Source organism: Staurois parvus, unplaced genomic scaffold (genome assembly GCF_062004578.1).
Source record: "Staurois parvus isolate SC_StPar_1 unplaced genomic scaffold, SC_StPar_1.0 ptg000340l, whole genome shotgun sequence".
Taxonomy (NCBI): Eukaryota; Metazoa; Chordata; class Amphibia; order Anura; family Ranidae; genus Staurois; species Staurois parvus.
Window position 1 is genome coordinate 3,391,987 of NW_028318136.1, and position 138,016 is coordinate 3,530,002.

The following is a 138,016-nucleotide window of genomic DNA, read 5'->3' on the forward strand; positions in this document are numbered from 1 at the left end:
CGCGTTCCGCTGGCATGGCAGCAGGGGAGGGGTGGGGTGGTAGGAGCAGTGGCAGCTCCACCAGCAGCGGCTGCCTCAGTCTGCAGTCGATGATGAGTAGCTTTCTTCACCAGCGCAGTGAGGAAACTACTAACCAGCCGCAGCAGCAGCAGCAGCATCAGGTGGACCTGGAGCAGGAGCTCAAACAACAGGCTTGGGCCTACTTGGACAGCACCCTGCCAACCGAGGTAGACAATCCCCTTGACTACTGGGCAACGAAACTTGACCTTTGGCCCCAACTAGCTGAATTTGCCCTTGAAAGGCTGTCATGCCCGGCCAGTAGCGTGGCATCGGAGCGCGTGTTTAGTGCGGCAGGAGGTATTGTAACTCCGCGGAGGACACGACTGTCCACCCAAAGTGTGGAGAGACTCACGTTTGTGAAAATGAATCAGGCGTGGATTAGTCTGGATTTCAAACCACCAGTTCCTGACACAACTGACTAAATCCGCCATGAATCATGCCTCAAACATGTGCCACTTTCAGGTCTCCTCACACTGCTGGTGTGTTTAATTTTTTGACATAGGGTGCTGGCAGATTACGGGCCTCACATAGCTGCTGCCAGGCCCCTAATCTGCCATAGGCCCCTATATACCGCCTCCTCATGCTGCTGCTAGGTCCAGAGTCTCTCATGGGTCCCTGTACGGCCTCCCATTGCTGCTGTCTCCATCGCCACACTCTGCTGCCATGTGCCACTTTCAGGTCTCTTCACACTGCTGGTGTGTTAAATTTTTTGACATAGGGTGCAGGCAGATTACGGGCCTCACATAGCTGCTGCCAGGCCCCTAATCTGCCATGGGCCCCTATATACCGCCTCCTCATGCTGCTGCCAAGTCCAGAGTCTCTCATGGGTCCCTGTACGGCCTCCCATTGCTGCTGTCTCCATCGCCACACTCTGCTGCCATGTGCCACTTTCAGGTCTCTTCACACTGCTGGTGTGTTAAATTTTTTGACATAGGGTGCAGGCAGATTACGGGCCTCACATAGCTGCTGCCAGGCCCCTAATCTGCCATGGGCCCCTATATACCGCCTCCTCATGCTGCTGCCAAGTCTAGAGTCTCTCATGGGTCCCTGTACGGCCTCCCATTGCTGCTGTCTCCATCGCCACACTCTGCTGCCATGTGCCACTTTCAGGTCTCCTCACACTGCTGGTGTGTAGAATTTTTTGACATAGGGTGCTGGCAGATTATGTGCCTCCTATAGCTGCTGCCAGGCCCCTAATCTGCCATGGGCCCCTATATACCGCCTCCTCATGCTGCTGCCAAGTCTAGAGTCTCTCATGGGTCCCTGTACGGCCTCCTATTGCTGCTGTCTCCATCGCCACACTCTGCTGCCATGTGCCACTTTCAGGTCTCTTCACACTGCTGGTGTGTTTAATTTTTTGACATAGGGTGCTGCAAGATAACGGGCCTCACATAGCTGCTGCCAGGCCCCTAATCTGCCATGGGCCCCTATATACCGCCTCCTCATGCTGCTGCCAAGTCCAGAGTCTCTCATGGGTCCCTGTACGGCCTCCCATTGCTGCTGTCTCCATCGCCACACTCTGCTGCCATGTGCCACTTTCAGGTCTCCTCACACTGCTGGTGTGTAGAATTTTTTGACATAGGGTGCTGGCAGATTATGGGCCTCCTATAGCTGCTGCCAGGCCCCTAATCTGCCATAGGCCCCTATATACCGCCTCCTCATGCTGCTGCCAGGTCCAGAGTCTCTCATGGGTCCCTGTACGGCCTCCCATTGCTGCTGTCTCCATCGCCACACTCTGCCATGTGCCACTTTCAGGTCTCCTCACACACTGCTGGTGTGTAGAATTTTTTGACATAGGGTGCTGGCAGATTATGGGCCTCCTATAGCTGCTGCCAGGCCCCTAATCTGCCATAGGCCCCTATATACCGCTTCCTCATGCTGCTGCCAGGTCCAGAGTCTCTCATGGGTCCCTGTACGGCCTCCCATTGCTGCTGTCTCCATCGCCACACTCTGCCATGTGCCACTTTCAGGTCTCCTCACACACTGCTGGTGTGTTACATTTTTTGACATAGGGTGCAGGCAGATTACGGGCCTCACATAGCTGCTGCCAGGCCCCTAATCTGCCATGGGCCCCTATATACCGCCTCCTCATGCTGCTGCCAAGTCTAGAGTCTCTCATGGGTCCCTGTACGGCCTCCCATTGCTGCTGTCTCCATCGCCACACTCTGCTGCCATGTGCCACTTTCAGGTCTCTTCACACTGCTGGTGTGTTAAATTTTTTGACATAGGGTGCAGGCAGATTACGGGCCTCACATAGCTGCTGCCAGGCCCCTAATCTGCCATGGGCCCCTATATACCGCCTCCTCATGCTGCTGCCAAGTCCAGAGTCTGTCATGGGTCCCTGTATGGCCTCCCATTGCTGCTGTCTCCATCGCCACACTCTGCTGCCATGTGCCACTTTCAGGTCTCTTCACACTGCTGGTGTGTTAAATTTTTTGACATAGGGTGCAGGCAGATTACGGGCCTCACATAGCTGCTGCCAGGCCCCTAATCTGCCATGGGCCCCTATATACCGCCTCCTCATGCTGCTGCCAAGTCTAGAGTCTGTCATGGGTCCCTGTACGGCCTCCCATTGCTGCTGTCTCCATCGCCACACTCTGCTGCCATGTGCCACTTTCAGGTCTCCTCACACTGCTGGTGTGTAGAATTTTTTGACATAGGGTGCTGGCAGATTATGGGCCTCCTATAGCTGCTGCCAGGCCCCTAATCTGCCATAGGCCCCTATATACCGCCTCCTCATGCTGCTGCCAGGTCCAGAGTCTCTCATGGGTCCCTGTACGGCCTCCCATTGCTGCTGTCTCCATCGCCACACTCTGCCATGTGCCACTTTCAGGTCTCCTCACACACTGCTGGTGTGTAGAATTTTTTGACATAGGGTGCTGGCAGATTATGGGCCTCCTATAGCTGCTGCCAGGCCCCTAATCTGCCATAGGCCCCTATATACCGCTTCCTCATGCTGCTGCCAGGTCCAGAGTCTCTCATGGGTCCCTGTACGGCCTCCCATTGCTGCTGTCTCCATCGCCACACTCTGCCATGTGCCACTTTCAGGTCTCCTCACACACTGCTGGTGTGTTACATTTTTTGACATAGGGTGCAGGCAGATTACGGGCCTCACATAGCTGCTGCCAGGCCCCTAATCTGCCATGGGCCCCTATATACCGCCTCCTCATGCTGCTGCCAAGTCTAGAGTCTCTCATGGGTCCCTGTACGGCCTCCCATTGCTGCTGTCTCCATCGCCACACTCTGCTGCCATGTGCCACTTTCAGGTCTCTTCACACTGCTGGTGTGTTAAATTTTTTGACATAGGGTGCAGGCAGATTACGGGCCTCACATAGCTGCTGCCAGGCCCCTAATCTGCCATGGGCCCCTATATACCGCCTCCTCATGCTGCTGCCAAGTCCAGAGTCTCTCATGGGTCCCTGTACGGCCTCCCATTGCTGCTGTCTCCATCGCCACACTCTGCTGCCATGTGCCACTTTCAGGTCTCCTCACACTGCTGGTGTGTAGAATTTTTTGACATAGGGTGCTGGCAGATTATGGGCCTCCTATAGCTGCTGCCAGGCCCCTAATCTGCCATAGGCCCCTATATACCGCCTCCTCATGCTGCTGCCAGGTCCAGAGTCTCTCATGGGTCCCTGTACGGCCTCCCATTGCTGCTGTCTCCATCGCCACACTCTGCCATGTGCCACTTTCAGGTCTCCTCACACACTGCTGGTGTGTAGAATTTTTTGACATAGGGTGCTGGCAGATTATGGGCCTCCTATAGCTGCTGCCAGGCCCCTAATCTGCCATAGGCCCCTATATACCGCTTCCTCATGCTGCTGCCAGGTCCAGAGTCTCTCATGGGTCCCTGTACGGCCTCCCATTGCTGCTGTCTCCATCGCCACACTCTGCCATGTGCCACTTTCAGGTCTCCTCACACACTGCTGGTGTGTTACATTTTTTGACATAGGGTGCAGGCAGATTACGGGCCTCACATAGCTGCTGCCAGGCCCCTAATCTGCCATGGGCCCCTATATACCGCCTCCTCATGCTGCTGCCAAGTCTAGAGTCTCTCATGGGTCCCTGTACGGCCTCCCATTGCTGCTGTCTCCATCGCCACACTCTGCTGCCATGTGCCACTTTCAGGTCTCTTCACACTGCTGGTGTGTTAAATTTTTTGACATAGGGTGCAGGCAGATTACGGGCCTCACATAGCTGCTGCCAGGCCCCTAATCTGCCATGGGCCCCTATATACCGCCTCCTCATGCTGCTGCCAAGTCCAGAGTCTGTCATGGGTCCCTGTATGGCCTCCCATTGCTGCTGTCTCCATCGCCACACTCTGCTGCCATGTGCCACTTTCAGGTCTCTTCACACTGCTGGTGTGTTAAATTTTTTGACATAGGGTGCAGGCAGATTACGGGCCTCACATAGCTGCTGCCAGGCCCCTAATCTGCCATGGGCCCCTATATACCGCCTCCTCATGCTGCTGCCAAGTCTAGAGTCTGTCATGGGTCCCTGTACGGCCTCCCATTGCTGCTGTCTCCATCGCCACACTCTGCTGCCATGTGCCACTTTCAGGTCTCCTCACACTGCTGGTGTGTAGAATTTTTTGACATAGGGTGCTGGCAGATTATGGGCCTCCTATAGCTGCTGCCAGGCCCCTAATCTGCCATAGGCCCCTATATACCGCCTCCTCATGCTGCTGCCAGGTCCAGAGTCTCTCATGGGTCCCTGTACGGCCTCCCATTGCTGCTGTCTCCATCGCCACACTCTGCCATGTGCCACTTTCAGGTCTCCTCACACACTGCTGGTGTGTAGAATTTTTTGACATAGGGTGCTGGCAGATTATGGGCCTCCTATAGCTGCTGCCAGGCCCCTAATCTGCCATAGGCCCCTATATACCGCTTCCTCATGCTGCTGCCAGGTCCAGAGTCTCTCATGGGTCCCTGTACGGCCTCCCATTGCTGCTGTCTCCATCGCCACACTCTGCCATGTGCCACTTTCAGGTCTCCTCACACACTGCTGGTGTGTTACATTTTTTGACATAGGGTGCAGGCAGATTACGGGCCTCACATAGCTGCTGCCAGGCCCCTAATCTGCCATGGGCCCCTATATACCGCCTCCTCATGCTGCTGCCAAGTCTAGAGTCTCTCATGGGTCCCTGTACGGCCTCCCATTGCTGCTGTCTCCATCGCCACACTCTGCTGCCATGTGCCACTTTCAGGTCTCTTCACACTGCTGGTGTGTTAAATTTTTTGACATAGGGTGCAGGCAGATTACGGGCCTCACATAGCTGCTGCCAGGCCCCTAATCTGCCATGGGCCCCTATATACCGCCTCCTCATGCTGCTGCCAAGTCCAGAGTCTGTCATGGGTCCCTGTATGGCCTCCCATTGCTGCTGTCTCCATCGCCACACTCTGCTGCCATGTGCCACTTTCAGGTCTCTTCACACTGCTGGTGTGTTAAATTTTTTGACATAGGGTGCAGGCAGATTACGGGCCTCACATAGCTGCTGCCAGACATGTAATCTGCCATGGGCCCCTATATACCGCCTCCTCATGCTGCTGCCAAGTCCAGAGTCTGTCATGGGTCCCTGTATGGCCTCCCATTGCTGCTGTCTCCATCGCCACACTCTGCTGCCATGTGCCACTTTCAGGTCTCTTCACACTGCTGGTGTGTTAAATTTTTTGACATAGGGTGCAGGCAGATTACGGGCCTCACATAGCTGCTGCCAGGCCCCTAATCTGCCATGGGCCCCTATATACCGCCTCCTCATGCTGCTGCCAAGTCTAGAGTCTGTCATGGGTCCCTGTACGGCCTCCCATTGCTGCTGTCTCCATCGCCACACTCTGCTGCCATGTGCCACTTTCAGGTCTCCTCACACTGCTGGTGTGTAGAATTTTTTGACATAGGGTGCTGGCAGATTATGGGCCTCCTATAGCTGCTGCCAGGCCCCTAATCTGCCATAGGCCCCTATATACCGCCTCCTCATGCTGCTGCCAGGTCCAGAGTCTCTCATGGGTCCCTGTACGGCCTCCCATTGCTGCTGTCTCCATCGCCACACTCTGCCATGTGCCACTTTCAGGTCTCCTCACACACTGCTGGTGTGTAGAATTTTTTGACATAGGGTGCTGGCAGATTATGGGCCTCCTATAGCTGCTGCCAGGCCCCTAATCTGCCATAGGCCCCTATATACCGCTTCCTCATGCTGCTGCCAGGTCCAGAGTCTCTCATGGGTCCCTGTACGGCCTCCCATTGCTGCTGTCTCCATCGCCACACTCTGCCATGTGCCACTTTCAGGTCTCCTCACACACTGCTGGTGTGTTACATTTTTTGACATAGGGTGCAGGCAGATTACGGGCCTCACATAGCTGCTGCCAGGCCCCTAATCTGCCATGGGCCCCTATATACCGCCTCCTCATGCTGCTGCCAAGTCTAGAGTCTCTCATGGGTCCCTGTACGGCCTCCCATTGCTGCTGTCTCCATCGCCACACTCTGCTGCCATGTGCCACTTTCAGGTCTCTTCACACTGCTGGTGTGTTAAATTTTTTGACATAGGGTGCAGGCAGATTACGGGCCTCACATAGCTGCTGCCAGGCCCCTAATCTGCCATGGGCCCCTATATACCGCCTCCTCATGCTGCTGCCAAGTCCAGAGTCTGTCATGGGTCCCTGTATGGCCTCCCATTGCTGCTGTCTCCATCGCCACACTCTGCTGCCATGTGCCACTTTCAGGTCTCTTCACACTGCTGGTGTGTTAAATTTTTTGACATAGGGTGCAGGCAGATTACGGGCCTCACATAGCTGCTGCCAGGCCCCTAATCTGCCATGGGCCCCTATATACCGCCTCCTCATGCTGCTGCCAAGTCTAGAGTCTGTCATGGGTCCCTGTACGGCCTCCCATTGCTGCTGTCTCCATCGCCACACTCTGCTGCCATGTGCCACTTTCAGGTCTCCTCACACTGCTGGTGTGTAGAATTTTTTGACATAGGGTGCTGGCAGATTATGGGCCTCCTATAGCTGCTGCCAGGCCCCTAATCTGCCATAGGCCCCTATATACCGCCTCCTCATGCTGCTGCCAGGTCCAGAGTCTCTCATGGGTCCCTGTACGGCCTCCCATTGCTGCTGTCTCCATCGCCACACTCTGCCATGTGCCACTTTCAGGTCTCCTCACACACTGCTGGTGTGTAGAATTTTTTGACATAGGGTGCTGGCAGATTATGGGCCTCCTATAGCTGCTGCCAGGCCCCTAATCTGCCATAGGCCCCTATATACCGCTTCCTCATGCTGCTGCCAGGTCCAGAGTCTCTCATGGGTCCCTGTACGGCCTCCCATTGCTGCTGTCTCCATCGCCACACTCTGCCATGTGCCACTTTCAGGTCTCCTCACACACTGCTGGTGTGTTACATTTTTTGACATAGGGTGCAGGCAGATTACGGGCCTCACATAGCTGCTGCCAGGCCCCTAATCTGCCATGGGCCCCTATATACCGCCTCCTCATGCTGCTGCCAAGTCTAGAGTCTCTCATGGGTCCCTGTACGGCCTCCCATTGCTGCTGTCTCCATCGCCACACTCTGCTGCCATGTGCCACTTTCAGGTCTCTTCACACTGCTGGTGTGTTAAATTTTTTGACATAGGGTGCAGGCAGATTACGGGCCTCACATAGCTGCTGCCAGGCCCCTAATCTGCCATGGGCCCCTATATACCGCCTCCTCATGCTGCTGCCAAGTCCAGAGTCTGTCATGGGTCCCTGTATGGCCTCCCATTGCTGCTGTCTCCATCGCCACACTCTGCTGCCATGTGCCACTTTCAGGTCTCTTCACACTGCTGGTGTGTTAAATTTTTTGACATAGGGTGCAGGCAGATTACGGGCCTCACATAGCTGCTGCCAGACATGTAATCTGCCATGGGCCCCTATATACCGCCTCCTCATGCTGCTGCCAAGTCCAGAGTCTGTCATGGGTCCCTGTATGGCCTCCCATTGCTGCTGTCTCCATCGCCACACTCTGCTGCCATGTGCCACTTTCAGGTCTCTTCACACTGCTGGTGTGTTAAATTTTTTGACATAGGGTGCAGGCAGATTACGGGCCTCACATAGCTGCTGCCAGGCCCCTAATCTGCCATGGGCCCCTATATACCGCCTCCTCATGCTGCTGCCAAGTCTAGAGTCTGTCATGGGTCCCTGTACGGCCTCCCATTGCTGCTGTCTCCATCGCCACACTCTGCTGCCATGTGCCACTTTCAGGTCTCCTCACACTGCTGGTGTGTAGAATTTTTTGACATAGGGTGCTGGCAGATTATGGGCCTCCTATAGCTGCTGCCAGGCCCCTAATCTGCCATAGGCCCCTATATACCGCCTCCTCATGCTGCTGCCAGGTCCAGAGTCTCTCATGGGTCCCTGTACGGCCTCCCATTGCTGCTGTCTCCATCGCCACACTCTGCCATGTGCCACTTTCAGGTCTCCTCACACACTGCTGGTGTGTAGAATTTTTTGACATAGGGTGCTGGCAGATTATGGGCCTCCTATAGCTGCTGCCAGGCCCCTAATCTGCCATAGGCCCCTATATACCGCTTCCTCATGCTGCTGCCAGGTCCAGAGTCTGTCATGGGTCCCTGTATGGCCTCCCATTGCTGCTGTCTCCATCGCCACACTCTGCTGCCATGTGCCACTTTCAGGTCTCTTCACACTGCTGGTGTGTTAAATTTTTTGACATAGGGTGCAGGCAGATTACGGGCCTCACATAGCTGCTGCCAGGCCCCTAATCTGCCATGGGCCCCTATATACCGCCTCCTCATGCTGCTGCCAAGTCTAGAGTCTCTCATGGGTCCCTGTACGGCCTCCCATTGCTGCTGTCTCCATCGCCACACTCTGCTGCCATGTGCCACTTTCAGGTCTCTTCACACTGCTGGTGTGTTAAATTTTTTGACATAGGGTGCAGGCAGATTACGGGCCTCACATAGCTGCTGCCAGGCCCCTAATCTGCCATGGGCCCCTATATACCGCCTCCTCATGCTGCTGCCAAGTCCAGAGTCTGTCATGGGTCCCTGTATGGCCTCCCATTGCTGCTGTCTCCATCGCCACACTCTGCTGCCATGTGCCACTTTCAGGTCTCTTCACACTGCTGGTGTGTTAAATTTTTTGACATAGGGTGCAGGCAGATTACGGGCCTCACATAGCTGCTGCCAGGCCCCTAATCTGCCATGGGCCCCTATATACCGCCTCCTCATGCTGCTGCCAAGTCTAGAGTCTGTCATGGGTCCCTGTACGGCCTCCCATTGCTGCTGTCTCCATCGCCACACTCTGCTGCCATGTGCCACTTTCAGGTCTCCTCACACTGCTGGTGTGTAGAATTTTTTGACATAGGGTGCTGGCAGATTATGGGCCTCCTATAGCTGCTGCCAGGCCCCTAATCTGCCATAGGCCCCTATATACCGCCTCCTCATGCTGCTGCCAGGTCCAGAGTCTCTCATGGGTCCCTGTACGGCCTCCCATTGCTGCTGTCTCCATCGCCACACTCTGCCATGTGCCACTTTCAGGTCTCCTCACACACTGCTGGTGTGTAGAATTTTTTGACATAGGGTGCTGGCAGATTATGGGCCTCCTATAGCTGCTGCCAGGCCCCTAATCTGCCATAGGCCCCTATATACCGCTTCCTCATGCTGCTGCCAGGTCCAGAGTCTCTCATGGGTCCCTGTACGGCCTCCCATTGCTGCTGTCTCCATCGCCACACTCTGCCATGTGCCACTTTCAGGTCTCCTCACACACTGCTGGTGTGTTACATTTTTTGACATAGGGTGCAGGCAGATTACGGGCCTCACATAGCTGCTGCCAGGCCCCTAATCTGCCATGGGCCCCTATATACCGCCTCCTCATGCTGCTGCCAAGTCTAGAGTCTCTCATGGGTCCCTGTACGGCCTCCCATTGCTGCTGTCTCCATCGCCACACTCTGCTGCCATGTGCCACTTTCAGGTCTCTTCACACTGCTGGTGTGTTAAATTTTTTGACATAGGGTGCAGGCAGATTACGGGCCTCACATAGCTGCTGCCAGGCCCCTAATCTGCCATGGGCCCCTATATACCGCCTCCTCATGCTGCTGCCAAGTCCAGAGTCTGTCATGGGTCCCTGTATGGCCTCCCATTGCTGCTGTCTCCATCGCCACACTCTGCTGCCATGTGCCACTTTCAGGTCTCTTCACACTGCTGGTGTGTTAAATTTTTTGACATAGGGTGCAGGCAGATTACGGGCCTCACATAGCTGCTGCCAGGCCCCTAATCTGCCATGGGCCCCTATATACCGCCTCCTCATGCTGCTGCCAAGTCTAGAGTCTCTCATGGGTCCCTGTACGGCCTCCCATTGCTGCTGTCTCCATCGCCACACTCTGCTGCCATGTGCCACTTTCAGGTCTCTTCACACTGCTGGTGTGTTAAATTTTTTGACATAGGGTGCAGGCAGATTACGGGCCTCACATAGCTGCTGCCAGACATGTAATCTGCCATGGGCCCCCGTACCGACTCCTCATGCTGTGACGTTGCAACAAGGTGGAATTCAACCCTACATATGTTAGACCGCCTTTACGAACAGCTAAAGGCCATCACAGATTTCCTGATGTTAAAAGCGGATAAAGGTACTCCCTGTGTAACTTAGATGTCAGCCATTGGCAGCTCATGTGTGACACCTGCGCTTGCTCAGGCCCTTTGAGGAGGCCACGCTATTCGTGAGTCGGCAGGACTATGGGATGAATGAGGTCAAATCGGCCATGGGCCCCCGTACCGCCTGTTCACGCTGATGCTGGTCCCACAGTGTGACCTGGGTCCCTGTACGGCCTTCCATTGCTTCCACTCTGCCATGTGCCACTTTGAAATCTCCTCACACTCCTGCGGTTGTCCATTTTGTCATAGGTTGCTGGCAGATTACAGGCCTTCCATAGGTGCCACCAAGCCCCATATCGGACATGGGCCCCCGTACCGCCTGGTCACGCTGCTGCTGGGCCCATAGTGTGACCTGGGTCCCTGTACCGCCTCCCATTGCTCCCACTCTGCCATGTGCCACTTTCAGGTCTCCTCACGCTCCTGCTGGTTTCCATTTTGTCATAGGTTGCTGTATGGCCTCCCATTGCTGCTGCCTCCACCGCCACACTGTGGCTCCAAACACTGGTTTTGGCCCCGTGACTGGCCAAAGGAGTGAAGTGTGCAGTGATTCTAAGATCGACGGCACTCATCTGCATGTCATACTGACAGACAGTATTATTTCTCTTCCCCAGCAGACTCCAAGGGCATTTAAATTAAAGGTACAGTGTTCTGCACTAATATTAAGTCTCTCTGAAGCCTAGAAACACCCTTTTTTAAGTTAAATTCACAGCGAATTTATTCGACTCGAATCGAATATTGTCCACGAATTCGCCGAATCAGTCGAATCGAATTTTTCATTTCTTCGCTCATCTCTAATCACAGCTTGTAAATGCTTTTTGTAGCCAGCCAAGAGTCTTTCAATTCTTGTTTGAGGTATCTTTGCCCATTCTTCCTTACAAAAGTCTTCCAGTTCTTTGAGTTTTCTGGGCTGTCTGTCACGCACTGCTCTTTTAAGGTCTATCCATAGATTTTCAATGATGTTGAGGTCAGGAGATTGTGAAGGCCATGGAAAAACCTTCAGTTTACGCCTCTTGATGTAATCCCCCGTGGATTTCGAGGTGTGTTTGGGATCATTATCCATTTGTAGAAGCCATCCTCTCTTTAACTTCGCCTTTTTCACAGATGGCATCAAGTTACCATCCAAAATTTGCTGAAATTTTATTGAATCCATTTTTCCTTCTACTCTTGAGATGTTCCCTGTGCCACTGGCTGCAACACAACCCCAAAGCATGATTGATCCAACCCCATGCTTAACAGTTGGACAGAGGTTCTTTTCATTAAATTCTGTGCCCCTTCTTCTCCAAACGTACCTTTGCTCATTCCGGCTAAAAAGTTCAATTTTAACCTCATCGGTCCACAGAACTTGTTTCCAAAATGCATCAGGCTTGTCTATATGTTCATTTGCAAAGTTCAAACGATGATTTTTGTGGTGAGGATGTAGAAGAGGTTTTCTTTTGATGACTCTTCCATGAAGACCATATTTGTACAAGTATCTCTTTATAGTGGAATAGTGTACCGCAACTCCAGTGTCTGCCAGATCTTTCTGGAGGGATCGTGCAGTCAAACTTGGGTTTTGAATTGTTTTTCTCACAATCCTGCGAGCTGTTCTGTCTGATATTTTTCTTGGTCTTCCAGATCTTGCTTTAAATTCCACTGTTCCTGATGACTGCCATTTCTTAATTACATTCCGAACAGAGGATATTGACATCTGAAAACGCTTTGCTATCTTCTTATAGCCTTCTCTAGCTTTGTGAGCGTCAACTATTTTCAGTTTCAGTTTTCTAGACATCTGCTTAGAAGAACCCATGGTGCTGATTGTTGGGGCAAGGTCAGATGAGTCTGGGCATTTAAAACCTTTGACATTGACATAACCTGGTCTTCCCAGACGATGATTGAGAACAATCCATGACACCGGCAGGTCTCAGCTTTGCAAAGGGGTCAGTGCATGCTATAAATTCTGCAGGGTGCCCAAACGTTTGCAGACGCCATTTTTTTGTTTTCTGTTATTTTGAAAGTGTTAATGATGGAAATAAAATCTAACTTTTGTTGACATATTATAAGAATGTCTAATCTGTAATTTGATGCCTTTTGGAGATTTTTCCATCTTTCCTTGGCTTCTTTATGCACATTAATACAAATTTTTAGCTGGGGTGCCCAAACTTTAGATCCCTACTGTATATCTGGTCTGCCTTTGAACATCTGATGAATAAGACCACCAAACAAGCAAAACAACAGGCCTCCCTGGCTAGGAGCCCATCATGTACCGATTTAGAAGGACTAACTAATTTGCTGCTACAGAGGGCCATGTAGAAAGCCAGCATGAATGCTGTCCTGAACAAAAGTGCCTCATAATTAGAGGACCAAACTTACAGTCAGGTCCATAAATATTGGGACATCGACACAATTCTAACATTTTTGGCTCTATACATCACCACAATGGATTTGAAATTAAACGAACAAGATGTAATTTAACTGCAGACTGTCAGCTTTAATTTGAGGGTATTTACATCCAAATCAGGTGAACGGTGTAGGAATTACAACAGTTTGCATATGTGCCTCCCACTTTTTAAGGGACCAAAAGTAATGGGACAATTGGCTTCTTAGCTGTTCCATGGCCAGGTGTGTGTTATTCCCTCATTATCCCAATTACAATGAGCAGATAAAAGGTCCAGAGTTCATTTCAAGTGTGCTATTTGCATTTGGAATCTGTTGCTGTCAACTCTCAAGATGAGATCCAAAGTGCTGTCACCATCAGTGAAGCAAGCCATCATTAGGCTGAAAAAACAAAACAAACCCATCAGAGAGATAGCAAAAACATTAGGCGTGGCCAAAACAACTGTTTGGAACATTCTTAAAAAGAAGGAACGCACCAGTGAGCTCAGCAACACCAAAAGACCCGGAAGACCACGGAAAACAACTGTGGTGGATGACCGAAGAATTCTTTCCCTGATGAAGAAAACACCCTTCACAACAGTTGGCCAGATCAGGAACACTCTCCAGGAGGTAGGTGTATGTGTGTCAAAGTCAACAATCAAGAGAAGACTTCACCAGAGTGAATACAGAGGGTTCACCACAAGATGTAAACCATTGGTGAGCCTCAAAAACAGGAAGGCCAGATTAGAGTTTGCCAAACGACATCTAAAAAAGCCTTCACAGTTCTGGAACAACATCCTATGGACAGATGAGACCAAGATCAACTTGTACCAGAGTGATGGGAAGAGAAGAGTATGGAGAAGGAAAGGAACTGCTCATGATCCTAAGCATACCACCTCATCAGTGAAGCATGGTGGTGGTAGTGTCATGGCGTGGGCATGTATGGCTGCCAATGGAACTGGTTCTCTTGTATTTATTGATGATGTGACTGCTGACAAAAGCAGCAGGATGAATTCTGAAGTGTTCCGGGCAATATTATCTGCTCATTATCAGCCAAATGCTTTAGAACTCATTGGATGCCGCTTCACAGTGCAGATGGACAATGACCCAAAGCATACTGCAAAAGCAACCAAAGAGTTTTTTAAGGGAAAGAAGTGGAATGTTATGCAATGGCCAAGTCAATCACCTGACCTGAATCTGATTGAGCATGCATTTCACTTGCTGAAGACAAAACTGAAGGGAAAATGCCCCAAGAACAAGCAGGAACTGAAGACAGTTGCAGTAGAGGCCTGGCAGAGCATCACCAGGGATGAAACCCAGCGTCTGGTGATGTCTATGCGTTCCAGACTTCAGGCTGTAATTGACTGCAAAGGATTTGCAACCAAGTATTAAAAAGTGAAAGTTTGATTTATGATTATTATTCTGTCCCATTACTTTTGGTCCCTTAAGAAGTGGGAGGCACATATGCAAACTGTTGTAATTCCTACACCGTTCATCTGATGTGGATGTAAATACCCTCAAATTAAAGCTGACAGTCTGCAGTTAAAGCACATCTTGTTTGTTTCATTTCAAATCCATTGTGGTGGTGTATAGAGCCAAAAATGTTAGAATTGTGTCGATGTCCCAATATTTATGGACCTGACTGTAACTCACCTGAAATAAACATCTCTTGCAACATACCGAAAGTGACCAGACAGTGACCATCCAGTCTCTGAGAACACCTCCTATAACCCTTCAATGCTTTTTTAACCATAAAGTCTTTATTTAAATCCCAGATTCCCAATAATTTGAACAAAAAGGCCAAACCCGCCAACTTGCGATTGATGGCCAATATCGACACACCTTGTTCAAAATTTAGGCAGATACCATTGATATCCCCTTGATAAAGTCATGTGACTAGTGATGAAATGCGTCGGGGAGGAGTGTGCGGATGACGTCACAACATTGCCATTAATCAGGATAGTTGCTTGTAGTACTCTACAAACAGTCTTGAAACGACATTATAGCAGGCAATTGCATTCATTAAGTGGACCCGTGCTTTTTCTTGCATTACAATACATATGGTGTCTGTTTTGAGGATGTACAGGACTCTGCTGATGAGATGATACTGCCATCTAGTGTTTAATCAGTACATCACTGAATCTTCATCATACCTGGTGCAAAATACACCTCCGGAACGTGAGTGTATTTCATATGTTTTAATTGATGAATAAAAGTTTAAAAGGATAAAGTACTATGTTGAGTTATTTTTAATGAGGAATACGGCTGATACAAAGATGCTTATCAGGAGGGAGCTTACTTTGGAGTCTTCATTCAGCAAGCTGAGTCCATATGGGACCAAAAGTGCAGTTAGACCGTAACATTGTACAATGTGAGTTCACACTGCATGATGTGAGCAGATATATAGTGGTGGATGTTTTTGCACGGGAATTGATCACAGATGCTCATATTTTTCGATATCCAAAGGAGGGTTCACTAAATGAACACTTTATTGATTGAACTTGATTTTTTGAATGACTTTTATTTGATTCATACTTAAAATATTCTTTATTTTTTGTGTGGTTTTTGTTTATATATATATATATATATATATATATATATATAGATAGATAGATAGATATAGATATATATTATATATATATATATATATATATACTGTATATAGTGTGTGTGTGTGTATATATATATATATATATATATATATATATATAGTGGGGCAAAAAAGTATTTAGTCAGCCACCAATTGTGCAAGTTCTCCCACTTAAAAAGATGAGAGAGGCCTGTAATTGGCATCATAGGTAGACCTCAACTATGAGAGACAAACTGAGAAAAAAAATCCAGACAATCATATTGGCTGATTTGGAAAGAATTTATTTGCAAATTATGGTGGAAAATAAGTATTTGGTCACCTACAAACAAGCAAGATTTCTGGCTCTCACAGACCTGTACCTTCTTCTTTAAGAGGCTCCTCTGTCCTGCACTCATTACCTGTATCAATGGCACCTGTTTGAACTTGTTATCAGTATAAAAGACACCTGTCCACAACCTCAAACAGTCACACTCCAAACTCCACTATGGTGAAGACCACAGAGCTGTCGAAGGACACCAGAAACAAAATTGTAGACCTGCACCAGGCTGGGAAGACTGAATCTGCAATAGGCAAGCAGCTTGGTGTGAACAAATCAACTGTGGGAGCAATATTTAGAAAATGGAAGACATACAAGACCACTGATAATCTCACTCGATCTGGGGCTCCACGCAAGATCTCAACCCGTGGGGTCAAAATGATCACAAGAACGGTGAGCAAAAATCCCAGGACCACACGGGGGGACCTAGTGAATGACCTGCAGAGAGCTGGAACCAATGTAACAAAGGCTACCATCAGTAACACACTACACCACCAGGGACTCAGATCCTGCAGTGCCAGACGTGTCCCCCTGCTTAAGCCAGTACATGTCCGGGCCCGTTTGAAGTTTGCTAGAGAGCATTTGGATGATTCAGAAGAGGATTGGGAGAATGTCATATGGTCAGATGAAACCAAAATAGAACTGTTTGGCAGAAACACAACTCGTCGTGTTTGGAGGAGAGAGAATGCTGAGTTGCATCCAAAGAACACCATACCTCCTGTGAAGCATGGGGGTGGAAACATCATGCTTTGGGGCTGTTTCTCCGCAAAGGGACCAGGACGACTGATCCATGTACAGGACAGAATGAATGGGGCCATGTATCATGAGATTTTGAGTGCAAACCTCCTTCCATCAGCAAGGGCATTGAAGAGGAAACGTGGCTGGGTCTTCCAACATGACAATGATCCCAAACATACCACCCAGGCAACGAAGGAGGGGCTTCGTAAGAAGCATTTCAAGGTCCTGGAGTGGCCTAGCCAGTCTCCAGATCTAAACCCCATAGAAAACCTTTGGAGGGAGTTGAAAGTCCGTGTTGCCCAGCAATAGCCCCAAAACATCACTGCTCTAGAGGAGATCTGCATGGAGGAATGGGCCAACATACCAGCAACAGTGTGTGCCAACCTTGTGAAGACTTACAGGAAACGTTTGACCTCTGTCATTGCCAACAAAGGATATATAACAAAGTATTGAGATGAACTTTTGAAATTGACCAAATACTTATTTTCCACCATAATTTGCAAATAAATTATTTCCAAATCAGCCAATGTGATTGTCTGGATTTTTTTTCTCATTTTGTCTCTCATAGTTGAGGTCTACCTATGATGCCAATTACAGGCCTCTCTCATCTTTGTAAGTGGGAGAGCTTGCACAATTGGTGGCTGACTAAATACTTTTTTGCCCCACTGTGTATATATATATATATATATATATATATATTTTTTTTTTTTTTCAATATTAATATTTTTTCAATTTTTTCTTCTAGTATATATTTATTTCTTCACTTTGTTTTTTGCTTATATAATGGTTTGTACCATTGTTTCATGTAGCGCAGTATTTTTTCACTTCACATTATGATTGTATAAAAGGAATCCAACCACCTGCAATCCAATAGGTGAAACTCTCAGAATGCACCATCAGCAACCAGAAAGCCACCTCTGTCTGTCTTTGCCATGAGGGAACTTTGCCCATAATGCTGTACCCAAAATATGGTGGCATTGAACAATGCCCAAAGGCCACCTTTGGCCAGTTTTTCTGAAACCACCTTCAACTGTAATGCTGAACACAAGCTGTTTGCCATGGCGCAATGTGAAAAAGAGAACAAGGAATAACAAAACCAATAGAAAAAACAGATTCTAACAACACGGCAGTCACCCAATCCAGATACTTATTTAGGAAAGGCTGCATCCTTTCACACCCTCAGCAGTGTCATCCCTTTTATTCGAAGCATCTCTGGAACGTCCCTTGCCCTGTTGAAAGCATAAAGAGAGAGAGCAACCAGAGCATTCATGCTTTAAGCAACAAGCAGCGCCAAATCTACAAGCTCCCTCATTGAATTGACAGGATTATTCCTGTCAATTTGTGGCCGACTGCTCCGGGGTACTGGGTCTAAAAGTCCCACTTGGAAAAAATTATGAAGAAGCCCGCGCTGAAGTCATCAGCTTCATCCATATGTGGATGCCTTTATGGTCCAGCACAAAGACGGACGAATGGTTTTGTGCTGACGAAACTGTCATACCGCAACCATGCCACCCCGCCATACACCCTATGGGCTTCGTTGATGACATCCAAAAAAAGAGAGCTGACAGTTCTCTGGTTGTTTATCCCTCATCAAGCTAGCTAGGATGGAGAAGGCCTGTAACCAATTATTAAAAGGGAATCAGCTGGAAATGGCACTTCTCCACATCTTCCTTCTTGGACTCCTCTGGCTTAAGCCTATCCAAGCTGAATTTCTTCAAAGGCAGTAATGTAGAGATCTCTACGTACTCACCTCTGCAAATGTTTTCTCACACCTCCAGATTAAGATGCACCCCCAAGGGTCCCTCAGAGCACACATAGACTTCACATTTCGCTGAGTCCACCAAGTAGATGGTGTCAGCAGTCCTCTGCATTCCTTTGCATTATCCCCCGATTGTAGGTGAAGTCGACTCGGCCCCCGGCCATGCCACCTGTCCAGAACCAGAACACAGAGCCACACTAGGCCCAAACCTTGTGGCATCTCCTGAGGGTGATCTGACCAGCACCCAAGCAGACACTGGGGTCGAGCTAGCAAGGAAGCCCATGTCGAATCGCTGTACCAAAGATCACAATCTCACTATCAAGTCCTGTAAACTAGAGGTAGCACCCATTGCAGCGGACCCAAGTTCCACTGTGTGAGGAGTGAAAGTTGAAGGAGAACCCCCAAAACCCTTAGCATCACTCTGCCCTGCCCTCAAACCTAGCACAGCATTCAAAGTAGACTGCAAAGAATTACATTCAGAAACAAGACACTCAACAGGCTGACCAAGGCGACCTCAGTCCCTTCTCCCAAATCCACCATTGGTGAACCTCCGGACACCTCACCATCTTCAGAGCTCAACAGCTCCCCCTCTGAGCTGGCTGTCCCAGGAAACACTGGGTGTCAACGAGGGTCCATGTTGCCTGCCCACCATGCTGCAGATCCTGTGGGAAAACCTTGACCCACCACAGCAGCTCCTGGACCTATTTCTGCGGCTGCAGTTCTCCCAGATCTGGAGGTAGGACTGTAGACACTGGAAGCACGGGACATCACAGGACTGGGCAGGTGTGGAGCTGGGCCACTGGCCTCTCCTACCGCCTGGCTGGTGCCCACAGATGTCATTCTGGCGGTGGCAGCCGCGCTGCCTGGCTCCAATGCTGAGCAGGCAGGACCAGGGACACAAGCGCCAGAAGGTCCCGCCCAGAATAACTGTGGCGGGGATTACTCCCAGAGCGCGCCTGTCACATCCGGAGAGTTCTGTGTCGGCGAGCCTGGAGGATCACCAAAGGGGCTCCCATCGTATCTCTGAGCTCTGGGGGTTGCAGATGGGCTGCAGCACTACGGAGGTCGGATCCTCTGAGTGCACTGAAGAGAAGGCTCCCTCCTGAGGTAAGATCCTCTCCTTCAAACAGGGAGGAAACCTGCTGTTGCAGCCATGCTGTACCCCTAGTAGCAGCAGTCGACTGCAGTTGTCTCAATAAAAAGTCTAGGTGTCCCATAACAGAAGGCAGGCAGCCAGGCCGCCCGAGAAGAAGATGGACTCTGCAAGATTTATTTATGTCTATTGCTCCAAGAGATTTGCTGCCTTAGGATTTCCACCATGTATACCCTGCCCCACAGCCCCATCTACTCTCTACAAACTGGCCAATAAAGAGTAGGCGACCACCCTCCTTACTATAGTTACATGCAGCCCTTTGTCTATTTTTTTGCTACAGCCTCTTTCCCTGAGTTCTTAGCATTTGCTTGATAGAGTTTGAACGTTTCTTTGATTATTTGGTTGTAGGTTGATCTTTGGAATGCTGTTCAGAAACTTTTTGATATAGGTTTTTCTTGAGAACATCTGCATAGGATAAACCTGCTGCTGCCAATGAATGTTTCTGTTCTAGAATGTTACTTTCAGCTTTGCAAGGTGGCTGAGGTAAGCAGAAAAACTGATCTCCCTTTAGCTTTTTCTTTGTTGTTTCTGGTACTTTAGGGTCATGCAGCTGTACTAGTGGTAATTTTATGGATAGAACTGCATAACCTCTTTTATTCTCTTTGGCTTCGTGATCCACTGTGGAAATGGGTAGAGGCTTTTGGGTTATGTTTGCAATATGCCTCATAGCAGCAATTGCTTTTTTGTCAGCAGCACTGTTTACTGCTTGACTTGGTATAGGCATTTAGCGTAGGTTTTCATTGGGTGTATTAGCAACCACTTTTTCTTTTTTGGCATTATGTTTGGGGTTTTCTGGTAACCACTTGGAAACAATGGCGGTATTCCCTGTAGGGTTTACTGGTGGACTTGATGATAATTTATGTACATTTCGCATTTTGGACATTACAGGCTCTGTATACTTTTCCCGAGTTCTTAGATTTTGCTGCTGCTCAGAAGCTTTTTGATACAAGTTTTTCTAGAGAGCATCTGTATAGGATAAAGTTGCTGCTGCTAATGAATGTTTCTGTGTTTGAATTTTATGTTCAACTTTGCGAGATGGCAGAAAAATGATCTCCCTTTAGCATTTTCTTGGTTGTTTCTGGTTCTATTTTAGGGTTTTTCAGCTGTACTAGTGCTAATTTTTTGGCAGCAAGTGCAAAACCTCTTTTATTCTTTATGACTTTGTGGCCCACTGTAGAAATGGGTATAGGCTTTTGGGTTATGTATGCACTATGCCTCATAGCAGCAACCACTTTTTTGGCCTTATGTCTCTGAATTGCTGGTAGCCATCTTAAACTGACTGATGGCAGGATCAACTGTAGGGTTTACATTTTACCTTGGTAGGTTTTCAGCATGCATCCTAGCAACTATCTCTGTGACGTCTTGCTTTTGAATCGCTGGTAATCTTCATTGACTGCAGTGTTTTCTGCTTGACTTGGGGTAGGTCTTCATTAGGTGTATTGGTGACCTGTGACGAACTAGGAGCACATAGAGACAAAGCACACAGAGGCAAATCACCGAAAACCCAATGTACCGGTGTTTATTGGGGAACGTGAGGGCATAGTAGGGATAACAAGACACAACACAATGAAATAATCCACCCGGTAGCAATGTAATACCACAGGCCAAGTAGGATGGCCCAGTAAAATGGGGAACCAGTACACCAGGCCACAGGATGGTACCGCAAGAGGAATGTGCCCAGCCCACAAGGCAGGGATCCAGACAGAGGAGTATAGCCTAGCAGGGGGTAAGTCCAGCACACAGGGCAAGGATCCAGCTGGACCAGGGTAGGACGTAGCAAGGGTTTAGTCCAGCAGACAGGGCAGAGATCCGGACAGACAAGGGGTTGAGACTAGCACATGGCACACATCCGGTCAGACAAGGAGTTGAGTCTAGCACAGGGCAGTGAACTGCAAAGACAAAGGGTTAAGTCCAGCACAGGGCAGAGATCCGGACAGACAAGTGGGTTGAGTCAATCTCAGGGCAGGGATCCGGGCAGACAAGGGGGTTGAGTCTAGCACAGGGCAGAGATCCAAACAGACAAGAGGTTTAGTCCAGCAAAGGGCAAGGATCCAGGCAGAAAAGGGGTTAAATCCAGCACAGGGCAGAGATTGCGGCAGACAAGGGAATAAGTTCGCCACAGGACAGGGATCAGGGCAGACAAGGGGTTGAGTCCAGCACAGGGCAGAGGTCTGGGCAGGCAAGGAGTTAAATCCAGCACAGGGCAGAGGTCCAAGCAGACAAGGAGTTGAGTCCAGCAGAAGACAGGGATCCAGGGAAACTGGGTTGAGTCCAGCACAGGGCAGAGGTCCAGGCAGACAAGGAGTTGAGTCCAGCAGAAGGCAGGGATCCAGGGAAACGGGGTTGAGTCCAGCACAGGGCAGAGGTCTGGGCAGACAAGGAGTTAAGTCCAGCAAAGGGAAGGGATCTAGGGAAACAAGGGGTTAAGTCCAGCACAGGAGAGGGGTCCAAGCAGACAAGGAGTTAGGTACAGCACAGGACAGAGATCCGGGCAGACAAGTGGGTTGAGTCAAGCACAGGGCAGGGATCTGTGCAGACAAGAGGTTGAGTCTAGCACAGGGCAGAGATCCAAGCAGAAAATGGGGTTTAGTCCAGCACAGGGCAAGGATCCGAGCAGACAAGGGATTAAGTCCACCACTGAGCAGGGACCCAGGCAGACAAGGGGTTGAGTCCAGTATAGGACAGGGATCCGGGCAGACAATGGGTTAAGTCCACCACAGGACCGGGATCAGGGCAGACAAGGAGTTGAGTCCAGCAGAGGGCAGGGATCCAGGGAAACAAGGGATTGAGTCCAGAACAGGGCAGGGTCTGGGCAGACAAGGAGTTGAGTACAGCACAGGGCAGGGATTCAGGGAAACAATAGGTTGAGTCCAGCACAGGGCAGGGATCCAGGAAAACAATGGGCTGAGTCCAGCACAGGGCAGGGATCCAGGAAAACAAGGGGTTGAGTCCAGCACAGGGCAGGGATCCGGGCAGACAAGGAGCTGAGTCCAGCACAGGGCAGAGATCTGGGCAGACAAGTGGGTTGAGTTAAGCACAGGGCAGGGATCTGGGCAGCCTAGTATGGCACATCAAAGGTACAGGTCCACACACGGGGCAGCAATTGGATACAGCAGGCACATAGTCCAGGACCACATGTCAGGCACAATGAGGGATGAGTGGCAAGGGTTCAGAGACTCACCAATCAACAGTGTCCGCAGCTGAGGAACTCCAGGCAGAGTGGCAGGGAAAAGGAGGGCTGGCAGGCAGAGGTCCTTCATAGACACATCACAAGTTCTCAGAGGGCTCTGTATCCTGGCCGCAGCATTCAGACCACACAGACAGCAGTTGCAGGAACAGCAACAATATTGTGATATTGTTTGGATTTGAAATATATGCTCTCAGGGACAGCTTTTATCCTGAACTGATGTGTTATTAGGGTATAATGTATTGTATGCACTTGTGATTGTTTCCTTACGAGACAAAATAAGTGTGTTGTTGCTACTTCAAACATTTTATGTTGATGTAATTTTCATTGTTTTCTATTTAGATTTGTGTTTCTTTTCGTTGTTTTGTATGTTATTGATTTAAAAAAAAAAAGTAGATTATTTTTGTTTGTATGCATTTGTTTTGTTTTTGTTTTTCTATCCTTTCTTGCATCTTAGAAAAACAGACTTACTGCAGCTTCTTTGCAGCCACTTCCTCTATACATGCATGTTCTGCAATGGTTCACATCAGAATCTCACAGGAATGTGGTCCGCTCTCATGTGTGATTCCTGCACGCTCCTCTGCAGTGTGTTTTTGAATGGCCTGTAAATTGTACCAGAATGCGCAAAAAGCAGTGGATGAACTTATTTTGAAAGATGCACTGCACCACACCACATGGTACTGCGGTACCATGCAATCTGGTGCCTGCAAACACACTGCATCTGGGTGCCATTAACAATATATTGGCAATGCAAAAAATTATAAGAAAGTTTCAATGTGAAAAATACATAAATGTCTAAAAAAAGAAGTGGAAAGACGTGACCACATCCACAAATGTAAAGATTGAAGATGAAGGTATCCTGAAGACAATCGAAAAGGCCTCCAACAGATAACACCATGCAGGCTTACCAGATAGCCATAACCCTCTGATTAAAGAAAGGCCATGGAACGCATGTATAATAATCCTATGGGGGTCTCCTCTCATAGCCACACTTCTACCATGCTCCCAAAAAAACAAATGCAATAATCAAGGGTTTGGATGAAATGTTTATTGCAGTATAATACCTTTGGTAAATAGTATATTTTTAATAGAGGTCTATGCGTAGGGCCAAAAAGAGGAACAACTAAGGAGGACAGAGGGACTTGGTTCCAAAAGATGGACCGTCTCTACAAATGATGGACAATTAGGAGCCATAAGACCAGTACAGAGCTGGAATCCAACCTTAATGATTCCTGCATTTCATACACAGCTACTAAAATACTAAATGCAGACAGCCCATGGAAAGTAAAGGGGACTGAATGGGCTATGCAGACTCACCCATTTTTCTCAGTTTGACAGGTATACATGGATGGGTGCATGGATCTGGATGCACAGGCTCTGTGTCTAAGTCCATGTACTGCCCAAATGAATGAGCCCTCAGAGATTCAGACCCACATTTATGCAAACCCCTCATAGCTAGCAAATGATTGTCTTGGCACAGGAGGGATCATGATGATGAAGGCAATCCAATATGGGTTATCTAATAGGAGGAAAATAGAGAGGCATGAGAAAGGAAATGCCTTCTTCTTGAACAGAATTGACATAGTATATGGCATTGAATGTACAGTGCACATATGATCCTGAATATAGTCATCAACAGGGGGAATAGTCAGTTAATCATCACCCATCAAGGATATTTAAAGTGGTGGTAAACCTCTGACATGAAATATGAATAAAGCATATTCCTCTATACTACTGTATACTTGTCTCAATCCAGAGCACTGAGTTCCATTTCCGTCTGCTGTCTCATTCCTCTGTTATCTACATGAGTCACTCCTGACAATTTTTCCTGACACTAAGAGAAAAAAGGTGACAGGGAGGAGCTCCAACACACAGCCTCTGATTGACAGCCTCAGCTTTGTTCCTGTGTGAAAGGGAGGGTGCCCCTTCCCTCCAATCAGCTCTCACTGAGTTCTGCAGATTGTAAATTCAGCTCCCCGCCCCACATTTTCTGAAATCTCAGCCAAACTGCAGATAAACAGGTCCAGCTTATGTAGGAAGACTTGTTTAATCTCTGTTGTATCACCAGAGGGTAGTCATGACAATAGGTACAGTTGTGCTCAAAATTAAAGCAGTGTGTTGAAAAAAGTGAAAAAAGCTCAAAATCCTTCTAATAGCTTTTATTTCCATACACACAAATGCATTGGGAACACTACACATTCTATTCCAAATCAAAACATGATGAAAATATATCAAATTTGTGTTGTTCCTCTAAAAAAATTGAAGAAAACTGAATATTAGACTGTTCCAAAAAATAGCAGTGTTTGTATTCTTTACAAACTCAAACATTCACTATATAAATTGAAAAATGTTTGAAGATTTTGCTTTTCTTTGAATCACTTAATGAATATTTAGTTGTATAAGCACTGTTTCTGAGAACTGCTGTACATCTGTGTTGCATGGAGTCACCCAACTTCTGGTACCTGTGAACAGGTATTCCAGCCCAGGATGATTGAACTACATTCCACAGTTCTTCTCTATTTCTTGGTTTTGCCTAAGAAACTGCATTTTTGATGTCACCCCACAAGTTTTCTATTGGATTAAGATCCGGGGATTGGGCTTGCCACTCCATAACATCAATCTTGTTGGTCTGGAACCAAGATGTTGCACGTTTACTGGTGTGTTTGGGGTCGTTGTCTTGTTGGAACACCCATTTCAAGGGCATTTCCTCTTCAGCATAAGGCAGCATGACCTCTTCAAGTATTCTGATGTATTCAAACTGATCCATGATCCCTGGTATGCGATAAATAGGCCCAACACCGTAGTATGAGAAACATCCCCATATCATGATGCTTGTGCAACCATGCTTCACTGTCTTCACAGTGTACTGTGGCTTGAATTCAGTGTTTGGGGGTCGTCTGACAAACTGTCTCCGGCCACTAGACCCAAAAAGAACAATCTTACTTTCATCAGTCCACAAAATGTTGCGCCATTTCTCTTTAGGCCAGTCAATGTGCTCTTTGGCAAATTGTAACCTCTTCAGCACATGTCTTTTTTTCAACAGTGGGACTTTGTGGGGGCTTCTTGCAGATAGCTTGGCTTCACATAGGCGTCTTCTAATTGTAACAGTACTCACAGGTAACTTTAGACCTTCTTGATCCTCCTGGAGCTGATTGTTGGCTGAGTCCTTGCCATTTTGGCTATTCTTCTATCCATTCAAATGGTAGTTTTTCGCTTTCTTCCACGTCTTTCAGGATTTGGTTGCCATTTTAAAGCATTTGCGATCATTTTAGCTGAGCAGCCTATCATTTTCTGCACTTCTTTATATGTTTTCCCCTCTCCAATCAACTTATTAATCAAGGTAAGCTGTTCTTCTGAACAATGTCTGGAACGACCCATTTTCCTCAGAATTTCAGAGAGAAATGCACTGTAACCAGCATGTACAACATTTGCTGCCTCCCTTCCTTAAATAAGGGCAATAATTGCCACCTGTATTTCAAAGAATTAATGACCTCACTAATAGAACTCCACACTGCTATTATTTTGAACATGCCCCTTTCAATTAGTGATTCAATTACACAGAGTCAGCAGCATACATGTCATGACTGTTGGGTCTGTTGGATTTCTATTACTCTACTACATCTGCTAGTAAATTATTTGCAATGTAGAAATATCATTTCTACCAAAAACAGTGATTGATCAGGTTAGTGATGTCTGACTGCTATTATTTTGAACACAACTGTATATGTAAGGGTTTACAACCACTTTAAGTCCTGGGATATATATTTGGCTTAAAATACATATGCCAGTAGGTCACCATTATAGGTAGCTACCACCCTCCTCCAAATAAAAAGGCCCACATTTATCACCTTGGTAGACGCTAAAGTATACCATGCTGTGCAAGCAAAAGAGATAAATAGGTAAAATTAATTGGCTTTAATGTACAACTGATTAGGACCGGGTTCACATATGTATGGAACTGGTTTCAATGCGATTTGTAAAAGGAGTCCGGAGCTATTTAATTCAGCGGTTCAGGTGCAAATTTTTAAAATGTATGACACTGGAAATCACACCTGAACCGGACTGAAATGGAATGGAGTAATGGCACTACAGGACAGTTAAAGGGCAAAAATGTATAAACCTACTACAGGACAATTTTATGGTACAGTTCATAGAGGCCCCAACTTGGAATGATGCTCTGCTGGACCTGGTAATCTCAAACCATGCAGAGCTTATTACTGATGTTCATATAAAAGAACATCTGGGTAGCAGTGACCATAACATGATTTCATTTGCTGTTAGCTGTAAACATCAAGCACATACGGGAAAAATAAAAACACTCAACTTTAAGAGAGCTAATTTTCCAAGGCTGAGAGCTGCTCTCCAAGGCTTAGACTGGGAGGGAATATTGGCATCGATGAACCCAACATAGAAATGGGAGTTCTTCAAAAAGAATGTATGTGAACACACTGCAAAATATATTCCCATGGGCAACAAGTTTAAAAGGCTAAAAAGCAAACCTATGTGGCTTACGGCCAAAGTTACAAAAGCTATAAAAAATAAGAAAAGAGATTTTATTAAATATAAAAATGAAGGAACACTATCATCGTTTAAACACTACAAAAGAATTTAACAGAATATGTAAAAAGGAAATGAAGGCCGCAAAAATTGAAAACGAACAACAGATTGTAAAAGGTAGCAGGACAAACCCCCCAAAAATTCTTCAAGTATATTAATAGTAAAAAGGTTCGGTCCGAGCATGTAGGCCCTTTACAAAATAATCTAGAGTGGGTGACTGGGGACAAAGAGAAGGCAAATTTATTAAATACCTTCTTCAGCTCTGTGTATACAAAGGAGCATGGGGGAGCTCTTGTCCGTAATGGGCATGGTATTGTCACCACTCCAGATGATCCACATTGGCTCACAATTGATATTAGCCAAAAATAATTAGACAGAATAAAGGTGAATAAAGTACCTGGACTGGATGGCATACACCCACGAGTCCTTAAAGAATTGAGCACTGTCATTTCAAAGCCATTGTTTCCAATTTTTAGGGACTCTTTAATGACTGGCATAGTATCGCTCGATTGGCATAAGGCCAATGTGGTGCCAATATTTAAAAAGAAGTCTTTACCAAGTAATTATAGACTTGTTAGTTTAACTTCTATAGTTGGGAAGATACTGGAGAGTTTAATAAAAGACCACATAGATGAGTTCTTGCTGGAGAAAAATGTTTTAAACAACAGACAGTATGGATTCATGAAAGACAGAAGTTGTCAAACAGATCTGATTTCTTTTTATGAGGTGGTGAGCAAACCCTTGGACCGAGGCGTGGCGGTGGACGTGGTATACTTGGACAGAGGGGTGGCGGTGGACGTGGTATACTTGGATTTTGCAAAAGCGTTTGACACAGTCCCCACACACGGCTAATGTGTAAGGTAAAGTCTACAGGCCTGGAAAAATCTGTATGTAAATGATTAGAAAACTGACTAAAAGATCGTATTCAGAGAGTAGTGGTTAATGATTCATACTCTGAATAGTCTGGGGTCGTCAGTGGTGTACCCCAAGGTTCAGTGTTGGGACTCTTACTTTTTAATATATTTATAAATGATATAGAGCCTGAGATTAAAAATCCCATTTCAGTCTTTGCAGATGACACCAAGCTGTGCAGTGGAATAACGTCCTTACAGGACGTCTCCAATTTACAAGCCAACCTCAATGCTCTGTGTAATTGGGCAACTATGTGGCAAATGAGGTTTAATGTTGATAAATGTAAGGTTATGCACTTGGGGGCTAAGAATATGCATGCATTATACATACTAGGGGGGGGTACAACTGGGGGAATCAATGGTGGAGAAGGATCTGGATTTCTGATCACAACTTAATAATGGCATGCAATGCCAAGCTGCGGTTTCTAAAGCGAGCAAAATCCTCTCTTGTATTAAAAGAGGTATAGACTCCAGAGAGAGAGATATCATATTACCCCGGTACAAATCATTAGTAAAACCTCATCTGGAATATGCAGTTCAGTTTTGGGCACCAATTCACAAAAAGAACATTGGGGAACTGGAGAAAGTACAGAGAAGGGCAACCAAACTGATATGAGGCATGGAGGAGCTCAGCTATGAGGAGAGATTAGAGGAACTGAATGTATTCTCTCTTGAGAAAAGGAGATTAAGGGGGGATATGATCTCCATGTATAATACATAAGGGGGATATGATCAACATGTATAAATACATAAGGGGGGATATGATCTCCATGTATAATACATAAGGGGGGATATGATCTCCATGTATAATACATAAGGGGGGATATGATCAACATGTATAAATACATCAGTGGTTCATATAGTAAACTCGGTGTAGAGCTATTCACCCTGAGGTCATCACAGAGGACAAGGGGGCACTCTTTATGTGTGGAGGAAAATACATTTTAATCTCCAAATATGGAAAGGTTTCTTCACAGTAAAAGCTGTGAAATTGTGGAATAGACTCCCTCAAGAGTTGGTTCTGGCCAGCTCAGTGGATTACTTTAAAAAAGGCCTGGATGCTTTCTTCGATACACAGAATATAACTGGATACTAACATTTATAGGTAAAGTTGATCCAGGGAATATCAGATTGCCTCTCGGGGAATCTGGAGGGAATGTTTTCCCCTGCAGGAGCAAATTGGATTATGCTTTGAGTTCTTTTTGCGTTCCTCTGGATCAACTGTGGGTATAGGATTATAACTTTTTTTTTTATGGTTGAACTGGATGGACATTTGTCTTTTTTCAGCCAGACTATGAAAATCGCACAGGACTCTTTAAAATGGCACTGCGGCCGGCCTGAACATATGTGAACCAGCGCCATAAAAATCCGGTTTGGTTCACGTCATGCGAATCAGATGTGGTTCCAATTTGCATATATGTGAACCGGGGCTTATAGGGTATGGTGTAAAACAGTTTTGCTCATGTTTATTAAAGTACCTGAATGCATTCATTGCTAGTATCCCCAATTGTGTAAAATTAGTTTTTTACAGGCCATACATTATGTCTTACATACAATATATTACAATTTACTGACATTATATTTTTGTTCAGTTAAAACCGTGAATTGTTATAGTGAACTTACTCTGAGAAGGCGATGTGCTCCCTAAATGTATATGCCACCCATGGAGTGCAGTGGTATGAGAGGCACCTGTCTTAGGCACTGTGTTGGTTTAGGAGAAGGGCACAACTGGGGCAGCAGCCCCAACTTCCTCTGCATCAATGCACTGTGCAGGGCTCAGCTGTCAAACTGACAGTTGTCAAACATCAGAGATGTAGCTGTCGGGAAGGCCTCATTCAGTGTACACCTTTGTGATGACCATATTTGCCCGCCTTTGCCAAGCAAGCAACCCTCTGTGGTTAGTAAGCAGCATGACAGCCGCTCAACACAGGTTCTGGAAGACAGCAGCAATCACTATAGTAGCTGCAGCTTCACAGTGATTCTCCTCTTCACCAGGGGTCCAATAGGTCCAAGCTGCACCAATGTGACTATGCAAAAAAGCACAAAGGACTATAGTGCATTATCCTCTAAATGCATAGTCTTTTTTTTTTCTCTTTCTTTTAAAGAACGTACAAGGATATAAGGAACGAACAAGGAGAAACAACCAAAGCATTCTGCTTGAAAGTGCACGTGCATGATGATGTCACTCCCAGGCCCCACTGACACGTTTCATCTTTGGACATCGACATCTTCATTCATCTTTAATAACTACCACAAGAAAGCTTTATTTGCCTTTTAAAAAATTATATAAAATTAATTTGGGTCCTTTGTTCCATGAGCGAATAATTGTCAGTCAAAGTACGCAGCCATATTACAGGCTAGTACTGAGGTGGTTAAAGGGAACCAGTCATTAATGGGCCTATACTACTACTACTACTCAGAATCTTTGGCCTTACGTAATTATAGATGCATAGGCTTGCCTTTAAAAGATGCCTATATGAGTTTTTCAACTTTTTTCAGCTTCTGCAGCCAAATGATGATAATGCCTAATTCATATTAGTTATGTTGAGGATGACTACAGAGAACACATCATTACTGGGCCTTATTTTACAAAATGAAGATTGTGTGTTAAGTTGATAACCTGCACACTTGTTCCTGATCAGTTACTTAGAATGTTAAAATTGCCCAAGCACAGCAGCCAGGCAACTAGCATTTTCACAATCAGAGGTAAGCACTAGCTGCTGCCATACTCTCACAGTGCTGGTATCCTTTCGGAGCATATGTTCCATCCAAAGGAGGATCTGCCTGTCTAGGGACAGTTTTATGCATGAAAATTCTGAATAGCATACTGTTATAGATCCTTTCATCCTTCCTGCAGGCTTTAGCAGTATAAAAATGGATTCATATTTATTGTAAGACATGTTTTACACTCTCCAGTTTTAGTAAATCAACCCCTATAGTGTCAGTATGGGACAGATAGACACAGGTGGGGGAGAGCTACAGACTCAGGACTGGTCACTGACCTGCACTATGCAATAGATCAGTGGTCTCCAAACAGCAGCCCAGGGGCCAGATGTGGCCCTTTGCTTGCTTTTATCTGGCCCTCGAGGCATTGTTCCACCCACTGCAAGCAACTGTGTACCATAGTTTCTCCTACTGACATCGACAATGGAGCACTATTCTTCCTATTGGAACCAACAATCGGGCACTATTCCTTTCATTGATACTAACGATGGGGCATTATTTCTCCCATTGATACCAATGATGGGGCACTATTCCTCCCATTGACAACAATGATGGCAGTATTTCCCCCATTGATACCAATGATTGGGCACAATTTCTACCATTGATACCGACGCTGGGGTACTATTTCTCCCATTGATACTAACAATGGGGTAGTATTTCTCCCATTGATACCAATGATGGGGCACTATTCCTGCCATTAATACTAATGATGGGGCACTATTTCTCCCATTGACACCAATGATGGGGCACTATTTCTCCCATTGACACCAATGATGGGACACTATTTCTTCCATTGATACCAGTGACGGGGCACTATTTCTCCCATTGATACAAATGATGGGGCACTATTTCTCCCATTGATACTAACGATGGGGCACTATTCCTTCCATTGGCACAAATGATGGGGCACTATTCCTCCTATTGACAATGAAGGGGCACTATTTCTCCTATTGAAACCAAAGATGGGGCACTATTCCTCCCCCTAATACCAATGATAGGGCATTGTTTACTCCCACTGACGCCAGGACATTTTCTTCGCCAACTGGCCACAGCCCCCCTAAAGTTGGAAGGACAGTAAACCGGCCCTTTGTTTAGAAAGTCTGCAGACCCCTGCAATAAATGGAGATATGTCTGTGCTGAAATACAAATAACTCACATCTACAGTATACAACACATGGGAGGCTAAAGGGTGTGTGATCATATATTAATATTGAGGGCCTGTTCACCAAAGTGTTTTGGGCTGCACTGGGCAGCTATGCCAAAGTGTGTTCAGTTCAAACCACAACTCTGAAAAAACAGCAGGACATGCGTTACATGCATGAGCTGGAGGTGGTTGCAGAAGAGAATTTATTACTTATCTGACTCCCTGCTCCATCTGGCTCCAGTGCTCTCCTCTTCTCCCTGAAGCTCTGGTCTGTAGGAAGAGCCTCAGAATCATCAAGGACAGTGCAGAGCTAGTAACCCTGCATTGTACATGGTGCAGGCAAGAATGTGACCACAGCCAAGAGCAGCCTACAGAGGATGATGCAAGGGAGCAGTTTCATGGTCTGAGGGAGCCTGTTGGAGCAGGAAGTCAGGTATGCAATACCTCTTCTGCAACCCCCCTGACCAGGAGTAGGCAACCTTTGAGAGGTGGAGATCTACCTGAACAACATGAAAGCGATCAAAGATCACCGGGTTCAGTGCGATTTAAAAGAAAAAAAAATAACTAGCAAGACCTATCTAAATAGCAAGGAAAATGTAGAAAAATAAAAGTCACTGTAAAAATGCAAACTTAGCCTACTTTAAAAATGGACAGTGTCAGTCAGTAGGGCAGTGGACGATGTCAGTAGGGTAGAGGTTGTTGTCAGTCAGTAGAACAGTGGATGGTGTCAGTATAGCATTGGATGGTGTCAGTCATCAGGGGAGTGGACGGTGTCAGTAGGGCAAAGGTTGATGTCAGTAGAGCAGTGGATGGTGTTAGTAGGGCAGAGGTTGGTGTGAGTAGGGCAGTGGATGGTGTCAGTATAGCATTGGATGGTGTCAGTAGGGCAGAGGTTGATGTCAGTAGAGCAGTGGATGGTGTTAGTAGGGCAGAGGTTGGTGTGAGTAGGGCAGTGGATGGTGCCAGTAGTTTTTATTTTTAAATTTATATTTTTTAATATTTTTCACAATTTCTTTAGAAGCCCTGTTGAAAGGGGAGCACTTGGGGGAAGGGTCAGGCAGCAGAAAAAAGGAGGAACAAGGATGGGAAGGGCAGCGGGCAGAGACAATTACAAGAACCGATCCCCTAGATTTTCCTCCTGTAGCAGCTGTACACTGGTAAGAGGGCGAGGAGGAGATCCTAACTTTCAGATGCTCCAGGAGGACAATAAAGGGTATCGTCAGAAGGTGGGTACTTTAAAAATCTGAATTCCCAGCAAGTGGCTGGGGATTGGGATTTTTCTGCCCCCCAGCTACCCTGGTGTTCTAAGGCAGCTGCTTAGGCAGCCGCCTTAGGACACCAGGGTGGGCAGAAAAATCCCACTCCCTAGCCACTTGCTGGGAATTCAGATTTTTTAAAAGGGGGGGAGGGACACTGCTGGTCACTGCTATGGGGAAAAGGGGGGGGGGGCAGTGGACAAACCTGTGTGTGTGTGTGGGGGGGGGGTGATATGATGGGCGGTAGAGGGCACTGTTATGGGGGTGGACCTGCCCATAGCAGTTTCCTCTGCACATCACCTCCCCTCCAGTGGTGTTCTCTACCCCCCCAGCAATGTCTTCTCCCCCCTACCCCCAGCCTCCTCCGCTGCTGCTGTCATCCTCAGTGCACAGTGGAGAGCGGAGGACAGCACGTTTCAGGACGGAGGGCGGGAGGAAGAGCTGGCCAAACAAACTTTTCACATTAACAAGCTGGTAATTGGTTGCAAGGACCGATCTAGCAACCAATCACCTGTGGGTTAATATGAAAAGTTAATTTGGCCAGCTCCTCCTCCCGCCCTCCGTCCTGAGCCGTGCTGTCCTCCGCTCTCCACTGTGCACTGAGGATGACAGCAGCAGCGGAGGAGGCTGGGGGAGGGGGGGGGGGCCTGTTTGTTGGGTACTTGTCACCTGCCGGCAGTCAACAGGTAGACCGCAACTGATGTGTTGCTGACCCCCGCCCTAGACTTAAAGACGAACATTACTCCTCATTGATAAAGCCTTTGCAATTTTTTTGGGATCCATCTCCTGACTTGTGGCTGTCCACAACTTTATCCCGGAGATCTTTTGACAGTGCCTTGCCACCCATAGTTGATTATTTGCTTCAGTTGCACTACTAGGGACTGAAATGCTCCAGGAAAGCTTTTTCATGCTGCGGTAATCAGAATGACCACAGCTGATCACAGCTGAAAGTCAAATGGCTTTGTGTGCCATTGAGAAAGTGATTAGCTACACCTGATTGAGTTTACAGGTCATGTTTAGAAGGGTGTGATCCTTTTTCCAACTGAAAGATTCTGTTTTTGAATGTTGGTGTTATTTCTTTCACTTGGATGTTATATGTTGCACTGAGTAAATACAACTGGATAAAACAAAAACTGTGTCTGTCTTCATTTCAGACTGCAAAGCAACAAAATGTGATAATTTTAAAGGGGTGATTCTTTTCTATACCCACTGTACATTGGTCCAACCTGGACTAATGTAATTCTGTACAGTTGTGTTCAAAATAATAGCAGTGTGTTGAAAAAAGTGAATAAAGCTCAAAGTCCTTCTAATAGCTTTTATTTCCATACACACAAATGCATTGGGAACACTACACATTCTATTCCAAATCAAAACATGAAGAAAAATATATCAAATTTGTGTTGTTCCTCTAAAAAAAATTGAAGAAAAGTGAATATTATTATTAGAAAATAATAGCAGTGTTTGTATTCTTCTTTACAAACTCAAACATTCACTATATAAACTGAAAAATGTTTGAAGATTTTGCTTTCCTTTGAATCACTTAATGAATATTTAGTTGTATAAGCACTGTTTCTGAGAACTGCTGTACATCTGTGTTGCATGGAGTCAACCAACTTCTGGCCCCTGTGATCAGGTATTCCAGCCCAGGATGATTGGACTACATTCCACAGTTCTTGTCTATTTCTTGGTTTTGCCTCAGAAACTGCATTTTTGATGTCACCCCACAAGTTTTCTATTGGATTAAGATCCGGGGATTGGGCTGTCCCAGGGGCGGACTGACAACTCATGGGGCCCCTGGGCAATAGGGGATCATGGGGCCCCTGGTTCGTTGTCCAAACTCAAAAAAGCCTATGAAAAAGGTACCAGGGGCATCTCATGGGGCCCCCGTACTGACCCCGGGCCCTCGGGCAGTGCCCGAGTTTCCAAATGGTCAGTCCACCCCTGGGCTGGCCACTCCATAACGTCAATCTTGTTGGTCTAGAACCAAGATGTTGCACGTTTACTGGTGTGTTTGGGGTCGTTGTCTTGTTGGAACACCCATTTCAAGGGCATTTCCTCTTCAGCATAAGGCAGCATGACCTCTTCAAGTATTCTGATGTATTCAAACTGATCCATGATCCCTGGTAAGCGATAAATAGGCCCAACACCGTAGTATGAGAAACATCCCCATATCATGATGCTTGCACCACCATGCTTCACTGTCTTCACAGTGTACTGTGGCTTGAATTCAGTGTTTGGGGGTCGTCTGACAAACTGTCTCCGGCCACTAGACCCAAAAAGAACAATCTTACTTTCATCAGTCCACAAAATGTTGCGCCATTTCTCTTTAGGCCAGTCAATGTGCTCTTTGGCAAATTGTAACCTCTTCAGCACGTCTTTTTTTCAACAGTGGGACTTTGCGGGGGCTTCTTGCAGATAGCTTGGCTTCACATAGGCGTCTTCTAATTGTAACAGTACTCACAGGGAACTTTAGACCTTCTTTGATCTTCCTGGAGCTGATTGTTGGCTGAGTCCTTGCCATTTTGGCTATTCTTCTATCCATTCAAATGGTAGTTTTACGATTTCTTCCACGTCTTTTAGGTTTTGGTTGCCATTATAAAGCATTTGCAATCATTTTAGCTGAGCAGCCTATCATTTTCTGCACTTCTTTATATGTTTTCCCCTCTCCAATCAACTTTTTAATCAAGGTACACTGTTCTTCTGAAGAATGTCTGGAACGACCCATTTTCCTCAGAATTTCAGAGAGAAATGCACTGTAACCAGCATGTACAACATTTGCTGCCTTCCTTCCTAAAATAAAGGGAAATAATTGCCACCTGTTTTTCAAAGAATTAATGACCTCACTAATAGAACTCCACACTGCTATTATTTTGAACATGCCCCTTTCAATTAGTGATTCAATTACACAGGATCAGCAGCATACATGTCATGACTGTTGGGTCTGTTGGACTTCTATTACTCTACTACACCTGCTAGTAAATTATTTGCCATGTAGAAATATCATTTATACCAAAAACAGTGATTGGTCAGGTTAGTGATGTCTGACTGATATTATTTTGAACACAACTGTATATGACATACCTGGATGATGCTCCTGGATGCTGGAAATCACTAAAGAAGACATTGCTGCCCCAGTGATCTCCACTTGCCTCTGATTTCCATGCTGAGCAGCTGTCCTGCTGCATTCTGAACACAGATGAATGCCATTCAGAGAAAGCTTTGTATTTACTGAATGAATGCAAAGCATTCTCTGATTGGATTTGGTGGAGAGGCAGGGCAATGATGTCACGCTCTTTACTTTGCCCAATCAGGGAATGTTTTGCATTTATTCAGAAAATACTAAGAATTCTCTGGATGGAGCCTCATGGCAAGTAGCTGACCTCCTGTGTTCACAATGCAGCAGGCCAGCTTGGCAGACTTGGATGCCAGTGATGGTCACTAGAGTAGTGGTGTCTACAACAGCGATTTCCAGCTTTTGGGGGATATCAGCCATGGTATATACATAGTTACATTGATCCAAGCTCAACCAATGTAACTAAGTGTAAAATATCCATACCTTGAATTCCTCTTTAACCCTTTGCACACTGTATACACACTTACATATTGCTAGCAAACGTTTGCATAAGAACAGGGATACTTGCTTGGCTTTTATTGCAATAGAGTTTTATGCATGAATCATGGCAGTGTAGTACCAGTGGCGTCCTGCATGGGGCAATGTGATGCATCTACCACTCTGCTTCTGCTACCTTTTAAAGGGCCATTCTACAGCTCTAGGTGACATTTGCTCCCCCCCTCCCCCCAGAAGCCTCCCCATCCTTTTCCAAGCATGACAGTGTAGAACTGGAGGCATCCTGCGAGGAACAGTGGGATGCATCTTCCTTCTTCCACCTTTTAAAGGGCCAACTTGCAGCTCTGGGTGATATTTGCCCTCTTGTTCTGTTCCAAGCATGGCAGTGTAGTATCAGGGGCGTCCTGTGGAGGCAGTGTGATGTATCTACTTCCCATCTGCTGTCACCTTTTAAAGAGCCAACCTACAGCTCTGGATGACATTTGTGCCCCCCGCCCCCTCATTCTCCTCCAAGCATGATAGTGTAGTACTAGAGGTGTCCTGCGAGGAGTAATGTGATGCATGTTATCACCTTTAAAAGGGCCAACCTGCAGCTTGGCGTGACATTTACCCCCAACCCCTACACCCCCAGCACCCATTAATTCTTCTCCAAGTATGGCAGTGTAGTACCAGTGAGGGAAGTGTGATGCATCTAAGACCCTGCTGTTATCACCTCTTAAGGGGCCAACCTACAGCTCTGAGTGGCATCTGCACCCCTCTGCCCCCCATCACCCCCCCCACCCTTCACTAATCATGCCAGTGTGGTACCAGAGGCATCCTGGGGGGGGGGGGGCAGTGTAATATATCTTCCTCCTTGCTGTTATCACCTCTTAAGGGGCCAACCTGCAGCTCTGGATAATATTTGTATCCCCCTGCCCCCCAGCACCCGCCTCCCAAGCTAAGCATGGCAGTGTTGTACCCGAGGCATCCTGCGGGGGCAGTGTAATATATCTAGCGCCTTGCTGTTATCACTTCTTAAAGGGCCAACCCGCAGTTCTGGATGACATTTGTACCCCTCTACCCCCCCTCAAGCCAGGCATGGTAGTGTTGTACCAGAGGCTTCCTGCAGGGGCAGTGTAATGCATATACGTACCTCCTTGCTGTTGTCACCTCTTAAAGGGCCAACCTGCAGCTCTGGTTGACATTTGCGTCCCTCTGCCCCCCCCCAGCACCCCCCCTCCCATCCTTCTCCAAGAAAGGAAGTGTGGTACCAGAGGCATCCTTCGGGGGCAGTGTGACACATCTACCTCCTTGCTGTTATCACCCCTTAAAGGGCCAACCTAAAGCTCTGGATGACATTTGTACCTCTCTGCCCCCCAGCACCCCCCCAATCCTAACTAGCATGGCAGTGTGGTACCAGAGGCATCCTGCGGGGGCAATGTAATGCATCTACCCCCTTGCTGTTATCACCTCTTAAAGGGCCAACCTGCAGCTCTGGATGATATTTGTACCTCTCTGCCCCCCCACCTCATCCTTCTCCAAGCATGGCAGTGTGGTACCAGAGGCATCCTGCGGGGGGCAGTGTGATACATCTACCTCCTTGCTGTTATCACCTCTTAAAGGGCCAACCTGCAGCTCTGGATGACATTTGTACCTCTCTGCCCCCCACCCCATCCTTCTCCAAGCATGGCAGTGTGTTACCAGAGGCATCCTGCGGTGGCAGTGTGGCACATTTACCTCCTTGCTGTTATCACCTCTTAAAGGGCCAACCTGCAGCTCTGGATGGCATTTGTACCAATCTGCCCCCCCCCCCCCAATCCTTCTCCAAGCATGGCAGTGTAGTACCAGAGGCATCCTGCGGGGGGCAATGTGGCACATCTACCTCCCTCCGTGCTTCTGCCACTTCTTAAAGGGCCACCCAGAAGCTCTAGGTGGAATCTCTCGGCCATCCCCCCCAGTATTGCATTTCGGGGTTCGGTTCCTCGGGTCTGATGTTAACCCTTTACCTGCCCACCCGTTAAACGTTGCAGCATGTAGAGGCAGATCGTGCCCCGGTGTTCAGTCGTCCATCAGGCCAGCTCCTTCTACATTCTAAGAAACAGGTGCATCACCGAGCCGGCCGAGCGCTAGGACCGTGCAGCCTCCACCTCGCTCGCCCCCCCATCCTTCTTCTATTCCATGCTGCACCCCCTATTCCGTGCAGCAGCAGCAGCACCCCACTGCCCCCAGCAGCCTGCCCTCCATCCCCGGGCATTGGGAACAGCCAGGCCCCGCCGATCCCCAGCAGCAGCGCAGCCTCCAGGTGCAGCAGCAGCAGCGGCAGCACAGACACAGCCCAGGAGGCAGAGAGGAGGGGGTGGTGGTGGTAGGGTGGGGGGAGGAGGAGGGAGGGATGGGGGTGATCTGAGATGTTGTTACCTGGAAGATGGCTGCTCCTCCAACAGCCACATCATGATGCCCAGGAAAAAATGGAGAAAAAGAGGAAAAAACAGAGGAGATGAGAAATAACACCCTGCTGCCAGCTATTGCATTGTGCCACCATAGACATTCCCCTGGCAAGACAGGATCACAGCATACAGGAGGCATCCCTTCTTGGATTCCCTATCAGCTATGGACAGAGAGTGAGTTCTGCTTTTTTTTTTAATTATTGCACCCTTTGCCTGACCCCCTCCCCCCCCTCTAAACTGACAGGTACCCCATTGATTGTTGCAGCAGGCAGGGCCATTCATCCCAGCATTCATCCCCATCCCTCTCTGTTATCATTCCCCCCTGTCATCCTGCATGGCTGCTGCTGCTCTTTCCATTTGCCTAAATCTGGTATCCCCCCCCAATCCCCATCATCTTCTGTCCTATAATAGCTGCAGGGAGGGAAGGCAATGGGGGTGCGGGGGAGGGTGGAGGGGGGCAACTGCCATTTCTGGTCCTAGTTCAAGGTGGGGAATAGGAAGGGGCAGATTTTTGTGAATCAACCCTATTTGCATCTGGATTCATTCATAAAAAAAGGGCTGTGATCAGTTTGAGGAACCATGATAGCTGCTTCCCCTCCCCACCCTCCTCCCCCTCCCCCTTGGTGTATGTGTGTGTGTGTGTGTATGTGTGTATGTGTGTGTGTGTGCCTCTGCAGATGTGATCCCCGGTGCCTAGGCCAGACCCATCACTCTGGTCCACAGCCCCACTAGAAGGGGGATTTAGGGACCCTTGTCACACTCTCACCTGCCAGCACAAAGAACCTCTGGTCATGTGACCAGCCATTCACAAAAATTCTTCTTCATTCACTGATGCTTCTTGGTTTCGTGCAAGGGGGATCAGCTGCTCCACACTTCCCGGGGCCCCTTGCTGGATATTGCCAGGGCCTCCTAGTATGGAAAGATGCCCCCCACTAATCCCACTAATCTCTCTTTTCTTTTGAAAGAGGACATTTTAGGATGATGAAAGGAATCCGCTGTCCTGTTTTTCTTTTTTGATACATCATTTTTTTTTTTAACATTTGATTTTTTTTGTTCTTATTTTCCACATACATTGTATAACATTGGACAAAATATGTTCCATTGTGATACAGTTTCCACCTTTACAGTCTATGGTTTCAATGCTTTACAATCACTATTTCTATGAAAGGAAAACAGTGAAAGAATAACATAAATATTAATAAATAATTATTAGATTATTATTATACAGGATTTCTATAGCGCCAACAGTTTGTTTTACAATATAAAGGGAGACAGTACAGTAGGGGGCCTGCTCATAAGAGCTTACAATCTAATTGATAATAAATATTGAAGAATAACATAATAAGAAACATAGAATACCATACACAATATTAAAAATAGAAGAATAACATAAGAAGAAACATAGAATACCATACACAATATTAAAAATAGAAGAATAACATAATAATAAACATGGAATACCATAAATAATAATAAATATAGAAGAATAACATAATAATAAACATGGAATACCATAAACAATAATAAATATAGAAGAATAACATAAAAATAAACATAGCTGGTAGGTTAATTGAATCCTCTCTAAATTGGCCCTAATATGTGTATGTATGAATGTAAGTTAGGGACCTTAGATTGTACGCTCCTTGAGGGTTAGGGACTGATGTGAATGTACAATATATATGTAAAGCGCTGCGTAAATTAATGGCGCTATATAAGTACCTGTAATAAAGAAATAAAGAGAAGAATACCATAAATAATAATAAATATAGAAGAATAACGTAACAATAAATATAGGAGAATACCATAAATAATAATAAATATAGAATAGCGTAACAATAAACATTGAAGAATACCATAAATGATAATAACAAGTATAGAAAAATAACATAATAATAAAAATAGAAGAATACAATAAACAATATTAAATGTGAAAGAATAACATAATCATAAACAGATAATGCCATATATAAAAATAAATATAGCAGAATACTCTAGAAAATAATAATAAATATAGAAAAATACCATAAATAATAATAATAAATATCAAAAATTACATGATAATAAAAATAGAAGCACTCTATAATTAATAATAAACAGAATATATATATATATATATATATATATATAGTAAATATAGCAGAATACCACAAATGATAATAATGAATACAGAAACATACTGTAAATAATAATAAATACAGAAGAAAAACAAACAATACAAAAAAAAAACATTTATATGTGAACCAAAACGATAATCATAAACGACCAGGAGGAGGATACGGATGTTATCTGTCCTTTTCCTCAACCACGGGCCGTCGCTGGTAGAGGTGTATCCGTGTCTCCCATGTTCTAATCTGCTTGCTCACCCCCTTATATTAGGCAGGAGGATGGGCAAGACGGGGGGTCTTCTGTCACTTGTGGTTCTTACCCCAATTTACCTGACACCTGATTTGCAAAGCTTGGTTTTTAAATCATTATATATTGATGTCTTATTATTAATATTGTTAGGTATGATCTATTGAAATGTAACAGGTATCTAGCCTATAAGGAGTCACCTATAGTAGCCTATTTCACATTGTTAACATGCAAGATTACCGATTGGTTGGACTGCTTTACCTCTTATACAGTCATGGCCGAAATTGTTGGCACCCTTGATATTTCTCCAGGAAATCATGTATTTCTCACGAAACGTATTGCATTAACACATGTTTTGCTATACACATGTTTATTCCCTTTGTGTGTATTGGGACAAAACAAAAAAAGGGAGGAAAGAAAGCAAATTCGACATAATGTCACACAAACCTCCAAAAATGGGCTGGACAAAAGTATTGGCACCCTTTCACAACTGCGGATAAATAAGAATGTTACAAGCATGTGATGCTCCTGTAAACTCACCTGGGGCAAGTAACAGGTGTGGGCAATATAGAAATCACACCTGAAAGCAGATAAAAAGGAGAGACGTTCACTTAACCTTTGCATTGTGTGTCTGTCTGTGCCACACTAAGCATGGACAACAGAAAGAGGAGACGAGAACTGTCTGAGGACCTGAGAACCAAAATTGTGGCAAAATATCAACAATCTCAAGGTTACAAGTCCATCTCCAGAGAACTAGATTTGCCTTTGTCCACAGTGCGCAACATTATCAAGAAGTTTGCAACCCATGGCACTGTAGCTAATCTCCCTGGTCGTGGACGGATGAGGAAAATTGATGAAAGATTGCAACGCAGAATAGTCCGGATGGTGGATAAGCAGCCCCAAACATGTTCCAAAGACATTCAAGCTGTCCTGCAGGCTCAGGGAGCATCAGTGTCAGCGCGAACTATCCGTCGACATTTAAATGAAATGAAACGCTATGGCAGGAGACCCAGGAGGACCCCACTGCTGACACAGAGACATAAAAAAGCAAGACTACAGTTTGCCAAAATGTACTTGAGTAAGCCAAAAGCCTTCTGGGAAAACGTCTTGTGGACAGATGAGACCAAGATAGAGCTTTTCGGTAAAGCACATCATTCTACTGTTTACCGAAAACGGAATGAGGCCTACAAAGAACAAAACACAGTACCTACGGTAAAATATGGTGGAGGTTCAATGATGTTTTGGGGTTGTTTTGCTGCCTCTGGCACTGGGTGCCTTGACTGTGTGCAAGGCATCATGAAATCTGAGGATTACCAAAGGATTTTGGGTCGCACTGTAGGGCCCAGTGTCAGAAAGCTGGGTTTGCGTCCAAGATCCTGGGTCTTCCAGCAGGACAATGACCCCAAACATACGTCAAAAAGCACTCAGAAAAGGATGGCAAAGAAGCGCTGGAGAGTTCTGAAGTGGCCAGCAATGAGCCCAGATCTAAATCCCATTGAACACCTGTGGAGAGATCTTAAAATTGCTGTTGGGAAAAGGTGTCCTTCCAATAAGAGAGACCTGGAGCTGTTTGCAAAGGAAGAGTGGTCCAAAATTCCGGGTGAGAGGTGTCAGAAGCTTATTGATGGTTATAGGAAGCGACTGATTTCAGTTATGTTTTCCAAAGGGTGTGCAACCAAATATTAAGTTAAGGGTGCCAATACTTTTGTCCAGCCCATTTTTGGGGTTTTGTGTGACATTATGTCATATTTGCTTTTCTGCCTCTGTTTTATATTTGTTCCAATACATACAAAGGGAATAAACATGTGTATAGCAAAACATGTGTTAATGCAATACCTTTTTTGTGTGAAATACTTGATTTTCAGGAAAAATATCAAGGGTGCCAACAATTTCGGCCATGACTGTATGTTATATTTAAATGATTTATTTCCTTTTTTTACAATGTAAATACTTTCTGTGTATTGTTCTGTAATTTAAAGTTGTTTAAGCTGAACTCAGGGTAGATTATCTAAACACAAATGAAAGTAGCTTTTTAATCATTAATACTGTACATCATTTAATGTATTTTTCAAAGGCAAGCATTGTAAGTATATTTGACCTGTACAGCAGGGCTGGAATGTGAGATGAAGAAGCAGTACAGCGAGCCAATCAGGTCATATGCTGACAAGAAGCATGTTGATAGTAGGAGAAAGCATCAGTGTGCTGTTTCAAGTCACAGGATAGGGGTGGACCCAGGATGACCTGGGCTCAAAGGAAACGGGTTGAATTATGCTAGCTGTCAGACTGAGGACATCTTCTGGCAGAAAAGAAGTACTGCAGGGGAGAGCTCTGGATTGGAAGTGAATATTGGGACATAAGCTGTGTATTTATCTTTCGATGGGATATTATTTTTTTCTTGTTATTCCTGGCTGGAGTTCTGCTTTAATACAGTTTATTATATGTACCAAGAAAATCAAATAAAAAAAATGGATGTATTAAGCTTGATTATAATATGGAACAGTTAAACAGAAATGCAATGTCATCTTGTTTAGGGATGCGAGGCAAAACTGATACCACCGAGTCTGCTGTCAGCAAAATTTTGCTAAAGTAGAAACTCTCAACTGAGCTTTTTAGGCAAAATTTGCTTAATGAAAAAATTAGTGGATGTGTTTTTTGAGCGGGGCATGTATTTAAGGCAGGTTTTTTATCCACTTGACTTCAGGAATGTTTTACCCCCTTCATGACCAAAGAATTTTTTGTTCTTCATCACTGTGCTGCTTTAACTGGCAATTGTGCGGTCATGCAACACTGTACCCCTCGTCTACAAACGATGACACTATACTGGTAATAATGGTAATCAGTGACATTTAGTGGGACTGTGATAGTGTGGTGAGCAATCTGGCACTATCTCACACTGGCTGGGAGGTACACTAACTGACTAACTGAGACTGACATTAATATTGACACTAATACAGTGATCAGTGCTAATGCTGTACACTGTACTAATGACACTGAATGGGAAGGGGTTAACATCAAGGGGCAATCAAAGGATTAACTGCATGCCTAACAAGTGTAATATGTGTAATATGTGTTGCTTTTACTTACAGATCTGCTTTGCAGGGAGAAGAAACAGCTAGATTGTTGCTCTGTGTACAGAGCCCTGTGTGTTTGTAAACACAGGGCTCTGTGCTGTGATTGGCAACAGCCGATCAGCTGGTCTCAGCCATAAATTAGTGGACGGGACCTGCTGACAACATCCAGCTGTAGCCAGTGACAGTGGGGTTAGCAGCTGGTGCACAAACGCGCCAATAACCCTGGACAGACTGGATGACGCACATGGACGTGATCTAGCCTGGCCATGCTGCTCGCCCACAAATATACTGTGGGTGGGCACCAAGCAGTTATTTTATGCAGTCTTTTTTATTTGTCTTTATTTTGTATTTTTCATTATTTGTGTACTGTAATTTTAAAATGTTTAATTTTATTTTTCACTGTCTTTTACTTTCTGTAAAAAAAAATGTTAAATAATAGGGCTAAAGAGGGTTTGTTTTGTAGTACACAAACAGGTCCACGATAATTGAATGGAGCTTCTTTAACTCCCAGGAGCCATTTAAAGCCAAAATCCAGGCAAGCAGTTACATACACAGTTGAAAACCCATTAGCTATTTTACCTGCTAAAGGATTGTTTCTATGTCCACTCAGTCCTGATATTTAAACAGCTCTGCTGTACAGCACAGTACTGCCTGGCAGGGGAGGGGACCTGATCTTTCTCTGCCGCAGTTTCAACTTTTCCACTTTCAAAGATGCAAACTCCTTTTTTTTTTCATTCAGCTTAGCAGGTTAAACAAAAAAACCCCAGATCGCCGTGTTAGCATTGTTGCTGCGGAGATCTACCCCACTGTGCCTTTGTGTTCTGACCTGGGGATTCCCTTCACTAGACCACACTGATGAGTGCTCGCAGCCATTGTCTGCAAGCGCTGATCTTTGTTGTACTTACGAACAACTTGGACGTACGAACAAGCTCCCAGAATGGAACTCATTTGTAAGTAGGGGACTTACTGTACAGGTCTCTACCCCACCTTATGACTGGGCTGTAAAAGGAGAAGCTGTGATGAGTTAATGTCTATGCCACTTTGCTCTCTCCTCCAATCAGAGTGCAACCTGCAGTACAGTATGATTGACTGGCTGCTTGTGCTGCCTCTCTCCCCCCTCTCTGAGCTCTGCTGTACAGACTGTACTAATATTTGTTCATATTCAGGTACTTGCCCTAGTGTTTTCAAAATACCTTTAATGATGTATTAATAATTACAGAGCTGTATTCATTTTTGGCTTTTAGATCTGTCTGGTGTTTAGCTTAAATTCCCACTGCAGCTGTAAAAACCACAAAAAAATTTCCTTAGTTGTGCCTTCCCCATTGATTCAAATGCATTCTGACAAAATCTCACAATTTTTAGCAAAGTGCAAGGAAGTGTGTTCTGCTCATCTGTAATCTTTTAATAAATATCTGGACTACTTGGGTAGTTAGGATTATTTGTGTAGACATATATATATATATGGACTCTTCAAAAAATGTCTGCATTATACATATACACACTCTATATTGCCAAAAGTATTGGGCCAGACCTCCAAATCATTGGTTCCAATCACCTCCATGGCCACAGGTGTATAAAATCAAGCCCCTAGGCATGCAGACTGCTTCTACAAACATTTGTGAAAGAATGGGTCGCTCTCAGGAGCTCAGTGACTCCAAGCATGGTCCCGTGATAGGTTGCCACCTGTACAATAAGTCCATCCGTGACATTTCCTGGCTACTAAATATTCCACGGTCAACTGTTAGTGGTATTATAACAAAGTGGAAGCAGCTGGGAACTACAGTAACTCAGCCACCAAGTGGTAGGCCATGTAACATGACAGAGCGGGATCAGCGCATGCTGAAGCACACAGTGTGCAGAAGTGTCAACTGTCTGCAGAGTCAATAGTTAACCACTTCCCGACCGGCCGTTGTATATAAACGGCCAGACGGTGGCACTGCAGGGTCGGGTGGCCGTCTATAAACGGCCTCCCCGCACCCTGCTTGTGCGCGCTCCCTGGGAGCGCGCAGCACCGCGATCCGGTGGCTGTGTCCTCCGGACACAGTGAAACACCGATCGTCGGACGGGACCTCTGTACGAGGTCCCGATCATGTGATCACTGATTGGCCAATCAGTGATCACATGCAAAGTAGTAAGCAAGATGTCACTTCTGACATCATTGCTTACTACGTGTGAAATCTGTGAATGATCACAGAGGTCACATGGTACAAGGCTATTCACAAAAGCCTTGTACCATGTGACAAGCTGTGACCAATCACAGCTCACTCAGTACTTCTCAATGACTGCAAGAATGCACACAGAGAGAAAGAGAAATGATTGCTTTTACATCCTATATGGGTGTAAAAGCAATCAGTGTAAAAAAAAAAAATCTTCATCACCCCCCACAAGTAGTACAGTGTCACCGTGGTGACACTGTACTGCTAGGGTGACAGTATGTAAAAAAAAAAATAAAAATAAAAAATAATAATATAAAAAAATAAAATAAAAATGTAAAAAAAAATGTTTAAAAATTATAATTTTTGCTTATAAACTAATTTGGATTTTTTTTTTTACTAAAAAGATAAAATTTTGGCTAAGATTTATGATGAAATATTATTTATTTGCAAAATTTTATTAAAAAACACTTTTTTTCAAACTTTTTGGACATTTCATTTACATAGCAAAAAAAATACTAATCCCAGTGGTGAATAAATACCACCAAAATAAAGCTTTATCTGTCTCAAAAAAATGGTAAAAAATTCATTTGGGTACAGTGCTGCATGACCGCGCAATTGTCATTCAAAGTGTGATAGCGCTAAAAGCTGAAAATTGCCCTGGTCAGGAAGGGGGTAAAAGTGTCCGGTCTGGAAGTGGTTAAAGACCTCCAAACTTCATGTGGCCTTCAGATTAGCAAAACAACAGTGCGTAGAGAGCTTCACAGAATGGGTTTCCATGGCCGAGCAGCTGCATCCAAGCCTTACATCACCAAGTGCAATGCAAAGCGTCGGATGCCGTGGTGTAAAGCACGCCGCCACTGGACTCTAGAGCAGTGAAGATGTGTTCTCTGGAGTGACAAATCTCTGTCGGGCAATCTGATGGACGTGTCTGAGTTTGGCGGTTGCCAGGAGAACGGTTCTTGTCTGACTGCATTGTGCCAAGTGTAAATTTTGGTGGAGGGGGGATTATAGTGTGGGGCAGTTTTTCAGGGGTTGGGCTTGGCCCCTTAGTTCCAGTGAAGGGAACTCTTAAGGCGTCAGCATACCAAGACATTTTGGACAATTTCATGCTTCCAACTTTGTAGGAACAGTTTGGGGATGGCCCCTTCCTGTTCCAACATGACTGCGCATCAGGGCACAAAGCAAGGTCCATAAAGACATGGATGAGCGAGTTTGGGGTGGAGGAACTTGACTGGCCTGCACAGAGTTCTGACCTCAACCTGATAGTGACATTGAGCCTGAGTTCATACAAGAGCAGTACGGGAAACCTCCTCGCATGATGGGTTTCACCAGCAAAGCTCCAGCTCCCAATCCGACCGTGGATATCAGCGGCTGTGGGTTGGGTTCCTCCTGCCTCTCCCATGGCTTTGTTCCCCTCATCTCCAGTGGCTCTCTCCTTGCAGCCTCCAGCGGTTTGAGCCATCCACTGGACCCCCTGACCACCCCCCATGGTTGCGCTGTAACAGATTCCACAATCCCTCCGCTGTCAGACACCGAAAAACCGCTTTACCAGTCTGGGGATTTGAAATTCCAGCAGCTTTCTTTCCTCTCCTCACAATGCTGAGAGTATGGGCTGGACTGATTGGTCAGCACCATCCATGTGACAGTGCTGACCAATCAGAATCCCTGTAGTCCATAATGGCTAAGCAGTACAGACAGGAGTTTAAGCTGTGGGGGTTTCAAATCCCTGGACTAGTGAAGTGGTTTTGCAGTGTCTGTCTGACAGCGGGGGATCGTGGCAAATGCTGGAGGCTAGGGGGGAGAGAGCCATTGGAGGCTAGAGGGATAGAACCACTGGAGGCTGGGGGAATAGAGCCACTGGAAGCTGGGGGGATAGAGCCACTGGAAGCTGGGGGGATAGAACCACTGGAGGCTGGGGGGATAGAGCCACTGGAGGCTGGATGCGGAGAACAAAGCCATGGGAGAGGCAGGAGCAGCCCAAGCCGCAGCTGCCAATGTCCGCAGTTGGATCCAGAGCTTTGCTGGTGGATCCCGTCATGCAGAGAGGTTTCCCGCACAACTCTTGTGTGAGTTCAAAGTCACTATGACAAACCTACGTTCACACAGGAGCTGTGCGGGAAATTTGGATCTGGACAGGAATCGTAGCGCATTCCTGCTCACATCGCATGCAATTCTTTGCAGTGCAAATTGAGCAGATTAATTTTGTATGGACTCAAATTGCTCTCCAAAGGTATCTGTCTTGGGTATCGGGAGCATTTGCCCGAATAGGAGTACTCTTGCTAGTACTTGGTATCGGCACTGACACCAGTAACTGTATCGGTGCAACACTAGTGTGTGTGTTTGTATATGTTGATTTATCCAGTAAATCTGTATAATTTATATATACACTCACCGGCCACTTTATTAGGTACACCTTCCTAATGCCAAGAAAATATCCCCCACACCATTTCACCACCAGCCTGAACCATTGATACAAGGCAGGATGAATCCATGCTTTCATGCTGTTTATGCCAAATTCTGACCCTACTAAGTGAGTGTCACAGCAACCAGTCTGCCGATTGTCCTCTGTCCTCTGACATCAACAAGGCATTTTCATCCACACAATTACTGGATATATTCTCTTTCTCGGACCATTCTCTGTAAGCACTAGAGATGGTTGTACGTGGAAATCCCAGTAGATCAGCAGTAATTATTATTATTATAGAGTATTTATATAGCGCCAAAGGGTTTGCTCAGCGCTGTACATTAGAATGGGGGACAAGACATGAGACAATACAGTAGCAAAACAATACACAATACACGAGGGTTAGAGGGCCCTGCCCTTTCGAGCTTACAGTCTAGGAGGGAGGGGATGGTGATACAGGAGGAAGTGGCTGTGGGGGATGGAATGGAGTGAGGAGTAGAGGGGATCGGCTGTTAGGTGAGGGTGGGGTAGGCTTCCCTAAAGAGATGGGTTTTCAGGGTGCGCCTAAAGGTGAGGAGGGTAGGGGACAATCTGATGGATTGGGGAAGTGAGTTCCAGAGGATGGGCGAAGCTCTGGAGAAGTCCTGCAGTCGGGCGTGTGAGGTGGAGACCAGGGAGCTAGAGAGTAGGAGGTCTTGCGAGGAGCGAAGATTACGGGTAGGGTTGTATTTGGGTAGTGGTAGTTTGGGGCAGCGTTATGAATGGCTTTGTATGTCAATGTTAGTAGTTTGAATTTGATGCGTTGGGCAATCGGGAGCCAGTGGAGGGAATGACAGAGGGGGTGGCAGAAGTGGATCGGTTGGTAAGGTGGATGAGTCTGGCCGCTGATTTCAGGATAGACTGGAGCGGGGATAGCTTGTTTTGGGGTAGGCCGGTGAGAAGGGAGTTGCAGTAGTCCAGGCGTGAGATAATAAGGGAGTGAACGAGTTGTTTAGTAGTGTCTGGGGTTAGAAACAAGCGTATTTTGGAGATGTTGCGGAGGTGGAACCTGCATGCGGTAGTCAGCGATTGGGCATGGGGTTGGAAGGACAGGTCAGAGTCTAGGATGACACCTAGGACCTTGGCTTGCGTGGTGGGACTGATGGTAGCGTTGTTGGTCATGATGGAGAGGGTGGGGGGGGGGGGGTGCGGGCAAGAGCTCGGTTTTTGAAAGGTTCAGTTTGAGGAAGTGGAGCGAGATCCAGTCCGATATGTCGCTCAGTAGGTGGGTGATACGGGCGGAGAATGAAGGGGTGAGGTGAGGGGTAAGAGAGAGGTAAATGTGCGTGTCATCGGCATAGAGGTGATAGTTGAAGCCATGGGAATGTATCAGTTTGCCGAGGGAGGAGGTGTAGATGGAAAAGAGAAGGGGCCCGAGGACAGAGCCTTGGGGGACCCCAACAGAGAGGGGGAGAGAGGGGGAGGTGTCAGCGTTATAGGTAACGCTGAAGAAGCGTTGGGATAGATAGGAGGAGAGCCAGGAGAGAGCGGAATCTCTGATGCCAAGGGAGTGTAATTTGTTGAGGATGGGGTGGTCATCTGTGTCAAAGGCCGCGGAGAGGTCGAGGAGTAAGAGGACAGAGTAGTGTCCATTAGCTTTGGCGGATAGCAGGTCGTTAGTGGTTTTGAGTAGGGCGGTTTCGGTGGAATGTTGGGGGCGGAAGCCGGATTGTAGGGGATCAAGGAGGTTGTTGTCGGTGAGGTGGGCACTTAGGCGATTGTAATGAAATACTCCGATCAGCCCACCTGGCACCAACAACCATGTCACGTTCAAAGTCACTTAAAGGATAGGTTCACCTTTCGTAACATGCTACGTGTTACACCCATATTCAGGGTGTAACATGTTACGATCGGATTGGCCTTTTTGGCTGCCTTGGGTTTTGCCCCTAGCAAATTATTTTTGCACCTTCTTACCTAAAAAATATTGCAGTTATAGGTGGAGTCTGGTCTACTACCTCCAACCATAAGCTGGATACTTACGTTTCTTGAGAACATTAGTAGCAAGATTTATCTGCCATTTTGCCTCTTGAGAACATTAGTAGCAAGATTTATCTGCCATTTTGCAGTGACTTTGAATGGTACCTTAATGCACCTAGGCTGTACACTTGCTTTTAGGCCCCCTTCACTGGATAATGCTAAGTCCAAAGAAAACCAGTAAAGTCCAGACGCCACAGCCTACAAGTATTGGTACTGGGTATAGCCGTAAGAGGAACATCCACAGCTACTCTAGACACACCACTGGATCATGGAAGAAGCAAACAAGAAAAACAATAATCCAAAGCGCTTGGGGTTCCTGATTCAATTTCCTTAGATTGAACCAGTGTACATGTCAAACTACTGTAACTATAGGAACAAAGCATATCCATCTATAGTGTGTACTACCCTCAATCCAAGTGGGATTCTGTACTGATCTCTCTTCCCAGTACATGAGTCACTTCTCAGGTTGGAGAGGGTGAACACAGCAGGCGATTGACAGCCTCAGCTGTGCATGTTTCCCTATGATCTGTGTGGAAGGGGGTGTGTCCTTTCCCTCTACTCAAGTCTCAGGTTACACTCAGCTCTGTGCTGTATACTGTGCAGTGTATGACACCAGATCCCCAACCCTTGCTTGCTAGAGATGTAAACTGTGTGCTTTAGGAGGCTGTAGAGAAGAGACGGTTGTAGATAAACAGGTACAAATTATTTTGGAGGATTTGTTTCATCTCTATGTATCACCTGAGGCCTGTCATTTAACTAGGTTAATTAAGACTCTGTGCACACTAGTGTTTTTTTAAAGCTCTTTTTTAGCATTTTTTTCTGCTCCTAGAAGCTAAATAGTGTTGTCCTATGTGTCCATGCACACTACTTTAGGCTATTAGCATTTTTTGAGCTTCAGCATTTAGGAGCAGAAAAAAGAGTTTTTTCAAGCATTTTTCCAGCAGAAAAAAACGCTAAACACCCCTAAACTCTGCTAAACTCTACTAAAACACTCTTTAACAGCTTCTTTCTAGCTTTTTTTTCCCCTTTTTTCTCTACATGTACTATAAAAACGCTAATGCTCCTAATTGCTTCTGACGGCTACTAAAACACTACTAAAAAATGCTATTACCAGCTTTTTTTATCCAATGTTTTTTCCAGCATTTTTTTAGCTTAAAAAAAACACTAGTGTGCATGGACCCTTAAGGGTTTACAACCACTTTACGAACAATACTACACACAGATGTGGCCCATCTGTGGATTGTGGTATACTCAGGGGCGGATTGATAACTCATGGGGCCCCCAGGCAATAGGGGATCATGGGGCCCCTGTGTCCTCGCCCACACTCAAATCACACCCAAAACAACCTATGAAAGGTACCAGGGGCATCTCATGGGGCCCCCTACTGACCCTGGGCCTTCAAGCAGCGCCCGAGTTCTAAAATGGTCAGTCTGCCCCTGGGTATGCTGCCAGTTCCCATAACATACTATATAAGAAATATCATCATATTTGAAATATCCCTTTTAAATCCCCCAGGGGACAAAGTGTAGCACCTTTTACCTTTCAAGTGTAGCATACTCCCTAGAGAGCCGCTGGTGAACTTGTTTCCTTGCCCCCAGTTAAAAGGCACACAGCATTCTCCTTTCAATAGTTTTTATCGGGTTTTTTGATAATTTTTAAGTACAAAGTACAAACTTCTCCGCATTCCAGTACATAAACACAAGGTTACAAAAATGAACATCTGTTAATGGCGGTCATATACAAATGGAACATAATTAAAATAGGTAACATTATAGATAACTTGTCTAGAGATCAGAAATAAAACACATTTTGTGTCGGTTGGTTGGTTAGTTAGTGAACAGAAAGAGCTACTTATTCGTAATTCGTCGGCCGACATTGGTGAAAGGATGATATAGTTAAGGATATATAAACTTGCTATCAAAACGGGAGGTGTATAGGACACCTTGTGATTCGTACAGCATCCCTGTGGAAGAGCCAGAAAGTGGAAATCTAGGAAAAGGAGTACAGAGAAAAAGAGAAGGCAGATCAAGGGGTGAACATCTGAAACACTTGGGTTCGAATTATAAGGTTTACTAAGGCCATAGTGATGTGAAGCTATGCTCTGAGATCTTGAGGTGGGTGTGTTGGATCCATGGAATACAAATTTTAAGGAATCTTTCATGGGTGTCTGAATGCTGGACAGTTTTTTGTTTATTAAGAAGAGGTCAAGGCGGCGGTGAACTTCTGTGTAAGATATGAACTGCTGTTTCCAGGCCAGGGGCGGACTGACAACTCATGGTGCCCCCGGGCAATAGGGGATCATGGAGCCCCTGTGTCCTTGCCCAAACTCAAAAAAGCCTATGAAAAAGGTACCAGGGGCAGCTCATGGGGTCCCCTACTGACCCCATGGCCTTGGGCAGTGCCCGAGTTTCCAAATGGTCAGTCTGCCCCTGTTCCAGGCTTTTGCTATGGTTGCTTTGGCCACCAATAATACATGGGTGGCTAGTTTGAATTGGTGTTTGGACAAACCTGGGGGTTTTAAATGTAAGAGCATATACGAAGGGTCTCTTGGGAATGGGCTCATAAGCAATATTTGGAGTAGTTTGAGAACCCTTGACCAAAACCGGGACAAAACATGCATAGGGCATGTCCACCATATGTGTAGAACATCTCCCGGTGCGTTGCAACCTCGGAAACAAATATTGGGGGCTGATAGGTGAAGAAATGCTAGACAAGATGAGACAAGGTACCACTGTGTTACCGTTTTGACCGCAGATTCCATGTTGAGGACGTTGATGGAGCATGGGGTCAGGGTTAGCCATATATGTGACCAGCATGCATGATCTTTGGTGCCTTTAAGATCTCTTTCCCATCTGGAAATGTAAGCATGGTTGTTGGGGTTCTGTAGATTAGTTAATTGTGAGTACAGGATAGAGATAAGTTTAGGAGACAGGTGTCCGGTGGTAGATGTGTTCAAATAGGGATAATTGTGTGGTCGCTTCTTTATTAATAAGGGCACACAGCATTTTCTTCTTTCTTCCACTGGCTCAAAAGAATCGTCTTGGAGTGCCTTTTTAGGGTTTTATTGTAACATTGAACTAGGAAGCATGGGACACCCCAAACTGGCATACTGAACAATTCGAGAACTATCTTGCTGAGCTGCACAAAAATACCCCACATAATCTCTAATGCTGATGATGACTATGACATCTCTCAAAGAACCAAAACCTACACAGAGTCACTAACTTTCCAACACTGGGGACATCTGCTCACACATCCCCAGGATAATTGGTTGCCTCCTTCCGATATCCACCATGCTCTCCAGTGATGGAGACACAGACTTACTCCACCATAGGACAGCTGGACATTTTCCCCCCAACTTCCTCCTGATTCTCTCCAATGAGCGTCTCCAAACCCAAACTGATTCCAGGACTAAGCTTGCAAATAGGTCCCCCCAGCTAAGGCACCAGCTGGGACCTCAATGTTTTCTAGATAGCACTTCCAATAATCCTGCCCCAGGGCAGAGCCCTCTACACAGGGGTCTCCTCCAGCAGGACTGGACCCAGAAACTCTCTCTCCCTCCTGCTTCAGGCCTCAGCCTATTTATGGTCTCTCCCACCGCCTACTGTGCACACCTCCAAAAGATATGGCCAGAGTTCCCAACATTTTCAGGATGCTCACTCTATTTTTTTGTCCTCCAACTGTAAATCTAGAATCCTCTAGAATACGAGGGGAATCAATCAGAGCAGTAACCTGTGAGACACTGTGCAGGCCTGAACAATCAACCTCTGCTCCATTGAATACAGAGGAGCCAACTAACTTTCCCTAACATCCTACACTAATTTATGAGGGTGTTACACCAGTAAGTGTGCTACCTTAGCGCAATACACATTTACATGCTGCATAACGAGTGTGTGCTACAGCACAACTGTGGGAATCCCAAAACTCCCAGTGGGAAGCAGTTTACTCCAGTACAGCGACTTAGCGCCTGATTTACATCTTTGCGTTGTGGTGCAATTATTTTATACAGCACTCTAACTGAAGTGCATTTAGTGTACTACAATTGGAACCCTACTGCAAAGGTGTTTTTTTTTTAATTCCTTGAGTTTGACTTAAGGCCTTGATCAATGGGCATGCTACAGCGTACTTCCCTGCTAGGACTGTGTTTGCCCACACAGGGATGCACAGGGTGTTGCACACTTTCCCATATAGGCATTCCTGTTCATGTCAATTGGGACACAGAGGCTGTGTCTGTCCTGCCGCTGCATCCCAACTGAAATGAATAGGACTGTCTACACAGCACAGGGATGTATGCAACACCTGTACATCCCTTGGGCAGGTGAACATGGTCCTCTCATGGGGTATGCTGTTGTAGGAGGCCTTAAGCCCAACTCCAGGAATTTCTAAAAATCAACCTTTGCAGTGGGATTCCCTCACCCCCCCCCCCCCCCACTGCTTAGGGCTCTATCACACTCATGATGGAGAGTGATGCCCTCAGAAGAGTGATCCATGTTTGGATTGCTTTTCAGAGGGCATTTGACAGGTGGCGAGGAAGCATCATAGCCCCTCCTCACCTCCTGAGTTAACCCTTTTTCTGCCAGAGCTGTTTTTGCATTTTTTTTTTTTAAGCCTCAAGATTGCATAAACCCCTAAAACATATGGGGGTTATTTACTAAAACTGGAGAGTGCACAATTTGGTGCAGCTCTGCATAGAAACCAATCAGCTTCCAGGTTTTATTGTCAAAGTATAATTGAATAAACTGAAATTAGAAGCTGATTGGCTACCATGCACAGCTGCACCAGATTGTGAGTGCACCAGTTGGAGTAAATTTCCCCTTATATAGTTTCTGAAAGCAGACACCCTAGAGCAGGGGTCTCCAAACTTCCTAAGTGAAGGGCCAGTTTACTGTCCTTCAGATTTTACTAGGGCCAGACTGTGGCCATTGGGAGTAGAAAATTTCAGGGCATCAGTTGGAGTAAACAATGCCCCATCGTTAGTGTCGATTGGTAGGAATTGCTCCCCATTATTGGTGGGAGTTATACCCCAACATTGGTGTCATTGAGCACCGTTGTTGGTGTGATTGGGAGGAATTGTGCCCAATCACTGAAGTCAGTGCAAGGAATTGTGCCCCATCACTGGTCTCATTAGAAAGAATTGCGCCCCATCACTGGCCTCATTGGAAAGAATTGTGCCCCTTCCCTGGTGTTATTGGGCCCCATTGTTTGTGTCAGTGGGAGGAATTGTGTTCCTTCGTTTGTGTCATTGGGAGGAATTGTGCCCCATCATTGGTGTCATTGGGAGGAATTGTGTTCCATCATTAATGTCATTGGGAGGAACTGTGTCCCATCATTGGTGTCATTGGAAGGAATTGTGCCCCATCATTGGTGTCATTGGGAGGAATTGTACCCCTTCGTTGCTGTCAGTGAATAAAGTAGTGCTCCAAGGGCCAGATAAAAGCAAGCAAAGGGCCACATTTGGCCCCCAGGCCGCAGTTTGAAGACCACTGCCCTAGAGAATAAAATAGTGGTAGCTCCAATTTTTATGTCAGAAGATATTGTCTTCTGACATAAAAAGGGCACAGAAACACAATAAATTACCAAATTTTTTGATAACATATAAAAGATGGGGTTGCACCAATTATATAGATACCCAACAAGTCAAATTTGTGTGCATCTGTGAAATGGTGACAAACTTCAGTACCCTATATTTTCTATAGGCAATACTTTAAAAGCCCCCTATAGGTCATTAGTTTAGTGATTGGAAGGAGGTTTGGTACTAGGAATATTGCTGTCACTCTGGCGTGCAGGTGTGTTGTTTTCTACGTTTTCATGCATAGGCGTATGCATTTCTGTACGTATATGCGTATTTTTGTGGGGGGGGGCAATCAAACATTTTGGGGGGGAGAATTTCTTGAGCTTGGGTTTAATTTTAATTTGTTAAAATTGAAAACAAAAAATGTTCTTAACTTTTTTTTTTTCATCACATAGGAGACAAAAAAGTCCCCTATGTCCCCGTGTGATGATTTTTTTGGTAACAGGTTCTCTTTAATGACACATCCGGGGTTTCCTCTGTGCTCCACTGAATGTAATGCAATGCAGATTGCTCAGCCAGACTAGCCAGGGAAACTGAGATGGGGACCTGGAAGGGATACTGCTTCTGGGTCAGCAACAAGAAGGGAAGAGAGCAGACAAGTGTCCACTCTGCTCCTTCCCCCCTACCCAGTGGCACCCGTTATGCTGGTCCTGGGCCCACAGATGGGCAAACGGAGCTTGGGATAAATGGTGGGGGTGCGTGGAGCAGGGAGTGCCCATTCCCAGGGTGGGTATGAAAGCAACCTGGAAGATGACTGCTTTCAATTGACAGGCGGCAGTCTGCTGGTCAGATTTATGCACATTCCCGGTGTGTAAACCTCCCCCCCCCGCTGTTAGGTCTGTACAACGTACGGACCTGGCAGCAAAGGGGTTAAGCATTGCACGCAGATACGGCATGGCCCCATTGAACTCAATAGGCAAGTTTTACAAGCAGTGCCAGTTGTCAAACTCTGCACCCACAGGTAAAATGATTATTGTGACAGTGTAGGGAGTCGGCCAGTGGGAGGAAACGATAAAGCTGTGGCAAAGCTGCTAATTTTTACCGCCTGTCTGAAGGAGGCCTAAGTAATCCTGCCTGTACTTTAACCCTTAGACATATTGAGCATTTAACCCTTACAATGTGGTTGTGACACATAGGGCAGCCTATTCAGATGAATGGGCTGCCCAATGCGTGTCTGCCACGGCAAACAAGCTAGGGGACCACATTTTGGCACGTTTTGCCGAGATTTTGCCAATTGCAGCAAAACTGCACAGCATTTGGAGTGCCATTAAGAAGGAATGGCACTCAAACGTGCCGCAATTTTAGAATGATTGGAATTGCGGGTAGAATTGAGCTGATTCTGCCCTTAATCCAAATTGCTAAGTATGAACGGGCCTTAGAACCGTAGAATCATGACTCACTTTCAGGGGCGGACTGACCATTTGGAAACTCGGGCACTGCCCGAGGGCCCGGGGTCAGTAGGGGGCCCCATCAGATGCCCCTGGTACCTTTTCATAGGCTTTTTTGAGTTTGGGCAAGGACACAGGGGCCCCATGATCCCCTATTGCCCGGGGGCCCTATGAGTTGTCAGTCCGCCCCTGCTCACGTTCATCACAAATACCACAATTAAGGGGTTATGCTTCCTTTTAGGATAGTGGGGGAAGCCATGCAAATCATCCCTAGGTCAACTGTGCATCTATAGTGGCAGATTTACAGCACAGACACATCTTACAGCCGTTTATTCCAACCTGCACACAGATATTTTTTCGGGCTTGTTGATTATCATCAGTTTAGCGCATTGAAACAATGGCTTCTATGGTGTAGGGCAGGGGTGTCAAACTGGCAGCCCTCCAGCTGTTGGTGAACTACAAGTCCTATCATGCCTCTGCCTTTGGGAGTCATGCTTGTAACTGTCAATCTTGCAATGCCTCATGGGACTTGTAGTTTGGCAACAGCTGGAGGGCCGCCAGTTTGATACCCGTGGTGTAGGGTTTGGGAAGCAAGAAAAAAGTATAAACTTCCAATTAGGCAGGAAGGTAACGTTGGGTAGTGAGACCTTTTTAACACAAAGCTCATATTTTAACCACTTGCCCTCTAGAGGATTTTCCCCCCTTCCTGACCAGGCCATTTTTGCACTGCATTACTTTAACTGACCATTGCGTGGTCATGCAACGCTACACCCACATGAAATTTACGTATGTCTTTGCTAAAAAAAATCCCAATATGTGTAAATTAATTGGTTTACGTGAAAGTTATAGCGTCTAAAAATGGCAGTATATATACTGGAATTTTTTTTTTTACTAGTAATGGCGACAATTAGCGACTTATAGCGGGACTGCGGCTGGCATTCTGACACTGGGAGGAACTGACTTGGTGTCACTGACATCCCCAGTGACACCAATACAGTGATCAGTGCTAATAAAAAGCATTGACACTGTACTAATGGCACTGGGCAGGAAGGTGTTAACGTGGGGCAATCAAAGGGTTAACGGTGTGCTGTTTTACAACTTGGGTTGTGTGTGTGTTTAACTGTAAGCACATTGCTTTGCATTGCTGTGCTATGCAGAGCAATACAAAGCAGTGTGCAGGAGCTGATAAGGGAGAGTTCTGTGTTGTTTATACAAAGTTCTCTCCCCCGTCGGAGATACTCTGTGATCACCGGTTGCCGATGAGAAATGACCCACCGGGACCCGGTGATTGACAGCCAAGGCCGTGAATGGTGGAGCGGACAGGGCGTGCACACGCCCCTACCAAACTGCAAAATCATGTATATATGTGTGTTTTTGCACACCCGTGCCACCTTGTAGCAGTATTTCTGCTATAGGGTGGCGCAGAAGCGGTTAAAGTGACAGTAAAGTTTAGTTTTTTTCCCTTAAAATAACAAACATGTCTATACTTACCTACTCTGTGCAATGGTTTTCTTCTCGGATCCCCAGCTATGCACTTGACTTCTCCTCCTTAAGCAGTGCCCCCAGGGAAAGACACTTGCATCGCTGAGTGCTCGTCCCCCGTCCATAAGATACATAGAGCCGTGGCTCGGCCCCACCCCCTGCTCTCTCCTTATTGGCTCACTGTCTGTGATTGACAGCAGCAGGAGCCAGTGGGCTCCCGCTGCTGTCTCAGCCAATGACGAGGAAGAATCCATAGACAGCAGAGGCTGTCATAAATGTCGCTGGAGTGGAGGGGGCTCGGGTAAGGACTGGGGGGGAGCTGGGGGGGGGCACTGCACACAGAAGGTTTTTTACTTTCATGCATAGAATACATGAAGGTAAAAAACTCTGAGCCTTTACAACCACTTTAAAGCTGAAGTGATCTCCACTCCTGCTGCATTGTGAACACAAGAGGCCATTTGTTCAGCAAAGGCACCATTCAGGGAACACTTTGCCTTTTCTCAATTAATGCAAAGCCATCTCTGAATGGACAAGGTGAACAGATGGAGTAGTGATGTCACAATCTCCACTTTTCCAATCAGAGAACTATTTGCATTCATTGAGAAAATGCAAAGTGTCCTCTGAATGGCACCTATGCTGAATCCTGTGTTCAGTAAACAGCAGGGCAGCCACTTGGCATGGAAGATAGTGACGATCTGTAGTAGCAGTGCCTATATACCAATGTAACTACAATGCATCTAGAAAGTATTCACAGCACTTAACTTTTGCCACATTTTGTTATGTTACAGCCTTATTCCGAAATGGATTAAATTAATTTTTTTCCTCAACATTCTACAAACAATACCCCATAATGACAACATGAGAGAAGTTTGTTTTGAAATCTTTGCAATTTATTAAAAATAAAAAACAAAAAAAAAACACATGTACATACGTATTCACAGCCTTTGCCATGACACACAAAATTGAGTTCTGGTGCATCATGTTCCCACTGATCATCCTTGAGATGTTTCCACAACTTGATTGGAGTCCACCTGTGGGAAATTCAGTTGATTGGATATGATTAGGAAAGGCATAAACCTGTCTATATAAGGTCCCACAGTTAACAGTGCATGTCAGAGCACAACCAAGCCATGAAGTCCAAGGAATTGTCCGTAGACCTCCGAGACAGAATTGTATGAAGGCACAGATCTGGGGAAGGGTACAGAAACATTTCTGCAGCATTGAAGGTCCCAATGAGCACAGTGGCCTCCATCATCCGTAAATGGAAGAAGTTTGGAACCACCAGGAATCTTCCTAGAGTGGGCCGCCCAGCCAAAATGACCGAGGGAGAGGGCCTTAGCCAGGGAGGTAACCAAGGACCTGATGGTCACTCTGAGCTCCAGCGTTTCTCTGTGGAGAGAGGAGAACCTTCCAGAAGAACAACCATCTCCACCAATCAGGCCTGTATGGTAGAGTGGCCAGACGGAAGCCACTCCTCAGTAAAAGGGAAATGGCAGCCTGCCTGGAGTCTGCCAAAAGGCACCTGAGGGACTCTCAGACCATGAGAAGCAAAAGTTTCTGGTCTGATGAAACAAAAATTTAACTCTTTTAGCCTGAATGCCAAGCGTCATGTCTGGAGGAAACCAGGCACTGCTCACCACCTAGCCAATACCATCCCTACAGTGAAGCATGGTGGTGGCAGCATCATGCTGTGGGGATGTTTTTCAGCGGCAGGAACTGGGAGACTAGTCAGGATCAAAGGAAAGATGAATGCAGCAATGTACAGAGACATCCTTAATGAAAACCTGTTCCAGAGCGCTCTGGACCTTAGACTGGGGTGACAGCTCATCTTTTAACAGGAAAACGACCGTAAGCACACAGCCTACGTAACAAAGGAGTGGCTATGGGCCAACTCTGTGAATGTCTTGGAGTGGCCCAGCCAGAGCCCAGACTCGAACCCGATGAACATCTCTGGAGAGATCTGAAAATGGCTGTGCACCGACGTTCCTCATCCAACCTGATGGAGCTTGAGAGGTACTGCAAAGAAGAAAGGGAGAAATTGCCCAAAAATAGGTGTGCCAAGCTTGTAGCATCATACTCAAAACGACTTTAGGCTGTAATTGGTGCTAAAGGGGCTTCAACAAATTGAGCTATAGACGGAGCAAATTTCTATTTTGCAACCATGGGTTGTAGGAAAGAAAGTTGCTCGATTTCTCCATCAACACAAACAGTGTTGACAGGGGAATCCCTCCCACTGAGCCATTGTGTTCTCCCAGCTGGAGGTGGAGTAAATCTTCCCTGCTGGGAGAAGACAGTGATTATTGCTAGTGGCTATAACAGCCACTAGCGATAATTGCATGTAAAATCCAGCAGGCCGATTTTACCCAGGTTGATTGGTTGATCAACTTGGGTACATTTAGGGTGCCCATATACGGTTCAAATCTCAAGCGGTTCCTGTAGAACTATAGCTGGCCTAAGTCTAAAAAGACTTTTCCCAAAAAAGGCACAGGTTGATTGTGCACTTGAGATTTGGCTTTTACCTGAAAAGATTTATACTCCTCCTAAGCTTTTGGCTGATATTTATGCAATGGAAAAAAATAAACAATCTATTCCAGTAGTGGAATCTGCTATTTCTTCCTCCTTTAACTCTGTTGGTAGGCATTTTGAAACCCTCCTAAAGTCCTTACTTCTACATGTCCAGCCCTACAGCCAACAATTGCTGCCTTGTCTATTTGCCAAACTATAGCTAACTGGTTGAGACAAATGAACAGAGACCAAAAAACTGTCATTGAAGACCCTGCTTTACTAGAACAATTACAGCTCGTGCCTTCAGACCTATTGTTTTGTGTTGATGATCTTGAGAATGTCATTCGACAAGTCTCAAGAATTTCACTCATATTTGTACACATCTGCAGGATTAGGTTGTCTGCTAAACATGATTGTAAGAAATGCCTTCTATACAAATCTTTTGATGGTGAATGCCTTTTTGGAAATCCCTTGACATATTTATAAAGAAGTCACTGGTGGTAAGATGCTCCTACACCACATGAAAAAGCCTATGTTTCCAACTTCTATGACTTCTACCTCCACTCAAAGAAAGGGTTCTTTCCCTTCTCCTTAGACGTCAATCTCCAAACAATGGCTTAACACTTCATTTTATTGCAAGCCCTGGCCTACCAATCCTTCCCATAACCCCTCCTCACAATAAAGGTCCTGTCCGTTTCGCCAGTCTTTCAAAGGGGTACACAATGGAATTTCTGTCTTATTTCCTCATCTCGTTTCCTACTTTCCAATGTGGCAACATCAGCCCAAAATCAGGCAGATGTACTTACTGCCTTGTGCCAACTGGTTGTACCAGTTCCTTCAAAAGAACAGTTTCAAGGTTTCTATTCAAACCTTTTCACAGGCCCAAAACCAAATGGGGGCGTCCGCCCACTATTGGACTTAATATTCTTCATGTACCAAAATTCCCCATGGAATCTATGAGGCCCGATGGCCCTTTCCATGTGGTCCATGGGCACCAGTCAGGTTACAGTGTGGCAGATAAGTGCTGGGCGCTAAAACACTCTCTGAATTTTTGCAAAGAGAGTCCGTCCTGTGGACTCGGTTATCTCCGCACACAGTACAAGTATAGTCCTGCTTGGGGTGAGAGAGAGGAGGCAGTGAGGGAGTGTGTGATGGATAAGTGATCAACAATAGGGCAGGGGTTAGCACATTCACTGTTATATCCACCAATGCAGGATGGGTAGGGTTAAATTTCACTGCCACTGACCAGCAGTACAGGGTAGGGATGGGTGAATAACTTTCACTGCCAGTGATCACCAGTGCAGGGTGAGTGAGGTAAACTTTCACTACCACTGACCACCAATGCAGACGAGGGATGGTTGGTTAACTTTCACTACCACTGACCACCAATGTGTGTCAATGGTAATAGTGCTGACACCAGTGTTGGGGGTTATTATTGCAGCCACTGACACCAATGCTGGGGGCTATTGTGCTCCAACTTCTTCAGTGTGCATTGCAATACACTGCAAAACATGCAGCAGGACCAAACTTTTTGGGCTTTGAGGTGTGCAAATGCGCTATTATTGTATGGCCCTCTGGATGTTTGGGGGGCTGCACTTGAGGGCTTCTTTAATTTTTCAGTTGACCACCACTGTTTTAGACAATGAAGACAGTTGGAAAGACAAATATATTTGCTGCATGTTTGGTGGATTAAGGTGGACAAGACTTTTTAGATGCTCTTGTCAGTTCAGGGCAAATTGCAAAATACATAAATCTGAATTCTGAGAATCTGAGCAAGACAGACAGAGGGTCATTTTGCCTTAGTCATTTTTATAAATACTATTACAGTACAGTCTGGGTCTGATAATAATATCCAGACAAGAAATCTCTCTGTATTACATACACTCAGATCTCTGTGTTTCTGTTTGAATTCAAATATGCCTTGAAGCAATCTCTTTGTTTTAGATACACCCAGCACTGGTGGGTGTGACTTGGCATGCGATTTGCATGCCCTGCGACTTGCAAATCGCATGCCAATTCGCACCCTATTGTCCGCATTTACAGCGGTCATATCGGTGCGGTTTTGATTTGGTCGGAGCCCCACCTATTTCCAAAGTAGTGCATGCACTACTTTTGGTGCGATTTGCATAGACATCTGTGTCAGATGTCTATGCAAATCGCACCTCAAATCGGCATGTCACCCGAATTTGAAATCGCGCGGCTTCAATGCAAGTCCCACAATTTCAAAATCGGGCTTGATGTGACCGGGGTGTAAGTGTCCATCACATGTAATAAATAAAATAATAATAACAAATAAAAAACATTCCTTATAAAACATAAAATGTTCAAATAAATTGTTTGTGTAACTTAAAGTGCTCAATTTCTTCTTTAAATGATTAATTAGAGTCAAGCTCACTAGATAACATGACCTACAAATTATAGGCAGGTCAAGTATCAAATGTGGTGATATCTTAACTCCTGGCAATTCCCATATATTCCAGTTGGTCCAATCAGGGGCGGACTGACCATTTGGAAACTCGGGCACTGCCCGAGGGCACGGGGTCAGTAGGGGGCCCCATGAGATGCCCCTGGTACCTTTTTCATAGGCTTTTTTGAGTTTGGGCAAGGACACAGGGGCCCCATGATCCCCTATTGCCCGGGGGCCCCATGAGTTGTCAGTCCGCCCCTGGGTCCAATCAACAATATACGTCCCAACCATTAGATCCTCATATCATAAGGCTGATGTATCCGTCTTAATTCACAAAGTTGCCATAGATACCCAGAAAGAAAAACAATATCCCATAGAATAGTAACATTTCAAAAAAGGCTAAAACCAAAACAGAATAAAAACCCTCACAATTTAAGGGTACATAAGTTTCACTACACTCTCACAAGTATTAATATATAACCACTGAGAAGGGGCATTTTATGAAATCAGTAGGCCTGTGTGCAAGATCAGAAGTTGGGCCCCATAAAAAATGTGGTGTACTCAGTATGCCACAGTGGAGTGGGCATGGTTTTCATAGTTCCAGGGGTGTTTCTAGGAATGTAGAAGACCTGGGACACATTTGGGCACACCAAGTAACAGACTAATGTGCCACACTACGTGTGCCAAAGCCAACAGTGGGTGTGACTAAACTGCGTTAATGGTGAGAGGTGCCTAAGGTGCATGGTTAAATAAAACAATCCCCCCAGTATAATCCCCCTAGGTCACTCTGTCTCCCAGTAAATTCCTTCTTCCCTTCAGGTCAATCTGTCCCCCAGTATAATCCCCCCCCCAGGTCATTCTGCTATCAGTATAATAATCCCCCCAGGTCAATCTGTTACCCAGTATAATCCTTCCCACTCTCCTCCAGGTCAATCTGTCCCCCAGTATAATCCTCCCAGGTCTGTCTGCCCCCCAGTATAATCTTTGCCACCTAGGTTAATCATTCCCCTAGTCCCATCCCAGGTCAGTCAATCTTTCAGTTTAATACCCCCCAGGTCGGGGTCTGTTCCCTAGTATAACCCCCCCAGGTCAATCTGTTCCACAGTATAATCCCCCTCAGGTCAGCCTCTCCCCCAGTACTATCCCTCCAGGTCAATCAGACTGACCCAGGGAGATTGTACTGGAGGAAAGATTGTATCCCAGTACCATCCCCCCCCCAGGTCAATCTGTCACCCAGTATAATCCCCCCCAGGTCACTCTGTCCCCCAGTGTAATCCTTTCCCCCAGAGCAGTCTGCCCCCAGTATAGTTCCCCCCAGGTCAGTCTGGCCCCCAATATAATCCCTCTCCCCCAGGTCAGTCTGTCACCCAGTACAATCCCCCAAGCTCAGTCAACCTAGGGTGATTGTACTGAGGCACAGACTGACCCCCCAGTACAATATTGAATATAGTAAAATATTTTAGGCCCCGCAATAGTTGTGCAAATGGTTATCAAAGCACTGTTTTCACTAAAAATACACTAAAATCATTATTAGCACAGATAAACACAACATAACTTACAAAATTCCTGTTAACCTCCCTGGCGGTATTCCCGAGTGTAGCTCGGGGTAAGGTTTCAGCACCACAAGCGGTAACCCCGAGCTACACTCAGGAATACCCTGCAGCGCTGCTCCGGGATCTCTTCTTCACTTACCTTGTCCTGCTCTCCTGCGATATCCCCCCTGCAGTGTCCCCGGCAATTTCCTCCGGCCGATGCCGGCATCTCTCTTCCGGGTTCCGCTCCCTGCGACGTCGGGACGTACGGGGGACGGAACTGGCGGGAATGTTAAAAATGTGAAAAAGCGACATTCACTAAATTCACTAAAATCACATAGTAAAACATTACTGTATCAAACCATTTCACATACATTTTGTCCCGACTGCTTTGTCCTGTGCCCTGCCTTCATTTTTACTGATCTTTCTGCCTGGAAACTGAGAAACGTTCATGGCATCCAAAAAGCGTCCCTTTAAGTCAAAAGCGGTTTTAGACCAGCTAGAGAACAGCGATAGTAAATTAGAACTACTTGCAGAATTGAGTGATAATGATTCGTGGGGAAATTTGTCATCAGACACTGAAAACGATTTTGCGACTTTGCTCAGTGATGTGCGAACTTGGCGCTATATTTCAAATTTCAGTGTTTTTGGTTTGATTATATTATTGAATTAAATTTATTATTATTATATTCATATTTTGTATGATTATTTATTAAATTATAATTTATGATTTTGTGTTTCAAATTTTAACATACCTGGGATGTTTACTAGACTCTTGTTCGGACAGATTTCAGTGAGTTATTCCTAAAAATTACAGGCCTACAATAAAAAAACTACATATTTCCATGCAAAAAATGTACCATTTTGAGCACAGAAATACTGACATAATCAGACCGCTAGGGAGGCTACAGCGCAAGTCCACCATATTCAGGGTGTAACATGTTACATTCTGACTGGCCCCCGCACTCCCCTGATGCCCGTTGTGACAGCTAGCGGGGGATCTTCTCCTCCCTGGCTGCGTCATTCTTTCACAGTATTCTGTGAATAGGAAAACTACTAAAGTTCTGAAAGCCTTTGCGGCTGTTGGCTTGTAGTTTTCAGTAAACTGCCATCAGCGTTGCGGTAGTTCATTGAGCCTTCCTGTCAGTAAGTATCTGATTGCCCGTATGGGATGTACGAACAAGAAGATATACAGACAGGTCAGGGGGAGACTTGTATGGTATCAGAGATCTGCTGATTGCTGGTGCAATGCTCCAGAAACAACAAATAATAAATACACATTTTTTTACCCTCATTCACATGGGGTGTACTAAAGTGTACACCAGGAGCGGACTGACAACTCATGGGGCCCCCAGGCAATAGGGGATCATGGGGCCCCTGTGTCCTTGCCAAAACTCAAAAAAGCCTATTAAAAGGTACCAGGGGCATCTCATGGGGCCCCCTACTGTCCCTGGGCCCTCGGGCAGTGCCCAAGTTTCCAAATGGTCAGTCCGCCCCTGGTGTACACCCATGTGAGGGCTGTGCTTACTTGCATCTCTGTGCAAGCAGTCCCATTCATGTCAATTGGGATGCAGCTGGTGAAAGAACACAGTCGCTGCTGCCAATCTGACATCTGTGTGAGTGCAGGTGCACAACCGAAATGCAGACAGTGTGAGTTCAGGGACATGTACCCACACCCACATGGATGTGAAATCGAGAGGAGCGGCTTTGTCCTTGCAGCCGTTGCATTCCAATTGACATCAATACTGTAGGACTGCCTGCACAGTGATGCACTGATCCCCATGCAGGTAAACACGACCTTGCATGGGTGTATTTTGTAGTATACTCTGTGTAAATGAGGCGTAACTTTGTTTTGTGATTTTAGTTTTTAATTTTGTTTACAATGTTATTTTTTAGATGTATGTGTGTGTGGGTTGGTGAAACATCACGGGGTCTAAACAGACCCCTGGTGTCTCTTTTTAGATACAGAGAAAGGGACTGAGGACAGAGTTCTCTAGTTCCTTTCTCTGCCCTCTATATAGGCTCCTATTCATTCACAAACCAAAGCATAGTAAACACAGTTTACTATGCTTGAGTGATGAACACAGGAGTGATTGCTACCGATCACTTACTGTGTTCATTCCAGAAGGGGTTGGTAAACATGACATGTTTACAAGCGCCTCCCTTTCCATCCGGATACCATTCTCCTGACCTAACAGTAGCTGAAGCCAGTGAGAGGGGGAGGAGGGATGCCGGCCAGAAGCGCTGAAGGAGAGGGCGCTAGGGATCAGTGAGGGAGGGCCCAGTATGGGAGTCCAAGGGAGGGTGGATCTTTTTGCAAAGTGCATCGGGGATAGCAGGTATTAGATTCTCACTGACTACCATCCAAAAATACCAAAGGATCTCAGCGAGACAGACTTCCTGAATATCTTTCGACTGGTCCAATTGACTTCATACATCTTAGCCATTAAATCCTCAAATCATAGGACTGGTATATCCGTCTTAGCTCGTAAAGTTGGAAAAAATACCTAAAAAGAGAAAAAAATAGCTTCCCATAGAGTACTTGTAACATTTATTAAAAGATATAAAGCCAAAGGAAAGCAACACACATTTTAAAAGTGCTTAAGTAGCACTGCACACTCTCACAAGCATCAAGCTATAGCTACTGGGTGGCCTCCAAATAGATAATTTGTGGTGGGAATAAGTAATGAATTTGATTGACCACCATCAGAAAATGCCAAAGGATCTCCACAGTCAGTCACGTGTGTGTAGGTAGGTGCAGTCTATAGATTCCACTGTAGGTGGCTCGAGCGCAGGGGAAATGCAGTAGGTGAGGGAAATTGTGAGGAACTTGGTGCCTCTATGATTTCCCTAGTCACAGGAAGACAGCTATCCAATTGGATGCTGAAACCCCATTTGACTTTGGTGGCCATCTTGGGTGAGGGCAGAGCCTATTTAAATCTCCAGCTCCCTGCTTTGGTGCGCATTTTGCGAGTGGTTAGTATAGGGACAGGTTCCCTGTCTGTCAGGGACAGTGCATAGTGCCAGGGAGAGGCTCCAGAGAAGTAGGGAAAGTGCAGGGATTATGTTATCTCTTCTCAGGAAGCCTCCCGTTTTGGTGTGCATTCTGCTCCTTGTGGCAGATGCTGAGAGTAGCTTAATGTCTTCAGACTGCTGTTACAGTTGGTAATTGGCTCCGGATGGGCATCTCTTCCCACCAGGCCTGTTTGCACTGTGCTGAGCGTTTCTACAATATATTGCTTCGGCCTACTTGAAATTTGTGTGTTACTGTCCACCACACCACACTGCACCTTCCCACATGTGTGATGGCCACGTGGCTGGCTGTGGAGATCCTTTGGCATTTTTTGATGGTGGTTGATGAGAATTCATTATTTATTCCCTACACCTATCATTTTTTTTGCAGGCTACTCAATGGTCATATCTTGATGCTTGTTAAGAATATAATTGTAGCACTAACGCTGAGATGTCGCTGAGTTTTGGGTCCCCCTATAGTCTTACACAAACAGGCAACATGCATTTTCTTTCTCCAAACTTCCACACGGGAGGCAATAACCAGTCCTTGGGTTTGTTTTTGTGATTTTTCTTAAGGGGTAATAAACTTGGATGGGGTTGAGGGATGTATGGGATGCCCAAGGAACTTTAAACTGAGGACAACTTCTTAACAACTATGTATAAGTCCAAATACAGAAATTTCTCTTCTTGGAGAGCTCTCCTGCCTCTCCTGGTGTACCACCCCAGACTTCAGATGAATCCTCTTTGCATCCAGTTATATTGAGGGAATCCTTGAGCAAGGGGTCCAAGATTCTGTCGCTTTAAGTGAAGTCCCAGATAGGGGCTAGTCAGGTTTCCCACCAGAATGTCCTCTACCCTTATCTGGCCCAAGGGGTGTAAGATTACTCACTATTCCTCACCTGCAGGCTCGTCAGGTTGATGGCTGCCTTCAGACCTTCTTCTGGGCTGGCTTATTCCCTGGTTTTATAGGTGGTCCTCTTTCTGAGGACTGGTGAAGTAAAGCAATCCTCATTTCCAAGTCCAGCATATAGGTAGGCCCTTTTCTACTGGGCCTCCTCCCAGGCTCCTGCATCCCAGCCTCTCACTCCATCTTCCACCCAGACTCTCCTGCTGCTGAGCAGGCTCAGACACACTTAAGGGCTGCCCTGGCCCCATCCCAAGCCTCCTGCTTGGAGATTGGCCAGAGTTCCTTAAGTGTGCAGATCAGTCCCTCCTCACCCCCACCCACTACCTTCTAGAAACTTCTCAAGTCTCTAGAGCAGGGGGAGGTATCAGGGAATTGATCTGCAGAGCCCTCAACCCTGACCTGAAATAATCTGGCTGACTCACACCCAGGCTGACTCATGCCCAGGCTGCTATCCAGCCTCTAACAAAAAAAAAAAAAAAATTATCTAGCTACCCCTGGCTAACTAGACTGGCACTACATAATGAAGTTTATGCACTTTTACAATGAGTTATTTTTTTTTTTTTGGTTTTAGACTTTTTTTTAAGCAGAAGCAATCTTTTTTCCTTTTTGTTTTCTAGGTATCTATTACAAAAGTATGAATTAAGGAAGTGGCATCAGTCTTATAATATGAGGACCTAATGGTTGGGACATACACTATATTGTCAAAAGTATTGGGACACCCCTCCAAATCATTGGATTCAGGTGTTCCAATCAACTTCATGGCCACAGGTGTATATAATCAAGCACCTAGGTATGCAGACTGCTTCTAAAAACGTGCAAAAGAAAGGGTCACTCTCAGGAGCTCAGTGAATTCAAGCGTGGTCCCGTGATAGGTTGCTACCTGTGCAATAAGTCCATCCGTGACATTTCCTTGCTACTAAATATTCCATGGTCAACTGTTAGTGGTATTATAACAAAGTGGAAGCAACTGGGAACAACAGCAACTCAACCATGAAGTGGTAGGCCACGTAAAATGACAGAGTGGGGTCAGCGCATGCTGAAACGCACAGTGCGCAGAAGTTGCCAACTGTCTGCAGAGTCAATAGCTAAACACCTCCAAATTTTGTGTGGCCTTCAGATTAGCACAACAACAGTGCATAGAGAGCTTCGTGGAATGGGTTTCCATGGCTGAGCAGCTGCATCCAAGCCTTACATCCCCAAGTGCACTACAAAGAGTCAGATGCAGTGGTTTAAAGCACGCTGCCACTGGTATCTAGAGCAGTGGAGACATGTTCTCTGGAATGACTAATCACGTTTCTCTGTCTGGCAATCCGATGGATGTGTCTGGGTTTGGCGGTTGCCAGGAGAATGGTATTTGCCTGACTGCATTGTGCCAAGTGTAAAGTTTGGTGGAGGGGGGATTATGGTGTGGGGTTGTTTTTCAGGAGTTGGGCTTGGCCCCTTAGTTCTAGTGAAGGGAACTCTTAAGGTGTCAACATACCAATACATTTTGTACAGTTTCATGCTCCCATCTATGTGGGAACAGTTTGGGGATGGCCCCTTCCTGTTCCATGACTGCGCACCAGTGCACAAAGTAAGGTCCATAAAGACATGGATGATTGATTTTGGGGTGGAGGAACTTGACTGGCCTGCACAGAGTCCTGCCCTCAACCCGTTAAAACACCTTTGGGATGAATTAGAGCGGAGACTGCGAGCCAGGCCTTCTCGTTTGACATCAGTGCATAACCTCACAAATGTCCTACTGGAATAATGGTCAAACCTTCCCATAGACACCCTCCTAAACCTTGTGGACACACTTCCCAGATAATTTGGAGCTGTCATAGGTGCAAAGGATATTGAACCCTACAGATTAGGACTGGGATGCCATTAAAGTTCATGTGCGTGTACAGGCATGCGACCCAATACTTTTGGCAGTATAGTGTATAGTATAGTGTCGGCCAGACCAATCGAAAGATATACAATAGGGGTTTCCAAACTTTCTAAACAAAGGGCCAGTTAATTGTCCTTCAGACTTTTGGCTACGGCCAGCAGTAGTAGAAATGTTCTTGGCATCAGTGGGAGTAAACAATGCCTCATTTTTGGTATTAGGGGAAGGAATGGTGCTCAATCGTTGGTGTCAGTGTCAGGAATTATGTTTCATTGCTGATGTCAGTGGGCAGAATAGTGTCTCATATCAGTGGAATGAATAGAGTCCCAAGGGCCAGATAAGGGCAGGCAAAGGGCCACATCCAGCCCCCAGGTCACAGTTTGGAAACCACTGACATACAGGAGTTGCAAGGAGGCAAAAACAGTTGCAATTGACTACGGTTTTCTTTCTTAGTTATTTTATTAAGTGTTTCTTAAAGCCAGAAGGTTGGAATGTTAAATGAAAATAGTTTTAAGGCATGTCTGTGATTGTTTTTTTCTACACAATTGAACAATTGAATGGACATTTTCCAAGAGTGGTGATTCCATACTTTTTGCCAGGGGTTGTACATATATTACAAATATTGTTGGTAATTTATTATGACTTTTGTGTGAATAACGAGACATTCACAAAACAAATTTTTTTATACATAAAGCCCCAAGTGTATACCCGGCTGGGGTCTGGGAGTCTAGCATGGGACATCTGCTGAAGCTGAAGTGTAATGTGCATATACCTTATTTTACCTTCCCTGGTTCCTCCTTTCCCTCTCATCAACTAATAGCATTTTTAAGTAAAACCTATTAATTTTCCTTACATACCTTATTTTAGATTCTGCAAAAACTTCCTTGAGTCTTTGTGCTTCTCTATGCAATCAGGGATGTTGAATTTATATCTCCCGACTCCCGGGGGAAGGTAATTTCGGGCACCATGCAGGTAGTTTTTTGTAACTTTTAGCCCTGCTGCAGGCAAGCAGGAGGGCCCACCTGTCAGGTGAAAGCATTTGGGCTGCTGCGCTACTACCATATTGCTTTTACACAGCCAGTGCCAGCCTCCTCCCCATCCCCCTCATGATCCTCCCCCCGCCCACTATGTCTCCCAGGCTCTGCTTTCCCATCTGCGGGCCCGTGACCAGTTCAGCTTGCGTCATTGGATGGAGGTGAGGGAGGAGAACGAACCTGGAAGTGATGTTAAAACATTTTTGTTAATTGTAAAAAATTACAGTTACAGCCAAGCACATAACATCCCCTCAAAAAAAAATGTTGAGGCCCCCCTACCCTTACATATTCGCACATACAAACGTAAATGTACACGCTGGGGCGCCTACGCAGAAAACATTGATTGCGTTACACAGGTTACATATCATTGCGCACGCCAGAATGAGAGCAATAATTCTAGCATGAGACATCCTCTGTAACACTACTGTATACTGATGACCTATAAGGGGATTTTAAAGTGTCACCTCTAGAAAACATGGGGTACTGAAGTTGGTTGCCATTTCACAAACACACGCAAATTTAAGGTTTGACATGTTGTTGGATATCTATTTACTCTGTGAAATAAGAAAATAGCGCTGAGCTAAAAAAGGCTGCTAACCCCTACATAAAAAAATGAATGAATAATAATTATATATATCCAACTCAAACCGTGAGAGTGGTAATCTTATAGAAAGAACAAAAAATATTGTTTAGTGTATTACCACCTGAAAATAAAAAATGTGGTACAACCCAATTAATGTGAATTGGGATCCAAATAGCCCCCTACCATGGGGTATGAACCACTAATGACTTCATCAGGGTGAAGCATGACGTAACATGTAGGACGGAAGCGTGGTAATGTCATTTCTTGTATGGCAACGATCACCGCTATCTTTGTTTACAATATTTCCATGCTGTTTGAGGGCGATTGTTTTTTAAGAAGTTATTTTAAATAAATTAACCTTATTGCACTATGAGGGACCCTTTGTCTTTTATTTACCCATATATGATGCTTCATTGGGTCTGGTGATGTGGAGCATTCTGTGACCAGGATATAAAGAGGAGAGGAGGATTTGGAATATTGCTTAATTTGACCTATGTGATGTGGGTCAGTTGTTGGAGGTGAGCGTGCATGCCTGGTGGTGGAGGATATCACAAGTATATATTACAGGAGAAGATTCACGAAATTTCACTTTATTATGGACTATCACTTTATTATGGACTGTCACTTTATTATGGACTGTCACTTTGCATTTAATTTCACAGTATAAATGATACATTATGTACTTGTAATATTTCTCATTACTATTTTGTGTATCTATTATTTACCACGTTTTAATGGTTCATACCCCATGGTAGGGGGCTATTTGGATCCCAATTTACATTAATTGGGTTGTACCACATTTTTTATTTCCACGTGGTAATAAACTAAACAATATTTTTTGTTCTTTGTATATGGTTAACGGTTTGAGTTGGAGTTATATATAATTATTATTCATTCATGTTTTTTATGTAGGGGTTAGTAGTCTTTTTTTAGCGCAGCACTATTTTTCTTTTTCTTATTTTGTTGCAGTGGTGGAACATGTTTTGGGTGCTTGCTGCTATATTGGTTTAGTTTTTAGTTGGTGGCAACAAAGACCCTATCATTATTATTTACTCGGTGAAACCTCATCTTTTTTATTTTACAAACAAATAGGGTAATGTATTGCTGTTTTGTGCCACAAAATTAACTTGAGTGTATTTTTTTACTGACATTTTGCTGTAATACCAGTAATATGATGTGACATAAAAAATTGGAACTACCACTATTTTATTCTCTAGGGTCTCTGCTTTCAGAAAATATATAATTTTGGGGGGTTTTATGTAATCTTCAAGCCTAAAATTATTTTTTAAACTAGTGCAATCTGATAAAATTGTGTTCCTGATGTTGATTTTCAGATTCCCTTTTTGTCCTGGTGACCGTTGTCACTGTCAGTGGACAGTAATGGTAAGACCACAAAGTTACAGTTGTCAGAGGAATGGAGGAAAATACTTTAAGCGTGGGACACTTGCTTTGGTGACTACTGTATAATGGGAGATTTCCCCAAACTTGAGCGAACATTTATCTTTTTTTCCCCAGAACAGGGAGTGAGTAGGTTACTTTCCCCAACAGGACACAGGCAGCAGGAAAAAGAAAATCTACAGTAGCTTTAACCCTTTTGCTGCCACTGATATATGCCATATAGAAACATGGAAGATGGCTTAAAAAGGCCAAGAGGTCGATCAAGTCTACCTCTTTTGTTTTTTAAATTTTTTTTGTCTAAGTATAGATCTATGTTTGCCCCAAGCATGCTTGAATCCACTTACTATTGACTGACTCACTACCTCTGCTGAAAGTGTATTCCAAGTATCCACTACTCTTTCAGCAAAATAATAGTTTCTAAGATTTCTTTGGAAGAATTGGAAGGCAGAGCTTGATGACGTCATCACGCCACCAGGAAGAACAATCGGAATACTGGAGTTTCGTAATGCTGTGATCTTTTCCCTTAAGGGGACATGTACCTGTATATGCAATCAGTCATTTTTAGAGTGGTATGCTACTGTTCACTAGTGCACTAACATTGTGAGTGTATTTTAAAGGGTTTTAATAGATGTTTAATGGTTTTTAAGTGGTAAAACACAATGGGGACAATTCAGTAAGCGGTATCTTACCGCATCCAAGTATGTGGTAGGATACCGCACATAATTTTTCAAAAAAAAGTTGGCATTCACTAAATACCACTACTAAAATCCTGCATGAGTTATTTTATTATGTCTTTTTGTATTTTAGCAGTGAAAACATGCCGTAATGTATGTAAAAAATTTAATGAATGTAAAAAACAGAATTATGCAATTAAAAATGAATAAAATACGGCGTGGGATCCCCTATTCATACCAAGCCCTGTGGGTTTCCTATGAATTTTGAGGGGAACCCCCACGCCAAAATGTAAAAAATGGCGTGGTAGTCTCCTCCAAAATCTTTACCGAACCCTTATCCGACCATGTTGCCCAGCAGGTTAGGAAAGTCGGGGGAACAAGTGAGCACCCCCCCCCCACTGAACCCTGGTCTGGTAACTGTGAAGGTTTGTGGGCAGGGGCTGAATATGGCCCCCAGATGCCCCCCCCCCCCCACCATATGAATAAGTGGTGCATAGTACCCATTCTCGTTCACAAAAAATGTAAATAGTAAAAAAAAAAGTTCTTTATTAAAAAAAAAGGTCTCACAGTGTAAATCCACCATAAGTGGGACAGATGATGGATTTACATTGTGGGCCATTTATTTATTTTCTATTAAGGACGTGTCAGAAAGTGTGTTTGTTTACTATTTACATTTTTTTTTGTGAATGAGTAGGGGCACTGTGTATGCATGCAGGGAAGGAAAGAGGCATTATCTGAGGTCCCTTATCTGAAGTCCCTCACAAAGCACCTTGTTCCCTTGTTGATGGGGACAAGGACCTCTTCCCCACAACCCTGGGAGGTGGTTATGTGAGGGTCTGTGGGTGGGGGGCTTATCAGAATCTAGAAGCCTCCTTTAACAAGGGGGCCCCCAGATATCCCCCCCATGTGAATGATTATGGAGTACATGGTACCGCTACTCATTCACCAAAAAAAGTGTAGCCTAAAAAAACACAGGAGGCAGTTTTTGACGAGTCCTTTATTAAAAAAACAAAAATAAAAAAAATGTCCTCTGGTGTAGATCCATCGTCAATCTCAGCATGCCCCAATCAATGACATCACAAATGGGTGTGGTCACCCAGCTACATCACCGGGTGGCCCCACCCCTTACTTATTTAAGAACTGTCAGGTGGCGAAGCTCTCAGACGATGGGAGCCTTTGTCAAGAGCTGAGCCTTTTTATCGCCAGTGGCAGTGGGCATTGTGATTGATGGATCTACACTGGGGCCCAATTTTTTTATCTTTGTTTTTTTTTACTAAAGGACTTCTCAGAAACTGCCTCCTGTGCTTTTTACACAACACCTTTTTGGTGAATGAGTAGGGGTCCCATGTACCCCATACTCATTCACATGGGGGATCTGGGGGCCCCAGATACCCATAAGCCCCCTGCTTGCAGACCCCTACAACCACCAGCCAGGGTTGTGGGGAAGACGCCTTTGTGCCCATCAACATGGAGCATCCCCCCCTCCATGTTGAGGGCATGTGGCCTGGTATGGTTCAGGAGGGGGAGGGACCTTGCTCTCCCTCCCCCTTTCCTGACCTACTGGGCTGCATGCTCGGATAAGGGTTTGGTATGGATTTGGTGGGGACCCCACACCATTTTTCCCTTCAAAATCCATACCAAAAACAAAGGGCTTGGTATGGATGAGGGAAGGGACCCAATGCCATTTTGTTTTTCCTTAATTTTTAATTGCTGGCAATTCCTTTTTTACATTCACCCCACTGACAGCTGAAGAGTCATCGGTTGTTAAGGACACGGCAGCTGCCCTCTTCTTAATGACAGTATACATACCGAATACCTTGACCACTACTTAATTACTGCATGCATTTCATCATTTAATTCCTTCTGTGAATAGACTTTAAGGTCTTTTTACTATTATGTATTTACTGAGCGTTTTTGCTATTTGCGGTAAATACCGCATGTTAGCAATAGTGAATTGACATTTTCAGTATCGCATGTGATATGTGGTCACCTGACCGACATAATGCATGTGATAACCTTTAGTGAATTCTCCCCTATGTGTGGTTTCTACTCCATTTGAGATGTTCCATTTGAGATACATTTGTTATTAAACAATCTACTTGCCTTGTTGGTTACACATTGAGCTCTTTCGAGAGATGAGTGGAGGAAGCAATTGGAGATTTGAAGTAACCATCAGTGATTCCCTATATAGGGGAAAGCACATAGTGACCTGTATACGGTCCAAAAATTATAGCAGAACTCCAGGCAGAAACATATTTACATGTTCTGATTGCTGATTTCCTACCTTCACTGAATATGTCATCCTTCTTCTGTTTCATTCAATAGTTGCTCTGAAATAGTCTATTGATTTTCATTTCAAACCATTAATTCTGTTTGGTTTCCTGTTTGTAAGGCCAGTGGCTGCTATGCCTCCTATTCCCCCAGCCACTGGTCTTGGCATATCCCTTCTGTAGTCTTCCTCTAGGAAGCAGTCATGTATTTCAGCCCCACTTGCAGTAATGGGCGGACTGAGACTCTCAGACACATTCAATATGTACGGGCCTAGTGTACACACCTACATTCACTATAATTCCCTGTGGTTGATGGGAACTGTAGTTTTCTTTTGCTGCAGAGAGGAGAGGATATGATGCAATCCCCGCTGTTACATCTCCTCCTTGGCAGAGCAGATGCTTTTATCTTTTGAATTACAGAGATGAGGACATGAAAATTCAATTAGACTTTTCTCCTAAATGATTAGAAATTTCAAAATTTTATTGGTGGTGAAACCCTTCTATTTATAGATTGAACTATTGTTTTTTTTTTAAATATTTTTTGCATATTGGACACATCAAATTGTTTGTATGCATATATCAGGAGAATAAATTATTAATTTATTCATTAGATTTACCATTTATTTACATAATTCTGTTTTTCATATGATATTCATGATTTGAGGTAGCGCCAGCTAGAGCATATAAACTTTAGATTTGATTTGTTGTATCACAGTGTTTGTGGAACTGGTTTAAAAAATACTTTTTTGGACACTTTGGGGTTGATTTACTAATCTGGTGCAGCTCTGCATAGAAAGCAATCAGCTTCCATTTTTTTCTTTGTCAAGGCTTAACTGAACAAACTGGAGTTGGTAACTGGTTACCATTCACAGCCGCACCAGATTTTGCACTGTGCAGTTTGAATAAATCAACCCCATTGAATAGTTTGCATGTATATATGAGAAGATGTATTTATTAGGTGCAACACATATTAACACAATTATGTTTTTCATGTGTTATTTATGATTAGCTGTAGCACAGCACTTTTTTCAAGGATTCAGTTTCTGAGATTAGTTTTAAACTTTGTTCCTGCTAATTTGAGGTCATGTCCACATGTATTTACCTTAGCTTCCTACTGAAAATACTGCCCTCTTGAATATTATTCACCCACTTGATGTATTTAAAGGTTCACTATATGAACCACTGATGTATTTATACATGTTGATCATATTCCCCCATTAATCTCCTCAAGAGAGAATAAATTCAGTTCCTCTAATCTTTCCTCATGGCTGAGCTCCTCCATGCCTCTTATCAATTTTGTTGCCCTTCTCTGTACTTTTTCCAGTTCCCCAATGTTCTTTTGTGAATTGGTGCCCAAAACTGCACTGCATATTCCAGATGAGGTCTTACTAATGATTTGTACCGGGGTAAAATGATATCTCTCTCTCAGGAGTCTATACCTCTTTTAATACAAGAGAGGATTTTAGTGATGACTAAAGAGCTCTATAGGGAATCAGGACCTCCTTCCCCCTGCTGGTGACCCCTCTTCTGATATCTAAAGATCTATATAGGGGAATTAGAACTTTCTTCCTCCTGCTGGTGATCCCTCTAGTGATGCATCCTAGAATTCTCTTCTTTTCTCACAGCCTGGTCACACTGTTTGCTCAATGTGCATTTCATCTGAAATAAGGGCCCCCAAGTATTTTTCCACTGTAGTCCTGGCTAACACGGTAAACCCAGTATTGTCCTCTGTCAAGGGTTTCCTTTTCTCTAGGTGCATTATTTTATATCAAAGTATTCTTCAGGCCTAAAATGATTTCTTAAACATGTGCAGAAATGCAAAAGCAGTTCAGAAAGCGAAAGGGTTAACCAATCTATGCATCATCCAAAGCTAAAAAATAACCATACCTTCATCTTTTATCTAAGCCTTCTCCAATCATAAAGTCTAATAAAGTTAATGATGGAAGAACTGCCTCTCAATTAACTTTTGTCTTTCTTCTTTACTGTTGTAGTTACATCGTGAGAGTTCGAGCAGTGGTGATGTCCAGAGACGACTCTAGTGGGGGCTGGGTGCCAATGGGAGGAGGAGGTCTCAGCCATGTAATGATCTGCAAGGTTCGGCGGCCAGACTCCTCTCACCAACGAGACTACCTTATCCGAGGGGAAAGGCTGCGAGACCAGGCTGTATGTATCCTCATTATATACAATGTATGGCTCTTATACATGTTACTTATGCAATTTAAGCCTTAATGTGATATTAAACCCTCAATTTCGTAAGTACCTTCAGCAGATGATTTACAGTGGTTTTATAGTTCACCATATTTTCTTTATTGTTGCTAAATTAACCAGTATCTATTAGTCTCTTCCTGCGGAATGCAAGCGTTGTGCCTTTACCCCAGCTAATATTTCACATATCATCTGACATTGTGCATTAGTTCAACAATTTTGGAAGAGTGTCACTCAACTTATCTTGAAAGTTAAGGCTTTCCCTGTCCTCTTGTCCATCTCTGTCTGCATTTTGGGCCTTGTGGAGGGACCAGCCACCATGGTAGCACATAGAACCCTGCTGAGCATACTTCTGTTCTACGCTCGTAAAGCCATTATGCTACATTGGAAAAAATCCCATGCCCCCAACGCTGCAGTTCTGGAAAGGAATGGTGAACTCTGTTTTACCATTCTATGAGGCCATGCATTTGAATCGAGGTTGTCCCAAAAAAAGGTCTGGGGTATCTGGACATCTACAGCTGATACTACTGGTCAGTTCCCAGTTGTTACCGTAAGATAGTCAGCTTGAAGGTTTCCATCCATCAAAGTCTTTACTTTGCCTTGAATGTGGGGTTATGTATATTCCTGCTACTGGGATACTCGTTGAATTCTTGTCTGTATTCATTCTGTGATATTTGACATTGTTGGGATGTGTCTTATTATAGGTCTTGTAGGTTTTGGCTTTGGTGTATTGGCTGCAAACAATTGTCTTCCCATGTATGGTACATGACTTGTCCTGGAATGATGGGGAGGGGGGGGTGTTGCACAGAGAAAGTTTGGGGGTGGGGGAGGTGGTGTGGGGTTTTTCTGGTGATTTTCCAGACCTGCATGACCAGTTTTTGGTGCCAGTCTGGTGGCTTTAATATTTTTTTATTGTTTTATTTGTATTTTATTTGTGTTATCTTTCTCAAAAATCTTGATTCTTATTCTTCAAATAAAAAAGTGGTTCTAAAGTAATTTTTTTTTACCTTAAAAAAAACTCCCTGCTATTTTTCCTTCCCCTCCTAAACACCTATGTGACTCTTGCCACCACCCCTCACTTCCTGGTTTCACAGGAGATACTGAGAGCAGTGGGAGCCACAAGCTCCTGCTGCTGCCAATTAAAATTCTGTGAGGAGGGAGTGGGGGCGTGGCTTACCTGCTCTATGTGTGTCTATGGATGCATAGATTCCGTGGTGCACAGGTGCCCCCAGAGCACCTGGTTAACTAAAGAGGCGCTCGGAGGAGGAAGGAGCAGACAGCGCCAGTAGGGACTGTCAAAGAGGAGGTAAGGGACCGCACTGTGAAATATTGTTGCACAGAGCAGGTTTGATGACTTTTTTTTTGTTTTAAGGAAAAAAAAAATTAATATCACTATATCACTAGTGAATGAACGGTTTCTTTATTTTTTTAGTTCTTGTTTATGTTCCAATTTAAACTGGTGTCATAACTGCTGCCCCAGGTTCCCTGTTTCATGGTGGCTCTTTTCTCTTGCAGTGTCCTATGGAGCCACCCTTACATGCAGAGCTTAGTCTCCCTACACTGCATCAATAGAAACACCTAGCCCCTTAGTCTAGGATGGCAAGGCACTCCCCTGCTCCTCCTTACTCCAGGCTTACAGACTGACTGGAGACTACACTGTTCACTGTTAATGCTTTTCTGTGAAAACCAGAAGTTCAAGGAAGCAGCACTGAGAGAGCAGGAGCCAGCAAATTATCCTGGAGTGGGGCTTTAAACCTAAAGTTTAATATGCTTGGCTTCTCTGGTTACTCCCTCTCCCTTCATCAACATGCTAATGATTAAATAAAAACAATAACCTTTATGTATGCATTAATTACTCTTACTGGGGTTCTATGCAATGCAGGCAGATCATGGCTGGCAGGAGAGGATGGCAGAGTGCTGTACATAGCTTCCTGAAAACATCACAGCACCCTGCTTCAGTACTTCTTTCAAGAGCCCTCACCATGATGTAAGCAGTGGGATGGTTCCTGGGGAGGAGTAATGCAAAATCAAAATGCCTTAATGGGTGGGTGTCAGTCTTGAGAAGTTATACATTCCATGGAGGCTGTATTTGCATGCAGACCAACCTACGTAATGCCCACATGTGATACCAAGCCTCCATCATTTAAAGAAATTAAATCCAATGAATGTGTAGCACCCTGACGGGTCCTGACATTTGTCCCAAGTTCTATTCCGGAATCAGCACAAGCAGCCAGGCACACAGCAGTTTCCCAGTCTCTCAACACAATGACTAGACAAGTTTCTTTTTGAAATTTAAAGTGATATTACAGACAAATTTTTTATAAAAAAAAAAGTTATAATTACCTGCTCTGTTTTGCACAGAGCAACCCCGATCCTCCTCTTCTCAGGTCCCCCACCAGAGCTCTTGGCCCTCCCTTCTTCTGAGTACCCCCCAGAGAAAGCAGATTGTTATGGGGGCACCCAAGCAGGCTCGCTCCCAAGCCGCTGCTCAGCGTGTCCATTCACACACAGCCGTGGCTCGACCCTGCCCACCTTCTCACCTCTGGCTGTGTGGCTGTGATCTCCACCAATGAGGAGGGAGAGTGCCTGAAGACCCAAGGCTTTCATGCACTTCCCTTGATCAGAATGGGGCTCAGGTAGGTATTGGGGGAGCTGCTGCACACAGAAGGATTTTAACCTCCATGCATAGAATGCATGAAGGTAAGCAATCTTGAGCCTTTACAACCACTTGAACATTGATTTAACTTGGTTGAGGTGTAGGGTGAGCCTTGGGATACTCTAAATCTAGTGCAAACTGAACGGAGGACACTTTCTGGTAGTAGCTAGGTTCCCCAGAATGAACGTCTTGTGATAAGAGAGAATGAACATACAGCCTAGGTGACTTCCACTCTGGAAGCAGCCCTAAGCCAGCAATTCAGAAACAGTCTCTCACAAAGGGTTAAACAGCACCAATTTCTACAGGATCTCTCTCTTAGGCCTCTACTCACTGTGTCCCTGTATATTTGGATGCCTCCTTCCAGTACCAGCCAGACACTGTACAGTGAGCCTCCTAGCCAGAAGCTCCTGCAGTCTTCAGATAATCTGTCTAGAAGGGCAGCAGCCCCTCCAGGCTGGGTCTTTTCCCCAAGGACCCTGCTGTTTCAGGTCCCAGACTATTTATACACATTGAAGCCCCCTGCTGGACACTCCCTTGGCCAGGGATTGGCTGAGGCTGTATGAAAATTCAGCCCAGTGTCTGCCTCTTAAACCTACTATATTCCAGAACCTACTAGAGTGCAGGGGGAATTAGTTGAGTCTGCAACCAGCAGGACCCAGAACAGCTAAAAGCTCCGCTGGCTACAGAGGACCCAAAAAAACTACATTTACCTGATTTTACTAGCAACTAGGAAGGCGCTACATTCAATTCCCACCAAAAATAGGCCTGTCTTCATGGGCTGAACAAATTAAAGCTCTTTTTCCCAGGAGACGAGTCTCCCATTGCAGCAAAGGGAGGAGATAGGGAAAATAACAATTTAACAAAACTTTTATGCGGCATTCCGCATTGTGCAAACTGGTAGAAAATTTGTAAACTTTTAGAAATAATTAACTATTTACAAGTGGAGGACTGGCACCTGACCAAATAGATAGCCATCTAGTGTCATAACTCCAAGCAAGGTCCACACAATATGCAACATACAGTCAGGTCCATAAATATTGGGACATGGACACAATTCTAACATTTTTGGCTCTATACACCACCACAATGGATTTGAAATTAAACGAACAAGATGTGCTTTAACTGCAGACTGTCAGCTTTATTTGAGGGTATTTACATCCAAATCAGGTGAATGGTTTGGAATTACAACAGTTTGCATATGTGCCTCCCACTTGTTAAGGGACCAAAAGTAATGGGACAGAATAATAATAATAAATCAAACTTTCACTTTTTAATACTTGGTTGCAAATCCTTTCCAGTCAATTACAGCCTGAAGTCTGGAACGCATAGACATCACCAGACGCTGGGTTTCATCCCTGGTGATGCTCTGCCAGGCCTCTACTGCAACTGTCTTCAGTTCCTGCTTGTTCTTGGGGCATTTTCCCTTCAGTTTTGTCTTCAGCAAGTGAAATGCATGCTCAATCGGATTCAGGTCAGGTGATTGACTTGGCCATTGCAGAACATTCCACTTCTTTCCCTTAAAAAACTCTTTGGTTGCTTTTGCAGTATGCTTTGGGTCATTGTCCATCTGCACTGTGAAGCGGCGTCCAATGAGTTCTGAAGCATTTGGCTGAATACGAGCAGATAATATTGCCCAAAACACTTCAGAATTCATCCTGCTGCTTTTGTCAGCAGTCACATCATCAATAAATACAAGAGAACCAGTTCCATTGGCAGCCATACATTGCCACGCCATGACACTACCACCACCATGCTTCACTGATGAGGTGGTATGCTTAGGATCATGAGCAGTTCCTTTCCTTCTCCATACTCTTCTCTTCCCATCACTCTGGTACAAGTTGATCTTGGTCTCATCTGTCCATAGGATGTTGTTCCAGAACTGTGAAGGCTTTTTTAGATGTCATTTGGCAAACTCTAATCTGGCCTTTTTGAAGCTCATCAATGGTTTACATCTTGTGGTGAACCCTCTGTATTCACTCTGGTGAAGTCTTCTCTTGATTGTTGACTTTGACACACATACACCTACCTCCTGGAGAGTGTTCTTGATCTGGCCAACTGTTGTGAAGGGTGTTTTCTTCACCAGGGAAAGAATTCTTCAGTCATCCACCACAGTTGTTTTCTGTGGTCTTCCGGGTCTTTTGGTGTTGCTGAGCTCACCGGTGCGTTCCTTCTTTTTAAGAATGTTCCAAACGGTTGTTTTGGCCACGCCTAATGTTTTTGCTATCTCTCTGATGGGTTTGTTTTGTTTTTTCAGCCTAATGATGGCTTGCTTCACTGATAGTGACAGCTCTTTGGATCTCATCTTGAGAGTTGACAGCAACAGATTCCAAATGCAAATAGCACACTTGGGATAATGAGGGAATAACACACACCTGGCCATGGAACAGCTGAGAAGCCAATTGTCCCATTACTTTTGGTCCCTTAACAAGTGGGAGGCACATATGCAAACTGTTGTAATTAATACACCGTTCACCTGATTTGGATGTAAATACCCTCAAATTAAAGCTGACAGTCTGCAGTTAAAACACATCTTGTTTGTTTCATTTCAAATCCATTGTGGTGGTGTATAGAGCCAAAAATGTTAGAATTGTGTCGATGTCCCAATATTTATGGACCTGACTGTATACATTTCTAACAAATATAAATCTAATGCTCTAACAAAGAGAGCACATTAAAAACAACAATTGTAGGTAAGCAGGATACTTTAACCAAAATAGTACCTTCTCAATTACTTGCAAAAAACAAAGAAAATGTACATATATACAGTTTAAAGCCTAACGATCTGGAGCATCACCTCCAAGAAAGTGATCCTCCAGCAAAGCAGGTCACTATAAATCCTAACACCTATTCTACAAATTCTAGCAGTATCACCCTCAAAGTCCACATATAACATTCTATGCATTACATCACATATTCCTTTCACTAAATATCTACACCAATAGAATACCCCTAGTAGGAAAATGGTTCTTAACTCTCCATTCAGTCCAGAGCCCTGGAAAAAAAACAGAGAGAAAGGCATAATGACTTACTAAACCTATCTACAAAATTTTCAGCAAAGTAGTATCTAGGGATTCTTTGTGCTGAAAGTCTCTGTGATCTAATGGGTTCGATCTCTGCAACTCCCCAATGTCCTTAGGACCCAAACATAAGGAAAGGGTACATACAAACTTCAAAAAAGGGACCATCACATAACTTAACATAGGTCCACTTCAGCAAATCAGATAAAATAGAGAGGGTCCCCTCCCCTACCTGGCTTGTCAATGGCCTCTGCCTAACAGTGTTCTGATGCCTGTTTCGTGGGCAGAGTTCAGTTCTGCAAACAACATAGGATCCCTTGGACATTTGAGCATCCAACACTGGAAGGGGGCCCTCAAACAAGGAAGAAAACAATTTCAGGGGATCGTAGGAATCCAGGTAGAACACAGCTGTAGGCCATGTAGTAAAGTAGCAGGCTTATCCCAGTAGAATGTGGGATCCAGAACCTGGGCAATTCTTCCATCTGGGCCCCAAATATTCACGCATCATTGATGACCCTGTCTCCGGCCTTTTTGATAACTGTTTTGTCTTTGTTTACGAAATGCCCCAGCTCCAACTTTTGTTTATTCATAGGAAATTATCCCAAAATCTGGTGACGATGGGGCTTTGTCACATGAAGAAATTCCCATATCTCCTCATTGCACCAGTTCTCCCTCATTGCTTCAACTTTGTCCATCACTGCTGGGTTACAAAGGGGTATTCATACCTAAACTCCAGGGCTACTCTCCTCTGCACAAACTGTTGTAGCCCTGAGAACCTGGGAAGTTTGTCTTTGACCCCTCTGCCTTGCAGCATGTAAGGGTTAGTGACCCTCTTGATGAGTTCATGATGGGCCTCACTCTGAGCAACTGCCCTTGCCCAAGGGGGTGACAGATCCAATATGTGGTCTTGGTATTCCTGGCTAAGCACCAGTCTTTGGGCACATTGCAGCACCTGACAATTGTGCATCTGGTCTGGTCAAATCAGGATCATCTGCCTGTATAAGCATTGTCCCTTGGAGGCATCCTCAGGTGAGATGCTGTCCCAGGTGAGGATGCCTCACAGGTAGCTGCCTTGGCTGTGGCTCTTTGTTCATGGTGATCTCCCCAAGATCATTCAGATGAAGATCCCCCTGAGGTGTCCCACTCACTTATGTCCTGCTCACTGGTGACCATGCTGAACTTGAAGGATCCCAGGTCAGTTTCTGGATGACTCTCCTGACTTCTTTACAACGCTAACTCAGTCCCCTTCAAAGGATCCTCTACTGTGCTAGACACTGGGGCCACTAATACTGTGGGCTTTACTGTTGTTCCTTCCTCATTGGCTGCACTCTCCCCCACTGAGAATGACACTTCTGCACTTGTTGGGAGGGGACCCTTTGTGTGGCTGTATACGTAACCTCAGGTCTTCCTCCCGAGTCTGGGAAGTAAACTTTCTTGCCTCTGCTCAACAGCTAATAGCTAAACTCCTCAGATTGAACTTGATAAGAGAGCATGGACATATAGTTTAGGAGACTCTCACTCTGGAAGCAGCCCTAAGCCAGCAACTCAGGAACAGTCTCTCATAAAGGGTTAAACAGCACCAATCTCTCCAGGATCTCTCTCTCAGGCCTCTACTAACTGTGTCCCTGTATGCATGGATGCCTCCTTCCAGTACCAGCCAGACCCTGTACCGTGAGCCTCCTGGCAGAATCCTCAGCAGACTTTCTCCCAAGTGTCCTCAGCAGTTTTAGCAAAAAGGCCCCCCAGCTATCCTTGAGCTGAGACCTTACTGAATCTCCTGCAGTCTTCAGCTAACCTGCCCAGAGGGGCAGCAGCCCTTTCCGGTTGCGTCTCATCCACCAGGACAAGGATCCTGCTGCTTCAGGCCCCAGACTATTTATACACACCTCAGACCCCTGCTGGTCACTTCATTGACAAGGGATTGGCTGAGGCTGTATGAATATTCAGCCCAGGGTCTGCCTCTTCCAATTCACCATATTCCAGAACTTAATTCAGCCCAGTGTCTGCCTCTTAAACCTACTATATTCCAGTACCTACTAGAATACAGGGGGAAGTAGTTGAGCCTGCAACCAGCAGGACCCAGAACAGCCATCAAACTCTGTTCCAGTGGCTAACGAGGAACCAAAAACTACATGTACCTGATTCTACTATTAACTTACTAGGAGGGCGCTATAAATGAAAGGACTGGGCCAGGAATAATAAGGGTGGGGAGGAAAGAGCTAGATGATACTGGATTTCTTTTTCAGTTGGGAAGTAAGGTGGGCTCTGACTTGTTGCAGCTCCTAATGCTTATTGTGAGAAGATCACAGTGTGCAGTGAAATCAGAGCAGGGGCAGAATGACCATTTGGAAACTCGGGCACTGCCCGAGGGCCCGGGGTCAGTAGAGGGCCCCATGAGATGCCCCTGGTACCTTTTTCATAGGCTTTTTTGAGTTTGGGCAAGGACACAGGGGCCCCATGAGCCCCTATTGCCCCCCCCCATGAGTTGTCAGTCCGCCCCTGAATCAGAGTAAGCATTTTCAGAACAGGAAAGGAGGCTGTACAACTGTACAAGACTGAAGGGAGGGCTAGAGTTCACTTACTTGTGTCTCCCCTTTGATGGCTGGATGAGCCGCGCAGTACGAGTTTCCAGCGAGCAAGTGATCACTTGCTCATCCACTTGGTGAGATGCGACACATGCAAGCAAGCATTTCCACTCCCTGCTGCCAAAAAGTTGATGTTAATCTGTCATGGCCCTTAAGCCTACATAACATTTCCCCTTCTCCATAACAAAGAGGGGGGTGTTCTGTAGTCCACAGAGGTATCCTGTGCAGACTGCTTGAAATACAGGTTTTCTGGATTTCTTGCAAGATCAAAAGGTATTGTTTGTACTTATCCAATTGATGTCAAAAACACTTCTCAGGGTATATTTAACAGAAAGGGAACAGATCAATAGGTCTCTTTCACAAGTGCTTTGATCTCTGAAGAGCAATCCACATTTGGATCACTCTTCAGAGAGCATTTGACAGGCAGTGAGGAGGCGGTACAACACTTGCTTTAACCCCTTGAACCCCACACTAGAGCACCGGGACGATTGCAGAGCAGCCCCATTTACTTGAATGTGTCACGCTCGGATGGTTCTTCGCCCAATGACAGTAACAGAAGCAAGGCATTGCAGGCAAGGCATGTATACAACCCCAGCCATTGCCTCCACACCTAAAGAAGGAGCAATAAAAATGGGGCTCAACCGCAGGGTTTTACTTCCCTTTTTTAAAAAGAATTTCTTTTCACCTCCCCTGAGTGCTGCCCATACTCTACTTAAGCTGGCCATATGCGTGTAGATTTTCGGATGAGAATATTCGTACGAAAGTCGTACGAAAATTCTTTGAACATTTGGTGAATGGACAAATTTAATTCTAAAATTGTCTTTTACTTTTAACATTCGAGTTTAAAATGAATGTAATTTCTGAACGATAACCACATATACTGGCTGAAAATTTTTGTTTGATGGAGAAGTTTTCCTTCTTGCCCCTTCAAATTTTCCCATCACTGCAGTTGAAAACAAACATTGACTTGACTCCACTAATGATTAGAAAATCAAACGAATATTCTTGAAACAAAAATTCTTGAATGAAAATCTATACATGCATGACCAGCTTTACCTTCAGCCCTGATCCAGCCACCTTCGTTGTGTGGCCCCGCACAAAGCCGCAGGGCTTGCCATGGGAAGGTTGTACTCGTGGTGTCATGTGATTGCTTTGAATATGGTTTTCCCAAAGGAATAAGCAGGGTTGTGGCGCGCATGCGCATTCCGGAGTGGCCAGATTTTAGAGGAAAGACTGTGCATTTCAGAGGGGAACTGCACAGTGAAGCTCACTGGATCAGGCTGAAGGGAAGTATAAGGGCTCTTTTATATGGGTGGTAATGCTTACTGTCCTCTGAAAAGTGATCCGCGGTGGATTGCATTTATTAAGTGTTCTTGCATGGCAGACCACTTACTGATATCTCACATATATATTCTTATTATTATAGCCAAATTTACCACCCTAACTCCTCCCACAGTTTTTACACTACATAGACAGTAATATACCGAAACGTGCGGATTGTTCCCGATTGGTGTGCTATAACTTTGTGGAACGTTTCGCCAAATGGTTCACAAAATATCAGCGTTTTTGTGGTGAAATTGGTCCCATAGGAATGAATGGCGGAATGTTCAAAACTAGAGTGGGAGCTGACAAAAGCTAGAGTGTGAGCTGAAAAATCAGGACATGATTTCTAAACTGCCATCACTCTCTCATTTTCAAGCCCTCCTACACACATCTTATATCAAAACGTTCAGCTATCCCTGTTGCCACTCAAAATGTCCACGGCTATGCCATAGTCCTGATAGTTTTCACAATATGACCATTTGTTTGCAACTCACGCCGCCCGTTGACATTCATTGAAACTGCACTCTAGCCACCTCAAATTTGAAGGGGAATTTCTAAACTGCCACTGTGCCTTTATTTTAATATTTCAGAGACATACTATGCATCAAAATGTAGGTCTGGGTCTTGTAATTCTCACAATATAAAGCTCTTCATTGTAGGATTTATAGTTTTTAAACAACAACCGTTTGAAGATGGCAACCGCCAGTGAAGTGAGCAAGTTGGAGCAGTTTGTTTTTAACCGCTCTTCTCTGCCCTTGCTGTAGAGTGAGCTGCATGAGTTTTTAACCCACTCCATAAAGTTACTCTGCCCAGTCCAACCTTTTCACAGTTACTCCAGCCACTCCAACCACACAACAGTTACTCAAGCCACTCCACCCAGTTAGTCCGCCCACTCCAGTTGTAGACTACTGGTGGAGGCAAGAACACTTCACACAATTTCCCCAGAAATTGTAGCTTTTCTAGTTATCCTTGTACTTCCACAGTTTTATTGGATTAATAATTAGATTAACCACTAGAGGGAGCTCTGTATTGTATCTGATCCAGGGAATATTCGATTGCCTCTCGGGGGATCAGGAAGGAATTCCCCTGCAGGAGCAAATTGGATCATGCTTTGCTGGTTTTTTTTGCCATCCTTTGGATCAACTGTGGGTGTAGGATTATAACTTTTTTTATTTTATTTTTCTATGGTTGGACTGGATGGACTTTTGTCTTTTTTCAGCCAGACTAACTATGTAACTATGTATTGGATTCATTTAGCTTTTTTCTATGGAGAACAACTGGTGAGATGAGTTATCAACTACGCAGGAAGCGTGTTGTATGCATGCGTCGGCAAACACCTAAAACACAACTAAACCCACTGAAAAGAACTAAACCCTCCTATCCTTTGCAGCCAAGGAAGCAACCATCCTAGGCTCTGTTTGATCTGCAGATGCCATGATGCTGCACATGTGATCAGTTATGACACCAGACATTTCATGGCATGACAGTTCGGTTGAGAGCACAGACAACTGTGACGTTTATCTTTCAGGGCAACTGCTTTGGGAAACAGTTAATCAACCAGTTTAGCTCTGTCTAAGGGTAACCATACACCAGTAGAATTTACTTTTTTGTTTGATTTGCTAATAGTGCAGTCGCCGATTGTTTCCTGACCATAGTCACAAGCAAAATTGAAGGAGCAGGATGGAAATATTTCTCAAATAAACAGAATTCTAAAGCCCCATGTACACGGGACACTTCTAAATGATGGAAACTGACTGCTGGAAAACGTAGGTAAAAAATGTCTGTTTAGCTGCGTTTGCATAATTCGCTTATGCACGTTTATGTGCGTTTGCGTTTAGAAGCGTTTTTTAAAGATAAGCACAGGAGAACAGGAGAACCTCCCAAATGCCCAGAATGCGCTGAAAAGTGGTAAATTATTAACTATTTCAGACTGTTTCAGAGAAATACAGAGAGTAGAAGCAGAGACAGCAGTATATGTTGAGATAATTAGGTGTGAGTTGCTCATTAACATTTCTTTTGTTTTCAAGGGTGGGACAGGTGACTGGTGGAGGGAGTCATTAAGGTCACCTGGCAGGGGGTCTTCATGAGGAATTTGAGGTGTGAATGGTCATTAACATATATTTTGTTTCCAAGGGTGGGAGAGGTCTGAGGTGTGAATTGGTCATTACAATGTGTGACAAGCTTGGTAGGAACATCCTGTGTTCAGTGTTTTGTCCATCTGAGCACATTGAAAATGCTTTGCATGCATTTTTCATGATGAAAAAAGGCTCTGGACAGCATTGGGAACTGGAGGAGTTAAAAAAAAATGAAACTGCAAATGTCTATAAATGCGATTTGCCGCGTTTAGCCGCGTTTTGTGTTTGAAACGCTGATAAAATCGACTGCTGAACGCACGTTTGGTGCGTTCAAAAAAATGACGGTAAACTCAAATGCCTGTAAACGACTGTAAATGAAGATGTGTACATGGACACATAGGAAAACACTAGGGAGAGTTCAGGGGCTGCTGAAAAAAAAAGCTGAACAGCTCCTGAACGTCAGTTTATCAGCTGCAGTGTACATGAACCCTAACAGTGAATGTGACTTTTGTTCTGGAAATCCCATTAATTTCAAAATCAAATGTGAAAAGCAAATTTTGATGTACATTTGAATGACATTCATCAGGTCTCTGATGGCATTATTGAATGTACTAATCTGATTTTTTTTTATACAAACGTTTATATAGGAATCTGCCAGTGTGTGGCCACATTAGGCTGGCTTGACATGGTATTGGCATTGTGATGCATTTATTGGTGCATGTTCAATGTGTGTTGTTATGGCACATCTTGGATGACTTCTCTACTATACGCCCCTCGACACTTGTTGCACTAACATAAGAACTGTGTTCTACAACCTTCCTTGATGCCATACATACATGCAAAGTGGCGTTAAAGCGGAGTTCCAGACATTTTTGTGTTTATTAAAAGTCATCAGATACAAAAACTGTAGCTGCTGACTTTTAACCACTTCAATACCGGGCACTTATACCCTCTTCCTGCCCAGGCCAATTTTCAGTTTTCAGCGCAGTTGCACTTTGAATGACAATTGCACAGTCATGCAACACTGTACCCAGATGAAACTTTTTTCATTTTTTCACACAAATAGAGCTTTCTTTTGGTGGTATTTAATCACCACTGGGTTTTTATTTTTTGCTAAATAAAACAAAAAACACCTAAGCCTTTTGAAAAAAAACGCACTTTTCTTCGTTTCTGTTATAAAATGTTGCAAATAAAAAACATTCCTTCATAAATTTAGGTCAAAATGTACTCTGCTACATTTCTTTGGTGAAAATAATAATAATACTTTTTTTTTCAAATGTTTCTATTTTTTTTTTATTTTTTATTAAATTTTTTTCTTTTTTTTTACTATTTTATTTTTCAGCACACTGTGACCAAAGCAATACAATGTTACCATAGTAACATTGAACTACTCTGGGCAAGTGATCAGGATTTTTTTTTTCTTTAACACATTATGATTGCTAATACCAATGTATTTAATTGATATTTGCAATCATTGTTACTGATGTTGTGATTAGCTGTGATTGGGCAAAGCTGATCACATGATACAGATGGGCTGTGATTGGCTCTGTCTGCATCATGTGACTGCTTTGACCAGTCACAGCTAACAACACAATTGTATGCAATGGATGGCATGACAGAAAGCCATCCATTGTATACAATCGACATGTGATCTGCTGTGATTGGCCACAGCGGTCACATGACACTGGAAACAGGTCGGTGTAGTGATATGTCATTGGCTGTGTCCCGTGGACACAGTTGGTGACAGATCGCGCCGTGTGAGAGACTCATTTTGACAGGATGTCATATAACACCCAGTCACAACGAGGAGTGTCCCACCCGGCCATCAATCTGCTATAGGCCGAGCGGGAAGGTGTTAATAAACACACACTTACCTTTTCCAGGGTCCAGTGATGTGCTCACCCGCAGCATCCCTTCTTCCCTTCTTCTCTCCACGCGACGGCATCTAAACTCTGGACAACAAGCTGTGACAGCTTGCGGCTTCACAGCCGTGTGCCCACTGCGCATGCGTGAGTCGTGCTGCACATCCTGATTGGTCCGGCAGTTTTCTGTGAAGGTTACAAGGAGACTGTGGGAGGAAGGAGGGGGTGCTGCAGCAAACTGAGCTGGAAGTGGGAGCGGGTACCTGTCAAAACCAGGTACCTGTTCCCCCCCAAAAGCTGCCAAATATGGCAGTAGAGGTAGGGAAGAGACAAATAAGCGGAGCTTCCACTTTTGGGTGGAACTCCGCTTTAATGAAATCAGTGGCTAACCTGTATACATGCATGATTAAAAAACGCATAGATTTGAATGAGCCCTTAGACTTGCATTGTGAAAAGAAGCAGTAAGGTACAACCAATGTATAAGGGCTTGTTCATTTATGTAGTCAAGGGGTGGTAAACTTGATGGTGTTTCTATAAAATACCCTAAAACAAACAGATTCCAGCTACAATAAATTTTATATATGATTATAATTCACATACTGATTCCTGGTCTGTTTGTGAGGTCCTGAGGAACAAGAGGATACCAATCTAAGGACACTCTGTACATATGTGGTTGATTATAGGGTAATTATGCACTTTATATATAGTTTGCAGTGATATTTATTAATTTTCTTTTCACATGAGTGCTGTGACACTGGAGTGTTTTTTTTGCATGATACACGTGTGGCACTTTAGTTCTGGGATTTAAAAGGTAATATACTATGTTGAGATTTTGTTTTTTGAGGTATTTGAAGAGCACCTGTGATTGATTTGCATCTTCTTCAGTGGAGTAGGAAGCGTCTTCCTATCAAGAAATTGATCTTTGTTTGGACACATTATTTGGACACTTTGCATATTGGGACTTTATTTTATTTTTGTTTTTTTATATATATTTTATATTTTTTATTTTTGGGTAATCTCTTTGGGTCTTGATTTTTTCACTATAATTGTGGGTTTTTGGGTTTAAGTCAATGAATATATGTTTTATTAGTACTTCAGGGGAAGGATATTGATATGACTTTAAGGGATTTCTGAGGATTTTATATATATACGTGTGCTGATTTATACTTATTCTGATGGTGTTTCTACTGTCCCTCAACAGCTCCACCTTGAGCTGCAAAGGCAGCGGCCAGGGATGTACACATGCGGCAGCCATGGTGTTTTGCTTTGCAGCCGCTGCAGAAATTATACTCCCCTCGCAACTGTCAGTGTGATGGGTGGAAGGTGTGTAAAACTGACAAGCTGACTGTCAGCTGTCAGATGAAAGTGATCCGGCGTTCAGGCACACACCCCTGTAAGTGCAGGTCCCCCTCATTTGCCTGCTATGGCAGGTGATGCCTGGTGGAGGGGAGGGAGATCAGTGAATGTCTGTTCGCTGATATTCCCTTCCTGCTAATGATCTGAAAGCAACGTGTAAAATATCACTTTCAGGTACTGGTGACACTGGGGGGGTTCAGTCTGCACTCTATTAGCTTAATTGGGGGACAGGTCCCATTATTCACAGTTAACTCTAAACTGATGACCTGTTGGGACTTTTAACCACTTGCCCTCCAGAGGATTTACCACCCCCCAACCCCTTCCTGACCAGGGCATTTTTTGCGATACGGCACTGCGTTACTTTAACTGACAATTGCGCAGTCATGCAACACTGTACACAAATGAAATATATGTATTTTTTTCCCACAAATAGAGCTTTCTTTCAGTGGTATTTGATCACCTCTGCGTTTTTTATTTTTTGGGCTATAAACAAAAAAAGAATGACAATTTTGAAAAAATAAAAACTATATTCTTGACTTTTTGCTATAAAACATATCCAATAAAAAAAATTTTAAAAATGAAACTTCATCATAAATTTGGGCCAAAATGTATTCTGCTACATGTCTTTGCTAAAAAAAAAATCCCAAAAAAGTGTATATTAAATGGTTTACGTGAAAGTTATAGGGTCTACAAATGGTAATATATATAAATATATATATATATATATATATATATACATTGGAATTTTTATTTATTTTTTTATACTTTTATACTAGTAATGGTGGTGATCAAAGACTTATCGGGGGACTGCAGCTGGTATAACGACACTGGGGGGGGGGGGCTGACTAACTGCCACTGTATCACGTACCTGGTGATGGAGGCCAATGGAGAGAGGGCTTCCCTTGTGGCTAAGTTCCAGGCTCCCCTGAGAGTGGGAGGGACAGCGGGAGTTAGGCCCAAAGTGGCACAGGTCGCCTGTAGGAGTGCTGGTTGGTGGTCCACTCAGAAGCATAGCTGGTACATGGAGATAGGTCTGCAGACAGGAGGCGCCTGTGCGTGGTATGTAAGCCCTTCCGAGATTTAGATGTTTACTGGGTAGTTGGTTCAAGCCAAGGTCAGGTACCAGGTGGGAATCAGAGCAGACGTAGTCAGATGGGATAACCGAGGTCATACACAGAGGAGCGAGAGAGAGAGTACCCATAAGCCAAGCCGAGGTCAGATCAGGGGTTAAGCAGAGTAGACAGGTCCAAGAGCAAGCCGAGTCGGTATCAGGAAATCACAATAACACAGGAAACAGGAACAGGGCACGGGGAGCTAGAGATCATCCAGCAACTTGAGGAAGTGATGAGCCTCATTATAAAGGCCGTTTGGCACCAAATTGAGGCTAATGTGTGCTTCTGTGGCCATGCAGGGTACTGGCAGAAATGTCAGATCTTCCAGAACTTCTGCACACTGGATGTTTTTGAAGCTACTGCTGGGTCCGTCAGGCATTTTATTTTCCCTCCCTTTAAACTCCCCTGCATGTTATCCTATGTGTCCATGCACACATGGGCTTTTAGCAGCATTTTGTTCCAGGAGAGTTTAGTGGCAGTGATGGGGCACTATTCCTCCCACTAATACCAATGATGGGGAACTATTCCTGCCCCTGTTGACTCCAATGATGGAGCACTATTCCTCTTACTAATACCAATGATGAAGCACTATTCCTTCCCCTGATATCAATGATGGGGTACTATTCTTCTCACTGACTCCAATGACGGGGCACAATTCCTTCCACTGCCTCCAATGATGGGGCACTATTCCTCCCACTGATAAAAGTGATGGGGCACTATTCCTGCTACTGACTCCAAAGATGGAGCACTATTCCTCTCACTAATACCAATGATGAATCACTATTCCTCCCACTAATATCAATGATGGGGCACTATTCCTCCCATTGACTGCAATGACGGAGCACTATTCCTCCCACTGATGTCAATGATGGGGCACTATTCCTCCCACTGACTTCAATGATGGGGCACTGTTCCTCCTACTAACATCAATGATGAAGCACTATTCCTCTCACTAATACCAATGATGGAGCACAATTCCTTCCCCTGATATCAATAATGGGGTACTATTCCTCCCACTGACTCCATTGACGGGGCACTATTCCTCCCATTGACTACAATGATGGAGCACTATTCCTCCTACAGATATCAATGATGGGGCACTATTCTTCCCACTGACTCCAATGATGGGGCACTATTCTTCCCACTGACTCCAATGATGGGGCACTGTTCCTCCCACTAACTCCAATGATGGGGCACTATTCCTCCTACTAATACCAATGTAAGGGCACTATTCCTCCTCCTGTTTAATGCAGGCACTATGCTATGTAATGTATTACCATGTCTGAAACATTGTCTACTCCTGCACTGATACAGGGGCATCAATGTGCCTGAAAGGACAGCAAACTGGCCCTTTGTTTAGAAAGTTTGGAGACCCCTGGTCTAGAGAATAAATGTAGAAAAATTAGTAGGTGATGAGTTTTGTCCATGTTTCCTGTTTTCCAGACTATCCTCGAGTGTGTCCTGAAGAAGGGCCTAGTGTACAATAAAGCCAATCCCATCTTCCATCATTGGAAAGTCGAGGAGAACAAGTTTGGGCTGACCTTCCAGAGTCCGGCGGATGCTGTAACATTTGAGAGGAGCGTGCAAGCTGCCATGGAAGAACTCGTAGAAGGTTTGTTTTGAAGTCAAGAAAAAGTGTTGAGGTTCATATGGATTTTTTTATGGTCACAATGGTCCTTCATTGGTGGCACCATGTTATTAGGGTACAATAGATACAAAATAGCTGGCATCTAGGTGTTGAACAAAATTTAGTGAAACAAATATGAGAAAGTTGTGTTCAAAGGTACTCTCCAATTAGATGTGAAAAAGGACCCTTAAAAATAGACACAGGGTACAACTTACTTCTACAGCACTTCTAATGTTCACTCATCCATTGATTCTGCGCACAAAGTTGCCCTACACTTCATATGGTTGCTGATAGCTGCTGAAATTTTGCACACCAGGGATGCCTACATTCCTAATTCTGCATAAAGGGGTGACATACATCTTAATACATACACCCAAACCATTTATAGTGATTATTATTTCTATGAAATCATTATCTTCCCCTACTCCAGTTTCTTGCACTGTGTGGCATAGCTTAAATTGAGAAACAAGAGGCTGTATTCCTGCCAAGAGACACCCAGAAAACCCTGTTCAAACAGGCTGGAAGGGAAGCATAGGAAAATTGTAGGGCACTTGAACTAAAGAAAACATGGGAATCGAATTAAAAGAGAAGTATGGACTTTGTAAAAAAAAAAAAACATTTATACTCACCTACTATAGGTGGATGCAGCATTGATCTGATGCTGCATCTGTCCCTTGCTGGCTCGTCAGGAAGAACTGAGCTATCAAACACTGCTGATTGTTCAGTTCTCCCCCCTCACCCTGTATGACTGTCAGTCTCTGGGTCTATGCTGTGCCCCTCCACAGCTCGCTGGAGTGCTGGGCTGTGAGGGAGAGGGTGGGGTTGGCTCAGGTTCTCAGCAGATTGTTGAAAGGGAGCGAGGTGCTGCATCAGACATCTGGGTGGATCCTGATCATATGGTCGGGATCTTTTCAGGGTCTGGAATGGCTCTGTGATGTTTAGCTCTAGCCCGCTGTCAAAATAGCTTTGACTCTACTTCTTATTGAAAAAAGATCATCAGGGCCTTGCTATAAAGAGTGCGCTGGAACATTAACTAATAGATCTACCTGGCAGAAGATACAGTATATGAATATTAGTAGTGTCTTGGGGAACCATCCAAGGACCATAGGACATCCATGTAGGCCTCACGCTGACCCTAGCATACCTGTCTGTTCATATACAACTGTCAACTTGTGGTCTCAGGATAAATCTATCTTCTTTCACAATAGGCTCTCTGTCACATTCAACATCCTCATCATCATCCTCTACCTCTCGGGAAGAAGCGCAAGCTTTGGAGGATGTCATGCCAGTAAGTATATAAACAAATTCAATGGAAATTAAAATTCGTTTTTATCGCCAAATAATAACATTGACTGCCACCAGCATTGAACCCTCAATGGGGGTGCTTGGTCTTGTGTGGCAGGGAACATTTACATATCTGTTACTCCAGCTATTGAGTAAAAGACACTTAAAGGCACGCTACATACCAAAAAAGAACAACCCATGCTGATGTCTGTGTGGTGACATCATCACCAGAACTATGCAGATACTGTCGAGCAACAGATCACAATGCCACCATAGATCTGGAGCTGGAAATTGGAATGTACATGCAGTCTTCCAAATCTGGCCATGTGCAGAAGCTATCCGGCAGAATATTAATATGTCCGACTGTGCCTACATTCACACGGCACCCTGCAGCTGGCTGTATTTTGGGGCAGACCCCACCCACAACGCCGTCCTAGGTATAGTGCTGCCTGTGAGAAAATGTACCCAATGCTTGGCTTAACTCCTTCTTAAAAACAAATATAGTGAGGGCTCCAAAATATGGGATGCAGAAGCTTGGATGAAACCCATAAACCATACACAATCTATAAAAGTTCATATTGTCATCTGAAATGCACCCAAAGCATAAAACCAATGAGTCATGGTATGTGGGGTGCAAAGAGATTCCTCTAAAGGTATGTGCCCCTGCGTCAAATCCAAGGAGTCCTGAGTGCAAACAACATGAAACATTCCTTCTCTAAAAACTTGATCTCTTATTCCCAAGAACATTTAAGCCAGTGTTTGCAAGAAAGTCAATTATGTTAGTCCTTTGGACGATCAGCAAAGCAGGATTCCCATTCGGCATAGAGCTTTTTTTACCAAAAAAGCTGACCACGTTGTTACAAATTTAGATTTAGATTTACTATCATTTATGTAGTGCAACTTCTGACCTGATTGAATATAAATTAAAGCTGGCACACAGGATTCAGAGACAACTGGGTTATACCAGGGGTGTATTTACCACAGGGCAAACAAGGCACTTGCCTAGGGCGCCATTTTTCAGGGGGGCAGCACCTCCCCCTAGAAGAAGGGATGAAAGAAGGGACACGCGCACCATGGGAACCAGGTGGGATCCAAGAGAGGCTGTGGGCTGTTTGATGGTGTATGTAGAGCCTGGCTCTCGCTCCCAGGGATGTCCAGAGCTGTTAAGATGAGTATCTCTCTATTGCCGGGGGGGGGTGAGTAGTGGAAGGCTCTCCCAGATGGGGTGCAGGGGTTTGTTGGTCAATGTCAGGCTCTCTCTGCGGGAGGGGGAAAGGGGGTGTGGGTCGGTGCCCGTGGTGGCAGACGATTTATGTGTTGCCTAGGGCAGCACAAAACCTAAATACACCACTGGGTTATACTCCAGGAGGATTAGGACACTGGCAAACAAAAAAAAAAGTGACCAGCCCCATATAACCCCTCCCAGTCCCATGACACAATTGTTTTTGCTAGTGTCCTAGGAGAATGGATGTCTTTTCATAGCTGAGAATAATTTTGCCATTTTTATTTTTTTTTTCACCATTATTGTTTTCTTTAATCAACATCTCCCTATACACTGCTTGAGCTGGTCTCTATACACAGCTATGCAGATCGCCTATATTCACCACTAGCTTTGCAGGCCATACCTAGACCCTGCTGGACAGAATGATTATGGGGTAGACTGGAAAGTGTCTCAGGGCACTTCACTGTGCATTGTGGCCCTTTCCAGATCTAGGTGTATTGTATTAATTAGCCAACTAAATTTCAGTACCGAAACATCGGCCTCCCAATGACGCATATGTGCGGTGTGTGGGCCTTAAAGCCTACACTTTTGTATAAGCAAAGAAAAGCCGTCACTCTGGTGTATTCTCTGCAATCTTGTGTTTATTGGCGGATAACAGATAACAGCTTAAATGTCAACACGTTTCAGCCAAACTGGCCTTATTCATGAAAAAGGCCAGTTTGACTGAAACACGTTGACATTTGTGGCTGTTATCTGTTACCCACCAATAAACACAAGGTTGCAGAGTATACACCGGAGTGACGGCTTTTCTTTGCTCATACAGATCTTGTGGATGAGGAGTCAGCTTCCTCTGCCAGAGCACTGGTGATAAAGCTGCATTATAACACTTGGAGGTAGTAGAACCTATTTTCATGTAATTAAAGCCTGCCCTTTTGCTGCCACACATATGTGTTGTGCAGGCGGCACCAGGTTAAACGACTGTGTCTCAGATTTGCAAGGCCACCAACTAAGATTTACCAAGTGTTCCTGGCCTCATCTAATGCAAGCTTTCGGTATAAAGTCATTCAGGCAGCCCCTAGTTTTGTTTCAGTTGTTGTGTGCCTCTTAGTGTTGTTTTTGTTGTTGCCCGCCCCTCATTTGGGTTGCTTTTGGATGTCCCAATTGTCTCTGATTCTTGGATCCTTCAGTGAACAGGAGAGAGAGTTGAATTTTTGTACTTACTGTAAAATCATTTTCTTAGTACATTGAGGGACTCAGGTTTCACCCCTATGTATTTATGATCTTACACTGGCATTGATTTTCTACAAAACTGAGACATACTGTGAGTAGAAGGGGTTATATTGGGCTGGGTTTTTTTGTTGGTTTGCCAGTGTCCAAATCCTTGTGTAGGTGGCAGTATAACCTAATTGTCTCTTAATCCTGTGTACCTCAGTAAACTAAGAAATGGATGTTAGTTTTAAATAGAGTGGGCAAAAGTTGATCAAAATAAAAATTCTTTTTTTAGTAGTGTAGAACCATAGAACCTCATTTGCTGTCATCTCTTTCCAAAGGCAATAGACTCTGCAGAGTCCATTGTCGATGATGTGAAGCACTTCAATGTGCAATGCTCCTGTTAACTAGACAGTATGCGATCTAGGCTGCCTAAGGTTTAGATCTCAAGATGGAACAGCATCTTTATTTATTGCAAGAAAGAGGTGCTTTTTGCTTAAATTAATAAGATTTTGCAGTGATGACATCTATGCTATTGATTCATGTGAAGTGGAAATTTTAATAATAGATCCACTCTACTTTTAGTGTCCAATCAAATACATCTATGCAAGAGCAATAGAAAAGAAAGTTCCTTATATAATTCACAAGCACCAAAATGAATACATTTTTGTTAGTTTTGGATAGAGTGGAGATGTCTTAGAACCCATCAGCATTTATTACTGTCTGTATCCCTTCTGGGGAGAATCACTCCCTCTTTTTGTCTTACAAACCATTTTCAGAGGGAGAGAAAGTGATGGCAAGCCCATAATAGTAAAAACTATTCCTGTAACCCATCTCCATGCAAAATTCCAAGATGCAAAAAACTAAGTGTTGCATTCTATACTCCAGTATGCTCATCCTTGTATTTTAGTCTGTTGTCAGCAAAACTACTGAATGCATGATGTCTCCACCCAAGAAGACCACAATTTCTTAGTTGTTAGTTCAAATTACTTTTTATTCCTTTTTAAGTAAGTAAAAGTGTATAAAACACAGCCTAATGGTCATACCTAGGCTGGAGGTAAAAAATAAAACATAATAAACAGAAAAAATAACTGGAATCAAACTAAAGTCTTATACTATTAAGCTCTCCAATAGGGCCATAATGCTAAGAGGAGGAACCTGACTAAATTAAAAGGACACTAATGTGTCAACTCAGCAGAGGTAGTAGTAGAAGAGGATACCTTGGAAAACGTTTTTGGACAACCTCTGGATTCATAAGTGAATTTATATAGAATAACTGCTGCATTGACCAAGTATTTCCAGAGATCCAGAGATCCAGAGTGGGGGCCAAAGAAGATTTCCAGTTTAGAAGTATGGCCTTGCGTGGGTAAAACAATAACGGACCCAACAGCTTTCTCTTAGCTCTAGTAGTGGCCAAAAGATGGACTAGGCCAAGAATACAGACATCAATAGTTAAAGTTACAGAAATGGTAGTTATTGAACAGATTTCTCCCCAAAAGGGCTAAATGATGGAAAAACTCCAAAAGAAGAAGTAGACAGTTGGCCGGGTTCACAGGACAAAAAAAACACAATTTCTTAATGTCTTTCACCATTATGCTATGTACCTTACCTTATCCTTGTGATCATGCTCTCATGGTGAAACGCATTAAGATGGGGCCCCCGGGCAATAGGGGATCATGGGGCCCCTGTGTCCTTGCCCAAACTCAAAAAAGCCTATGAAAAAGGTACCAGGGGCATCTCATGGGGCCCCCTACTGACCCCGAGCCCTCGGGCAGTGCCCGAGTTTCCAAATGGTCAGTCTGCCCCTGGTCAGAACTATGAACTGTAACTCAATGTCACTAGCCTTGTGTCCTCTTCTGATACACTCACCTCTTGTTTCTTGACCTTCCACTTTACCAGCTTCATACAGACAGTGAATCATCTTCTAACAGCCGGAAGGAAATGTTACCAAAACATATTACCATTGTCACTAGCGAGTCATCTTCCAGCTGCTATGTGAGATCGCCTGTTTCTGAAGAGTTCGGTTTTACCTCTGGTCCATCAGTTAGTCCCACTACACAGGTATGTCTTTGCGCAGATTGTTATGCCAGTGCAGACTTATGTCATCCTGTAGTATCCCTGATCACCACCACACCGGTCATATGGTGACGTTATACTGCACTGGTGACAGTATGTAAAAACGTTGAGAAAAAAATAAACACATTTTATTTAATTTCTTCATTTTCAAAAAAATTACAACTTAAAAACAACTTGCCATGCCTCTTACTAAATACCACAGGCTATCTACTTTCCATTTGGGGGGTTGTACTGTCCTGGCATTTTAGGGCCTCAAGAAATGAAATGAAATGCCATCAGTATATCAGGATTGATCCATTTTCAAATATATATACCATACTTTAGTTTGTAGATGCTGTAACGTTCATACAAACCAATTAACATACACTTGTTGGATTTTTTTTTTACCAAAGACATGTAGCAGAATACATTTTTGCCTAAATTTATGAAGAAATTGTTTTGAGCTAGTGTGTCCCGGTGTCCAGAGGCGCCGCTATGCTAAGTCTGTTGAGTTACTGCAGCTTAGCATAGAAATGCTGCCTGCTGACAAATGGGAAGATGGCATCTCCTTTTTCACTGAAATTGGGCTCATTAACGATTGTCACTGATCTTGGTGTGTTCTCTCCTGACTCCCGTACTGTGCCCCTCTCCCCCCCCGGTGTGTGCCTTCCCATCTGTACCCTGCTCTCCTGATTCCACTGGTGTGTGCCCTCCCAACCCCCATACTGTGCCCACCTGATCCTCCCTGGTGTGTGTCGTCCCAACCTCCATACTGTGCCCTTCTGAACCCCCTGGTGAGTACTCTCCCACCTGCATACTTTGCCCTCCTGCTCCCCCCCAGTGTATGCGCTTCCAGCCCCTGCACTATGCTCTCCTGATCCCCCTAGTGTGTGCCTTCTTGACCCCCATATTGTGCCCTCCTGATCCCCTTTGGTGTGTGCCCTCCTGACCCCCATACTGTGCCCTCCCAATGTTCTTGTTGTGTGTCATCTTGACCCCCATACTGTGCCCTCCCGTCCCCCATACTGTGCCCTCCTGATCCCCCCTGGTGTGTGCCCTCCCAACTCCCATACTGCGCCTTCCTGTTCCCTCTTAGTGTGTGCCCTCCCAACCCCCATACTGTGCCCTCCCAACGCTCCTGGTGTGTGTCTCCATGTCCCCCATACTGTGCCCTCCCGCCCCCCCTGGTGTGTGCCCTCCCGACCACCATACTGTACCCTCCTGCCCCCCCCCCCTGGTGTGTGCTCTCCCAACCCCCATACTGTGCCCTCTTGATCCCCCTGGTGTGTGCCCTCCTAACCCCCATACTGTGCTCTCCTGATTCCTCCTGGTGTGTTCCCTCTCAGCCCCTGTACTGTGCTCTCCTGATCCCCCCTTGTGTGTGTTCTCCTGACCCCCATACTGTGCCCTTCTGCCACCCCCGGTGTATGCCCTTCCAGCTCCGGTACTGTGCCCTCCTGATCCCCCTGGTGTGTACCCACCCAGCTCCTGTACTGTTCCCACTTGATCCCCCCTGGTGTGTGCCCTTCAGCCCCCCATGTACTCTCCCCTCCAGACCCCCCTGTTGTGTGCCCTCCTAACCCCCGTACTGTGCCCTCCTGCCCCCCTGGTGTGTGCCCACCTAACCCCTGTACTGTGCCCTCCTGATCCTCTCTAGTGTGTGCCCACCCCACTCCGGTATTGTGCCCTCCTGACCCCCCTAGTGTGTGCTTTCCCACCCCCCTTACTGTGCCCTCCCAACCTTCTTGGTGTGTGCCTTCCCGCCCACCGTACTGTTCAATCCTGACTCCCCTCCACTTTGCCCTTACCCCCTGAACTGTGGCCTGCTCTCTTCTGACCCCCTTTACTGTGCATTGCTGACCCCCAGTACTTTTCCCTCTTGACCCCCTGTCTTTTGCCCTGGTGACACCCAGTGCTTTTCCCTACTGATCCCTGTACAGTGTGCTACATTCCACTGATCCCTGTACACTGTCCTTTTTCCCCCTGTCCTCTGCCCTACTTACCACCTATCCATTGCCCTGTAACTCCTGTCCTCTGCCCTGCTGACCCGCAGATGCACTGTGGGTTGAAATGCGTGTGGATGCCTTTAAGAATGAATGGCAGCTCCGCGAGTCTCTACAGAGCCACTTGTTTTGGCCACGAGTGGTTGTGGGAACATCTGTGATTCCTGCACCCTCAACCACCTGCTACTGTGTGACTGTCACTACTCTGCTCACAGTGGCAGTGAGAACTCAGCGATCAGCGTTCATGTGATCGCTGAATTCTCACACTTAGAGCCGGCAGACGACAGATGCAGCATCGGGCTGATGCTGCATTCACCTAGGTAAGTATGATTTGCCAATAAAAACCAAAGCTTTACTTCTCTTTTAAACTCTTGTGAAATATGAGCCACTATGACCATTCTTTACGCCGCTTTTTCTGCCAGAGGTTCTGGCATTTTTTCTGCTCCAAATGTGCATATACACTTAGGGTAGGCTACATTTATACTTTTACAGTAACATTTGTTTTTTTGTATTTTGCTAATTTTTCTTCATTTCTTCATCCACTTTTTAATGGAAAGTGGAAAAATAGCACCGGACCCATAGTGTTATTTCATTCTTTTAAATTTTTATCTTAACGTTTTGATTTTGATGTGAATGATCTGGTTCTCGGACAGGCAGCTTCTTCACCCCAGTGGATCTCCATTGTCTCCTTGGCTTTTAGTGTAATGTAACAAATATGAAAATTGAAACTCAACTCCACTGCTAAAAGGCCCAGATATCACATTTTTTGGATTGTCCCCCTGACTTTTATTGATAAAAACTGTATCTGGGCCTCTTAGCAATGATGTGGGGCTTCATTTTAATTTTTCTTTTACATTCCCTTTTAGTTAGGCCTTGCTAGTTAATTCCTTTAAAAAAAGGGTGCTACACCCAGGTGATCTTTGATTGCTTCCTTATTGTTTAGGTAGATCTTCACCTCTCAAAGGTTGCCTACCATTGCCTTTGAGTAAACAGCTTATCACAGTTATATATATATATGTATATATATATTGTAACAGTGCAGGGCCCTGTCACAGGATAAATGCAGGTAGAAGTGGTCATGTAATGGACACAGGGTCTGCACATGTGAGGAGTGCAGAACTGCGGAGCATAGATTTTGAGTGGAGAAAACTTCTGTCGCAGGTTTCTCCAGATTTTGTTATTTATGGATGGGGCTCCGTAGTTTGGAGATTTCAATGTGTCTTGGGAGGGAAGAAATCTCCAATCCTGTGTCCAGAGTTTGAAAGCAGCCAACACACTAATGGTACAGGTGTGTGCAGGACTTTAAATGAGTGTCTCTGTGTGAGACTGATGCTGGGTGCGGTTCAAGGACTCCACGGTTGTATGCGGACCAAGGACTCCACGGCTGTGTGCGTTGGAGGGCTCCACCCCGGCAGACAGGAGGCCATTGCCAGGAGTCAGGAGGGTTCCACCTAAGAGAGGTGGAATCCAGAGCAGCCAGGGGCTGCTAGCTGTATGCGAGTGGCTGACAGCTGTGTGCAAAAAGCCATATTTTTGGAAGGAGGCTGTGTGCATCCAAGGAGTCCAACGCTGTGTGCTGAGACTAGCCAGTGGTCTGGGAGACACATATAATTAGAGGTACTGCTAACCAGCAGGGCTGATAAAGAGGGCCAGGAGGCTGAATATTTTCGTTTGTTTTGATGGTGAAAACCCCTGCGTGGGAAACATGTTATTGGAACTTTCTTTTCAATAAAATTGGGCTAAAAAACCCTTAAAAAGAAGAAGCGAGTTGCTTTGTGCTTTAAAAGAGATCTACAATTTGATGCGAGTTCCCACAATATATATACAGTATATATATATATATATATATATAATCTTTGATACATTTGTATATTGTAATCTTTCCCCGTTAAGCGCCTCTTCTTCAGAGTGAACAATTATAAACTACTGTATATAATCGATCCTCATAGCTGAGTTCCTCCATCCCCCTTATTCATTTTGTTGCCCTTTACTACATTGCTAAACTCAAATAGTCATACCTGAGGACTGGCGAACAAAACTGAACTGCTTATACCAGATGAGGGTGAAGCAGTGTTTTGTAAAGGGGTAGAATAATTGATTAATCTCTGGAATGTATGACCTTTTTACTGCATGAGAGTAGTATGCTGGCTTTGTTAGCTGTTAGCTTGGCACTGCATGTGATTGCTAAGTCTGTAATTTGTGACATGTTTCTGATGTTTCAGTATGGTACTGACTCTTTGAATTGGTGTTTGCTGGCGTATTTCTGGGTAATGATGTGCAGTAACCTCTAGCAACCAATCAGTGAACAGTAGTGATCTGCTGTAATTTCTAGCAACCAATCAGTGAGCAGTAATGATGTGCAGTAACCTCTAGCAAACAATCAGTTAGCGATAATGATGTGCAGTAACCTCTAGCAACCAGTGAGCAGTAATGATGTGCTGTAATTTCTAGCAACCAATCAGTTAGAGGAAATGATGTGCAGTAACCTCTAGCACCCAATCAGTGAGCAGTAATAATGTGTAGTGACATCTAGCAATCAATCAGTGAGAGGTAAGGATGTGCAGTAACCGCTAGAAACCAATCAGTGAGCCTGGACCAATCAAAGAGTGTGGACCAGTTCTTTATGTTTACATTATAAGATTTTTTAGATAAGTCCATGTGTGCATTTGTTTGTTTTCAGGGATGTTGGGGTGGAGAGCGAAATTGCATGGGTGGGGGGCAAGAAAATGTTTGCTCAGGTTATAATCAATATTAAAGATGGCCTGAACTGTATTAGTGTCACTTGAGATGGCAGTAGTAGTTAGTCGGTTCCCACAAAGTGTCAGTTGTTGTCAGATTGCCCGCCGTATTATCACAGTCCCAATATAAGTCGTTGATCGTTGCCATTACTGGTATTAAACAAAAAAAAAAATCCAGTATGTACAGCATTACATAGTTTGTAGACATAACTTTCAAGCAAACTAATCAATATACACTTATTGGGATTTTTTTTTACCAAAGATATGTATGGCCCAAATTTATGAAGAAATTAAATTTTTTTTAAAAATTGTATTGGATATGTTTTATTGCAGAAAGTAAAAAATATTGGGTTTTTTTTCAAAATTATTGGTCTTTTTTTTGTTTATATCACAAAATAAAAAAATAAACCAGTGGTGATCAAATACCACCAAAAGAAAGCTCTATTTGTCTGAAAAAAAATGTAAATTTTGTTTGCATACAGCATTGCATGACTGTGCAATCACCAGTTAAAATGGCCTGGTCAGGAAGGGGGTAAAATATTCCAGAGCTGAAGTGGATAAACAACTTTGTATTTTCTGGGAATGGAAAGGTTTACTTGGAATGGAAAGGTTGAGACCTGTGAAAATGTGGAATAGACTCCCTCAAGAGTTGGCCCTGGCCAGCTCAGTGGATTGCTTAAAAAAAGTCCTGGATTCTTTCTTAGATACACAGAATATAACTGGATACTAACATTTATAGGTAAAGTTGATCCAGGGAATATCTGATTACCTCTCGGGGGATCAGGAAGGAATTTTTTCCCCTGCAGGAGCAAATTGGATTATGCTTTGCTGGTTTTTTTTGCCTTCTTATGGATCAACTGTGGGTATAGGATTATAACTTTTTTTTTTTTTTCATGGTTGAACTGGATGGACTTTTGTCTTTTTTCAACCAGACTAACTATGAAACTATGTAAGTATGATTCTTTGCACTTTATATAGTTTGAGATGATAACATTTCTACTCTTTCACAGTCGCAGCCTCTGCAGCGCCTATCGTTCCATGACGAGGAAGAGCTGGAGAGCATCAACCCTTGCAAAGACCTGTGGGTGTCGAAGGGTTACGAAGATTACCGGCGTGCGGCTCTTCAGCGGCCTGAGCAGCCCAAGTCTGACCTGCGAGTCCACTTCCAAAAAGCCAGCGGGAGCAAAGCCAAGGATAGGCATTTTCCAGCAGTGGTGGGCACGACAACAGCGGAAAGTGAGGGGCCTTTGAAGGACCCTAGAGCCTCTCCTTCCTGTAGGATTCATGGCACGCCTTCTCCTAAGTCTAAAGAACACTCTCACATGGCAGGAGAGGAGGATATAGCCACTGCCCGCTGCGTGTATTGCAGAGACGTATTCAGCAGCGAAGAGAACGGTAGAGGGCAGTGCCAGGACGCTCCAGACCCCATGGGGCGTTGTGTCTACCAGCTTTCCTGCATGTGGTGTGCTGAGAGCTTACTGTACCACTGCATGTCAGACTCAGAAGGCGAGTATTCGGACCCCTGCTCCTGCGACCCGGGGCACCCTCACTTTTGCATACGCTGGGCTGCCCTGGTAGCCTTGTCCCTTGTGGTCCCCTGCATGTGCTGCTACCTCCCACTACGGGCGTGCCACTGGTGCGGGGAACACTGTGGCTGCTGTGGGGGTAAGCATAAGGCAGTGCGGTGAGAGGAGAACAGGGTGCAAGGAGGAAAGTTAATTGTTCTGTCTCTAACCTCCTGAGAGCCAGCAACTATTTATATGGTGAGATCTGCCACCATCTTTGTGAGTGCGCAGGTCTTGCGTCTGGCCGGAGATTTGTGTTTTATTCAGACAGGCTGCAAAGGCAATGACCTACCAAATAGAGGCAGGAGAGAATTCTGTTAAGAAACGGTAGTTCCAGCAATTACAATTCAGCCTAACAATATACCAGTCTGTTATTTATTACAGGTCGGGGGTTTAGATTCCAAAGAAGACCAAAATGAGATAAGGTCAGTTTGGAACTCACTGGGACTAATTTAGGAAAACTGGAGTAAAATTGGAGCTGGGGACTACAGAGGCCAGTCCAATACACAAGGGCTGAGTTATGAAAAGAGGAGCCATTGGCTACTAACAAATCAGGTTTTAATCTGACAGGTGAAACCTAACTACAGCCAAAACATTGGGAGGTTTTAGGTCACCTTTGAGGTCTTTAAAGCTGCCCTGGTTGAGGAGATCCCCCTTCATGTCATAGTACCAAAAGTACAGAAAGTGAGGGGGGTCCCCCCAATGGGGATACAGAGACCAATAAAAACATCTAAAATGTTTAAACACTAACTCATTTCAGAACTAATATTTTTTTTTTTACCAAGCAGAAAAAAAGCAGAAAAACTGTAGAAAAAAGTACAACTATTCTTTGCAAAAGATTTAACAATTCCCATTTGAAAGCTAAAATGTTATTGCTTGCTACAGACAGCAGCTCCACTTTTGCTCCAGTTTTAATGAATCAGCCCCTAATTCCAGGAAGCTGCATCTTAGAAGGAGACATGAGGCTTGGGTGATTTCCATTGTCTCTAAGAGGAATTCATTTGGCTGATATATTTATTTTAACTACTATTTGATTGTTGTAATACTTTATGTTGTAATTTCTTGGTTAATATATACCTAACAATGGTTCTACAAAATGAAAGCACTTGAAGCCCGATTTGCCCCGAGCTACATCCATTCTGCCCAAGATACCCATATTTGGGCATACCTCACTTATCTTTCCTAAACCTCTAAAATTTGGTACTCAAATCGGGACAGTTAGGAAAGGTATGGTTAACGTTTAGAACTAGGCCAAATTGATATATTTTGCCATTGAGAGGGTATAATTTATTTCAGTACTATGTTATGTAATTAATGTAAAATAGTTATATTGTCAGATTAATACTTTTTATATTCCCAACTTTATTTATTATAGTTCAGGCGGTCTCGCCCCATCATATTGTAATTCATGACACAGACACAGTGGCCTTTATTGAATAAGGCCAAAGAGCAGTATACAGAAGCCCAAGCATCCAGTCAGAAATAACCATTTCATTAGCATGATGACGCTAAGTTGTTGGAACCTAAATGTCCAAATGATTGCCATCACTTGGGGAATGTTGTAAGGCAGCACAGAGATCAGCAATGATGTACAAAGGGCATTTCCTCACAGCAACCAATGAGATTTCAATTAACAATGGTCAGATTGGAGAATGATAAATTCTAATTGGTTGCTATGGGTTATTGCACTTTGCTCAGTATTTGTGAATTTAATTAATAAGTCCCGGTATTAATAAACAAGCCTTGTTGATGTACGGAGCTCCATAATGAATTAGTATAGTTGTTAAGACACCTCAGAGGCTGGGAAACTAAAATTATGATTACAGTTGTGCTATGATTGGATATTTCAACTAATAACAGCAAATATGAAGTCAGAAAACAGACGGTACTATGACTCTAGGAAGGTCTTGAAAGCAATCTGGTTTAGACATCAAAGCGATCATTTACAAGGTTAGTCCACCCTAATATTTTAATTGGACTTTTTTTAAAGCTGACATACCTGTAACAGCTTTCATTGCCTCCTCAATTCCCAAATGCCAGGCTTTTCTAATTTCGAGGTAGCATCAAGCCTTAGCTGCTCCTGACAACCCTATATCATCTTATTAACCCATCACTATGATGGGCTTCTTCACTGGGCAACAAAAATGTGTGTTTTTTGAGAGGGGGAAGTGCAGTGGAAAGCTCCATCACTACATGGAAGTGCAGAATGGCCAGCATTTGGGCATATAGATGGCAATGAAAGGTGTCTTCTGGCTATACCTGTTGGCAATTTTTTTTTTTTTTTCTAAGTCTCCCATTCTTAAAGTTTAAATCTTAAGGGAACACCTGTAGCAACAGTATCTATCATTGCTCTTCATGGAGTCTTGCAAATGTTGAAACTCCATTCCAGAGATCATGTCATGATTCATGAAGTAATTGAGATTACAAAGACTATGGGGCCTTACTTGTATGAAGAACTGTTTGTACCGCTCATGACAACCAGTTAGATTCTCCCTTTCATTTATGAAAAAAATAAATAAATAAAGAGGACCTTGCACTACGTCACATAAAAAAACAATATCTGTAAATAATATAGCATTTCAGCTTAATATTATCATGTACTAGATTTGCTAGTGCCACTGTCCACTGCACAAATGGCCTGCTTTCTTTCAGACTGCATTCTAAAGCTGCCATACTTGCCCGTTGAGAGAAAGATTACTTCCCAGTTTTATCTTCCCCTCATTTCCTCTGACGATATCTGGGCTGGGTAGGATGGAATTTGATGACATCACATGCCACATGACCAGCAATCCCATGTGAACCATGTTGTCAGCTTGGCACGGTGCCATGCCAGGTCTCACACAGCAAAGTGCCAGGCATTTTACTGCAGAACATAACACATGTAAAGTTTTACACATATGTGCACTTATGTACTTTACAAAGCTAGGGGAGCAATGCTGACTATACAGGTAAAATGTGTTAATGTTTCACAGAAGGGCCACTTTCAATGTTATTTGCAAAATCAATGATTTCCCCATACCACTTACAAAATCATGTCAGTTGGAGCTGCACTTTAAATTGAAGGTAAAGTTAAATAGTAAGTTATTCCAGCCTTTTGAATGTTATCTTTTGTGGAACTGAACTCCCATGCTATAGCTAATGTTGTCCAGAAGCTTGCAGGTGCTGCAATGGGGTCTAACAGATGTCCAAGAATGGGGTTAAGCATTAGATTTCATGCAGTTCAAACCAGAAAAGCGAATATGGTTGGATGTCAAGATTTCAAATCATCGAAGTGTAAAGTAAATCAAAGTTTATGGTTGGCCAGATGATGGTGAGCCAGTCCTTTTGTGAGTCCTATTGGACAGACTCCCATTAATTACCATTGGTGCCCTTGTAACCCAGTTCTGTTCTTTGTTGCCCCCTGTATTCTTTAACATTTGCATTTATGCCTGTGACTGATTGAGAACACCTCTAAAGGATAAAAACTAAAACAGCTATACAAAGGAATCCAAGTGGAATTTTTATAATCAAAACAAAGGGTCCAAAATGTGTTACTTTCATATAGCTGTTTAAAAATAAAAATAAATCATGCACTTGATGTGACAGACAATGAAGGATGGGAGATTTCAATGCCTTTTTATGCCAGAGACAATGATAATAAATGATAAGGTATTAAAAATGATTGAGTTTATACCTGAGACCTAATGATTTGTTAAATTGAGTACCCATTCATTAATATGTTCTGTATGAGTTTTATGAATTAACAGACTGCTCTTTATTAAGTAGCACAGTGCAAATAACATGATTGTACCGGAGCTCATGGTGACCAATTACAGTAATTTAATGCACTGCCTTTCCAGACAGTGCTTTACTTGCTATCAGTAAGTTCATCAGTGTAATTTAGGGTTTCAGTAAATCATAAATATACAGAAAGGATATTGGACCTGTACATTCCAATATGTACTTTTCTAACACCGTCAATACAATAAAATCCAAAATGTAATATATTGCAGTGTACCAATCTTTTGATGTGGTGGCTGCATTAGTTTTCCTTTTTTTAGGCTTTCCCCCCTCTGTTTTCACCTGGTGATTCAGCCAGTAACATGCCTCCTGTATTAGAGTGCCTCCACTTTGGATCAGGAGAAAAAGAGCAGAACAGCAGTATTTTTAATCTGGGGGGAAGGGGGTGTTAGATGGACTAGCAGATTTAGTTAAACTAACAATTTGGAGGCTGACTCCAGCTAACACTTAAGCAGTAATAGCAACAGTTTATTTTTCTTTTAGGCTCCATGCACACGGGGCATTTTAATAACGCTGGTAACATTAGCTGTGTAAAGTTACATTAAAAACGTGAGTTTTTTAGTGTTTTTGCATTAGCGTTTAGCCGCGTTTTCTCGCATTTTGCAGTTTTTAGCGTCTTTTTTTTAACCCTTTGAATTTTTTTTTGCTAAAAAAAGTCCAAAAACGCCGGTTTGACACGTTTTACCATGTTGTGCCACATTTTTCAGCATTAAGAGCGTTTTTACAGCTAAAAAACTCCTCTAGAAACCCACTAGTTCTGGGGTTTTTTTCCAGCCAAACAACGTCCCAGCCAAAAAACGTTGATTACAGCCTATGTGTGCATGGAAACATGGGATAACATGCTGGGGAGTTTACTGGCTGTAGAAAAAACACCAAAAGCCAAAAACAGCCACTGTAAAAACGTCTAGTGTGCATGAGGACTTCGGGATAAAGGTTTTACATAAATAAATTTAAAAAAGCTGATCACTGTAAGCACCCCTGGCAGTGTTAAATGGTTTGTTTCAACTCCCTAACTGCTACATCTGCAGGACAGCTTGTTCTGTTGAAAAGCAACAAACTTACTAGCTGGATTACCAGGTAACAATAAAGGAAAGAAAGCAAACTAATGCAGTCATCACATCTAAGCACTGGTAAGCTGCAGTATAATAAATGTTTGCTTTTGGATTTAAATTGACCTTGTGCTTTGATATAAAAAGTGCCAAAATGATATATCAAAATATTATTTCAAAACAGTGTTTGTGCAATCAATCCCATTAAACCGCACATAAAGTGGCTAAACAATAAATCATTATTTCCTTTTTATACATAAAAAATACCAATATAAAGAAAAGTCCAAATTTAGAGTCCTTTCAATCCTTCCAATGCTTTCCCACGATGATACAACCTCAAAAAAAGAAAATATCACATAGTGTATTATCTTTTAATATATGGAACATCATGCTTAAATAGCGCCCTGAACACAGTACAATCTGGGAGAGCTCTACAGGAGGGCCATTAACCATCAGATATTGTATGCAAGTTTATTGATGATTGTTGGTAAGGGTATGCATCCCTTATTTCAATAGAAGTGTCACAGTGTGGATCTATTTTTGAGCACTGAAAAGTGATTCACATACACAGTGTTCTGTACGGCTTGGATTCACGTTTTTTCACTTGGTTCACTTTTTTCACTAATTACTAAAAGGAAAAATTATATTCCTATTTGGGTATTCACTGGAGTGTCATCACAAATTTTTGATATATTAAAAGATAATACACTATGTGATATTTTCTTTTTTTTGAGGTTGTATCATCGTGGGAAAGCATTGGAAGGATTGAAAGGACTCTAAATTTGGACTTTTCTTTATACTGGTATTTTTTATGTATAAAAAGGAAATAATGATTTATTGTTTAGCCACTTTATGTGCGGTTTAATAGGATTGATTGCACAAACACTATTTTGAAATAATATTTTGATATATAATTTTGGCACTTTTTATATCACCGTTGTACATCTTCAAGGGTGAAGGTGTTATTTGTGCTTTGGGGATTTCATTGATTGATTTAAATTTGTTATTTAAGGAAGTGGTATTCAAATATATATGACCTTGTGCTTTGTCCATGTAAAGAAAAGTAGCAGGGTCATGTAAAGTAACTTTCCCCCTCCCCTGCAGTATACCCACCACTTTGTTCAACTGCCAGAATAGAAAAATATGGCACGTCTTGGTATAAAAAAGCATGTGACTCATTTCCCTTCTCCCTCATGACTGCACTGGTGCTTACTGATTGGCTCTGCACTGCATTATGGGGATGGGGAAAGAGTCCTGGACCCTGTGTAAGCTCTGGCTCTGTTGGCTTGCAGCTTGCACGGGGCTGAAGGTTGAATAAAGCCAAGCAAAGGGGGGGTATCTGCTGCTGGGAAATGGGCACTGCACTGGGTCATTTTAAGGAAACTTGCATACTGGATGCCTTACTAGTTAAGATTTTTTTCATGGACTTAATGACACACATTTAGAGCTGAACTCCAGGCAAACAGCTACAGTAAATGTACAATTGAACTACATATAGTATATGGAAACTGTTTTTGTTGCCAAGATTTCTAATTCTGTATAGCTAGCTTTGTGACCCATGCACAAGACTAGCTAAACAGAATAAGAAATGTGTTAGTTAAATGGGATGAGAAACTTCTTTGGGAGGTAATACAGTTCACAGGTAGTAGGTCCTGGATTTGTGTAAAGCATATTTAACTAATGCAGACTGGTCCAGAACATTCTCTGGTCTGTTGAACAATGAAGGAGCAGCAGAAAAGCACTGATGACATCGTCACTGTGCCCTTCATACAGGCATAGTCGCAGACCTAACTGTTTAAACCAATAGAACCGTTTTGGCTTAGAATGCTGTTCCCCTCTTCAAGTCTGAGCACTATTGTGCAGGGGATTATAGGCTGTCAATATCAAAACAGATTGAGGTCATTACATTTACAAATACATTTAGGATCCATGCACACTGGGCATAAAGTGTTACTAAACCCACATCAGTAAAATTAGTCTGTATATGCAGTAAAGCATGCTTGTTATACTCACTGTGGAACCTAAGGGGTTAATCCTCCGCATTGTGTAAAAAGGCTGTTTGATCCTGTCTTCTCTGATCTCACCTCTTCTTCCACTGTCCCCAATTCATCTGCTGATAGTACGGAGCTCTAGGAGGCACTCTGCACATGCTCAATTTAGTGTGTTTTGCTTGAGAGTTTTTTTTTCTTTGGGAGGGTGCATATGATCAGCACAGAGCCAATCAGCACTGTCCAGGGTCAGGAGCCATGCAGCCTCATAGGACAGTGAGAGGAGTATGGAAACTCCTCCTACAAGATTAACCAGTGCTCAAGTGGACAATTTATTTATTCATTATTTATTTCAGGTACTTATATAGCGCCGTCAGTTTACGCAGCGCTTTACATATATTGTACATTGACATCAGTCCTTAACCCTCAAGGAGTGTACAATCTAATGTCCCTAACTCACATTCATACCTACACATATTAGGGCCAATTTAGACAGGATCCAATTAACCTACCAGCATGTCTTTGGAGTGTGGAAGGAAACCGGAGTACCCAGAGTAAACCCACACAGACCCAGGGAGAACATGCAAACTCCAGGCAGGTGATGCCATGGTTGGGATTCGAACCAACGACCCTAGTGCTGCCAGGCGGAAGTGCTAACCATTTAGCCACTGTGCTGCCCATTATAATGATAGAAGTCACAATACTTCTATATATTGCTGATAAGAAAAGGTATTTAGCAGTTTATATTTACTAAAATAATTGCATTTCCATGTTGTGTGTACCGTGGGAGACCAGATATAGTGAATGCAGGGTCTGGGGAGACCAGATATAGTGAATGCAGGGTCCGGGGAGACCAGATATAGTGAATGCAGGGTCCGGGGAGACCAGATATAGTGAATGCAGGATCTGGGGAGACCAGATATAGTGAATGCAGGGTCCGGGGAGACCAGATATAGTGAATGCAGAGTCCTGGGAGACCAGATATAGTGAATGCAGGGTCCGGGGAGACCAGATATAGTGAATGCAGGGTCTGGGGAGACCAGATATAGTGAATGCAGGGTCCGGGGTTTAGTAACACTTTAATGATTGTTAATAATACATATCTGCAATAATTGATATTTATTTACTTAGATGCCTGGCGTTTAGCTTTAATTCTGCTGTGCCCTAGGTAATAATATATCGAATGATTACTGAATACTAAGATAAAATGTATTTATATATCAGCTTTGAAAACACCCAGGCTTCTTGATGTGTCCCCCGCATGAATGACTAGTGATCTCCTGGTTTAAATTTTAACTGCATCTTTGTTGGAAGTTTCCACTATCCCCAGCATCCCCGGCCAGACTTATATTCACATGTCTCAATTCAGCAGGATGTTGCCTAAAAGGCCACAGAGCTGCTTGTCAAAATTCAGCAGGATCTTCTGAGCCAGGCTCACACATTTGTTCTGCACTCCCTATTCAATCCAGTAGAGAATACATCCTCTGCTGGAGCGTTGAGTACCATCTCCCCATAGGATGGAGAGTATAAAGCACATGCCAGTTTTGTTGGCAATATCTTGCTGGATCGGGGCAAAGCTGCAGATACATTTTATTACCAGTATTTCTTTCACATTCTTTTCAGAAATACTCTAGGTTACATGTTTCAGAAATTTCATGAGTCCCGCCCCCACCACATCCTACTACTGTGCTAAACAGACCACATTTTCTACTTATTTATGTCAAAAATATGATATATTTTTGGCAAACATTTATTGACAATTAGAGGGTACTTGGAACAAATGCACCCACATCAAGGGATGTTTTAATTTTGGTGGCCCACACCAAAAGTACTCAGTAAAGTGGTAAAGACCAGATGGGTACATGCATTCTTAAAATTGAGAAATGCTAAATTAGCGTAGTCAGAAACAAAAAAAAATCTGATCAGTGTGGGTTGCAGTACTATCCTCTTAGCTCCTCGCCTTACAATATAAGGGCCATTGATTTACTTTTATTGTAATGCAGTTCATGTTGACATGCTGAGTATTCTTGTTGTATTTTAATAAACTCTTATTGCCTTCAAATAATATAAAGTGTATAGCTACAGCTCTACTCTAGGTACCATATAAGGCGTTGCACCTTTGCCTTTACTCTGATAGCTTGTCCCAGAAAACCACCAAGGCTTGCACAAATCCTGCAATATGGCCTTTCTGAAAGTCAGTGCATGCATAGGCATGCCCCAAACATGGCATATCTTGATCTCTTAAGCACTGAAAACTGCATTATGGCAGGCAAAGGAGGGTGCACCTATGCTCTACAAACCTGGAGGTTCTGGTCCTCTAGAGCAGGGTTTATCAACCAGGGTTCCATGGAATGCTATGGTTATTCCAAAGGTTGCTAAGGGTTCCTTGAGCAATTTCTGCCTCTCAGATAAGGTCCCACTGACACCAATGGTCTTTTTGTCTATCCATAAGGGGGGGTCATTCTTCCCAGTGATCACAAATATAAGGAGCATTCTTCCCAGTGGACATCAGACTAATGTATCATGAGTTGTAGATATAGTAACTTTTAGCAGGGGTTCCCTGAGACCAGAAAGTTATTTCAATGGTTCCAACATTCCCATTGAACAAAAGTTGATCGCTAGTTCAACTTCTGTCAAACAGGAATGGCCAGATATGGATAGAAATTCAGCCTGTCCCTGCAGAACCAGCCAAATGTTGATCCATCTATGGCCAGCTTTACACCAGTGATTATAGAATAAAAGAATGGTTTTTTAATTGTGGGAACATTTTGTATGCCAGTACTTCTGGAAAAACATTCCTGCACCAAAACCATCCAAGTCAATTGAAGTGAAAAAAGAAGAGATAAGGCATAGTAGGATTCCATTGTCTTCTTTAAAAAACAAACCCAGAAACACGAGAATGACCGAAAAATTAAATCCGATGTCATATTAAAATTTTTAATAAACTGATGGTTGTGTGGCTAGGAGTACACAGGTTACCAAAGTTACTTATCAAAGGTGAACTCTAGGCAAGCAGACAAATACACATGGCGATACATAGACGGGAACTGTTTTAACCGCCAAAAGATTTGTAATTCAGTGTAGCTGGTATTGTGATTCAGGCATCTTTGCCAGATACCACAGTGAAATTGTTAACCTACAGAGCATCAGCACTATAGCTTGCTCAAGAACACCAGTCAATATACAATTCCCGACCTGTTGATTGGACAAAGGAACAACAGTGGTAAATGAGATTTAAAACAAGCCTTCATTGATCTCTGTAGCTGCAGGCACTGTAGAGCAATTAATTCTCAAGGTTCATAGCAGAGGCGCTGAAGTAGTCCAAGTAATAGCTCCCCCCCCCCCAGTAGGAAATCAGCAGCTCAACTACCCTTCCTCTCCCTCCCAATAGTGACCCAGCAACTCAGCTCTCCCAGCAAGGATTTAGCAGCTTATCTCACCCTGTCCCCCTTCCAGAAGTGGCTACATACATGCATACATACAGAGCAGCAAATGCATTCAAGTGACTACAAAGTTCATACCTAGCCGAATATTACCAAAACATCTCAAAAACAGTCTAATTACATAATTTTTTTAAGTTTACAAGTTTATAAAGCCATGTGTATTTTTAATTATTGGTGTAAAGTGTATACATATATAACAAATAAACATTTCTGGACTGCATGCTGGACTTTCTAAAAAAGAGTAGTAAAAGTCCCTGTTAAATAAATAGTGGCCTATATAAATTATTAACATGAAATATTTAATTTTGAAAAATAAATACATTTTTGCAAACATTATTTTTTTATTACTGGACATAACTACAAATTAAAATATATAAAAACACTCTGCAAACACTGCATACAACCCATTAATAATAATTTTCTGGAAAGTGGTCTGTTCCCTAGCACCCCTGCCTCTGTTAATGCGTACACATGGGAATGTCCCAACTAAAACTGCTAAAAAAGGTTCACAAATTGGTCCTAACATTAGATCTCTGAGGTTATTTTGTAGTCTCATGTTTTGAAAGTGCTGCAATAAAAATGAAAGCAGAACCTCACTAAGCATTATGAGCATTTAAAAAAAAAATACAGGATAGACCCAGTGCAATTTAAGAAAACCAAAACCCCTTTTTTTAAAAAAAAAATAATGCCATTGTTCATGGGCTTGCCATGCCTTAGAATTATGAATTATGTCCATGTAAAAAAATGAGGACCTATATGTGGCCGATCCTCTTGTATAGCATGTCATAGCTGAGTAGATCAGAATCTAAAACAATACACAATTTCCTGCATAGTGATGTAACAGTGGAGATATAGACATATGCAGCAGAAGTCCCAATTATCTTAAAGGGGCAGTCCACCCAAAATTGATATCCTAGCTTTCGGTAAATTCTGGAAATCACAGGACAATTTCAGATATCTCTTATATAGAGATCTCTGTGCTAAATGGATATGCACACCTGCTGTGGCCATTGTGAAGGGGTCCCACTCATATATTGTTTTTCATGTTATGAAGAATGTAAGGGGAGATGCTGGAACATGCTAAAGGTTTAGGGGGGCACTGAAAACTCCCAGCTAGACATGAACAGAGTTGAAAATGATGGCACAGAGGTCTTACAGATGAGCATCTAAAATCTATAAGAAGATAGGGAGTGAATTGGCCCATCAGACTCCACCTATAAATAAAATATCGATTGGGTGGATTGATTTATTTTAGAGAGTGCAGCCAAAATATTTCAGATGTCTAATTTTCATCAACCCAAGACAAAAAAAAATACCCACCTTGGTAGGATAGTAAGTATTTTATTTATTTTTTAAGAAAAACTGAAAGACAAAACGTTTTTTATTTAATGGGGATAGTATAAGGGAGGGTTATAACCCTGTCAGGTTTCTTTTTGCCATCTGTAGCCCATTAGAGAGATTTCTCATCGCTTCCTGTCCCATAGCTAAAACAGGAAGAGGGAATCTCTTCAAAATGTGGGAAATTTCTTATAGTCACCAGGACTAGTGTCCTCACTGGAAGATTTCCCCTCTGTATTTGATCTGGTGGTCATTCAAAATTTGGGGTTTTCTTTCACTTTCACTCTCAGTGATAACAGTAAACAGGACAAATAGAGGGGGTGAATCTGTATAACGGGCACAGACAGCAATAGACGTTCTAATCCCTCACCACTGTCCAAAACAAAAACAAAAAAAATTGCTAATAATTTAAAGTGGTTGTAAACCTCAGACATGGAATATGAACAAAGCATATTCCTCTATAGTGTGTACTTGTCTCAATCCAGGGCACTAAGTGTAGTTTCTGCCTCTTTCCTTTGATATCAGCATGAATCACTTCTGATGAGTTTTCCTGACACCAAGGGAAAAATGGTGACAGGGGAGGGTACAGCCTGGGATTGACAGCTCCGTTCCTGTTTGCAGTGTGGAGGGGGGGGGTGTCCCTTCCTTCCTATCAGCTATCAGAGCTCTCCTCACTGATGTAACTTAATCTCCCCACCCTCTATTTTTCAGAGCTGAGAGATCCTGTGTAAATTCTGCTTTTTGGATAGATGTAGGGGATAGGCTGCTATACATAAACAGGTACAACTTACGTAGAATGATTTGTTTCATCTCTGTATATCACCTGAGGCCAGTCACTCCCCTAGGTATATGTAAGGGTCTACACTTTAAATTAAACCAATCCTTAAATTAAATCCCAACAGCGGCCAAAACTTTTTATCTTGTTTTGGATAGAGCAAGGGAGGGTTAGAGGCTCGATTGGGCATCTTTGCAGTCTGCAGTCACTATAGATAAGATTTTCTTCTTTGCAGGATGAGAAGTGATGGGGGATCTCTTTATTGGGAACCCAAATTAAATATGAAAACACATTATTGGTAGAGTGAAGAAGGGTTGGCGCTTCTGACACTTTTTTTATTGCAAGAAAAAGGCATCCATTAAAAATCAATGTGGGCATAACTTTATTGTTCCAAACAAACAAACAAACAAACGCAGAACTCAAACATTGTCTCTAATTAAGGCCAGTCTTTCAGGTGAAAAGCGATAGACGGGGAGATCCCAGGCAAGGACTGTGTTTGTAATGAATAATAAAGTTATACCCATTTAAATTCTAAAGAAGTGTTCCTGCCTTTTGCTTCTTGGATTCATTGGCTGTTCATGGCATAGGATGAGCCTGGATTTTGTTACCTGATTTGCCCAGATGATAACCATATCATTATGCGTTTGTATACAGTGAACATATCTCGTCCTTAATGTTTTATTGGGTCTGTGCATCCCAGAGAAATGATGGAAAATCCATCCATTGGGATCACAGGCAGATATAAAAGCATGGCAGAAATTGTGAATCTTCTCTATTCTATCCAAGACTATAAAAACTTTTGCCCGAAGTTTGACTTTATTTCCAGTCAAAAGCTGGTGATTCCAGATCTTACATTCCCCTTCCCTACATGACTTATTTCAGTGGCCTGAATCTTCGTAACCAATAGGGAGAAGTCAATTTTAATGAGCTTGCTGAAGCATTGGCTTTCCAAGTAGGAAGTCAGTGTTTGGTTCAGGGGCTCCCAGACTCCCAGAATCTAGTGATAGCACATTTTTCCCAGTGACTGGGTCTGGCATATGCACGGTTTGGCACGACCAATATCAGCAAAGTAAATATATTTGCCCATCATCCTCTGTCATCTTTTTATTGTGTATGCCAATATTTTTGCTTATTAGAGGAATTCATTTCTGTTATCCCTTCCCTGTTGAATAGGTAAATACAAAATGTACACCCAAATAAAAGCCTAGGTTTAGTTAAAAACAAAATGAATAAGTCAGCTTGACTGACATCACTTTCATTCAATGTGAAGTCTCTCTTGGCTGCTGGTTGCTCTCTTAGTTGAAATCGAAGTTCCCTGCCAATGCCCCCCCCCCCCAATACCACATGTAGCGGTAATCTTCCAGTACTGAGAGGGTTAAAGTGATATTAAAGGCTTACATTTTTTTTAAATACCAAACACATACTTACCTGCTCTTTGCAGTGGTTTTGCACAGAGCAGCTCGGATCCTACTCTTTTCAGGTCCCCCCACCAGCGCTCCTGGCCCCTCCCTCTTGTTGGGTGCCCCCACAGCAAGCAGCTTGCTATGGGGACATCTGCTGCTCCATGTGTTTATTCTCTCTTTTCATTGGCTCACTGGCTGTGATTGACAGCATCGGGAGCCAGTGGCTCCTGCTGCTGTCTCAGCCAATGAAGAGAGGGAGTCCCGGGATTGCCGAAACTCCAGTGCACATCGCTGGATTGAGAGGGGGCTTAAGTGAGTATTAGGGGGGGTTGGGGAAGTTTTATACCTTCATGCATAGAATGCATGAAGGTAAAAAAAACCTTGAGCCCTTACAACCACTTTAATGCAAGTGCTGGACCTGTCACAGGGACTCTTTAAGAGTACCAACTATGCCAGCCCTTTACACACCCCTCCTTCACTTATAGAAGCTTCCATCAATGTCAATGGGTCTTTGAATGGAGGAGGTGGACTTTTCATTCATTCACCTATCCTCCATTCTTAAAATACTTTTCACAGCTGGAAGCTAGTACAGCTTATATGAATGGCAGTAGGCAGTAGGGGGGCAGTCCATGTGACAGGTCCAGTGCTTACATAATATGAATGAATATAAGTACTGCCCCTTGTGCTTATTTATTTTTTCTAATTTAAACTAAAATCATACTTTACATCAATGAAAAATAGATGCCTCCACAGCTCATTAGAGGTCTCTCCTGAAGAGCTTTGGTTGGAGAAAGAAGAGCTGAAGTGACAAGATTGCATGAGATCAAATAAGTAAGCTTTCTCCATTGGCCTGAAGCAGAGGAACACAAGATACTTACATTTTTGTGTTGATGGGGATAGAGTAATAAGCAGTAGTTTAGTTAATCTTTAAGGTAATCTCTCTCCATCTAAAACCCCTCAGTGAACTTTTAAGTAAGCTAGGACAACATATGGATGGTCAAAGAAGTCCAAAAGTTTCCAAGTGTAAAAAGTAAACTTGCACATTTTAACACCCAATACAAAAATATGATATGATGCAAAGCTGTGCCTATTGCTGATAACATTTGCATGTGAACATTTTCCCATATAAACTGGGCTGTTTACACAAACGTTTGAGTATTGAAATGCCAAAAAGTGCACATTCAGGTGATAAAATTAAGAAGGGTGTTCCTGGAGGGTGATTGCTGGCCTTTGATACAGTTTGATACAGCAAAGCAAATCAGTTCTTAGGAGCCATCGTAATAAGGGGTATCATGCATTACCTACCAGATGAAGCAAAATAATATGAAATATTAAAAAAAAAAAAGGAAGACCGATCACTGAAAAAAGAAGTCTAAAAATTATACAAGGGTTGTACCGAAAGTAATGCTAAAAGTGGGCATTATTGTTTTCTTCATAATTGTATTTTTATTGGGTTTTTTTAAAGTATACAAAAGATTACAAGACACATCAGTAACCACTGAGAAGAAATAAAGTAACAACTTCAAATATGTCTGAAAAAAAAAAATATAAAGAGGAGAGCATTTTGCGTGGTACAAAATCAAAGTGAGTAATCGTACAGAAAAAGGCTTAGCAAAGCCAGCATATTAATCCAGATAAAGGACCATGTAGCTCAGGTATAATACCAGAAACATGAGTTATGAAACAATATCAGTAGAAAGAACACAAGAAAAGCACACCATGGATAACACTGTACAAATAAAAAGAGGGTATTATAACTGAAAGGAAAGATGTAGCTATATGGTTGCCTGAGAAGGCAATTCAGAGCCAAATTCAGATTGATCCCAAACATCTAAAGTTCAAGCGAATTGTAGTAAGGAGCCACCCACTGTAGCAGTGAGGTGTTCAATTCTACGAATATTAGCCAGGGGCGGACTGACCATTTGAGCTCTCGGGCACTGCCCGAGGGCTGGGGGTCAGTAGGGGGCCCCATGAGCTGCCCCGGTATCTTTTATAGGCTTTTTTAGGTGTGGTTTGAGTGTGGGCAAGGACACGGGCCCCATGATTCCCTATTGCCCGGGGGCCCCATGAGTTGTCAGTACACCCCTGATATCAGCTATAACATTAAGTAATTGTGATTGTGTTGGAGGGTTAGAAGATAACAAACATACAGGTATAACTCACATGGCAGCAAATAAAACAAATGCGGCTAATCTCTTAGCATGCTTAGAATCATACCTAGTAAATAATGAACAGGGTCCAGAGGCAAAACTCTACCAAAAAGACTTTGAAGAATAAGCTGTTCAGAAACCGAAAAGGGTTTAATACTTGGGCAATCACAAAAAATATGGTAATGAGAGCCTATACCCCGGTAGCATCTCCAACACTGCCGTGAGATCAACGGATTGTAATTTGAAGAAACTCAGGAGTTTTGTACTGGAATAATAACATTTTGTAAGCAGTCTCATTCTGCATCACACACCTCAAAGCTTCAGAGATAAGAGTACCAGATTTCTTCTTCATGTTGAAAGGGAGGGCATAACTGTTTTATTAACTTACATAGGTTGTTCAATTTCATATGTTGGGAGAGTAACTTTTCCTCTATGGTAACTCTTCTTCCTTGCATGTAAATAATGGATTAGAAGCAACGTGCTGTTAATGAGTTCTTGAAAAAAGAGAGGCGCAGGCTGTCCAACATTGATGGTTTCCCATTACATGGTTTGTCTTTAATGTTGGTTCCTCTTCTTTAAACTTCTTCATCCATTTGTGTACTTAGCTCTTATTAATGTGTCATCTCCATAAACATTCTGTAGCCTTCTGTGGATATTGGACAGTCTTCATCCTTCCTTCGTCAAAAACTCAATGACAGAACGTTGCTTCGGTTTGACAAGCTATTTGGTTGTCAAACAATCTACAGCTGACTTCTACCACTTGCTTTTGAAGAGTAATGTGTTTAATGAAATGAAAAAGGTGCCACAAACCTAAGAAAATCAAACCGAATATATGATAAAAAAATATGCATAAATAGAATACCATGTGAAAATGATAGGTAGATCCACAGATTCCTTATGGGGCTGACTGCTTTTGGAAGGCAAAGGCAGACAGATTCACCAATACTTGGAGCACAGCTGGCCATACATGAATGCAATTTCATTTGAAGTTTTTAGACCTTTTTTTTTTACCACATTGACAAGAAAATTTGAGGAACAGGGTTGAAAATTCTCCTTGAATGAACTAATTTCTAATGGTGAAATGTTGTTTTCGTTCAGGAAAGTCTATTCATTCCAAAATCGAATGTTAAAAAGCAAACAAATTTTTGCAGTACTTCTGAATGCCATTTGTCGAGTCATCAAATGTACTTAGAATTTTGTACAAATTTTATTCAAACTTTCATTCGAAAATCTACTAGTGTATCACCAGATCAGATCTTTAAACTAGTCGTTTAAATAATACACTTACCACAGCCAACTCCTCAAAGTTACTCAGAGGACCCAATTCATAGAACCATGATACATTTAATATTTTTTATTGCCCTACGGTTTATTTTTTGACTTTGCGAAAGATTTTATCGCACATATGATCATCTGAGTTTACCGCACACGCGTTAAATGATCAATTTTTATTGTATTCTGTATGTAAAAGGCAATTCATGAAAATTATCATGGGGTTATTTTTTGTGTTAAGAATACCCTGTCACTACCTGCTATGCTGAAAAGTACACCCCGGCAGGGAACCTGTATTAGTAGTACTTACAACCCTACCTGCTTTGGCCCTCCTAACAAAATATCTCAGAGATGGAATTCTACAAAGTCCTACACTTCCTGTAAAGTCAGAGGGCTAACTGCAGCACTCCTTCAACAGAAGGCCTGCTATGCAATGGCCTTCAGTGCCTTCAAAAACTAATTACATGTGGTAAAGGGGGGAGGGCTGCCTGGAAGCATCTCAATCTGACACTTCTGGAAGTGTCAATTCTTCTAGCAGAATTGCAGTACTGATATCTTTCCTTAGGAGTGTCAAAATATAACAACAAGCAGGGCTGTAAGTAGTCCTAATACAGATTTCCTGCTTGTGTTTATTTGTCAGTGTAACAGGTGGTGACAGAGTCTCTTTAAAATACCCCTATTCTCTGGCTGGCATTGACTGTAAGGTCATATGGTTTGTCTATTAAGGAAAACCCAAAAAGGAGTCAGCTGAAGGGTTGAAATCAGGATTACTCAACTAGGAAAAATGAAAAAAAAATTGGTTTCAGTGATAAAAATATTTTTAAAGCAAAATAACAGTTCTACATTCATGCAATTGTTATTTCTGTAAATGTAACATTTTAATGAGAAAATATCAGTTACAAAGACAGGTAAAATAATTCTTGTAGCTTGGTGAATCAACACTTCGGAAAAAGGTAAAACAAGTAGGCTGATACATTTAGGCTCCATGTACCAGAGCCTACCCTGACCGCCAGCCGCTGGAAAACACAAATCACTGCAAAACATGGCAACCGCGGTACCGCAATTTTGCTGCATGTTGCGTTTTCCCACGGATGGTGGTAAAAATGTTCCTATCCTGAACGCGATCCTTCCACGTTCAGGAGAGGGAGGTTTAAACTCACCTAAACGCAGCAGCTCCTAAACTCTGCTAAAAGCCTGTGTGTACATGGACACATAGGCTTTTATGGAGTTAAGTTTAGGAGCTTTGGCAAAAGAAATGCCAAAAGCTCCTAAACTCGAGTTTAGGAGCTGCTCGTGTACATGGAGCCTTATTATGTAAAGCCCTGCACAACTGTTGGCACTATATAAATCCTGTATATTAATTATAATAATATTAATAGCAATGCTGATGAGAGTAAACATTGACCTGATTATATACTTTCCAAAATTAGAAACTCTGTCCATTTGCCCATTAGGCCAAAATGGTCAAAATAACTTTCTTAATGATCGTCATGTGCTATTCATTTTGAACAGCACCCCATTGCACTATGGCAAAGCACATGTGTTGCAGCCTGATTGACCTCATGGCAATGCGCTATGATGCACTGTGGTGCATTGCAGGAAATTCTTTCTGTTTCAGATTTTTGGGATGTTTTGGTGCGTCAGAAGTCCATCAGTTTGAATGTGCTGCCTTAATGCAACACACGTTAACACGCGACATAACACACATTACTGCACTTCATGGATCTAAATGGACCCTAAAAGCCCACTGTCCAATCCACTTACACTACCCTTCTGTTACTGTACTAACCCTATGTACTGTCCTCTACCATCCTTCCCCTATTGTACTAACCCTATGTACTGTCCCATACCACCCTTTCTCTACTGTACTAACCCTATGTACTGTCCTCTACCATCCTTCCCCTATTGTACTAACCCTATGTACTGTCCCCTACCACCCTTTCTTTACTGTACTAACCCTATGTACTGTCCCCTACCACCCTTTCTCTACTGTACTAACCCTAAGTACTGTCCCTACTACTCTTCCCATACTGCACTTAGCCTAAGTACTGTCCCCTACTACCCTTCTTCTACTGTACTAAACCTATGTACTGTCCCCGACTACCCTTCTTCTACTGTACTTAGCCTATGTACTGTCCCCTACTACCCTTCTTTTACTTTACTAAGAATGTGCACTGTCACCTACTACCCTTCTTCTACTGTACTAAGCCTACGTATTGTCTATTACCACCCTTCCCCTACTGTACTAACCCTATGTACTGTCCCCAACTACTCTTCCCCTACTGTACTAAGCCTATGTACTGTCCCCAAATACTCTTCCCCTACTGTACTAAATGTACTGTCCCCAACTACTCTTCCCCTACTGTACTAAGCCTATGTACTGTCACCAACTACTCTTCCCCTAATGTACTAAGCCTATATACTGTCCCCTACTACCCTTCTACTGTACTAACCCTATGTACTGTCCCCTACTACCCTTGCCCTACTGTACTAACCCTATGTACTGTCCTATAACATCCTTCCTCTACTGTACTAAGCCTATGTACTGTCCCCTACTACCCTTCCCGTACTGTACTAACCCTATGTACTGTCCCCTTCTACCCTTCCCGTACTGTACTAACCCTATGTACTGTCCCCTACCACCCTTTCACCACTGTATTAACCTTGTGTACTGTCCCCTGCTATCCTTCCCCTACTGTACTTACCCTGTGTACTGTCCCCTACCACCCTTGCCCTACTGTACTAACCCTATGTACTGTCCTCTACCATTCTTCCTCTAATATACTAACCCTACGTACTGTCCTCTACCATTCTTCCCCTACTGTACTAACCCATTGTACTGTCTCCTACCACCCTTTCCTTAGTGTACTAACCCTATATACTGTCCCCTACTACCCACTGTACTAACCCTATGTGTTTTCCCCACCACCCTTTCACTAATGTAATAACCCTGTGTTCTGTTCCTCACTATCCTTCCTCTACTGTACTTATCCTGTGTACTGTCACCTACCACCCTTCTACTGTACTAACCCTATGCACTGTCCCCTACCACCCTTGCCCTACTGTACTAACTCTGTGTACTAACAATCAACAGGGGTGGACGAGGTTGGGATGATGTTGATGAGTATAAGTTGGTCATGTGGTGAACTTTAAAGAGACCCTGTTACAACTTTTCCCTGAGCAAAATCACAGAGGTATTTAAAAAATGGTAAGATCTGCCTAAACTCTTATTACTATGTACTATTTTTTTTAACTCTCCTTATTGTATTTGCATACCTGTTAAGCACCTTTTTATCAACCACCCAGGATGAAAAAATTGTGAGAAAACAAAAATAAAAAGCTAGTCTAAGACTCTAATTGAAAAATTGTGACAGATTTGTATGATGAGCATAGTCACTAAACTGATTATTTTTTTGCATCTAGAAGCTGAAACCTCTTTGGTTGTTGAGGATAGTGGCTTCACTTTGCTTTTCTTTGTTCTGTTCTCCATTTGAAACAAAGCGATTGCCGAATTAGTGACAAGGCCTCATGATGGAATCATTAAGGGTAGTGCAAGTTTGAGAGCATGGACATGGTCACATCCAAACACTGCTGCACTGCAGACAGAGATGCCAAGCTGCATCCAACACAACCAACACACACACAAGCCTGTAAAGTTTGCACTAGCTGTGCAGTGTTCTGTATATTGCTGGAATGTTTTATTGCTATTTTGTATCAAACAAAAAAAAAGGTTGCTATTAAACAATTTTTTTTGTGGTTGGAGCAATTTTATTTTTTCTTTTTTTGAAACATTTTTTTAATTTTTTTGTACAGAGGAACGGGAGGCTAAACAACCCTTATTGTTACCTGTCTTTAACTCCAAGAGGTTTTTTTTAAAGGGAACTCATTGTCATCTCAGCAGCCATTTTGTGCATTCGGTCAATTTTTAGCTGATCTGTTCACTGACAATGAGTGAAACAATGAAGGCACTCATGCTTCAACATGGCTGCTTGCACAGTGTGTAAAGGACTGGTTTAAATAAAACTACAATATTTAATGGTGCGTAAAAATGTTTGGTTGGCTAAAATTAAATTTTATTAAACTTTGCTATTTATTTCTTTAGGAAAAAAAAATGTACATGATATTTTTAAATGTGTTTTATATTTTCCTCGAATTCCCGTATTCTGTACTTAAACAGATTGCAAAGTTTAATTGCATTTGATTTTCCATAACAACTTGAAAATGTTATACTGATCACAAGTCTTTAAATTTCTTTATTGTAATTCTGCAGATTAAATCACGTCATTCTCTCTGATAGTTCAGTGTTTTGAAATATGGTTAATCATTAAACATGTTTATTTTTTAATGAACAAGAAAGTATCTTACCTTGTTAAAATTGCTGGTGTGATAAGTGCTATTCGTAAAACCTGTGTATGGGGTCATAGGGATATTTCCTGGGTACATTAAATTCCACACCACACCTTTTATTGTGCTTGCCTTAACCTTCCGCCCAGGTCCAGCATCCCTTTACCTGGGCTCTTGCAGCCTGGGGAACAGGAAGGTCTTCTCAATCACATGACCAATGTGACTGGCTTAAAACATCCCAAATCCACAGAACCATTGCAGACCTGCGCCTCTCACTGTCTGTGAACACCTAGGGTGCCAGCTCAAAAATTCTTCCACTGCTCACCATTGAAAGGTACAGATGAATGAAATCTGCAATCCAATATCTGCTCTTCCTGGCACTTTTATTCTGCTGTTATCAGTACAACTGCATCCATGATGTCCCCACCCAGAGACTGCCCCTTCGTAACGCATTTCAACACGATTTGCCATCAAGCCAATTGTGATGAAATGCATTAAGAGGGTGGTCCCTGGGAAGGGGTATCATGGATGCAGTTGTACTGATGACAGTGGAATAAAAGTGCTTGGAAGAGCAGATATTGGGAGTACCGCTTTCGCTCATCTGTACTTTTTTACTGTGATTGGCTGTCACTGTGGTCACATAATCAGGAGCCGATCCCACTAGCTCCCGATCAATACTAAGCTCTTTGAGAGCTCGGTCTATGTGCAGGAAGTGCACAGTGAGTGCACTCTTAGCATAGAAACCTTTGCTGGCCATGGATGCATATCTGCACGTGGGCCTTAAAGTATTACTAAACCCACAAATCAGTCTGTATATGCAGTAAAGCATGCTTGATGTACACACTGTGAAACTTAAGGGATTAATCCTCTGCATTGTGTAAAAAGGATGTTTGATCCTGACTTCTCTGAACCTCCCCTTCTTCAAGTGCCCCCCTCTTATCTCATGATAAGACATATCGTGTGGAGCCACTCTGCTTATGCTCAGTTTGGTGTCTATTGCTAGAGAGGTTTTTTTTTCTTGGGAGAGTGCATGTGATCAGTAGAGGACCAATCAGCACTGTCCAGACAGAGGTCAGGGGTTCTGCATCCTCCTAGAGCAGAAAGAAAACTCTTCCTACAGGCTTTAACCACTGCTCTGCTGAACGCTGACAGAAGTCACAAGACTGCTCTAATTGCTGATGAGAAAAGGTATTTAGCAGTTTATATTTACTAACATAATTGCATTTCCATGTTGTGTGTACTAGGGGACACCAGTTATAGTGAATGCAGGGTCCTGGGTTTAGTAACACTTTAATGAACATTCTCTTTGCCGCTGCAGATATACGTTACAGGGTAAAGTGTCCACTTTTTCAAGTTTAAGAAAACCCCAATATATGTTTCTTATGTGTTCACATTCACAAAATATATCTAAAAATAATTTATTTTAAATAATGTTTATTTTTTTATGTGTTTCTTCGGAGCATTCCTTTGGGCAGACTGCAGGATATTGAAAAATTTGAAAAGAAAGGTGAGGGGACAAAATGTTTCCTCTCCTTACATACAACACAGCACACAAGCCTTGAGATCTTTAACTCTTTGTTAGGATAGACTGTGTTCAAATCTAATTTGTAACTGATAGTGATACACTATATTGCCAAAAGTATTGGTCGGCCTGCCTTACACGCACATGAACTTTAATGGCATCCCAGTCTTAGTCCATAGGGTTCAATATTGAGTTGGCCCGCCCTTTGCAGCTATAACAGCTTCAACTCTTCTGGGAAGGCCGTCCACAAGGTTTAGGAGGGTGTCTATGGGAAGGTTTGACTATTCTTCCAGAAGTACATTTCTGAGGTCAGGCATTGATGTCGGACAAGAAGGCCTGGCTCGCAGTTTCCACTCTAATTCATCCCAAAGGTGTGCTATTGGGTTGAGGTCAGGACTCTGTGCAGTCCAATCAAGTTCCTCCACCCCAAATGCGCTCATCCATGTCTTTATGGACCTTGCTTTGTGCACTGGTGTGCAGTCATGTTGGAACAGGAAGGGGCTATCCCCAAACTATTCCCACAAAGTTGGGAGCATGAAATTGTCCAAAATGTCTTGGTATGCTGACGCCTTAACGAGTTCCCTTCACAGGAACTAGGGGGCCAAGCCCAAATCCTGAAAAACAATCCCACACTATAATCCCCCCTCTGTGACGATCGCAGCGTAAGACCCCAGCCCTTCTCACCAAACTCGTGACCGAAGGACTAGCCAATCTAAAACCGCGCTGTCACGTGCGTAACAATGCCATGCCTAGCTGCACCCTGCACAAAGATTTTCCAACTCACTGGACCACAATCGATGTACCGGCTGCCTGAGAGCGATTGTTACTGGGTCAGGTTAATTTAGCAATTAACCCTTCACACTGCCACCACCTCCTTTTTGAACAGAGAAAGAGGAAACTTGGCAATATTAGCAATAACACTATGATGGTTGGATAATCGTCTGTATACCACTGTCGCCGCAGGCAGGTTATACAGAGGGTTAAACACACACAGTAGCGCTCTTCAGCGGCAGGAATTCGTAATTTGCAGTAAAGAGCTTTAGAAACAGTTCAACACTTTCAGAAAGTAAGATTTATTACTAAAAGGTCAAAAGGGTGCAAAAAATATGTACAGAAAAAGATGTAGCCAATATATATACAGTCAGGTCCATAAATATTGGGACATCGACACAATTCTAACATTTTTGGCTCTATACACCACCGCAATGGATTTGAAATGAAACGAAAAAGATGTGCTTTAACTGCAGACTGTCAGCTTTAATTTGAAGACCACGGAAAACAACTGTGGTGGATGACTGAAGAATTCTTTCCCTGGTGAAGAAAACACCCTTCACAACAGTTGGCCAGATCAAGAACACTCTCCAGGAGGTAGGTATATGTGTGTCAAAGTCAACAATCAAGAGAAGACTTCACCAGAGTGAATACAGAGGGTTCACCACAAGATGTAAACCATTGGTGAGCCTCAAAAACAGGAAGGCCAGATTAGAGTTTGCCAAAAGACATCTAACAAAGCCTTCACAGTTCTGGAACAACATCCTATGGACAGATGAGACCAAGATCAACTTGTACCAGAGTGATGGGAAGAGAAGAGTATGGAGAAGGAAAAGAACTGCTCATGATCCTAAGCATACCACCTCATCAGTGAAGCATGGTGGTGGTAGTGTCATGGCGTGGGCATGTATGGCTGCCAATGGAACTGGTTCTCTTGTATTTATTGATGATGTGACTGCTGACAAAAGCAGCAGGATGAATTCTGAAGTGTTTCGGGCAATATTATCTGCTCATATTCAGCCAAATGCTTCACAACTCATTGGACGCCGCTTCACAGTGCAGATGGACAATGACCCAAAGCATACTGCAAAAGCAACCAAAGAGTTTTTTAAGGGAAAGAAGTGGAATGTTATGCAATGGCCAAGTCAATCACCTGACCTGAATCCAATTGAGCATGCATTTCACTTGCTGAAGACAAAACTGAAGGGAAAATGCCCCAAGAAAAAGCAGGAATTGAAGACAGTTGCAGTAGAGGCCTGGCAGAGCATCACCAGGAACCCAGCGACTGGTGATGTCTATGCATTCCAGACTTCAGGCTGTAATTGACTGCAAAGGATTTGCAACCAAGTATTAAAAAGTGAAAGTTTGATTTATAATTATTATTCTGTCCCATTACTTTTGGTCCCTTAACAAGTGGGAGGCACATATGCAAACTGTTGTCATTCCTACACCGTTCACCTGATTTGGATGTAAATACCCTCAAATTAAAGCTGACAGTCTGCAGTTAAAGCACATCTTGTTCGTTTCATTTCAAATCCATTGTGGTGGTGTATAGAGCCAAAAATGTTAGAATTGTGTCGATGTCCCAATATTTATGGACCTGACTGTATATATGAATATACAGAGAACAATAGCACAGCAAAGGGATAACAGAAAGAAGTTTAGGTAGATAAAGTACTTGCCAAAAAGCCTTGGGTTAAGCAGCTTCAAATTTCATGAACCAAAAGGATTTCTTAGCTCCCACTGTCAGTTTCGATGTTAAAAAAGGAGAATTTTTCAACTTAACTGAGCTCAGCTTAGCTTTTTCTAGCAACTCCACAGGGTGTCTCCCTGAAACAGAGAACCAATCGCCTCATTTGGGGAGGGAGTTGTAGGTGGAGACCTCAGGCTATGACCAAAAATCCCTCATAGCTTAAATTATGGTTCATAACTTACCCTGGATACATATAACATTCTATCCACGAGTAGATTAATACGCAGAATCTTCGGCTGAACGTCTACATATGAAATATGAGATACCTGCTGGAATAGTTAAGGAGATATTATTTTTTGCTCTCCTGTTGATCTCAGCTAGGGGATGTAATATATCAAATGATTTGTATTGAAGTGAGCCATCCGAATATGTGCTCCATGTTTGTGTAACTCTTTCATAATCCAAGATATGTAATCATAGGGGAAAATGGATGTTTAAATGTGAGTTTTTAAATGTAAGTCTGTTTTTAGGACTCCCTGGAATGCCTTGAAATTCAGTGAGGGCTTGGTTTATGGCTTGATGAGCCCTCTCTAGCAAGAGTCTGGCAGACATCTGGGGACCAGCTAATTGAGGTTTATAGCCCTGGAGCTCTCCTGCTGAGCTTGACGCCTGTGACCTCTGTCTCATCCAGACCACATGTCACTCAACAGAGAGGGAGGGGGGATGAGGAAAGCTGATTTGGGAGTAGGATATGATAGAAGATGGAAGACCCTTAACAAGATGGAGGACCGCGTCCATCTCTGTATGCATGATTGCTACACACTCCACCAAACTTTACACTTGGCACAATGCAGTCAGGCAAGTACTGTTCTTCTTGCAATGGCCAAACCCACACACGTCCATTGGATTGCCAGACAGAGAAGTGTGATTCATCACTCCAGAGTCCAGTGGCGAGTCCAGTGGCGGCATGCTTTACACCAATGCATCTGAAACTTTGCATTGCACTTGGTGATGTAAGTCTTGGATGCAGTTGCTCGGTCATGGAAACCAATTCCATGAAGCTCTCTACACACTGTTGTTGTGCTAATCTGAAGGTCACATGAAGTTTGGAAGACTTTAGCTATTGACTCTGCAGACAGTTGGTGACTTCTGCGCACTTCAGCGTGCGCTAACCCCCTCTGTCATTTTACGTGGCCTACCACTTCGTGGCTGAGTTGCTGTTATTTCCAGTTGCTTCCACTTTGTTATAATACCACTAACAGTTGACCGTGGAATATTTAGTAGCAAGGAAATGTCACGGATGGACTTATTGTACAGGTGGAAACCTATCACGGGACCACACTTGAATTCACTGAGCTCCTGAGAGCGACCCATTCTTTCACAAATGTTTGTAGAAGCAGTCTGCATGCCTAGGGGCTTGATATTAAACACCTGTGGCCATGGAGGGGATTGAAACAGCTGAATCCAATGATTTGGAGGGGGGTCCCAATACTTTTGGCAATATAGTGTATATGTAGGTTGCCAATGACCCTGGCTGAAAATGCTAGTTGTCTGTCATGCTGATTCAGCAGCTTTGGTAGTCACTAGGGTTGCCACCTCATCCCTTTAAAACCGAACACATATTAATTACACAGGTTATAAGGCTAATTTAACACAAATGAGACACTGAGTTTAACTACCACTTTAAACCCTAGGTTCACATCTGTGCGGGTGGTGCCACTGCGGATCCGCACGAAAATCTGTGCAGCCGCACCACCCGCACAGAGAAATGCGGACCCGTGGGTGGGTGCCATTAGTTCTAATGGCACCCCGCCTGCACTGGAAAACGCAACCGTACTGGGAACCGAGGTTCCCATGCGGGCTGCGTTTTCAAAAGAAGTGCAGGGACTTCTGCGTGTCACGAGCACGGGAGTCCATTCAAATGAATGGGCTCCCGTGCCCGCGCAAAACGCGGCCCGCACGGCCGCATATATGTGAACTGGGGGTAAAGCAGAGTTCCACCTGCAAAAAAAAAATAAAAGTCAGCAGTGACAAAAACTGTAGCTGCTGACTTTTAACATACAGCCACTTACCTGTCCTCACCACCGTTGGTTTCACCGACCGTCTTTTCTCCACGGCACCGGCATCTTCACTGTGGGCACCCAGCTGTGACAGCTTGTGGCTTCACAGGTGGGTGCCCACTGCACATGTGCGAGACGCACTGCGCTTTGTGAATGGCCCCGTAGTCTTGCAGGTACCTTTCCAATTTGAGTACCCCCCCGCTCCCCAAAGGTGCCAATCCTTAATGGGGAGTGGGGGACAAAGGCTTAAAGCGGAACATCCCTTTTGGGTGGGGCTCCCCTTTTATCAGCCACAGAACCTGTGTAATTAATATGTGTTTGGTTTTAAAAGGATGAGGTGACAACCCTAGTAGTCCCCCACAGCCGGTGCCTGTATTTCATTATGCATGGATCCCACTATTCGCTGGGCACACCAGTATTGCTTCAAATTGAGGGGAATTTATCAAAACTGCTGCAGACAGGATCCGGAGCATGGCAACCAATCAACTTCTGCCTTTCATTTTCAAAGTCTAACTGAACAAGCTGAAGATAG

At 44.0% G+C, this 138,016-nt stretch overlaps 1 protein-coding gene across 1 annotated transcript; it reads left to right on the top strand.

The window, feature by feature from the left end:
- Nucleotides 1–39,330: 39,330 nt before the first annotated feature.
- On the top strand, nucleotides 39,331–113,557 carry LOC149456957 (sprouty-related, EVH1 domain-containing protein 2-like). Its single transcript, XM_089684246.1, has 6 exons — nucleotides 39,331–39,546; nucleotides 79,994–80,165; nucleotides 97,637–97,805; nucleotides 99,029–99,108; nucleotides 103,435–103,596; nucleotides 109,342–113,557. The coding sequence occupies exons 1-6, from the start codon at nucleotides 39,536–39,538 to the stop codon at nucleotides 110,017–110,019; spliced, it is 1,272 nt and encodes a 423-aa protein (XP_089540372.1). The 5' UTR covers nucleotides 39,331–39,535; the 3' UTR covers nucleotides 110,020–113,557.
- The last annotated feature ends 24,459 nt before the right edge of the window (nucleotides 113,558–138,016 follow it).

Bases quoted from the DNA above. Each gene is read 5' to 3' on its own strand.
- LOC149456957 (XM_089684246.1), top strand. The intron at 80,166-97,636 runs GTATGTATCCTC...CCTGTTTTCCAG, and splicing joins AAAGGCTGCGAGACCAGGCT to ACTATCCTCGAGTGTGTCCT. The intron at 103,597-109,341 runs GTATGTCTTTGC...ACTCTTTCACAG, and splicing joins CAGTTAGTCCCACTACACAG to TCGCAGCCTCTGCAGCGCCT.